General features: G+C 42.9%; 2 protein-coding genes and 1 pseudogene across 6 annotated transcripts; 1 reads left to right on the top strand and 2 right to left on the bottom strand.

The window, feature by feature from the left end:
* Nucleotides 1-306: 306 nt before the first annotated feature.
* On the bottom strand, nt 307-14089 carry POLR3F (RNA polymerase III subunit F). 2 transcript variants are annotated; one of them, XM_060122589.1, is made up of 10 exons: nt 13892-14089; nt 12718-12835; nt 7820-7887; nt 7436-7456; nt 7240-7307; nt 5796-5908; nt 3679-3822; nt 3356-3463; nt 2286-2477; nt 307-1096 (listed from the first exon to the last, which is right to left on the bottom strand). In XM_060122589.1, the coding sequence occupies exons 1-10, from the start codon at nt 13951-13953 to the stop codon at nt 1019-1021; spliced, it is 972 nt and encodes a 323-aa protein (XP_059978572.1). In that variant the 5' UTR covers nt 13954-14089; the 3' UTR covers nt 307-1018. The 2 variants fall into 2 exon arrangements, with proteins under 2 accessions (XP_059978572.1, XP_059978573.1); XM_060122590.1 differs by lacking the exon at nt 7436-7456 and having other exon boundaries at nt 13892-14087.
* DZANK1 (double zinc ribbon and ankyrin repeat domains 1) lies at nt 13867-88570 on the top strand. 4 transcript variants are annotated; one of them, XM_060122585.1, is made up of 20 exons: nt 13867-14234; nt 16523-16639; nt 19891-20044; nt 26689-26803; nt 28200-28296; nt 29286-29404; nt 34685-34770; nt 39272-39389; nt 45376-45489; nt 53975-54067; nt 60754-60918; nt 62305-62512; nt 73177-73280; nt 74365-74439; nt 76155-76251; nt 76974-77074; nt 77922-78068; nt 78643-78723; nt 79249-79376; nt 87740-88570. In XM_060122585.1, exons 2-20 carry the CDS (start codon nt 16531-16533, stop codon nt 87861-87863), a joined length of 2235 nt encoding a protein of 744 aa, XP_059978568.1. In that variant the 5' UTR covers nt 13867-14234; nt 16523-16530; the 3' UTR covers nt 87864-88570. The 4 variants fall into 4 exon arrangements, with proteins under 4 accessions (XP_059978568.1, XP_059978569.1, XP_059978570.1 ...); XM_060122586.1 differs by lacking the exons at nt 13867-14234; nt 77922-78068 and adding an exon at nt 14329-14620; XM_060122587.1 differs by lacking the exons at nt 13867-14234; nt 77922-78068; nt 78643-78723 and adding an exon at nt 14329-14620.
* Nucleotides 69135-71796, bottom strand: LOC132505502 (lysosomal-associated transmembrane protein 4B-like; annotated as a pseudogene).
* Nucleotides 88571-114564: the final 25994 nt, after the last annotated feature.

Raw genomic sequence — 114564 nt, forward strand, 5'->3', positions numbered from 1 at the left:
AACTTCTGTGTAACAACACATCAAGTAACCTATTGTTTTCTGTTGAGCTGAAGATTGGGACTGTAAGTGCTATTAGAACTGAGGACAATTATAATGGCTTCCTGCTTAGTTTAGACCTATTACACCATGAATTTTAAAACAGAATATGGAAAAAAATCTAAAACAGGATAAGGAAAGAAGAATGATAATCGCCCCCACCCCGCCCAATAAAGTGAATGGAGGGCAATGGATTCTTTTTAGTTTTAATTTTAGTTAAATAAGAATCCAGGGGAAAATTCTAGCAAATAATACAATTGAGCCACAGAGTGAAACTTGTAAGACTTTAACAAAGAAGAACCAGTGAAAATATTCCATTTAAGATGAGAGTAATTAATATTTATGCACTAAAAAGATATCCTTGACAACAGCGTCATTTGGGTTTGAGGTAAGTACAGAGGCATAATCCTCTGAAAGAATATTGTGGACATAAAAAGGCATCAACAGTGTGTAGAAAAGGGATGTTCCACTGTGTCCCCCCCTCATGCCCCAAGTTTGCGTTCTCCCCTGCTATTCCTGCCTTCTTTTTCATTTCTTCTCAATGAAACTGCTGAGAAAACAGAAATGGTGACACTGGGTCATATATAAAAATTTCCCAATGAAGACCTTAATAAGTAACTTTAAAACAGGCATTTTAAAGCTCTAGCCGTTATCACAGTACTTGGTGAATATGAACATATTTGCTTCTTTTCCCGTGAATCATCAAAAGTCTTGAAAGCTTCAGAAGGTGGTCTTCCAGGAGTTCAAAGTATTTTACTTACGGAAGAATGGATTTCACTACTAACCTTACCTGTTTCATGTCCTGTTGCCTACTCTACCAATGTAAATTTAGTCTTCATAGATTAAAAAAATTTTTTTCGTAGCAGCAAGTTTTTATCTTGAGGTTTGCTTTCAAGGGAATTTGATGTGCCATCATGAATCAAATTATTTGTTCCCAAAGTAACTTCATTTGCAAAATGTCAGTAAAGTTCATAGCTCTCTATTAAAATTCGAGCCACTCTGTCATGTAAATACAGTTAGATGGTGAAATCTCACCACCTTCATGGCAGTCGTCAAAAACCTTTAAAAAAGAAAAAAGGTTATATTCAAACTGAAGTTTTAAAATTATTACATTATAGGTAATGTCTTAAATATCAACTACAACAAAATTCTAACAAAAAATCCAAGATCCAACCATTTATTTAAAGCAATATTAAAAACAAAACTTTCGAAGTGAAAGAGGTTAGGACTGTAAATAAGAACATACTGGAATAGGACCTGCTCTGTGATCATAGAGTGAGTGAGAGACCTTTCACTGTAGCACTAAGCCGACCATATCCACCTACCCACTGGGCAGAAGGCAGGTAACAAGAGTCCAGGAAGGGAGATATATACACACGAATGACTTAATCTTAACTAACCAAATGTTTCATGTTGAGCCACCTTCCTTTTTGTGAAGGGTGCTAAATAGAATTCCCAACAGGTTAGCCTTTTTTCTAGGAGTTGAAACCAGAGCATAGAGAGCTTAGGCATGTAGACAATAAAACACAGACTAACAGCCCAAGAATATAAATGCCACAAGGGCTGGCATGGTGCCCGCAGCACACAGGTGGCTTTCAGAGACTATCTGGGAACAAAAGAATGAAGAGTGTGGGGTGGGCCTCGAGGGAAAGCACATCACCTCTGGGTGTGAGTTCTGGTTGTTGTGTCTCAGCTGAATGCTTAGGTCGCCCTCAGCCTGAGTTCCCTCACACTTAAAGGGAAGTAACATCACTAGCTCCAAGGGACGTAAGGAGGATTAAATGAGACCACAGAAATCTTCAAGAACATGTCTGGCCCATAGTAGGTTCTCAACAAATCTCATTTCCCTCCCTACTGAGGTGAAATGATTAGCCCTCATCAAAAATCGTCCATCTGGGGACTTCCCTGGCAGTCCAGTGGTCAAGACTCCACGCTTCCACTGCAGGGGGTGCAGGTTCGACCCCTGGTCAGGGAACTAAGATCCCACATGCCGTGCAGTGCAGCCAAAAAGAAAAAAAATGTCCATTTTGGGGCCAAGAGCAGAAAACAAATTTCCTTAACATGGTTATTCTAAGAAAGAATACAAGGTGATGATTTGTTCGTTAAAGCTCTGTCATCAAGGTTACATGGAGGTTTCCACAGTTCTTGGTCAACCCTGAGTTTAAGAAAACTAGGGTGTGCTTGATATACACTATGTGGCATCTGCACTCGGTGGCAGTTAAGTGTAAAGGGAAGCCATTGTAACTCACCGGGCAGAGTCCGCAGGGGGCCCGGACCAATCCCGTGGGCGGGATGATCGGATTGACTGCCCTGTACAGTTTCATGTGTCCGTCCACACTGCCTACGGTGCCTTCTTTTGCAGCGATGATAGTCATCTCCACTTTCCCATCATAAATGAGTGTATTTAAGATGGTCTCAATGTCCTCCATGGACAACTCTACCTACAAAAGGGATACGTTAGAAAGGACCCAAAAAGGACAAGGAGACATCATTTTGGAGGGTGTTAAAAAACATAAAAGGCCACAATTCCTTGGTGAAATGAGGAAGGATTATGCTGGAGAGTAAATGGAGGCATAAAGAGGCTGAACAATGGCCGAAGTGAGCACAGACCCTCAAATGCCAGGGGCAGGGCTCTGAGCTCGCACTGAGCTTGACACTTGCTGATGTCTTCACCCTCCCAAGGAAAATCTAGACATCTTGTAACATTCTTTGGCAAGAATTTGATGGAGGTTTATAAAATGCTTGAGCAGAAAGGTATTTTAGACATCAAGTAGTCCAAATTCCTGTTTTTTTTTATGAAAGAGAGATCTGGAGCCCAGGAAATGAAAATTTGTCCAAGCAGCCACTTCAGCTTCTTCTCTGATGATGAAAAGTATCAAGCACAGTGTGTCTGTACAGATCTTCAGAGAATGTGCTGACAATGCCACTAACATCTCGTAAGTAGGAAAATACCAATAAACGACAACTGCTATGATGATGGATGTCTGGCACATATATGGAAACGTCCCCAAGAGAATCAAGAACTTGTCAGAACAGACTTTTGAATCTGGTAGTGAAATGCACTGCCAGGCCTCCACTCTGCTGCTCTGTAGCCCAAGCTCAGGTACATACAGTTCAGAAAGTGCCCGACGGCAATGACCGCCATTGCCTGACTGCCTTAGGACAGTACTTCCTCAAAGTGGGTTCTGCAGAATGTACATGGGTATCACCAGAAAAAAGGGTCTGGGTCAGCTGTGTTTGCAATACATTGTAAACTATATCCCTATGATGAAGAATAAGTTTTTAAAAATAAGATGAAAATTAGAAACCGAGTTCCAACCTTACTGATCCCCAATTCACAGATATACTTCCACACTTCATGTGATGAAGCAAATGAACTATTTCTTTGTATCATTGGATTCTGTTTGCTTTCTCGTGCTGTTTCTGCCTATAAGGGTAGAAACATAAATTTCAGGAAGAATTCTGGTGCCTTCTGAATACAATTCATAGTGAGAACAACAACACGACATATTTTGTTTAGTAAAAATGACCAATTTCAATGTTTTCAATTCCTGTAAGATATGATACACAAGATTAAACATTCCTTATGAAGAAACTTAAAAAAACTATACTTGGAGTGATGTTTCCTCAATTATGCCTCACCTTGGTTTGTAGGAATTTAAAACACTGTTGGTTAAGCACCTCTACAAATTCAGATTCAAAATCCTGGTCACTGTACCAGGCTCCACCGGTCACAGAGCGGTCTGGCTGCAGGTTATAGAGCATGTACACCTTCTTTTTTGAGGCCTAGGAAAAAACACGCACAGTAGATGGTTAGAGGTAACAAAATAGTCTTCCAAAACTAAGACTTAAAAACCCCCAAAGCTTCATATTTCAGAGCAGTTTGGGATTTACAGAATTATTGTGAAGATGGGACCTTGTGCTCAGCTTCCTCTAGTACTAACACCTGACATTACCAGAGTACATCTGTTATAGCTAATGAAACAATATTGATAGGTCAATATTAATTATAAAGTCTACACTTTATTCAGATTCCCTTCGTTTTTCCCTAATGTCCTTTTAATGGTCCAGGATCCTACCCAGAATACCATATTATTACAAATTTATTATACATGAGGCAGACTTTGGTTGTGACAGTTTCTCAGACTTTCCTTGTTATTGGTGAGTTTGCCATTTTTTAGAATTACTGGCAAAAAATTCTGTAGGAAGTCCCTTAATTGGGATTTGTCCGAGTAGACTGGAAAAAAGACCACAGAGGTAAAGTGCACTTCTCATCATGTCATATCAAGAGTACCTGATCATCACTAAATGATGATGGATTGTCATCAATATAACTTATCAGCCTTGACATTATAAATCCATCACCTGGTTTGAGGTAGTGTTTCTCAGTTTCTCCACTGTAAAGTTACCTTTTTGTCCTGACCTTTCCATATGTGGAAGGAAGCCACCACGCACAGTCCACACTTAAAGACTGGGAGTTCGCTCTACTTCCTTGAGGATGAAGAGTCTACACAAATTATTTGGAATTCTTCTGCATGAAGACTTCTCTATTCTCGCCCATGATTTATTTATTCAAACATTTATATTAGTATGTTCTCATGAATATTTATTTTATACTTTGGGTTACAATCTAATACTACTTTAGTCTGAAACTTTGAAAACATCATGCTAAGTGAAAGAAGCCAGACACTAAAGACCAGGGACTGTAGTTCCCTGGCAGTCCAGTGGTTAGGACTCGGTACTGTCACTGTCTTGGCCCAGGTTCAATCCCTGGTCAGGGAACTAAGATCCCACAAGCCACACGGCATGGCCCAAAAAACCCAAAACAAAACAAAACACAGCAACATTAAAAAGATATAATTTAAAAAATTAGAACAGTGTGGTGACTGCAGAACTCTGTGAATATACTAAAACCCACTGAATTAAATCTCAATAAAGCTGCTACTAAAAATTAAGATGTACAGCATGATTGGCAAAATGAAGCTAGGCATGGGTACATGGGGATTCATTTTGTTATTTTCTATACTTTTGTACATATTTGAAATTATCCAATAAAAATGTGGAAGAGAAATAATATTCTAAATGAGGGAGTGGTAGGACATAAATACCATTGATAAATAAAACCACTGATGACTATCAAATTTTTATTTGCTGAATTTTGTGTTCAAGCACACTTTAATCTAGGAGCACCCCAGCTCCTCTGATGCCTCAATCAGTGAAGTCAGCAATGTGTCTGCTGGAGCCAGCTCTGGATCCTGGAGCCCCTGGAGGATGTGACGGGGTGGCTGGCAAAAGGAGGAGGAGAAATCCCATGTGCTGGAACAGATGCTCCACCAGGGCCAGGGCAGAGAACTTTCTGTGACCTGCTCACCGATGTATTCCAAGCCCCCAGAACAGTGCCCAGCACACAGCAAATGCATGACAGGTATTTGTGGAATGGGTAATCTCATACACCAGGTTGAAATAAATTATCTTACATACCACAAAATCCAGGAAAAATGTTTGTGATCCCCCAAATTCTTTACTGAAGCGAGTAAGTAGTTTTAGATTTTTGAGTGGGTAAGACTCTAAGAGTTAACTGGCAGTGACACATCTAAAGCAGCATCTCCAAACCATCCGATATGAGCTAAAATTTAAAAAATCTTTTTTGACCAGTTGTTTTAAATCATGACATAGCTTAAAGAATAAAAACCTGAAATATACTTGGAGTAATATATGTACAGAGAACATCCAGGGGAAGAAAAGAGATGGTTACTCACTGCCACAGACTTAACAGCTTTAATTAGCTTTTTACTTTCCAGATTCTTTAGAATTTTGTTAATTTCTGTTAATGGCAAGTTGCTTTTGTATCGGATATCTCTGCTCCATATTCCTATAAGAAAGTAAAGTAAAATAAGTTGAACACTATAGGATATGTGTTTCTTTTCCCATTGCTTATATCTCATTATAAATCTAGCAAAATATGTATATATTCCTAGAGCATAGCTATAGGAAAAATGAATTAGAGGTAAGAGTCTCAGATAAAGTAACAAAAATATGCAAAACAATACATAAGTTATATGTTCTATTTTCTAACTGGAAATTTCTTGGAATGCCAGTGTGGCACCTTTTAAAAAACATATGAAAAGGACATTTTTGTAATGGAAGAAAAATCTTGAATGTCACTGAATTAACATATATTGCCTTTTCCATGCCCCCCTACATCCCAACCTCTTTTTTTCTTTAAATATCACTTTAGATTGTATATGTGAAAAACAACCTTAAGTTTGGGTCTGGGTTGGCTGCCACCCTTGATGAGAGCAAAAAACACTTTATGAGAGCATCTGTGTGCATGTATGTCCATTATTTATACAGCACTATATTTGGAAAATAGAAAGATTACAGTTCCCATAGTCACTAAAAGCCTGTGCAGAAAGCTATGATTTTTCTTTCAAAGAAGGAAATATGTGTTATATGTATAAAAGGAATTTATGTTAAAACATTTTGCTGTATTTTCTTCCCAACGTGAAGGCATAATAAGATAGGAAGATTTTTTTAAAATAGAGAATGACTTCTTCATATTTATTTTTAAAATTTTAATTTAACTTCCCAACACATACAAAAATTATATGACTTCAGATTACATCGTAATTGTTAAAGCTAATATCAATGACTCAAACAGATCTTAAATTGTAATAACAGCAATTTCCATAAAGTTCTTTAAGGGCAACAGGAGAGGAACTAAATAGCTCTTGAGGGAGCTACACCAGACACTGCCACACTGCACTAGGCGTCCCTTGGATTTTTGCAAAAACCAGAGAGATGTTATTATCCACCATTTACAGATCAGAGGAAGAAACGAAGCCTTCCAAAATTTAGCAAGTAAGGATTAAAAAAAAAACTCTTAAGTTTTAATTTATTTATTTTGAATAGATAATATATTCATATGGTCCACATTCAGAAGTCTCTTTCCATCCCTGCCCACAGCCATCTAGTTCCTATCTCCCTGAGGCAACAACAGTGTCACTCCTGGGTGTCCTTCAAATGTATGTACATTATATATTGTTATATACATATGTGTGTGTGTGTGTTATATTTTCTTTTCCTTTTAACAAACGGCAGCATACTGAACTGACTGATCTATATCCTGGGAAGCCAGGATCTCAGTCCCCACTATCTGGTCCTAGAGACAATGTTGTTTCTGCTGTTCCTCTACATGCTTACCTTTATTTCCTGCATCCTCTATGATTTGATATACTAGTTTTTCCTGGTTATCTGATCCTTTCATTTTACTGCAGGGAAATAAAGGAGAATTAAAAAGGCAAAGAGGTACAGGATAATCTAATAATCTACAAGACTACTGAAACGAATGAGCAGACAAGGTCATCACATTGACTTATTTACCAAAAGAAGGGCTTACCTTAAAAAGAATGAGACAGGGCTGTATGTACCAAATGAAAAGATGTCCAAGATATAGTAAGTGAAAAAAAACAAGTTGCAAAACAGTATGGATATCATGATCCCATTTTTGTTAAAATAAGAAAAAAAAAAGAGAGAGAGATTATATATAAATATATGGTATATAAATATATAATCATCTATATGTATTTATATATACCTATAAGAAAGGATATATGCCAAAATATTAACAGCAGCTATCTCTGGGAAATGGAACGCATATGGGAGGTGAGATGATACACGGGCCAGGTTTACATGATGCAATTCTGTACTGGCTTTTTTTCCCCAAACATATATTACTTTTATCATATTAAAATTTTCTTAAAATAAAAAATTAGGTGCTTACCCAGCATTCTGAGACTCCTTTATTCTATACAGAAGGCCTGTATTGCTCCTTAAGAGATCCAGCTGACCCTAAAGTTGTTTTTTTTAAAAAAGAAAATAACAGTGAATTATTTTGGAGATATATCAAATCCAATGACAAACATTAATGCATTCTTCAATATTTTACACGGACTAAAATAGCCTACCTCCCATAGTTGCCAGTTCTTCACTTGAGTACTTAAGTTTTTTCCTACATGTCACATGTGATGTACTTTTTAAAACTTAACTCTTTATCTCGCCAGTTCCCCAAATATTAATACCTAACAATTTTCTACATGTTAGATCCTGGCTTGGTTATATGATCAATGTGTAAAGAATTTTAAACAAGCAGCTTTAGAATAATAAATAAAAATCCATATTTAATTCAAATAAATTCAATAAATATATATAAATATAGTAAAATGTAATTTGTCTAAAAAAGTTCAAATAAAGGCTATTCATGCAAAAATATTCTATGATACAATGAGTAAATGAAATTTACAATGTTAATAGTAACATTTACTGACATGTGTGATTTCTGTAGTGTTACATGAAAATTAGGCAGAAAGGTCAACCAATGAATAAAAGGCCTGTAGCAGTTCTGTTTTTATACAAGTCACAAGTAAAACAAAGCATGTGTGTCACGCTCCTGCATTTCCTTGGGTCTGAACTTAGGAGAACCCAGATGGCTGTTACCACTGGGCTTCCAGCAGTTCAGGGAAGCACGGCTAAGAGAGGCCCCATTCCCACGAGTTAAGGCTGGGCAGACCCATGACTTGGAATTAGGTTGATATATGGATAAACAGCAATACTTTCCCTCCCTCCCTCAAACCACAAAGCCCAATTTGGAGGCTCCATTCAGTTGTTCATCTCAGCCTATGAACATTTACTGAACACTTGTACTGTGATATATGTTTGGGGGGGACAAACATGGATTCTGAAAGAGAATTACACAGCTGACTTCAATACCATCGGATTGGCATTAAGACAGAGCTAAGTAAAGGGTGGGACGGCCTCTCAGAGAAGCAGCTTTGGCCCAGCCTGGGGGGTCAGTGAGGATCCCTGGAGTCGATAGCAGAGATGAGTCTTGAGAATAATGAGGAGTCAGTCTGTGAGGAAAGGGAAAAAGGGCCTGCTAAGCAGGGAAGACAGCATGAGCAAAGGAACTGAGGCATGAAACAGCGTGATTTGCTAGGGAACCAAAAACCATCTGTTCCTTCTGAAAACTAACTTTTGAGTTGGAGGGGTGGAGGGAGTTGAGGTGGGTGCAGAAGGGAGGGGCTCAGTGTGGTAAACCCAGGAGTGTGGACTTGAATCTAGAGTTGAGAGAAGAGTTTTTGGTGGGAAAGTGACTTGGTCAAATCTGTATTTAAGACAGAGCAGGCTGGTTGCTCTGAGGCACATGGAGCCAGGAAAGCCCGTTAAGATGCACTGTAATAGTCCAAGTAAAAGCCAAGAGCCTGAAGACATGCAGGGGTAGTAGGAATGGAAACAGTGGAACAGATTTGAGAATTGTTTAAGAGGTAAAATCAGCAACACTCATGATTTATTAGTAATTACTCCCTTGCTTAAAATTCTTCAGTAGCTCTACCACTGCCTACAGGCTGTAGCCGACAGAACTGGCAATAGGTGGGGTTGCAGAGGTGGTGAAAGAGAGTGAGGTGCTGAGCATAATTTTCAGACAGAAAGAAACGGCTAAAAGGGAGGGTCCGAGAACAAAAACATTTTTAATTGCCACACTTCCCAGCATGCCTTGCTCTATCCATCCTGGAGTTGAAGACCTTCACAATGGTGAATTGACCAGAAAAAACCAACACTCGTTTTTTCCTTTGGCTAGAACAGTGTTCAGCAATCTGGTGCACTGCTTTTTTTTTGAACTGAAGTATAGTTGAGTTACAATATTATATAAGTTTCAGGTGTACAACATAGTGATCTCATATTTATAGATTATACTCCATTTAAAGTTATTATAAAATATTGATTATATTCCCTGTGCTGTACAATATATCCTTGTAGCCAATTTATTTTATACATAGTAGGTTGTACCTCTTAATCCCATACCCTTATCTTGCCCCTCCCTCTCCCCACTGGTAACCACTAGTTTGTTTTCTATATCTGTGAGTCTGTTTTGTTATATTCATTCCTTTGTTTACTTTTTAGATCCCACATATAAGTGATATCATATGTGTATTTGTCTTTCTCTGTCTGACTTACTTCACTTAGTATGATAATCTTTAGGTCCAACCATGTTGCTGCAAAGGGCATCATTTTGTTCTTATTTATGGCTGAGTAATATTCCATTGTATATATGTACATCTTCTTTATCCATTCATCTGTTGATGGACACTTAGGTTGCTTCCATATCTTGGTTATTGTAAATAATGCTGCTATGAACATTTGGGTGCATATATCTTTTTGAATTAGTATTTTCATTTTCTTTGGATATATACCCAGGAGTGGAATTGCTGGATCATATGGTAGCTCTATTTTTAGTATTTTGAGGAACCTCCATACTGTTTACCACAGTGGTGGCACCAATTTACATTCCCACCAACAGTGTACAAGGATTCCCTTTTCTCCACATCCTCACCAACATTTGTTGTTTGTGGTCTTTTTTATGATAGTCACTCTGACAGGTGTGAGTGATATCTCATTGTTGTTTTGATTTGCATTTCTCTAAAAATGTTGCTACAATTTATATCAGTGTTCTGCCTGTGTTTTCTTCCAGGAGTTTTACAGTTTCCAGTCTTACAGTTAAGTCTTTAATCCTTTTTGAGTTTATTTTTATATATGTGTGAGAAGAAGTCCTAATTTCATTTTTTACATGTAGCTCTCCATTTTTCCTAGCACCACTTGTTGAAGAGACTCTTTTCCCCATTGTATACTGTTGATTCCTTCATCTTCAATTAATTGACCGTAAGTGGATGGGTTTATTTCTGGGCTCTCTATTCTGTTCCATTGATCTATGTATCTCTTTTTGTGCCAGAACTATACCATTTTGATTACTGTGGCTTTGTAGTATAGTCTGAAGTAGGAAGCATGATACCTCCAGCTTTGTTCTTTTTCTCTCAAGATTGCTTTGGCTATTTGGGCTCTTTTGTGGCTACCCATACATTTTCATATTATTTATTTTAGTTCTGTGAAAAATGTCCTGGGTATTTTGATAAGGATCACATTAGATCTGTAGATTGCTTTGGATAATATGGACATTTAAACAATATTAATATAGTCTTTACTTTTTATTTATTTATTTTATGGCTGCACCACGTAGCATGCAGGATCTTAGATCCCCAATCAGGAACTGAACCCACGCCCCCTGAAGTGGAAGTGCGTATTCTTAACCACTGGACCACCAGGGAAGTCCCCATTTTAACAATATTAATTCCTCCAGTCCAAGAACATTGGATATCTTTCTATTTCTTTGTAGCACCTTCAATTTCCTTCATCAGTGTTTTATAATTTTCAAAGTTAGGTCTTTCACCTCCTTGGTTAAGTTTATTCCTAGGTATTTTATTCCTTTTGTGTGATTTTTAAACAAGATTGTTTTCTTGCTTCCTCTGATAGTTCATTATTAGTGTATAGAAAAGCAACAGATTTCTGTGTATTAATCTTGACCCTGCAACTTTACTGAATTCATTTATTAGTTCTAATAGTTTTTTGATTGAGATTTTAGGGTTTTCTATATATAGTATCATGTCATCTGCAAATAAGGACAGTTTTATTTCTTCCCTTCCCATTTGTATGCCTGGGCTCTGGCAGTGAAAGCACCAAGTCCTAACCACTGGACTGCCAGGGAATTCCCTTCTTCCTGATTTTAGAGGAAAGGCTTTCAGCTTTTCACCACTGAATATGATGTTAGCTATGGGTCTGTCATAAATGGCTTTTATTATGTTGAAATATGTTCCCTCTATACCAACTGTGCTAAGAGTTTTTATCATGAATGGATGTTGAATTTTGCCAAATGCTTTTTCTGTCTCAATTGAGAAGATCATGTGAATTTTATCCTTCCTTTTGTTACTGTGGTGTATTACACTGATTGATTTCTGCATATTGAACCATTTTTCCCTTCCTGTAATAAATCCCACTTGGTCATGGTATATGATCCTTTTTGCATACTGTTGAATTTGGTTTGCTAATATTTTGTTGAGAATTTCTACATGTATATTCATCGGAGACACTGGCCTCTAATTTTCTTTTTTTGGTAGCATCTTTGTCTAGTTTTGGTATCAGAGTAATGGGAGCCTCATAGAACGAATTTGGGAGTGTTTCCCTCTTCAATTTTTTCGAAGTGTTTGAGAAGGACTAGTATTTGCTCTTCTTTATATGTTTGCCAGAACTCCCCTGTGAAGCCATCCAGTCCAGGACTTTTGTTTGCTGGGAGTTTTTTGATTACTAATTCCATTTTACTACTAGTGACTGGACTGTTCAGATTGTCTATTTCTTCCTGATCATCACATGTTTATTCCTTAACTGTTTATTGTAGCTATAGTTGATTTTTCCATTTTTTGTCTTTTAATCTTCATACTAGCTTATTTAAGTGTTTGATCCAAAGCCTTTACTATGTATTTGCCTTTACTAGCAGTAAAAAGCAAACAGAAGGTGTGAATAGACTATGTCCATAGGTAGCTGTGTGCCATTATGTAGCTTAGTGACAATTAGGTTACTAAATATAACAGTTAAAATACAAGTATTTCATTTGTCTTGTAAAATGCATATTACTTCTTCTTTCCTTAATTCAGGCAGTCTGAGCTGTTCCCTGGTTTGGAGTCTTATCAGTCACAACCTAACACACTTTTGAGAATGGTTTCGTGACTACATAACAGGAAGTAATGACAATCACAACATTTAAGTAATTACATGAACTAGTTGGATTCACCTTACCATGGACAACAGTCTATTGATGGCCACTGCCCGCTGCTGGGCTTCTATATGCGGCATTTCATTCTGAATTACTTGGTCTGTGATTCCATGAGGGAACTGGTGACATAATTCTATAATCCTAGGAACAAAGGCATTAATGATATTCATGTTTCTACCTATCTCAAGAGGTGGTAGGGGAAAAAAATACAAGAAGAACAGTTTGGAATTGTGCCTTTTTTCACATCTGATAGATAATCTAGGTTTCTACAATGGTTCTGATTCAAAGCATATTAAAAATGAGGACGATGCTTTTGAAATACACGTTTACATTTTTATTCTATTTAAGAGAAGCATTTCTTTTCCTTATTCACATGAACTTTAAATTAGAACAAAAGTCAAATGAAAACACAGAAAGACATATTAAAGCTGAGGCTTCAGTTTTCTCAGACGGTACAAGTATGACAAAGGGAAGATACAGTGCCTTGGATAGCCATAAGTCTGTGAGCAGGAGGTAAATCAAACACTTCTGGTGGGAAGTCAAAATCTGTTATGACAATTCACCACAACTGGGACCTGCTTTTAGAATTATCTCTAAGAAACAAAAATAAACCCGAATTTTCATCTTGCCCTAGGATCATCATATGTGTTATTCATAATAGTTTTAAAAAGTTGGGGTCCTTTAAAACTATGTGGTAACCTAAAAATTGCAGTCCACGGTAGAATACATAAAATCGGCAGAGGCTTTGGGCGCCCTAAAATCTTCACTTATATACTGCACTAAAACCATCTGACTTGTGTTGCTTCATAACAGAAAACTGCACCCTAACTTCGGCTAAACGTTCTGCCACGGGAATTCCCTTATTGACAAGGGCGATCCAGGATCAGAACGTGTATCCACAAGTACTATGGGGAAAACGCCGAGTCTTCACTCTGAGCATGGATCACCTTAATGTGGTAAAGAAGCGCATCAGTAGAGCTTCCCGAACAGCACCAGGGAAAGGTCAGCTACACAATTTTGCAAACTGTCCGACTCGTTTCGAAATTAAGAGTTCTGTTTTCCGGGGATGGGAGGAGGGTTCCAACACCCGCGATCCCCTCCCTGCGCGTCCACTGAACTTGCGAGGGTCCCGGAGACGGGGTCCAGCGCCTCGCGGGGCCTCCCGAGCCGGGAAACAATTCTCACTCACTGATTTACCTGTTTTCGATTTCGACCGGATCCGCGTCGGGCGGCTGCACTTTCACCTTCACCTCGGCCATGAGGGCGCTGGTCCCGGTCCCTGGGGGAAGAGACGGTCCGGAAAGCCGGACAGCAAGTGGGGGAACCCTGGAACCTATGAAGACAGCGCCCGGCACATGGGCCTTCTTCCTCGTGTCGCAAGCGGTCCTTCTTTGCCAGTCGCCTTGAGGTGGCCAAGCCGCGCCTGCGCCGCTACAAATTCTTATTCTGGTTTTTCCAGAATGTCAGTGCCTGTCGGACGAACAAGCCTGGTTCCCCTATTCTGAGTTGGGACGCCACCTTGTAGCACTTTCCAACCTCTGTGAGGGCAAGTTCTCGGTCGCCTACGGTGAAGCCTGACGAAAGGAGCTCGAGTCGGGTACCAGTCTCCGGGCCAAGCGCAGGGGCGGGGCTAGTTGCTAGGAAGCCGGGTTCCTGCCAATCACCTGCCCGACTCTCAGGTGGCGGGGCGCGGCTCGCAGCGTCTTTGGTAACCCGGACCACTGTGAAGGAGAGGACGAAGGGCAGTGAGCGGTGGGCTGCCTGCGTGGGGGGCTGCGGAGGTACTCCGGGGTTCCCAATCGGGTCCCGGTGGCCGGAGGAGAAGGAGGAGGACGGCAGCCCTCACTCCTGCTGAGAGGTAGCGGACGTCCTTGGGTGCACCTGAAGGACGGGGACAAGGACCAGGCGCGGTTCCGGATGCGGGCGGTGAGGGAGCAGTCTGGATGGAGGGGTTGCGGGGTAGGGGATGCTGTTGACGCCACACTGACATTTGGGCCTAACGGATCGGTCTACTGATTGATCTTCTTCGCTCGGGGCCCACTGGCCTACCCACTGGCAGCCTTCCAAGGGCAGCTCCTAGTCGCCGCATGAATTATTCCCTCCCCAAATGTTTTTATTTTGAACTAGTTTTTAACTGTTTTTATTTTAACTGTCTCTCACTTAAATGAAAGTGTGAGGACGGGCAAGCTCCAGAGTCCATCCCTTCTGTAGGGGCCGTTGCTCCACTATCTATATCTGTATCTGCAATTTAAATTCTTAGCCTCCGACCTGGAACTGTCCAACCAGGCATTAAGTTCACTGCTTAAGTTTAGTTATCCCACCTTTGGGTTATATTCTGTGACAAACCTCAAACCACAGAGATGTTCAGGGCAACATTATTTATTTTAAATTTTTTTTTTTTTTTTGGTCGTGCCTCAGACTTGTGGGATCTTAGTTCCCCGACTGGGGATGGAACCTGGGCCCCCTGCAGTGAAAGCGTGGAGTCCTAACCACTAGACCGCCAGGGAATTCCCAGGGCAACGTTATTTAGAATAGCAAAACCCAAAACTAAAAAGAAACTAGTAAATGCCTAAGTGTCCAATCACAAATTGATAAATAAGATTATATAAGTACTTGGAAAATTGTAAATAATAGTGGAGGGTGCAAGAAGTACACTATAAAATTCGAGTTTTAATATAGATTTTAATTGAGTAAAACCTATGCATCCATTATCATTGAAATTTGAACAGACCATCGGAGATGTAAATGGTTGCTGTATTAAGGTGTGGGGTTTTTTTCCCCCTGAATCCTTTATGTATTAATAATTATGAGCCCCCCCCAAGAAAAAAATCCCTAAGGCCTCCATACTTGTACTTAATTATTTATAAATACAGTAGATGGAGTGGGAGACTTTTGTGTTTTTTTGCTCACTGTTTATATCCATGCTAGCTTTCTTCCGGCTGAGGCGTGATCCTCTGCCATCCTTCTAAAGTTTCTTTTGCAGCTTTCACGTGCAAGAACCAATTGGTGACAACTGCAGGGCTTTGAACCTGGAGCTCTCCCAAAGGAGTTGGCTCTAAATTAACATTTCATGCTACATACAGAGTTACTTCTGTTCCTCTTGTGTGCTGACTTGCCTGAAACCAAGAGAGGTGGCAGAAAAATGTGGTAATGATCCAGGGGTTGCTCAGGTCAGGTCATCAGTGATGGTCTCTGCTCTGATGAGTTCACTTAATTTGTCCATTTAAAAGAATTTTGTGCCCCCATCCCATACATTCATGCTTTTTCTCCCAAAGTGAGGTAAATATTTAGATAATCAAAACCCCACACCAGATCTCAACAGCAAAAATACAGCTGAAACAATAATTATTTCAATTAAAAATGATATTTGTGGGCTTCCCTGGTGGCGCAGTGGTTGAGAGTCTGCCTGCCGATGCAGGGAACACGGGTTCATGCCCTGGTCCGGGAAGATCCCACATGCCGCGGAGCGGCTGGGCCCATGAGCCATGGCCGCTGAGCCTGCGCATCCGGAGCCTGTGCTCCGCCACGGGAGAAGCCACAACAGTGAGAGGCCCGCATACCGCCAAAAAAAAAAAAAAAAAGATATTTGTATTAACACAACATTGTAAATCAACTATACTTCAATTTAAAAAAGACAAAAAAAAACCCCAAAGAACTGAGATGAGTCTCCCAAAAAATAAAAATGATATTTGTAGATAATGGATTAACAGTATTCTCTTTAGTTTTTACTGGTCTCACTGTATTTGAACGAGGTGCTTCTCTTCAGTGTTTGTGTTCAAATATAGGTGCCCATTGGAATTTATTTTCATCCACTGTTTTTAATGTAAGGAGGGGAAATGACGGCTGGTTCAGTGTGTGTCCCTCAAATCATTCCCCTGCGGGTGCCTCAGCCCGGAAAAGCCAACCATGAAATTGATAACAATACGCTTTTGGAAATGAAATCAGGTAAGAATCAAATATACTTGAAATCATTTAAAATAACGCTGCCATATTCTTTATATTCATCTGGTTGTTGATTTATCTCTTTACATGTTTTCTATAATCAGGATCTTGGGAAGTTTGTAAAACTTGCAAAATTTGAAACAATGGTAGTTTATAGAGTGGTATTTATATAGATTAAAACTCTTGCCAACCTTCCATTTGTGTGGGTAATAGTTGTAGCAATGCCTTGACTCACCTTAGCCAAGGGAGGATTTCCTGATGCTTCCCCAGACTTTCCCAGGATTCTCATTATTTTTCTGGGATTTCAGTTTGACCTGCTAACACAGGCTTCCCAGTCAGACAGGTTGGAGAGTGAATCCTGGCTTTGAGAACTTCTAGTGACCTTCAGTACATTGTTGTGCCTTTATAAGTCTCAGCTTCCTCACTGTAAGAGAGTGATAGTATTATCTACTGTTTACAGCCATTGTGAGGTTTAATGAATCGATATGTGATGTGAGGGGCACAGGGTCTGTCACATGGTAATGCCAAAAGAAATCTTAGCTATTTCTGCAGAAATAAAGCAGTGAATGCATTTCCTGTTAATGCCAGGAATACACACACACACACACACACATACACATATACATATATAATTAACATAAGGAGAAGGAAAAGTTTTATAGATAGAACATATGAACAAATACTTGTTTAAAACAGACTCTGACTTGCAGCCACATGGATGGACCTAGAGATTATCATATTACATGAAGTAAGTCAGACAGAGAAAGACAAATATCATATGATATCACTTATATGTGGAATCTAAAAAAAGTGATACAGATGAACTTATTTACAAAACAGAAATAGACACACAGACATAGAAAACAAACTTATGGTTACCAAAGGGGATAGCAGGAGCAGGGAGATAAATTAGGAGTTTGGGATTAACATATACATACTACTATATATAAAATACATAAACAAGAAGGAACTTCTGTATAGCACAGGGAACTATACTCAATATCTTGTAATAGTCTATAATGGAAATGAATCTGAAAAAGAAACAAACAGTATACATATGTATAACTGAATCACTTTGCTGTATATGTGAAACTAATACAACATCGTAAATAAATTATACTTCGATTTAAAAAAACAGACTCTGAGACTCCAGTTATGTATTTTAATAACTAATGTGCATACAACTATTTATCTGTATCGATGGTGTGACACCTGGGCTTCCTAGACTAAGAGTTCCAACTAAGAATATATTATGTTATACTGTATCTCCCTTTATCTTAAAAGCCAATATTATTTTCAAAAATTCTCAAACCAAAATACAAGTCTTAGTATATGTGCCCATAACCCTCAGGAGAAGTTGGGTGATTATTGACAAATGATGACAGGATATCCAAATTCTCTAATATTGAAAATGTCTAATAAATAAAAGATTCTACAATTCAATGACAAAAATAATAATAACCCAATAGTAAAATGGACAAAGGATGTGAAAGAACACTTTATAGGAAAGGAAATACAAATATCTTTTAAACATATGAGAATATGCTTCTACTCACCCCTTCACCAGCTTGCTGAGCAGACCTTTTCCCCTGCTTTTTTTTACTCCCTTGCATTTAATCACCACTTAACAGATTATATGTAATTTTTTGTTTGTTTACTGCTTGTGTGTTTTTCCCAAAACGGAAGCTCTATGACAGCGGGGACTTTGGTCGTTGGTGTATCCCCAGTGTCTGGAACAGTGTCTGGCATGTAATAGGTACTTGGTAAATATTTGTTGAATGAATGAGTGAATCTTACTCAAAATGTAAGAAATGTGAGTTAAAACTATGAGATACTTTTTTTAACCTAGGAAAATATAAAAGAAATATTGGCAAAAATAAAAGAAAAAATGGTCACACACAATATGGCTGAGATTGTGGGTAAACACGCACTTCCGTGCCTTGCTGATAGCAATGTGAATTGTTTCACTGTCTGTGGAGGGAAGTTTGGCACCGTTAACCAAAATTACAAGTGCCCGTAGCTTTTGACTCAACTGTACGAGTTCTACACATTTTACAGATGTACTTATAAAAAGAACTCTTTATAGGGTTATTCATTACAATGCTTGTAATAGCAAAAGAAAAAGAAAAAGAAAGAAAGAAAAGGAAAGAAGACAGTTTAGATGTTCATCTGTAGGGATTGGCTGTTTGCCAATGATACATCCATAGAAAGACAGAATACAGTACAGCCGTAATGAAGAATGGGGATGCTTTTATGTACCAATATAGGGCAATATCCAAGACAGATTGTTAAATGAAAAGAGAAATGTGTAGAACAGGGTATGATAAGCCACCATTTGTATATAAAGAGAGGGGGGAGCGCTTCTCTGGTGGTGCAGTGGTTGAGAGTCCGCCTGCCGATGCAGGGGACACGGGTTCGTGCCCCGGTCCGGGAGGATCCCACATGCCGCGGAGCGGCTGGGCCCGTGAGCCATGGCCGCTGGGCCTGCGCGTCCGGAGCCTGTGCTCCACGGCAGGAGAGGCCACAGCAGTGAGAGGCCCGCGTACAGCAAAAAAAAAAAAAAAGGGAGGGGGGAAAACTATGTACATATATGCTTGTATGGATGTAAACTATTTTTGGAAGGATAGCTGATATTATTGGTTGCCTTTGGGCAACTTATGTCAGGGGTGGGAGGGAGAGTTTTCATTGTATATCCTTTTCTGACCTTTTGAATCTTGGATCATATGTATTTTTTACCTTTACAAATGTTCTAAGAAATGTAGGAATCATTTACCTAGTCCAAATAAAATATAACAAAAGCATTTCTTAAGCAATGCTCCAAGAATGAAAAATTAGCTTCTGCTTTCTAAGTAGGCATTGCAGTTTTAAAATTCACCCCTGCTTGATTTGTATCATTGCTCTATTGGGGAGGCAAAATACCATAGTGGTTCAAGAGCATGGCCTATGGATCCAACCTCCCATAAGTCAAACCACAACTCTGCTGTTATTTAACAAGTTTCTTAACGTCTCTGGGACTCAGTTTTCTCATCTGTAATGTGGGTATAAAATAGGACCTATCGTAAGGTTGTACTGATAAAATTAGCTAATTCATGTAAAGCACAGTGCGTGGCACAAAGAACTCAATTATTGTTAGTTATTGTTATTCATTTCTACAGTACATTAAAAAAAACTCATTAAATAACTGACCCATAGGTGTTATTCAGGGACTTGCTACTTTAATGTTAATTCCAGATATCCTCTTTTGGGTTTTTCAGACACCCCAGATGTCAACATATATTATACCCTGGATGGCAGCAAACCTGAATTCCTAAAGAAAATTGGTTATGGTGAAAACACTACGTTGAAGTATATGAAGCCTATTACTCTGCCTGATGGAAAAATACAAGTTAAAGCTATCGCAGTGTCTAAGTAAGTTAAGAACATAATGATTAAGATAATTTGTATTTATTATGTTTTAATTTTATTAATTTCAATGAGAATCAGTTCTGGATTAGAAGTACACTAAAGAAAAAGTTATCTTAATTTCAGCACATATCTGTAACTTTTTTGTTTTGTTTGTCCTCTGTTGAGTTATACTGTAAAGTACACAAATCGTAAGGGTACAGCTCAGTGAAGGCTATGTATATTAATACTGTTTTTAGTTTGAAATCCACATTGGGATTTTGGGAAGGAAGAGCCTTTTCAGGGTTTGGGACCTCCAAAGAGATTCGCCTGGCTCTGAGGAGAATTCTGTTTTTAGTGAATGGTTCTTTTATTTCCCAGGACGTGCCTACGACCACTGTGGTTCTCTCTCTGATTTTGTATTCACTTTATTGGCCTTCAAAGCTACTGTCATTTCAGTTTGTTAAACATTAGCTACTTCACTCTTTTCTTTGTCCTTTCTTTCCTAGTCAATGATTTTTTTTTTCATTTTCAAATATAGAAACACCACTTAATTTGGTAAACTTCACTTTGGTAGAGAAGAAAACCCTCAAATGCTTTGCAGATTTGTGTGTCTGTGATAGAAGAATTATTTTGTGCAGCAAGACAGGTTTGGCCACATTTTTGGAAGACTTTTAAGCCCCAAACCAATACCTGGCTGGCCCAGTTAATTTAAACGAGACTCCAGGCTCCCCCTGCTAGCTGAACTACTGCGTGGCTTTTTGACAAGAGCTACAAGTTCTACACCAAAGATGATTGCTTAGGCATTAAAAAAAATTTTTTTAATAATAAAATAAAAATAAAACCAAACAAAACAACCTTCTTACACATTATTATTCTTTACTAAAGATTGGAATCTGTGTCTTTTCCCACTTGCCAAACCATTTCTATTGAAACAAGTCATCTCAATTGTTAAAAATGAATAAGCTAATTACTCTGGTGCCCAATGCTGCAAGGCAGCCCCTTTTTTTTTTTTTTTTTTTGTGGTACGCGGGCCTCTCACTGTTGTGGCCTCACCCATTGCGGAGCACAGGCTCCGGACGTGCAGGCTCAGTGGCCATGGCTCATGGGCCCAGCTGCTCCACGGCATGTGGCATCTTCCGGGACCGGGGCACGAACACGTGTTCCCGGCATCGGCAGGCAGACTCTCAACCACTGCGCCACCTGGGAAGCCCCAAGGCAGGCCCCTTTATAAGCTGCAGGTGGTCATAAAGTGAAGTAGTAGTTAATGACTATGTAGTTCAAAGGAGTTAATAAAGCTTCCAGAAGAGTCTTAAAAATAAGGGCGTTGTTAATGCCTCTCACCATCTTGCTCTGTGCCCACTAAGTGTCTGCTCTGAAAAACTGTTAGTATTTCAGATGCGCTCAGCTTAGGGAAAGTATCTATGCAAAAAATTTTTGAGTTTTCAAGGCAGAAAATTAGTGCTTCTGTCCATTTGCGATAAAATAGTTCTTGAAAGGAAATGAATAAGAGCTTTGCCATACATGTGCTTTCATGTCCCCATATGTATGTCTATGACTTTCACATCAGAGAATGGTCTGGTAAGGAACACAGGTGGGCAGGAGGGGCCAGGGACTCGGGAACATCTCAGCAAAGGGAGAGGGTTTCAGGTTTGATGGTCTGTGTATTGATGGTCTAATCCAGGGTCTGCAAACTTTCTGACATCTGCCTTGATTCTTTAAAATCCTCCTTTGTGGTCAAGAGCTTCCTGTCTCTGATATCATCATTTTGTAGTGTTCTGGCAATGAACTTGCATGGTTCTCCTTTTTCTGTCAATGACCTTATATGGTGGCCAAGAAAAATCAAGCCTGGCTGAGGTAAAAGCTGCTTCAACGGAAGGTAGGTAACCGGGGGAGTCAGAGTCCCCTGAGAACAACCATTTTTCTTCAGCAGAACCAAGAGGGACTTCCCCGTTTGGCAGCAATGATTAATAAAGTAAACGTATCCGCAGGCTACCAGGGCATCCCACAGGCATCCATCTACCGCCCCTGGACCTAAAACCTTGCGTTTGCGTGGATGACAGATCCAGCTGCCATCTCCAGAGGCAGCGACAAAGGCAAGAAGACGCTGCTCGGAGTGTGGGAAAGAGGATGGAGTTCGTTGACCTGCAGATCTGGATTTTAATCCCAGTTCTATTGCCTCCTCTTCGTGAGACCTTGGCTTAAGTTACGTGGCCTTTGGCATCTCAGTTTCTTCCTTTGTCACATGAGGTTAACAGGACGCCCTTGGAAGCCACTGTGAAGGGCAGAGGTGATCCACTTGGGATCAGGCAGGTGGCAGCTGTAGTGATTGTCTTTCAAATTCTTAACGAAGGGCTAACAGATTGCTGTCATGTGACCCACCTCAAAAGTCAGCCTCCTATTTGAAAAGTTCATGCCTGGGTGAATAAGCGGTTTCCATTCAACCCCTTCATGTTTCTAAACCAGAGGTTCTCAGTTGGGCATAATTTTGCTCCAAGGGGTCATTTAGCAACGTGGGGAAACATTTTGGTCGTCACGCTGGAAACGGGAGTGTGTTAGTGGCATCTGGTGGGTGGAGGCCAAAGGTGCCGCTGAGCATTTTACAGTGCACAGGACAGCCCCACAGCAGCGATTACCCAGCCCCAAATATCAATAATTTCCAATAGGTTGAGAAAACCTGGCCTGGACAAGTTGCAGAATTCTTCCAGATCGAGTTTTTTTCACTCCCTTGCAATCATTCAAGTAATTATGGTGCTTTATGGAGAGGATAATAATCTTTACAGGGATAGAGCTATGAGTACTTTTTTTTTTACCTTATATTGGTATTTCTAAAGATACATATTTATGGCATCTGATTCCAATCCTAGCAAAAATGTATGTGTGTTCAAATGAGATTTGGGCTCTGAGTAGAATTCCTAGCTCCAATCCCAAACCTAAGCCTTTTTTGGATTACCATCAGAAAATCCTTCCACCTAGGAGGCAGTCTGAGCTGGTTTCTGGGTGACAAGGTCTATGGGTAGGAGCCCTGGCTGGGTCCCCAAGGAAAGGGCTAGCTAGGGTGGGGAGACAACCTAGACCTTAAAAGGGGTAGAGCAAGTGGGTGGGAACCAGGCTTCTGCTCAGAGTAATGGGGCTGGTATGTGCACATTCAGGAAGCCTGGGCATTCGCCAGGATTTGAATGGTCCCTGGATGGAAATGTTTGTGAGGTCCAGGAAGTGTCTAACTAGGAGGACAGCTGTATCTCGGATGACAGACCGTGGGCCAAAGATGAGCATTCAGATGAGATGGATGTTGAGGTGAATGAGTTAAGCAGGCATTTCATCTAAAAGACTGTCTCTATCTGCATCCACATATCCGCATCTGTAAATTTGGTTTTGTTATTAAATACAAAACAAAACATGCTTCCCCAAAGTTTAGCCACCCATAAGTCACTCCAACCAGTGAACATGCAAGTACCCACTGATCATGTTATTTCTTAAATATTGTCACTCACTGATAGGTAGTGGCCGTTTAGATCAGTTGTGTATTTCTGAGAATTTTTTTCTCCTTCTAAAAATGTGGCTTACAACCTCTGCATTGCTTAGGGTTAAACATTTCTCAACTATTTTGGAACTGATGTATATTCATTTCTGAATGTTTACTTAAAGAATTTAAAGCATTTTGGGACACATATTTACTTGAAGCTTCAAGAAGTTTAAGAAATATAAAAAACCGACATGTAAGAAATCTGAGAAATTGCAAAAGAAATGTTAATGAAACAGATAAAATAAATCAAAGGCCAATATGAAAATCAATGAGCAAAGCAGACAAAGAAACACCAAAGAGAGAAGACAGCTGGCGATGTAAATAGTATTAAGTTCCTGGGCCAATCAAACAGAACCACCTGTGTTCCAGCTGTGAGCTTTCAGTGCAAATTAGTGGGAGAGAGAGTTAGACATATCAAACAAATACACCAGAGTGTGGTCACCATGATGCGGCAGGGGCTGTTGGCTCTTCCCAATGTCTGTGTTTCTCTCCTTCAAGAATCATAGAGCCCATGATTTTTAGCCAGACATGTGTTTCCTAGAAGAAAGATATTTCCCAGTCCTCCTTGAAGCTAGCTGGAGCCATGTCACCAGGTGTGGCCAGTGGATGCATGTGGACGTGATATGGCAACTTCTGGATTGTACCCTAAAGGAAGAGGTGGGCTGTGGTTCCTGCTGGCTGGAATGTGGCTGTGGTGGGCAGCCACGTTGGGTCAGAGGACACATGCAATGTCCTAGACGTGGTAGAGCAACACGGTGGAAACTTGACCCCAGACCCTGACACCGTGGCTCCTCTGCACAGCTCTGGGTGGATTACAGCCCGTTGCTGCCCTCTTGTTTAAGCCACTGTTGTTTCAGTTCTGTGTTACAACAGCCAAGCCTGCATCCTAATACACTAGGGACACATCTCAAGCAAATACCTACAGAGAACATATTCAAGAGTACAGGTGATCAAAAAAGGCCGACAATATCAAGTGTTGGTGAGTGTGTGGAGAAACCGGAACTCTCAGATGATGCCGGTGGGAATGTAAGATGGAACAACCAAAAAGTTAAACCCACTGACCATATGACCCAGCAATTCTGCTCCTGTGTATCTATCCACACATGTGGCTAGACCGGGCCTTGTTCTTATTATGATTGCAAGAGGCCCTTAGCAATAATCATCAGGAAGACTTGAAAGAGATGAGGTTTATTACTTACAAGTCCTGGAAATTATGTGGCTCACAGCGAGGTCACAGGTAGAGAGAGAGACAGAGAGACAGAGGGAGAGACAGGGATGGTGGGAGGGAGTGAGGAAGGGAGAAATCACAGACCAGAGGTTCTGCTTTTATTGGGGTTGAGGGAGGGGGCTAGGGTTCCCCGGGCTCACTCTTTATTGGTGAATTTTAAACGTAAGAGTGAGAATTTAAAGCAGGAAGAGAAAAAACAAGCAACCCAATTGGTCAGTCATTGAAACCAACCAAGGTCTCTAAGATAAAGGAGACTCCATGGGGGTAGGTGGCCTGGATCTTTATCCAGTCCTGTGGTCGGCAGCGTGTCTACTCAAGATCGCCGCCTTTGAAGTGGATGCCTCAGCAAGCGAAGCTTAAGTCAGGCACTTGTTTGTTACAAACAAGAGAAAATCCAACCTCGAGGGCTTATACTACAAAGACTTATATGTGAGTGCTCATAGCAGCATTATTTATAACAATCCAAACGTTGGAAAAAATCCAAATGACCGTCCACTTGGCAATGGAAAAACAAACTATGGTACATCCATAAAATGGAATACTACTCAAGAATAAAGATGAATGGACTGTTGATACATGAAACGACATGGGTGAACCTCAAAAAAAAAAAAAATGATGAATGAAAGCAGCCAGATATGTAAGACTATATTTGTATGATGACATTTATTTTGAATTTCTAGAAAAGGCAAAACTATGGAGACGGGAAGCAGATCAGTGGTTGCCTGGAGTAGGAGGTGGAAGCAAGGAAGGACGACAAACAGGCGCAAGGGAACTTTTCGGTGATGGAGCGTTCTAAAACCGGACTGTGGTGGGGGTTGCACGATTGTGTAAATTTAGGAAATATCATCAAATTATATACTTAGAACAGGTGAATTTTATGTGATGTACATTATACCTCAATAAAACTGTTTTAAAAACCAAAAAGTATAGATGAGCTTCTGGTTCTGAGTTGAAATCACAGCCAGAGTTCAGTTCTGGGCCCTCTGCATTGCTTTCTCAGTGGACTCCTGTTGCGTCCGAGGGGAGCAAGATTCATTGTGAAATATTATGAATAAATTGAGAACTTGCTGGTATTTGAGGAATAACAGTTAAAATCTCCCAGGGCAGCATATATAGTGCTACCCACAACTGGGGTACGGAAAATCCCCATGACTCATATGGAATGAATGATACATAGGTAACCCCATTCTTTGTTTTAGAATAGGTTGAGACTTAACTATGACATCTTTATGGTGAGTGCGATAGATGGTCCCCCAGAATGGTCCCCCATGAACCACGCTTCCCAGGGCAGCCCCTCCGCTTGGACCTGGGCTGGCCCTGTGACTTACTTTTGACCAAGATAACGTACCAGACATGACGCTAAGGCCAGACCACAAGAAGTGTTGCAGTGTCTGCTCTGGTCTCTCGGAACATAAATGCTGGGGGAAGCCAGCCACCGTGTAGGGAGTCTGACCTCCCTGACACTTCCGTACTGTGAGGAAGCCAAGTTCACCACCTGCAGAGGGAGATGGACAGAGAGGGAAGGAGAGAGCTGAATGGCCAGCCCAGGCCAGACTTGGAACACGAGGGGAGAGATCATTTTGGACCTCCGGCTGAGTCGGTCTTTGAATCGGCTCCGGCTGACACCTGACTGCAGCCACACGAGAGATGGCAACTGGTAGCACAGATGGCGAACCCACAGCTTTGTGTTCTAAGACATTATGTTTTGGGGCAGTTTGTTACATAGCAAGAGATAACCCGAATAAGAATAAGGTAGGGAAAGATTATAGAAGCTGTATTTTCGTTTCTCCAAATTTAAAATACAATAAATTTAGTCTCTAGACTAAGGGGCTTTATAGAGTCATCTTAATTTCTAGGCACCTTGTCTTTGAATCTTTGTGTAACACGCAAACCTTTTCTGTTCCGAATAATGTTCAGAGACTGCAGACAGAGTGCCATGGTAACAAAGGTGTTTCAGGTGGACTATGTACTGCCAGATACAGTCCCTTCAGAAGACAATGTGGAAAATGCTCTCAAAGACCCTCCAGAGCAGGTACGTAGTGACGTTCTAAGGCATCCGGATCCTCACCGCATCCTCAGCTCCCATTCTCATTGGTCGCATCTTCCCCTTCCTTTACCACCACAGTCATTCTGCCCATTTTCAGGTCCTTATAGTTGGGGTCAGTATCAACCATTGCAAAGTATCTTTGCTGATTTCCCACCCTTTGGCCAGTCCCTCCTCCACCCTGCCCACTGGAGATTCCTAGCAGGCATCCTTGTCTCCTGTGTCCTTACCTGTCGAAGGAAGCAGGACCCTTTAGCCTGGCATCCTAAGAAGCAGTTTCTGTCCTCATTCTTTGCCTTGTGACTCCCCTGTCTATATTCCAGCCAAACTAAACTGGGCGTCGGTGCTCCGTCTCTGCTCCCCTAGCACCAGGTCTTCTGCTTTTATAAAATGCTTTGATGCTGTGAATACTTTTCTCCCTGTCTGTCTCCCCCATGCACTATAGGCTCCCAGGTGTCAGAGAGCATGTCTGCCATACTCAGCATCTTGCACGGGGGCAGGTAGGAGAGGGCAGAGGGTGTATATTTGTTGACTAGATGCATCAGACTAGTAGAAGCCCTCAGTGGGCATGGCCTTCAATTATGGTGCAACCTTCATTGCCAAATAGCTGCAAAGCCTCATCTCTTTGGAGAATGAACTAGACCTGTCTTGAAAGGATGTTTGGGTTCTGGGCATCAGTGAGGTAGATCCCAGGGTCAGAGGATGCGCCAGCCCACGGCAAGGCAACCAACCAAAAAGTCTCAGTCATGGAGGTCTTGCTGGGGGTGACGGGAAGCTTTTTGGGAATCCCTTCAGTCTAATGATTGATCAGAGGCCAGAGAGGAGGCTGTGGGAGCAGAGCAGTGGATACAGGTGTCATGTGGGGCCCCCGTGTGGTCAGGGGTCTACACTGGGCAGGGGCTGAACCCACGTGTAGCAGCAGGTGCTCAGGCTTCAACCAAGCACGAGGGACTGAGCCCAAGGAGAAGGAAATCCAGAGAGAAGCGTGTTTATGTTTCAGGGCCGTGTGTGGGCAGGTAGTGGACAGAAGTACTGTCTTGGCCTGACCCCAACCTGTCTTTGCCCCCTGGGTATGGTGGTCCCTCTGTTACTACTCTGACTCCCATTATGGTGACATCCTGCCTGTATATGCTGCCACCTGCTTCCGGTCTTGGCCACTCAAACTGGTGGGGCTTCCCAAGCAGACAAGCTGCCCACCAAGCAGCCCAGGTTCAAAGCTGTGTGTTTCCAGGGAAAGGTGAGACAGAGGTCACTTTGTGAAAACGATTGTAAACCTTTCCAGTGAGAAGTGCAGGCTATGTCACTGTCTCTACCATGGAACTTTTAATTTTCATATCTAAATGGGCAGAATCAAGGGATTGATGTGCAATCTCTTCCCTCCTAGGAACTGAAAAATGGATTTGTTGAATCAAAAGGGAGGAAGAAATATAAGAATGTTGAAAATAAACTGGGTTGGAATGTTAACCTTGGAAAGTTTCCAGGTATGACGTGACAGGACGAAGATAAGCTTTAATATTCTAAACCACCAAACAGGTTCAGTGCTTGTGTTCTTGTCTGCAGAAGGGTTGGATAAGAAACACTGGAACAATAAAGTAAGCTGTAATTTGACTTTTAATGCTGTCCTAGCCAACAGCTTAAGACCATGAGGGATAGTGCAGCTGTCCAGCAGAGTCAGATTTATCGATTCATTGCAACGTGGGAGACCACACACCAGAGGAACCATGGGATCTCATCAACCAAAGCACAGATAACAGTTATAGGGGGAAGGGTGGAGTTAGGATGAAATTTAAATGAAAGAAGAGTTTTGATAGGCTCAAGCGAAGCAGGGCTCGGTGTGAAATGGTCCCGAGGTATACCTCATGAGGTATGAGGTATGGACCCGAGAAGGGGACCGGGGTTCTGTTACCTTGGAACCAACAAAGATAAATGTGGAATGTGTTCAGAAACCTCTCTCTGAAGCTCTGCACCAGGGTGGAAATTGAAGCTGCCTCTCTATGTCAAAGTGACTTGGGTCCTCCAGGCAAGAGTTGGATGTTTCATTCTTACTGATAAGATTTCAAATAGCAAAATTTCTGATAATCTGATTTTAGGGAACAAGGTTTCTTGGCAAGTAAGAAACAGTAGTCGCTCAAAGTGGTGGCTGTTACGATATGTTACAGCTGCAGTGTGTCCTTGGGACACATGATGTTTCCTGCTAACCTTGCAACTGGATTTATCCATTTTCCCGGCCTGGTGTGGAATGTTGCGGAATGTCGCAGGGCAGGTTTTAGTTTTCTCAGTCTGGGCTAATTCTTTTCTTTATTGCTATTAATTTAACTGAGTGGGAGCTTCTTTGTATAATTCTACTTTAGAGAAAAAATGTGACAACAGTGGTCCCTTATTAAAAGGTTCCTAACTATGAAGACACAGTTGCATGAATGCATATATAATTATAGATATTCACAGAATGATGTTTTTGATATAATCGTAGACATGGGTGAAAGAACTGACCCTAAAACTTTGAAAGATCTTCGGTTCTCAGAAAGCCCACGGGAAACCCCAACTTTCCGTGAAGAATCAGGTTCTCGACTAGCCACCCAGCAGCCCCAGGTAACTTCTAAAGACAATCTTTAGGGTACTAAATGCCTACTGTGGTTTTTTTGGGTTTTTTTTTAATGAATGAATTAGTTTATTTTTGGCTGCGTTGGGTCTTCGTTGCTGCGCGCGGGCTTTCTCTAGTTGTGGCGAGCAGGGGCTACTCTTCATTGCGGTGCCTGGTTTTCTCATTGCAGTGGCTTCTCTTGTTGCAGAGCACAGGCTCAGTAGTTGTGGTGCATGGGCTTAGTTGCTCCGCAGCATGTGGGATCTTCCCGGACCAGGGCTCGAACCCATGTCCCCTGCATTGGCAGGCGGGTTCTTAACCACTGCGCCACCAGGGAAGCCCCCCCACTGTGTTTTTAATGCTTCCCATGAAATACTTTAAGGAAGTATCCCTGCCTTGTCACCACATGCCAGGCACTGTTCCAAAGCTGGGAATACCTGGATGAACAAGAAAGGCCCCTGTACTCATGGAGCTCACATTTTATCGGGGGTGGGGGCAGGCAGATAATAAACATGTGAATAATCGAACAAAAAATTAATAATAGTGATATGTCATGAAAAAGATAGAGCTGGGTAATGGGATGGAGCAGTGGTTCTCCAAGTGTGGTCCCCAGACTGATACCGTCAGCATCATGTGGGAGCTCATCAGAAATGCAGACCCCTCAGGCCCCACCCCAGACCTACGGAGTCAGGGCCTCTGGGGGTGGGCCTGATCATCTGTTTTAATTGGCCCTTCTTCTGAGATACACTCAAATTTGAGAACCCCTGGGACAGAGAGTGCACATGGAGGAAGAACAGTGTTCTAATTCAAGGGGATAAGAGAGGCCCCCCCTCCCGGAAAGGTGACATTTTAATGGAATCTTCAAGATGAACAGAAGCCAGCCCTGCAAAGGTCTTGGCAGAGTAACGTCAAGTTCATCAAAGTGAGGGATCACAGGGAGGCGGTGAGGATGGAGCGTGGGGAGCGGGGTGGGAGATGGGGTGTGGGGGGCCAGCGGGGCTGCAGCTCAGAACACTGTGCTGCTCCCACGTGGCTGCCCCTCAGAGTCGCCTGAGGTCCTTCAAACCACAGCCTCAGAAATTCTGCCTTCGTTGGTCTGGTGTCAGGTTTGGGCATGGTTTTATCTTTTTAAAATTCACCCATAAGTGATTCTAATTGGCAGGCTTGGGTGGGAATCCCAGATACTAGGATGAGTCCCATTGTGAGAAGTTCGGATTTTCTTCTGATTGTAAAGGGAATCCATTTGGAGGGTAAGGCACAATCTCATTGACATTTACAAGTTTTCTCTAGGGCCACGGTGTGGAGAGTAGGCTGTACAGGCATGAGAGGAATATCACTTATGAGGCTTTTTGCTCCACGTGAGAGGTGATGGCAGCTTGTGCCCAGGTTGTGGAAGTGCTGAGACAGGAGGCGGCGTTCTGAAGGTCGGGCTGGAGGGTTTGGCTGCGGGATCAGGCAGATGGGATCAGGGAAAGGGAGGAGCCAAGGATGGCTCTCAGGGTTCTGGCCTGAGCGTCTGCAGATGATGGTACCATTAGCATCTGGAGATGATGGTACCATTTGTTGGGATGAGGAAGACCCGGGAGGAGCAGGTGCTTGGGACGCATCAGACATCCAAGTGGAGGTGTTAAGTAGACTGTTGGATATGCAGGTTCAAACTCAGGGGAAGGGTCAGGGCTGGAGATATATATTTAGAAATGTTCAATATCTATTGTAGACGGTATTTAAAGCTTGGGGCTAAGTGAGATCACCTGCCGGGGTGCACAGAAAGTGAAGAGAAGATGGCACAGACAAAATTGTTGACTTAGAGGTTGAACAGAGGAGGAAGAGCCTAAGAAGTAAGAAGAAAGTAAAAAAAAAAATGTGGTACCGTAGAAGCCAAGAAAAGAAAGGGTTTCAAGGAGAAGGCAGTGGTCGTCTATGCGAATGTGACTGCGCATTCGAATTGGGCAAAGATGGGGACTTGCCCATTGGATCTGACAAGATAGAGGTGGTTTACAACCTCAGTAGAAGCCACATTAATACGTTCTTACTGTGTAACTCAAGAAAGATGCCCTTATACTAGTTGTCTTCTACAACTACTATAGCACTTTGATTTTTCAGTGTTTATAAGATTCCATTTAGACTTTTGGCATCTGAGGGCACCCCAGGACACTTTGCTCTCTTCCTCCAATTCTGAGCACCAGGTAGAGCCTTCCTGGAGTCACATTTTCTATCCAACCACAACCGCTTCTTGTGTGCCCATGATTCAAGGCTGCTCACATTAATCATCAAGTATAAGGGAGGTCAGAAGCATGAGTCCCAAACCTGGCTGCCCATCACAGCCACCTGGGGGGAATTTTAAGTATGTATACAGATTGCCAGCTCCCTGCTCTTGCAGTGCTCCTAGGTAGTCTAAGTCCATAAGCCTGAGACGGAGGCTGTGGATGACTGATGGTCAACCCAATCTGAGAACCACCGGCCTGGCAGACCAATTATCCTGATCCCGAGGTCCACCTCCTTCCTTCCTTTCCAGTCTCCAGTGCTGCGGTATAACTCAGCCTGACCTCCTGGGTTCTTTCATCTGTCCACCCACTGTATTTTCTGGTGGACCCCAAAGCCCAGGCCAGAGGACTACAGACTTAGTAAGGCCTGCCTGTAAACCCCACTAAAGAAAAGGAGAGCCATGCCTGCCATAGAAGATTGCCCTTCCCAGTCTTCTGGGAAGAATGCTGACCTGGTTTCCACATGGACTACTGAGCAGACACGACTCCTACGAACAGTGCTTGCCACTGTAGCCCAAAGAAGAATACCACTTTTGAGATGAAACAACATCATTTTGAAGAATGAATGGTATATGACAAAACATATTCATAACTATTTTCAGAAAAACAGTCTATGTGTCCATAATTATCTGTAATGTGTCTAGAAAGAATTACTTCCTTTGTGCATGAGTATTTGGATTTCCTTGCCCACCTACTAATTTAAGAGTTCTTTCCAAGGAAAAGATAGAATAAAGATCCCAAGATTCAGATTTCCCAAAAAATAGGAACATGGAGACACATTTGGGGAATTTGACTAGAGTTCAAAGGACAAAGGAGACCAAAAAAGGACCACAAAACTTTTATCTTCCGCTCTTTTTCTTCATATGGTAAGAGATTCTTCTCAATATTCTAGCTCAGTCCTAACTGAAGCTTACTTCAGCAAACATCAGCGTTAAGGATGCTGGTGGTTGTTACAACAGGTCAATCACCAGGGAGACAGGTGTCTCTGAGCCCAGCCTCTGGCCGGGGGACGCCAGGGGGCGCCATCAGTGGTGAGGTCACCATCGGGGCGAGGCAGCCAAGTAGCCGTGCGTTACAGCCTGGGCAGAAGGTAGATGACGGCTGACGCCTGGCTTTAGTGTCAGGGCCCAGAGCTGTGGGTTCTCTGGAACCCATACGTGGAGTGAAAGTCCAGCTGGCCACTGACGAGAAGGCCAGCAGGCTCAGCGCTGCCACATCTGAGGAATTTGCAAGAGAAACCCACTCCTGCACCTTTCTGTGTTATAACAATTTAAAATTTTAACAATCAAATTAAATTTTTTAAAGACACTTCTATTTCTTTTTTTAAAATAAATTTATTTATTTAATTTATTTATTTATGGCTGCATTGGGTCTTCTTTGCTGCATGCAGGCTTTCTCTAGTTGCGGCTAGTGGGGGCTCCTCTTGGTTGCGGTGCGTGGGCTTCTCGTGTTGCGGAGCACGGGCTCTAGGCGTGCTGGCTTCAGGAGAGAGTCCAGATTAAGGGAGACAGAAAAGACATGACCACTAAGAGCAAAGTGTGATACTGGACTAGACCCTAGTCCAGGAGGAAATTATAGCTGGGAAGGCCATTGCCGGCACGACTAACAGAATGTGAACAAAGATATGTGGATTAGATGCTAGTATTGTATCACTGCTGACTTTTCTGGTTTTGATGTTTGCACTGTTGTGTAGGAGGACGCCCCTGTTCTTGGGAAATGCTGTAGCGTTTGTGGGGGCGAGGAGGGGAGTCATGCTGCAGGTTATTCTCATGCTTCCAAGAGAGAATGGAGCACCTGGAGCAAAATGTCAACACGAACAAAGGAGTTAGTTGTACTATCCCTGCACCTTTTCTCTATGTTGGAAATTATATCAGAAGAAAATGTTACAAAAATAAAATAAATGGGGATAATGTTGCCCATTGACCTTAGGAGGTCACTGTGAAATGTGCCAGGCACGTTTTCCTACTCTCAGACCCTCCATAAGTGTTAGCTTCTCTCCCTCAGCCGTCCTTTCTGTTCCCTTCCCCCTGCCACTCCGACCCCTGGACCATATCCGACAACCAGGATGGGCCATCACTGCCCTGCCTGTGTCTTCACACGTGGGTTTCCTCTACTTGGAATTCCCTTTGTCCTTCTGTCTACTTAACAAACTTTTTTACTTTCCCAGGCCCAGCTCAAACATTACAGCCCTGGGGAGCCCTTCTCCCCGAGCAGGTGAATGGGATCGTAACCTCCCCAGGTTCTCGTGGGACTCAACACAGATGTGTTATGACACTGAGCCCATGTGTTTCAGTACTTTGTATGTACACCAGTTCAGCTCCTTGAGGGCAGGGACTATGTAATGTTTATCTTTGTCCCCCAACCCTGCATCAAATACAGTGCCTGGTACAAAGAGGTTGCTCAAATTAAAATATATCTAAGTGAGTGAAATGTTTCTGGATAACAACAGATGAGTTCTCTCAGGTGAGTCCTTTTCCTAGGGGTTTAATCTTTGAGAAATATGGATGCTCACTTGGGTTTCTAAATTCTGAAATCTGGTCTGTCTGATGGTAATTCAGATCTCTTTTCTTGTAAACTCTTGTTTTTAATGAAATACATGTGTCTGATGATGAACATCACTTTAATTTTTTAATTAAAATTATTACTTAACAATTCATCATTACTTAAAACTTTCCCCATCATGGATTTTTTTTTTTTTTTTTTTTTTTTTTTTTTGCGGTACGCGGGCCTCTCACTGTTGTGGCCTCTCCCATTGCGGAGCACAGGCTCTGGACGCGCAGGCTCAGTGGCCATGGCTCACGGGCCCAGCCGCTCCGCGGCATGTGGGATCCTCCCGGACCGGGGCACGAACCCGTGTCCCCTGCATCGGCAGGCGGACTCTCAACCACTGCGCCACCAGGGAAGCCCCCACATCATGGTTTTTAAAAGATGGCTGCTGGATATGGTAGGACAAAGCACTGAAATGAGCTCTTAATGTAATTTTACTGTACTGTAGCATGATTTTATACATATTCTTAATTTTAGTTCCCTGGTTTTGCACATATAACTGGCCAGAAGAGTTTGACAAGCACAGAGATCATGAGGATTCAAAGGGAGACAGACTTCCTCAAGTAAGTATTGCATTCTCTTTACAGTTTCTTAAGTCCTGCTAAGACACAGTATGGTCAAAAAGAATTTGAGGATGGGACATAACAGTGGTATTTGCCCCAACTGTTTTTTATTAAATTTTTACAATATTTAAAGGTTCAAATGACATACAATAAACTGCACTTAAAGAGTACAATTGACATATACATATAATCTTGAAACTATCACCACAATCAAGAAAATGAACAAATCCATCACCTCCAAAAATGTCCTACATCGCACCCTTTTGAAATCCTCCCACGTGTCCCTCCCCATCTCCAGGCAGCTGTTGGTATGCTTCTTGTCACTGCAGCTTAGTTTGCATTTGATTCCGTATATAAATGGAATGATTCGGTATTTACTCCTTTGCCAGGCTTCTTTCACTCCACCTAATTACTTTGAGGTTCACCCATGTCGTTGCACGCATCAGATGTTTATTTCTTTTTAATGCTGAGTAGTATTGCATTGTACGGATACATCACAGTGTGTTTATCCTATTTCCTATTGATGTACATCTAGGTTGTTTTCAGTTTGGGGCCATTACAGATAAAGCTGCTATGAACATGTGTATACAAGTTGTCCTGTGCATATATACTTTCATTTCCCTTAGGTGAACAGCTAGGAGTGGAATGGCTGGGTCATATGGTAGGCATATGTTTAACTTTTTAAGAAAACTGTCAAACTGTTTTCCTTAGAGGTTGTACCATTCTACATTCCCACCAGTAGTGTATGATGTATGAGAGTTCCAGTCTCCCTACATTTTCACTAACACTTTTATTTTTATTTTTGGCCATTCTAATGAGGTGGTAGTTGTGGTTTTAATTTGCATCTCCCTGGGGGTTGGGAGGGTGGGTGAAATAGGTGAAGGTGGCCAAAAGGCACACACTTTCAGTTGTAAAATAAATAAGTCTTGGGGATGTAACGTACAGCATGGTAACGATAGCTAATGATACTGTGTTGCATATTTGAAAGCTGCTAAGAGAGTAGATCTAAGAAGTTCTCAGCACAAGAAAAAACATTCTGTAACTGTGTATGGTGACAGATGTTAACTAGACATTGTGGTGATCATTTTGCAGTATATACAATTACTGAATCATTCTGTTGTACCCCTGAAACTAATACAATGTTGTATTATTTAAGTCTTCTCTGTCTTTACTGATTTTGTCTATTGTTTTATCAATTATTGAGAAAATTATGCTGAAATCTGTGACTATAATTGTGAATTTGTCTACTTGTCCTTGTATTTCTATCGGCTCTTGCTTTATGTACTTTGAAGCTCTATTATTAAATATATAAACCTCTTGGAATCTTATGTCCTGTTGCTGAATTGACCCCTTTATCATTACAGAACAGCTTTTTTTAAAAAATTAATTTTTATTGGAGTAGAGTTGATTTACAATGTTGTGTTAGTTTCTGCTGTACAGCAAAGTGAGTCAGTTACACATATACATATATCCACTCTTTTTTGGGTTTTGTTCCCATACAGGTCATTACAGAGTACTGAGTAGAGTTCCCTGTGCTATACAGTAGGTTCTTATTAGGTATATACTTTAAATAATAGTAATCTGTATGTGTCAATCCCAATCTCCCAATTTATCCCTCCTCCCCCCTAAAATAACCTTTTTTAACCCTGATAATATTTTTTGCTCAGAAATCAAATTTGTCTGATATTAAAATAGCCATTACTGCTTTCTTTTGATTAGTATTTGCATGATGTATCTTTTTTCATCCTTTTAGTTTTAATCTATTTGTGTTTCTCTATTTAAAGTTGGTTTCTTTTAAGCAGCATATATAATCAGGTCTTGCTTTTAAAAAATCTAACAATCTCTGCACTTTAATTGAGCTGTTGAGAGTATTTATATTTATTCTGATTATTGGTATGTTTGAATTTGTCAGCTGTCATGCTATTTGTTTTCTGTTTGTCTTATCTATTCTTTGTTGCCCCCCCTTTTTTTGGCTTACTTTTGGATTAATTGGGTATGTTTTATTTTATTTTGTATCCTTTGTTGGCTTATTAGCTATAAGTTTTCTTCTTAGTGGTTGCTTTAGGGTTTATAGCACACATTTTTTTGTGTGTGTGTGTGGTATGCAGGCCTCTCACTGTTGTGGCCTCTCCTGTTGTGGAGCACAGGCTCCAGACGCACAGGCTCGGCCATGGCTCACGGGCCCAGCCGCTCCGTGGCATGTGGGATCTTCCCGGACCGGGGCACGAACCCGTGTCCCCTGCATCAGCAGGCGGACTCTCAACCACTGCGCCACCAGGGAAGCCCTATAGCACACATTTTTAACTTATTACAGTCTGTCTTCAAGTAGTATCATGCCACTTCATTTATAGCCTAAGAACCTCATGACAGTATACTTCCAATAACTGGGTAACTACAGCCTTTGTGCTCTTGTGGTCATTTATTTTACTTCTACAAATATTATGAACCCCACAATACATTATTACTTTTATTTGACATAATCAGTTATTTTTTTACAGTCCTTTATACTTCTATTGTGGTAAAATATACATAAATAAAATTTACCATTTTAACAATGTTTAAGTGTACAATTCAGTGCGTTAAGTATATTCAGTGTTGGGCCACCATCACCACCGTCCATTTCCAGAACTTATTCATCATCCCAAACAGAACTCAGCTCCCATTAAACAATAACTCCCCATCCCCCTATCCCTCCAGCACCTGGTAATCTCTGTTATATTTTCTGTTTCTATGAATTTGCCTGTTCTAGTAACCTCATGTAAGTGGAATCAGACAATATTTAACATTTTGTGTCTTATTTCACTAGCATAATATTTTCAAGATTCATCCATGTTGTAGCATGTATCAGAATTTCATTCCATATTAAAGGTAAAAAACATTCCATTGTATATATATATACTGCATTTCATTTATTCATTCATCTGTTGATAGACATTTGAATTGTTTCCACCTTTTGACTATTGTGAATAATGCTGCTATAAACATTGGTGTACAAGTATCTCTTTGAGTCCCTACTTTCAATTCTTTGGGGTATTTACCTAGAACTGAAATTTTTAGATTATGTGGTAATTTTATGTCTAACTTTTTGAGGAACTGCTAAACTGTTTTCCACAGCAGCTGCATACTTTACTTTCTCACCAGAAATGTTCAAGGGTTTCAGTTTCTCCACATCCTCACCAATACTTATTTTCTGTTTTTCTAATAGTCATCCTAATGGGTGTAAAGTACTATTTCATTGTGGTTTCGATTTGCATTTCCCTAGTGGCAAGTGATGTTGGGCATCTTCTTTGGAGTAATGTCTATTCAAGTCCTTTGCCCATTTTTGAATTGGGTTGTTTGTTTTTTGTTGTTAGTTGCAAGAATATTTTATATATCTTGGATATTAATCCCTTATCAGATATATGATTGATAAATATTTTCTCCCATCTGTAGGTTGTCTTTTCAGTCTTGATAGTATTTTTTGATATTCAAATTTTTATGAAGTTCAATTTATCTATTTTTTTTGTTGCCTGTGCTTTTGGGATCACATCCAAGAAATCATGGCCAAATCCAGTGTCATGAAGCTTTTTTCTTATGTGTCCTTCTGGGAGATTTATAAATTCACCTCCTACATTTAGGTCCTTGGTCCATTTTGTATTAGTTTTTGTATGTGGCATAAGGTATCAATCAGTCCAACCTCATTCTTTTTCATGTCACTATCCGGTTTGCCCAGCACCATTGTTGAAAAGACTATCCTTTCCCCAAGTGGACTCAACTACAAAGGCTAGTGATTGTTGAGAGGCCATGGTAGAGACTGGTGCAGGCTACCAAGCCATCCAGTGCACCGTATGCAAACGTCATAGATGCTGAGCAGTTCAGATAGGTCACAGGATCGAGCAGTGTTATTCACCGGGGAGCCCAGTTCCTGGGGTCCTTTCACTTTGGCTGATATCCAGAACGAGGTAGGTGGGTGAGGGCTGAAGGATGGGACCCAGCCGCCTGGGAAATGGGGCCAGACGTTGCTGGGGCAGAGCCTCGGACTCCACCCAGGTGAGTGAAGACAGAGGCAGGGCCTGACTGACAGTGACTCTGAGTGCCAGGTGAGAGGACCTCTCGCTGAGGCTGGGCTCAGTGCTCAGATGGGGAGTCAGCAAAGTGCGGAGTGGACATTCCCGGAATTCCCATGTCTCACCCTCACGCACGCCAGATCCAAGGTGATGGGACGACTGGGGCCCCTCTTGGGAAGTGGGTTCAAAGGCGGCTGATAAACTGCCGCCGCGGCTGGGAAGTGAGATGGGCCTGGCCTTCAGGTGAAGGGCACCATGAGTCCCAGCTGTACGGCCACTTGGTAATAAAATGACTAGACAAGCATCTCCCGTCTTGAACTTGTTCCATAGGCTTTGAGTGTGTTCTGCTTTCTATTTTATTCAGAAAAACGTTTGAATGCTTGTCAAGATTGACACTTGACTTCTCAACGTGCACTCCTCAGAACATGGCCAGTCAGGACCCTCTTCTGTTGCAGGTGTGCCCACTGCTTTGTGCCCCGCCCGTCTGACCCCTTTGCCCGCTACTGTCTAGAATGTGGCTCTTCTGTCCCGCCCATATTTGGCTGTCGTCTCCCACCCCCAGAAGGAGCTCAGGTGAGCAGCAGAATCCTTAAAACCTTCTTCCATTGGTTTATCTGATCTTTGTGTGCAGCAGGAGCAGAGTACCTGGCACGCGTGAACCACAAACAGAAATACTTGTTGAAAAAATTACTAGCAAGTGAATCTTGTACTATCCAGACTGCTACTTAGGAATGAAAAGCTTGTTTGTGATGCCATTTCTTTTGTGTGGCCTTGAAGAAGCGTAGGCTCAGAAAAAGACTGAAGTCTTTTTATTTCAATGATTCACATATGGATAAGTACATGTTTCCTACTTATGTGATATTTCTGTTCATAACCTGGGGACAATAAGGAAATATATTCTAGAAATAAATGACCAGGAGTACTAATTACAAGTCTGTATATCCATAGGATACTTCATTCTGTCCAAAGAAGCTGTTTATATAGGCTATAGATTGATCAGTATATCTAAATTAAAAAGTTTTGGCTAAGTGTAGATAATAATTGATATTATCCTACCATTAAGTTTGTAGTTAGTTAGAAAACGTACTTGGCTTACTACAAATCAAAACCTTCACCAAAATGTGTTCATCTTTTATGCACGTGATGCTTTGGGGCTTTTTTGGACTAAGGTTTACAAAATGATATAAAAGGATCTGTGAAGTTGACTGAAAATGACCATTTAAAAAAGATAGTCACTGAGAAAAAGTCACTATTCAATAAATTCAGAGTCCAGAGTTTTAGGATTGAGTTATGCATTTAAGCAAGTGGCCAGATACTAAATGGATATGCTGTAGAAGTCAGTTTACTTCCATGATAGATTTTGAACTCCTCGTAAAAGATGGGACAGCAAATAAAACATGAACAGGTCTCATTGGTTTGAATTTTCCCTGCTTATATTTATGGGTGCAACGTCAAAGTTATTTTTTACTGGCCTGCAAACAGATTTTCAAGACTTTCTTTGTTATTACAGGGAGAAAAGGTTATCAGGGATTATAAATATTCAAAATGATGACACTTGCAACATCTATACTGCCTGTAAATGATATTTATTAACGTGCTCTAATGTATAAAAAGCTTTGTAATTTGACCTATTGAGTTCTTATTGTATCCTGCTCTCAGCTGGGTTTCTGGTACTCAAAGGGGCGATCCTACTCCTAGGATCCCAGACCCAAGCCACTCAGGGTCTCATTAGAGATGCAGAGGGGTGCCTCTTCATCCTGCCTTGTGGATTTCTCCGTAGCCAGCTGGTTGATGTTAATTTTTGTCAGTAGAGGCCCATTGCTGGGAGGGACACTGCAGGAGAAAGGGCTCGACTCCTCTTCCTGTTTCTGCTGTGCTTCCCTCTCCCTGTGCTCTGACGGTGCTCAGCTAACCTGCAGGACACCTGGTTGTGCTGAACCCCGGTGAACTGCATGGCATCTCGTGAACAGCTTCTCAGTGGGCTCCACGGGTACCCAGCCAGCTTCCAGAAAGTCTCTCAGGCATCCCAGGGGGCAGTTTCCCAGCACGTTTCATCAACAGCCTGCGCGTGGCTTCCCAGCATGTCCTGCCAGCTCCCCAGGGGGAGAGTCCATGAGTTTCATAGGATCCCGCCTGCTCTGGGGCCAGCTCTGGTCTGTGTCACCCCAGTGAACTTCTCTGCCATCCAGTGGGTGGCAGCCACACCCAGTTCAGTAAGTGCCTCTTCCAGACTGGATCCTCTTCAGGTCCCTGCCTCAGCCGGAGCAGCAGTGGCTCTCCCCATCCTGGGTAGTCCTGTATCCTTTCGAGTTCGCTTTACCCACTAGCAGTTAGTCCTCTGTTATTAGTTAATAACTATTTATATTAAACTTTCCCTGTTTAAATTACCCTGAGCTTTCTGTCTCCTGACTGGACTTTGACTGATACAGAGTTGGTACCAGGAGCGGCCCCGGGAACTAGACCTGTGAAGAAGGGGTTTGGTCCTTCCCTTTGCTCGGGGGCAGCGCTGAGCTCCTTGCCCATGGGAAACAGGATGCTAGCAATTCATAGCCTGAAGCGGCATCACGAGAAATCAAGCTACCACAGGGGCCTGGTAGTGAGGAAGCATCACCTGAAGCAAGCCTCCGGGGTGGCCAGATGGCCGCTGCACTTGACGGTTGTGGCAGCAGTGATGGCGCCAGCCAGGGCTGTGGTGTGGACAGTGCTCCTGAGCACCTGGAGCATCACAGAAACCGACAAGCTCAGGGCCTTTCGCTCATAATCCAAGAACCAGAGTGCCCCCATGACAGCCCCAAAAGAACCTGTTTCTTGTAGCTCCAGGGATTTACTGCTGAAAGCAAACACAAACTTTAGTTGGATATGTTGGTGAGTTACAGCATAAGCTGAATTCACTTTATCACCACATTTCTTTTGTGAAAGTTCGGGTATGTATTGGGACAGAACAGGATCCTGAAACTGGGAATGGAGATGTTGGCTTGGACCCAGATGAAATGCACATTCTTTTTTTTTTTTTTTTTTTGCGGTTCACGGGCCTCTCACTGCTGTGGCCTCTCCCATTGCGGAGCACAGGCTTCGGACGCGCAGGCTCAGCGGCCATGGCTCACGGGCCCAGCCGCTCTGCGGCATGTGGGATCTTCCCGGACCAGGGCACGAACTCGCCCCTGCACTGGCAGGTGGACTCTCAACCACTGCGCCACCAGGGAAGTCCGAAACGCACATTCTTGATTCCCTAAATTACTCTGCCAGTGGATGAGCTGGCCCTCCTGTCTGAGGATGCTAGCCTTCCTTTCCTTGAAATCTCTGTGATAACCTCGCCTGGGGCAGTGGCTTTGAAAGGGGATGTGTATTCTCATCAAGACTCACCGTAGCCATCCTGTAGCATGACTATGGTCCAATCCCAGCTGCTCTAGAGGGACAGGTGTACTCTGTGATCCAGGACAAAAAGCTTACCCATGAAAAGAAGAGCACAATTTTGCTAACGTGTATTGGCAGAATCTTGGGGGACAAGTCTGGGAGTGGATTTTAAATGAGGGCAGAATATAACACTAAGTTGGGCCAAATTCGCTGATATACATGCCTCTTTTATAGATTCTGGATTGGTTTTAATATGTTAGCTAATGAAGCTGGCGGTGACCCCAGCTGCTTTTGGGGTTGGCTGACTAAAACTTGGACTCAGTAGTAGCCTATGGTCAGTGAGACTCGATGCTAAGTCTTTCCTGATATCATGTTGGAGTAGGTTTGTCAGGTTTGTCCTGTGTGCCCCCAACTCTCACCTGCATTTCACAAGAAGGCCCAGAAGACACGTCCTTCACTAAGGCATAGAGTTAGGAATACATATTAGCGAAAGGAGCGCCTGCATCCTTGAAAAGTTCCATGGCTGCTTTCCTTGGAGGCCAGACATGATCATGGGGCGATGCCACTCTTGAGATGGGCTCCCTGATTTCAGGGAGCTAGCAGGATTCCAGAGGTCAAGTGGCAGCACTTAACTGCCAAAGACAAGGTGGGCACATCTACCGTAAAAGGCCGCAGCAACATATCAGTAATCAGAATCTGATCGTGGTCTTCCTAAGAATGAAACAGATGGGCAGCCTACTAGTGTCTTGCTTGGTTTATATAATAGAAAAAAAATCACATGTTTTGTAGCCAAATACGTGACTTGAGCCACCACAGTGGAACATCCAAGGGTGTCACCCAGTTTCAAGACTTAAGTCGATTCGCAAACCCACAGCTCCCTAACTGAAGGGCGGCTGGGTGTCCTTGAGGATGGACCCTGCATCATTGCAAGTACATGTCATAGGTCATCCTTGAAGCCTTTTCCAGAGGGACCTGTGCCTTGAGGAAGAGGAAATGCCTAAACCTTTGGGGGCTTACTAGATACTAGCTCTGAGTTGATGCTGATCCTTAGAGTTCCAAAACGCCACTGTGGTCCACCAGTAAAAGTTGGGGCTTAGAGTCGTCAGGTGATGACAGATGGAGCCTTACCTTAAGGCTGACTCATAGTTTTCGCTTCATGTATTCTGGGAACTTGTTGTTATGTTCATGTAGACTTATAATTGCTGTGTCTTCCTGATTTATTGACCCTTTCATCATCACAAAATGCCTCTCTTTGTCTCTAGGATCATTTCTTGTTTTTAAAGTCCTTTTTTCCTGATATTTACGCAGTCACTCTAGCTCCCTTACCCTTACTATTTCCATTATATACCTTTTTCTATACGTGTATTTTCAACCTATTTGTATCTTTGAATCTAGGTCATGTCTCTAGTCAGGCATACCTCTCGTTTTTTTATCCCATCTGACAGTCTCTGCCTTTTGAATGTGGTGTTATTGTCTATTCACATTTAATGTCTTTAATGATATGGTTGGATTTACATATGCTGTTTTGCTGTTTGTTTTCTATTTGTCTCACGTCTTTTTTGTTCCTCTGTTCCTCCTTTACTTCCTTCTTTTGTGTTAAATAAATAATTTTTAGTATGCCATTTTCATTCCTATGTTTCCTATTTTTTTTTACTATTTTAAAAAGTTCTTTTCTTTTTAAAAGTTATTTTCTAAGAGAACGCTAGAGATTACAACATACTCCTTAATTTCTCAAGTCTATTTCAGAATAATTTAATTTAAATCCAGTAATACACAGAAGCTTTGCTCCAATATATCTTCTTTTCCTCCCCTCAGAGACCATTTCTATTGACTGTTTGTTTCCCCTGAGTACTGGTCACACTTTCTTGTTTTTTGCACATCTCACAATTTTTTCTTGAATTTTGGACATTTTAGAGAGTATAATAAGTCTGGATTCTGACTTTTTCTCCTTGTGGTGTTGTTTTGGTTTTTTTGTTTGTTTACTTGGATTAACTCTTTCAAGCCTGTCTTTCCTGCAGTTTTCAGCCACTAATATCAGGGTTTTCCCCTTGTTTTATTTATTTATTTATTTATTTATTGCGGTACGCGGGCCTCTCACTGTTGTGGCCTCTCCCGTTGCGGAGCACAGGCTCCGGACGCGCAGACTCAGCGGCCATGGCTCACGGGCCCAGCCGCTCCGCGGCATGTGGGATCTTCCCGGACCGGGGCACGAACCTGTGTCCCCTGCATCGGCAGGCGGACTCTTAACCACTGCGCCACCAGGGAAGCCCCCCTTGTTTTATTTTTAAGCCTGGGATCAGCCCTGGGTGTGCATAGCTTAGACTTCGACTGAAGATTGGCCAGAAGTTGTGCTCAAACACCTTGGTCCTCCAAGGCTTCCAGTCTCTGCCGAGGGATCTGTTGTGGGCTGGGCGGAACATTCAAACTTCAGGCTGTTTTCAGGCCTGCCCCAGCTCCTACTTTATGCTGAGCTCTCTTGTATCATCATGTGCAGCCAAGGATGTGTGGGTGGCTTGGACCCTCTTAGGTCTAACGCTGCACATGCGAACATCTTCCAGTCAACTGAGGGTGTGGGAGGAGCTTATCAAGCCCCCTAGAGATGACCTACCTTCTGGAACTCCCCTTCAGGTCCCTGGCTAGTTGCTGGTTCATCAGTTGCCCCAAACAGGACCGTGAGCTCAGGCTAGTGGATCCACTGTCCTCCCTGTTTGCTTGCCACTGAGATCATCACCTTAACCGTGCTCCAAGTCACACGAGCCCTGCCTGTCAGCAGCCGCGAACCTGCTGCTTTTCACAGCCCTCCCTGCTCTGTGGAGCCTCCACGCTGACGGAGCTGGAGGAGGATGGGGACAGCCCAAGCAAGACCCAACAGACGTGTGGTGTCCTTGCCCGAAGTTCATTACTTTTCAGTTTGTTGTCTGTCTTTGGTTGACTTTCAGAATTTTTAAAGTTTTATCCAACTTTATAATTGCTTTTTGGAGAGAAGATGTGTCGATTTCCTCACTCCATCATGCTGTAAGCTATTTTTTCTTTTCTTTATACCTCTCTTTTCTACAATAAACATGTTTTTACTTTAATAGGAAGGAAATAAGAATAAAAGTGGTAATTATTTAAAAGAAATTTTTACAAAAGCAAATTAAACCTTACATTTTAAGATCTACTTATACCTTCAGTTTTTGCCAACCTGACCTCGTTCTTTGTGCAGATGGGCTTATGTGCAGAATGTGACAACCTGGTGCCCGTGAATACGCCCATCTGTGTGGTCTGTGAGGCTCCTCTCACTCCACAGCTGCAACCACAGGCCAGCCTCCGCTTGAAGGTAATGAAATGTGAATCTGTAAAAGTGTGAATAAAACACATAGAAATTAATGTTCAAACCATTAAACATCTTTCTTCAGCTGATGGAATTGGCTAACAATTGATAAGCTAATACCTGTGAACAAAATCCACTCTCATTTTTGGAAATGCATCTGCCCAAGAGTTTAACTTGCCAGCAGGATCTAAATATCAAGAGAGATACACAGAAATGTGTTCCCTGAACATGGATTTCAGGACAAATTGCACTGCAGCTAATACAGACAGTTGTTTACTTCATATATTTAAACTCGAACATTGTAATTAATATTGACTTTTCATCTTGTCCTTAAAGTCACTTCATGTTTTCATTTGCTTTGTTTGATTATGGGTCTCTATTACGTAGAAAAGGATTACAGCTAGTCACATGGATGAAAAAGTTAAGTATCATCATGAACATTAAAAAAATCTTGTTAGACAAATGATGTCATGCCATGAAAATTTTTTTGGTAGAATTATTGAACATACAACTGTATCTTATCTCCATTTTTCAATTTATAGTCCCATTCACCTCCTTTTTACTTGACCTCAAGTAAAGGTCACTAGAGGATGAAATAGATTTTAATAAAGATAACTTTGGAGATTAAAAAAGCAAGAATTTTTAGCAATAAGGGAAGTGCGTGGACTTAATGTACAATTAGAACTGTAGCACTCCAAAAATGACCTTGTGGAGTCTATGTGGGCAAAGTTTATGAGAGAAAAGGTAAGTCCACTTTTTCTTACATGTCCCAGCTCCCCTTCACTGTGAAAAAAATGTTCAAAAGTATCCCAGGCTAAGTAAACCTTCAGAAGTGAGATTTTGAAGAACTGGCTGGGCCAAAGTCAGGTAGATGAAAATTTACTAATCTTTTTGTTTGATGACTGTTTTCAATCTTAAGAAACTTTAAAAGTCACTGCAGGAAGCCACCATACAGCCCTGGAGGCCTATCTCCAAACTTCCTATACATGAGAGTGAGACACCAGCTTCTCTCTTGTTTAAGTCACCATGATTTTGGCTGTTCTGTCAATCACAGCAGCACCTGTTCTCGCTAATATTTACATTATCCGGGATATTTGAAGATAATATCATTTCGAACCCTTTGAACTATTCAAAACAGGAGGAATAGGGGTGTTGGCTGAGAGCCAGGTTCAGTATATATCATGTCACCTTCAGCATTTGAAACCCAGACTTCTTTCCATATTGTGGAAAGACAGGGGGTACAAAGGTATAAGTAAGTCCTCTGTTGAGGATAAACATAGGACTTCTATAGTGATTAGGACCCTCAAATCCAGGAGTGACCCCTTTTTTTTTGCCTTCTCTCTTTTTTTTTAACATCTCTATTGGGGTATAATTGCTTTACAATGTTGTGTTAGTTTCTGCTGTATAACAAAGTGAATCAGCTATATGCATACATATATCCCCATATCTCCTCCCTCTTGCGTCTCCCTCCCTCCCTCCCTATCCCACCCCTCCAGGCGGTCACAAAGCACCGAGCTGATCTCCCTGTGCTATGCAGCTGCTTCCCACTAGCTATCTATTCTACATTTGGTAGTGTATATATGTCCATGCCACTCTCTCACTTCGTTCCAGCTGACCCTTCCCCCTCCCCACGTCCTCAAGTCCATTCTCTATGTCTGCGTCTTTATTCCTGAGAGTGACCCCTTTTTAAAGTACAGTTTTGAGGAGAGAGACAATCACTTGAAATTGATTTCTACTCTATTAATGGGCCAAAGGCAGAACATATACCTTATAATGAGGAAATCAATTGATAATTCAAAGATGAAATTTAGAAAATCAAGCCTGTTTGACTTCTGATGTTGAGTTTTCAAAGGGAATCATGGAATTGCTGAGTACCCAAGCTTCACATTAGCCAAAAATGCCTCAAATAGGCACAGCTTCAATAAAGGGCTCTCTGAAACATTAACTTTCTCAAGACCTTAGGAAATAATGATTTAGGGTACATTTATCATTATCTCCAGAAGTGAGAATCTCAGGACCATTTCTGTTGGCACGGTGTTTTTTTCCCTGGTGTTTTGTCTGTGTTAACATTGGACTCATACGATTTACTGTTGTTTTTAATATAGACGTGACTTCAGCAGCTGTATGTCTTATACTATTAGTTACACTGCTTTAGTTGAGCTGCTTTTACCAGAGCATTTGGGTCACTCTGGGCACTCCATCCTCTTCTTTTTTGTGTACTTTACCATGTACACAATACGTTCTGCACCCTAAGAATTTACTGGAATAAGTCTGAGCTCCCAGCAGTGCCAGGTGGCACAGGGAGCGGTGTGAGCCTGAGAAGCAGTCGCTGGACACCTGCTCTAGGGTCACTGAACAGGGATGATTAGGGAAAGGAGCCTGAGGAAGGAGCGAGGTCCCCAGGCAGCTGGCATCCCTCACCAAGGCGCAGCCATGAACCTTCCTTCAGGTTCACCCAGTTTCTCTGGGTTCCACCTTGCCCCTCCAGTGCCAGCCCTCAGGTACTGAGCAGCTTTTTCAAAGGCACCTTTTGATGTGGCTTTGCCAGCTGCTGCTTCCCGGACCACCCTCTAGGGCTCTGCTCGCTGCATTCCCCGGGCTGTGACCCCTGCACCCACTGCCCCAGTGATCTGGGCCCCCGCTTGCCATGGTGGCAGGGGGCACAGAGGAGGATTCGTCAGCTCTTATCGGGGGCCAGGGCCAGGGATAGCTTTGAAGAGGGGGTGTCATCTGAGCAGAAGGTGTAGGAGGTACAGGCATTTGCCATATGGGAAGGGGTGGGACAAAGAGAAGTGATGCGTGGGTGTGTGTTCAGGTATGAGGTGGAGGAGGGGGGCGTGCCAGAAAGATGCACAGCGACTGGAAACTGCAGGATGTGCTCCAAAACTTTGCAAGCAGTTAAGTTTCGTGAGCTGCAGAAATGCTGGCGGGGCCCGTGGGCTGTGGGAAATGGCGGCTTCTCTACCCTTCTTTCCCAGTGGACCCTGGAGGGTTAAAAGCAAGGAAGGCTTTTAATCAGACTTGATTTTTAGAGAGACCTTTGTCACCGTAACATCTGATCTGGTGGGAAATGCCTGATTTTTACGACGGGACATTCAGTATTGCTGCTACCCACAGAAGGACCCTGGTTGGAAATCTTCATCCCAGTGGCTTTCCCAGAAGTTATAAGGGCGACAGATTTTTAGATCACATTCTCACCCAGAGAGCCTCCTCTGAGGTCAGTGGGAACACCTGTGTAAGCTGCTCACGGAAGCCAGCGTGCCGTCCCTCCCCAAAGCGCCAGCAAGGCCAGTTGATGCCTCCCTCCCATTTCTAGGTTGGTCTCCATCGCACTCCACAAAGTGCACAGAGCACCATCGGTCCTCTTCCTGCTGTGATGCAGACAGACCCAACCGCTGTGGTAGGCTTCTCTTGTGTTGATGTAAAGCCCTTGTCAACGCTGAGGAATTTTGCTGCATCAGATGCTTTTTTCTACTGCCGGGATTAGAAGATATAGTAGCAGGAGTTTCTTCTTTTATCCTCTGGCCTGTATTTCAGAATAGGAGAGGATTTTATGTTTTTAAAAATTTTCTAATTTTCAGTAACACGTGAAATAGTCCAAAGATACACAATGAAGTGTGTAATTTCCCTACCCCACCTCTGTTTCTATCCCCTGAAATAACCAATGACAGCAGCTTAGTGAGTGTCCTTCTATGTATTTATCTAGATGCACAGAAACATATTTCTATATATTCACACATTTAAATTTGGTTTTGTTCGTTTGACTCTTCCTGCCTCCCTCCCTCCCTTTTCTTTCTTTTTTTTTAAAATTAATTAATTGATTGATTTATGGCTGCATTGGGGCTTCATTGCTGCCCATGGGCTTTCTCTAGTTGCGGAGAGAGGGTGCTACTCTTCATTGCGGTACGCGGGCTTCCATTGTGGTGGCTTCTCCTTGTTGCGGAGCACAGGCTCTATGCGCACGGGCTTCAGTAGTTGTGGCTCGCGGGCTTAGTTGCTCCACGGCATGTGGGATCTTCCCAGACCAGGGCTCGAACCTGTGTCTCCTGCATTGGCAGGTGGATTCTTAACCACTGTGCCACCAGGGAAGTCCCTCTTTCATTCTTTCTTTCTTTCTTTTACAAAAAACAAAGGCATCCCTTTGGCCGTTTTCTACAGTTGAAAACTGATGTCAGCATCTCCCCTTTGACCAGAACACGTGAACTCTTTTAGAAAGAGACCTTCAGCTTCCTTCCGGCTCTAACTAGCAACACATGTTTTACCTCCAGGACTCCCATTGTGTCTGGGGTTCCTGGAATCTGTGAGGCTTAGGGCTGGGATCCTCGTGAAGTCATTAGTCTTTGAAAGAGATCTGAGGATTCACACAGCGAGGGCACAGGTACCTCCTATGAGACCCCAGCCCCTCGCCCAATGATTCAGGGCTAATGCCAGTGTAACCACAGCTCTGTGTCAAGTTGACCTGGGCATCTTACAAAATCCTCTTTGAGATTAAGTTTGCCAGTACCTACTGGTTTGTGTCAATTAAAGCTTATCATTTGGGAGATTAGAAAATTGTTCTCATCTTCCAGCTGCTTTGTAAGGAAAAGTTTTACCCCAGTGACTTAAGCCGGGTCCACGAAATTGCTTGGAACCGTTCAACTGGTCAATGTGTTGCCAGTGCTGTGGATGAGGCAGCAAATGAGGGTATTGGCTTTCTATAAAGTGCTTGTTGTAAATGTTTAGGATCCTCATTAAGGCTGCCTGGTGGTGGCCTGAGTCCCACATCATCCCTACGGACATACGTGAATCTATGATGTAGTGCTTGTGATACAAGGTTTTTATCTGTGGGTCATGGTCACTGCTCTTCAAGAAGTGAGCCGCGTGGTGTCAAAAAGCCACCCCAGAAACCATGAGGAAAGCCTGTCGACCAAGAAGGCTGTGCTTACTGGACCGAATACAGTGAGATGAACCAGCACTTTGACCATCTTAGCAGCATCTCAGAAGAGAGAAGATGGGGAAGGGTATTTATAGGGTTTCAGTACCGCGGTTGGGCGATTTTAAAGAGAATTTGACAGGAATGCAGCCTGAGGTAAACTGTGAGCTTTGGAAGATGAGGATGTGCCAGTGCAGCTTCATTGTTGTGACAAATGCACCGTCTGGTGCGGGATGTTCATACTGGGGGGTTGTGTGTGCAGACGGGTGTATATGGGAACTCCCTGTAATGTCTGCTCAGTTTTGACGTGGACCTTAAACTACTCTAAAAAACAAAGATTATTAAATTCAAAAAAATTTTTTTGAATGTTATTTTATTTTTTTATACAGCAGGTTCTTATTAGTTATCTATTTTATACATGTTAGTGTATATATGTCAATTCCAATCTCCCAATTCATCCCACCACCACCACCACCACCCCCGCTGCTTTCCCCCCTTGGTGTCCATACGTTTGTTCTCTATGTCTGTGTCTCTATTTCTGCCCTGCAAACTTGTTCATCTGTACCATTTTTCTAGGTTCCACATATATGCATTAATATATGATACTAATTTTTCTCTTTCTGACTTACTTCACTCTGTTTAAAGAGAGTTTTGCAAGGCAGTATTGGGATTGGGCAAAGTTAGTTTGGACTGGGCAGAGTTATGTCATGCTAGTTGTTTTTTCTTTTAATAAGTTTATTTATTTTAAGCTGCATCAGGTCTTCGTTGCTATGTGCAGGCTTTCTCTAGTTGCGGTGAGCAGGGGCTACACTTTGTTGCGGTGCACGGGCTTCTCACTGTGGTGGCTTCTCTTGTTGCAGAGCACAGGCTCTCGGCATGAGGGCTCAGTAGTTGTGGCTCGTGGGCTCTAGAGTGCAGGCTCAGCAGTTGTGGCACACAGGCTTAGATGCTCTGCAGCATGTGGGATCTTCCCGGACCAGGTCTCGAGCCCATACTCCCTGCATTGGCAGGCGGATTCTTAACCACTGAGCCACCAAGGAAGCCCCTGTCATGCTAGTTTTCATTATTTATTTATTTATTTATTTTCATAAAAATTTCATATCTTTAAGGTGGTGATTTTTTTTTTTTCGGTACACGGGCCTCTCACTGTCGTGGCCTCTCCCTCTGCAGAGCACAGGCTCCAGACGCACAGGCCCAGCGGCCAAGGCTTATGGGCCCAGCCACTCTGTGGCATGTGGAATCTTCCCGGACCGGGGCACGAACCCGTGTCCCCTGCATCGGCAGGCGGACTCTCAACCACTGCGCCACCAGGGAAGCCCCGGTGGTGATGTTTGGATACATATACAGAGTGAAATGATTACTTCAGTCAAGCTAATTAACATATCCATCTTTGTATACTGGAAATTTGCTAAGAGAGTAGATTCCAGGTGCTCTCACCACACACACACAGACACACACACGTACACAAATGGCAGGTATGGAGGACATACTAGTTTTATTTATTTAGTTATTTTTTAAAAGTTTACCCATTTATTTATTTATTTTTATATTTACTTATTTATTGGGTTGCACCAGATCTTAGTTGCAGCACGTGGGCTCCTTAGTTGTGGTATGCAAAGTCTTAGTTGCGGCATGCGAAGTCTTAGTTGCGGCATGCATGTGGGATCTAGTTCCCTGACCAGGGATCGAACCTGGGCCTCCTGCATTGGGTGTGTGGAGTCTTATCTGCTGAGCCACCAGGGAAGTCCCAGGACATACTAGTTTTAGATTGTGGGTCCTGCAAGTTGAGGGCCATTGGACTTAGTAAGTAAGCAGTTTTACTTAGTTTATAGTTTTCTCTTTCTAGAGTATTTCTTGCAGCAAACAGATGGATTATTTTCATTTGATCTCACTGTATTTTAACTGAGGGACAGGAAATTTGTTTCACTTCTCAGTGGATTCTACCAGATCAGGAAGATCACTGCCTTAAATCTCACAGAAAAGCTCTGATGATTGCAGATTATGCTTTGGGGACCTTAAGCAACTGGAGAGAAAGCTGGAACCAGGAGGTGTCAGGACCCACGGAGAGCAAGTCTACGGTTCTCTGCCATTTTGAGGAGCAGTGAGTTGGCCTCTGCCCTTGAGGTGTTCTCTGGGCTGGGAACTGTGGTTTCCCGAGCTGGCTCTGGCTCCTAGGAAGACCTTGGGGTCTTTTACGTAAGTGGGACTTGAGGATGACTTGGAAAGGACAGGGGAATTCTGCAGAATAGTCCAGTGACTAAACAGATGTTAGTTACCAACCTCCCATGGCCGAACTCTGGCTAGGCTGTGTTAACCATCTTTTCTTTTTCTCTTGTTATTTTCTGTATTGCAGCTTATCCCCAGGTTCCTGACTCAGAAGGTTAAACTTATGACCCATTTTCTAAGACGGTCTTTTTATTTTTCCATTTCTAAGTGAGAAACTACAGAGCAAATCTAAATTCATATTTAATATAAAGCCCCGTGGGGTAGACCCCAGGCCAAGAACTAGGTTACTTGTAAACGTATACTCTTTTGCTGGTCTTGGGCCTTCCTGTTTATTGTTGAAGCCAGGAGACGGAGCCCACCAAGTAGCACAGTTTCCACAATGAAAAAAATGATAACTCAGAAGCAGTGCAACATAGTCACTTTGCCTTCCTAAGGCCAAATGAGTACTCTCTTTCAGTTTTTTCATTTTGGGGTTTGTTTCTTTCAAAACTATGTTCATTTGTCTGACACTTTATGTTGTAATAATTCCTAAATCCAATTTCAGGGTCTGGGTGTTAGTATAGGGCCTCTAGCTGGCTGATCGGCTGGAAAGACTGCTTAATGATTTCCTTGCACAGCTGTTTGCTCAAAGGAACACCTATTTCTTTCTTTTTTTTTTTTTTTTGGTGGTACGTGGGCCTCTCACTGTTGTGGCCTCTCCCGTTGCGGAGCACAGGCTCCCGACGTGCAAGCTCAGCAGCCATGGCTCACGGGCCCAGCCACTCCGCGGCATGTGGGATCTTCCCGGACCGGGGCACGAACCCATGTCCCCTGCATTGGCAGGCGGACTCTCAACCACTGCGCCACCAGGGAAGCCCTCTTTCTTTTTTTTTTGAACAGTACTTTGATTTCTTGGACTTAAAGAATTTACATACTAAATACTGAATAAGAAAGAAATAGAAAGCATGATTAAATAAATATGAAACTTCTCAATTCTGGCTTTCATGGCTTTCAGAGTATCATGCCTTGAAATAAAACCTTAAACTTGAATCAACCTACAGATGCCACTTCAAATCAGCACAGCTACATATGGTTTCCCTTTTTGCATGGTGTGTGTGTGTGTGTTCAAACTTGTGTTCCATGTAAGTTATTTTGAAAGATAAGTTTTAGATCATGAAATCATCAGAATATCTGACTGCTAATCATCATGGTGGTAGATAATGTACCTCTTATATTATTCTACCTTATTAACACCCTTTAGTCCTAGTATGCTATACTATGCAGATGAATTGGCAGGAAAAATGAATACATTTATCTGTGAAGAAATGAGAGAGCCTCCGTGGAAACACGTATTTCTCATTCTCTGTTTTCAAGGAGAAAGCAATCTGCCGCACCTGCGGCACAGGGAACCCTGCTCACCTGAGATACTGTGTCACCTGTGAGGGGCCCCTGTCTTCATCACAAGAGGTAGGTTGATTGCATATGCCAGTCCTGTATTTTAATGGCTGATAAATGTTCAGTGTTAGTGATACGAAGTATAGTCTGCAGAGGGGAGAGGAAGTTTGCAGGGGAGGAGAGGGCAGAGACCAAAAGAAGCTGCTCACGGTAAAGTGAAAGCAACATTTCTATGTGCACCAGTACAAAACTGTTTTCAAAGTCTTCAGGGTGATTCAATCAAGTTGGCAATTTCTTACAATTCCGTTTAGTGACTGCATGGAAGGCTGGCGGCAGCCAGTGGGGTAGGGGCCGTTCACATTTCACTCACGGGCAGGCACGTCTGTGTGGACTGTGCCTGCTGTGTTTTTTTGTTTTTGTTTTGCTTTGTTTTTTTAAGAAAAAATTTAAGCTTTATCTTGGTAAAACATTCCAGATTCCCTCAGATCACAGCATATCAATAAGCAAAATGTACACATACTGATTTTATACTGCATGTCAAGTCCCAAATTCCCGATCCTAGGAAAGCAAGTTGCAAAGTACAAGTGCTGGTAACAACTATAGGTAGTACTTTAAACAAAAATAAGTGAGTTTTCAGCACTTAAGTGAAATGAGGCTTTAACCAAAAAGAGACTCAATTCCACGGCGTGCCTGCTGTGTTTTGAAATTGAGAGCACGGTGGGCACCCATCGCTGGGTTTCCTGCCAGCCTAACTTGAGTGTTTAAAATGAAGGAATTTAAATTTAGTGAATAGGTTCCGTGTAGCTGATCTGTTTTATGTTTATAAAATGTTGTGATGAAGTTTAAAATTACTTCCTGGTGGCTCTTGCCCTGGCCTAACAATCCCATGAAGAAGTCGGCGTTTACTAGCCAATTTAGAAGAAAAATACTTGCTTCCTTGGGGGCGTTGTATAATATTTCTCTCTGTTTGGGGGGTTCTCATCTCGGAGCAATTACTTGGGAAGCTGGACAAGCATGTGATGGTCAGTGTAGTCAGCACGTTAGTATCAGCAGGCAGGGGGTTGCGATCCCGGGGCCGCCAACACAAAGTACCGCAAACCGAGTGGCTGGAAACAGCAGAATTTCATTGTCTCACAGTTTTGGGCACCTGAAGTCCAGAATCAAGATGCTGCCAGAGCCCTGTTGTCCGTGACGCTCTAGGGAAGGAACTCTCTCCAGCTCCCTGTGGAGTGCATCACCCCAGTCACCTGGCCACCTTCTCCCTGTATGACTTCACACCCTCTTCCCTCTGGGTGTGTATCTCTCTGTCTCCCTTTTTTATAAGGACACCAGTTATACTGGATGAGGGCCCCCCCCAATGACCTCATTTTATAATAACTTGATTACCTCTGTAAAGATCCTATTTCCAAATAAGGTCACATTTTTTTAAGAAAAAATTTAACCCTAGGTGCTGGGGTTAGGACTCCTCTTTGGAGGAGATACAATTTACCTTTAAAAAAATCTTTGTTTTTCATATACTTGTAACTTCTTTTCTCTGCTTTTATTTAAATTTTTCTTTTTAATTGTTGATTTACAACAATTTACCCCTTAACAGGAAGGTTGGCCAAGATATCTTCTTTTTTTTAATTGGCCACACCACGTGGCTTGTGGGATCTTAGTTCCCGACAAGGGATCGGACCTGTGCACCCCTGCTGTGGAAGCACAGAGTATTAACCACTAGATGGCCAGGGAATTCCCCAAGGTATCTGTTAATGCTTTGTCTAATTACTGACAGTCTAAGACTAGCTGATTTAAAGGAACTCTTTTTGTTCCAAGTTTTATAGAGGTATTATTTATAAGCAATAAAACTCACCTATTTTAATTTTACAGGTTAATGACTGTTGGTAGTTATATACAGTCATTTAAACCACCACCACCGTAAAGATACAGAACAGTCCCGTTACCGTAAAAAGTTTCCTCATGTTCTTTGGAAGCAGAGCCCCTCCCATAATCACCAGCCCCAGAAAATACTCATCCCTTTGGACACTGTGGCGTTGCCTTTTAAGGAAGTCTGTAGCTCTTGTGTGCGCGTGTTTGATTTCCTTCATTTACCATAATGTTTTGAGGTTCATTCATGTTGTATGTATTAATTTTTTAAAACTTTTGATAATTGAGTACTATTCCACCTTATGGATATAATATAACGAATTCATCCATTCACCAGTTAACAGGCACTTGGGTTGTTTCCAGTTTCAGGCTATTATGAATAATGCTGCTGTGAACATTCCACATGAAAGTCTGTGTGTGGACGTAGTTTTCATTTCTCTTGGGTCAATACATAGGACTGGGATTGCTGGTTCCATCTAAGTTCCTCTTTAATTTTATAAGATGTTGCCGTACTTTTTTCCCAAAGTGTCTATACCGTTTTACATTCTTACCAGTGAGATATGGAGGTTCCAGTTTCTCTGCATTGTCACCAACACTTGGTATTATCAGGCGTTTTTTTCATGACTTCCCCTCTTTACCATTTTAATGTCTGTAGGATCTGTAGTGCGACCGCCTCTTTCGTTCCAGATGTTTGTAATTTGTGTTCTCAGTTTCCTCTCTCTCTCTCTCATCCTTTCTCTGCCTTTTCTCTCTTTTTCTCAGTCTCTCTCTCCAGCTAGAGACTTATAATTTTTTAAATTTTTATTTATTTATTTATTTTTAGCTGTGTTGGGTCTTTGTTGCGTGTGGACTTTCTCTAGTTGCGGCGAGGGGGGCTACTTTTCGTTGCAGTGCGTGGGCTTCTCGTTGTGGTGGCTTCTCTTGCTGTGGAGCACGGGCTCTAGGTGTACAGGCTTCACTAGTTGTGGCACACGGGCTCAGTAGTTGTGGCTCACGAGCTCTAGAGAACAGGCTCAGTAGTTGTGGCGCATGGGCATGTGGCTCCTTGGCATGTGGGATCTTCCCAGACCAGGGCTCGAACCCGTGTCCCCTGCATTGGCAGGTGGATTCTTAACCACTGCACCACCAGGAAAGTCCCATAGAGACTTAAAACTTTTATTGATCTTTTCAGAGAACTAGCTTCTGGTTCATTGATTTTCTCTATTTTTTGGTTTCGTTTTTTGGAATTTTGCTCTTTATTGTTTCCTTTATTCTCTTTGTTTTAGATTTTATTTAATATTCTCTTTCTGATTTCTTAAGGTGAGAATTCAAATCTTTGATTTAAAATTTTTCTTCTTTTTAAAAAGAGACTACAAATTTATCTCTAAGAACTTCTTTAGCAATATTCCACAAATTTATGTAGGTTGTATTTTTATTATAATTTATTATAATTTATGTAGGTTGTATTTTATTATAATTTTATTAAAATTTTATTAAAGTATATTTTCTAACATCTCTTGTGATTTCTCCTTTGGCCTATGATTTATTTAGAGGTTGGTTGTTTAATTTCCAAATATATGGGGTTTCCCTTATCTTATTGTTACTCATTTATAATTTTATTCCATTATAGTCAGAGAACATACCCTGTATGGTTTGAGTTATTTTCAGTCAATGAAAATTGTTTTATGGCCCAGTATATAATCTAACCTGGAAAACATACCAGCTGCACTCAAAAGTGTGTTCCGTCATTGTGGGTATTCTATAAATATCACTGAAGTCAAAGTGTAATGTTGCACAGATCTTATATGTCTTTGCTGATCATATTCTAATTGTTCTGATAAATGCTGAGAAAGGGGTATTAAAACCTCCAACAATGATTCTGGAATTGTTTACTTCTGTCTTTAACTCTGTCACTTTTTGCATCATGTATTTTGTTAAGCACATAAACATTTTTTATTGTTATGTCTTCCTGGTGAATCTAACCTTTATCATTATGAAATTTCCCTCTCTATCTCTTGTAATACATTTTTTCCCCTAAACTTGTTTCAGCCTATATTGATATAGAACCACTCCAGCCTTCCTTTTTATTGTTTACATGGAATATTTTTATCTTTGTATTTACTTTCAGTCTATATAGTTGGACCTTGTCTCTGGCTTCCATATAGTTGTTTTTCCTTTTCCTTTTTAAATTTTTGTAATTTTGTTTTTCCTTTTTTAAAAAATAATCCATTGTGATAATTTCTGCCTTTTAAGTGGAATGTTTTGTCCATCAAGGGTTAATATAATTATTGATATGTTTGGTTTTTGATCTACCATTTTATTATTGATTATTGATTTTTAGTTTTCCCATCTGTTTTGTTTCCTTTGTTCCTACTTTCTTGCCTTTTGGGGGTTTTTGAATACTTTTTAGAATTATATTTTAATTTTCTTGTTGACTTTTTAGCTGTATTTCTTGGCATTATTTTTTAGTAGTTGCCCTAGTGATTAAAATATACATTTTTAACTTTTTAGTCTAATTAGTTATTATTGTACCACATCAGGTTAAATACAGAAATCTTTCAACTGTATAGGTTCATATCCTTTCCCCCATCCTTTATGTTACAGTTATACATATTACACCTTTATACATCATAAACCCTTCAAGAATGTTGTGGTTTATGTTTTAAACAATTGTATGTATCTCTTAAAGAAATTAAGAGAAGAAAGAATATATATATATACACATATACGTATGAATGTATATATGTATAACTGAATCACTGTGCATTTCAATGAAAGGTCTGAAGGCTTTGTATTTAGAAACCCAGATTAGCAAGTTTTGTATCAAAACCCTGCTTTAACAGCAGGATAAATTGAAATTTAAGTCTGAAGGAAAAGTTTCCAAAGGGTTTCTCCTTTGATTTTATCCCAAAGAGTTTTCCTTTAATTGCACATAAATGGGGCGAGGATAAGTATATACTAAAGGGGTCTTCTTTCTCAGAATCTGTGGGTGTTGGGAGCTGGGGTAGCCTCTTTCTGGAAAGATGTCTGTTTTAGGACAACAGAGCAATCCCTGAAGTAAAACAGGATACACTGGGTGCATAGTTTTCTTTGAGGAAAAATTATCCTTAGTAAACACTTTCTATAATGTATGCACACGTTCCGTTATCAATGGAGTCAGTTATTCATTGATCGATTGATTCATTCAGTAACTACTTGAGTGGCTCCCAGGTGCCAGGTCCCAGGTCCTGTGCTTGTGGGGAAAAGTGTGAAATGAGAGTCCTTTCCCTCCAGGAAATCAGGTCTAGTGGGAAGGAAGCTGACACAGGGAGCCTGACCCTGTGCTGAGCACTCCTGCGGACTGCGCTGCGCTTAACCAGGTGAAATCCCGCCGCAGGAGCGCCCCGTGAGGGAGCCACTGTGTTGAAGGGGCTGCATGGAGTCGTGGATGAAAGCCCGGCTATAGCGTAGAGTCGGCTGACCTGGGTTCAGATCGCGGGGCTCACCCCCTCGGTGCCTCGCTTTCCCTCATCTGTAAACAGAGCCGACCAGGGCGCCCGCGTGCCACCTCTGCCGTGGGGTTTAGCAGCGGGAGCGAAGATTCTAGTCCAGGTCCGCCTGCCAGAGCCTCAGAAAGTCTCATGAGACAATCCCAACTCCCTCCCCCAAAGAAAATAATTCTTCTCCTGTGTCAGGAGTGGCAAGTAAGTTAACATTGCCAGATGGAAACCAGAGTCCGAAGGAGAGAGGATGAGCCTCGGCCGTGACCTCTCAGGCCGCCCCCTCTCCTCAGGCTTTTTCTCTAGTAACATCCTCACAGCGAGGGCGGTGGGCACGCTGCCTTTGGCGTCCCAGGTAACGGGGGCTTCAAGATATGTGAGGCACCAGTTTCCTCGACTTTCCATGAAGCAGCGCATGTTCTTTGTTCTAATTTATTCACTGGTGAAGCTCATCATAGTTTTACTCTGTGGGGCAGAAGTACCACCGTATTTCCGGGGTTTGCACTGGCCTGCGGCTTCCTTCTCTTCCGCATCGGGAGGGGGATTGGGGTATTGACCCGCCTGTACGGCCCTGTGTCCACCCGTCCACGTGAGCGCAGGGGAAGCTTGATATGGAGCCGCCATGGGGGTTTTAACACAGCTTCTCTGTGCCTCAGGGGCCCCCAGAGCCAGGCTCCTCCCTTCCACAGCCTTGCTGAAATCGCTTCTTGGGATTTGGGTCCTAGCACCTATTTCCCTGAGAATCTGCAGACAGAGATCATTAGTTCTCTCAGATTGAGAAGGTGTCTCATTGCTGTTTTCATCTGCATTTTTTGAGGTTAAACCTTTTCATTCATCTATTGACTCCTGGTGTTTTCTTCTTTTATGGATTGTCTACTTACCTTTTTAATGAAACACTCAGAATTATGGGAGTAAGGGTCACATGTAAATAATGCAAGAGGTTTTGTGTGAAGGGTTAGTCTCCCTTCCCATCCTAGTCCCACGGCTCCTACCCCCAGAAGTAATCACTGTAACCCACTTTCTGAGGTCTTCTTTCAGCCATTCGATGCATTAATAAGTAACTGGTAGTTTAATATGAACACAGACCCAGTTCTTTGCTCCTAGCAGTGTATCTCGTTAGTAACCTCCTCATTTTTTCTGCTGTCTATATGTCCCGTGGTGCGTTTAGACCATCCCCTGGTGCTGGACGTTTAGGGCTGGCTGGTTCCAGTTATTTCCTCTAAAACCACAATCCTGCAGGGAATGGTCTTGAATATACTTCTTTGTGAATTTGTCCATCTGTAGGATAAATTCTAGAAGGTAGAATTACAGGGTCAGAGGGTATGGGCATGTGTTCTTTGGACGGCTGCAGATTGTATGGTATGGGCGTAATTTGTATGGGAAAATTGTGTCTCTGATATTCATGAAAATATAAAAGTATTTTCTATCCTCTAGCCTGGCGTTGCAACTTGCTACTCCGTTTGTTGTAAATGTGGAGCCAGCAATCACCCATCTGCACGATTCTGTGGCTCCTGTGGTATTTACGTGAAGTCCTTGGCAAGACCTAGTGTGGAGAACAGCTTGGCTCCAGCTGCTGGAGAACCTGGCCCTTTTGCTGAGGTGAGGCCTCCATGGTAGTAAGAACTGGACCCAGGAAGGGGTTGTGACTCTGAATTTGTGTTCTCGGCCCTGTGAGCCAACCCAGGGGAAGAGAGCCGAAACACTTAGACCTTTCTCGTGGACTTTCAACTGGGTGTGTAAATACCTTCAACCACGTTATGTTTTAAACACTCGAGTGATTTCTTCAGAATTCAAAGATGTAAATATGCATTTATCTGTAGTAAATCGAGGTCTAACTGCGTGTGCAAGGTAATAGATGTAATGTCATTAGGGAGCTTTAAAATACATGGGATAGAATGTACTCTCGTCTCGTGAATTTCTTGTGTAGCACACCAAGAACTTTCCCCCTGCTCTTTTATATTTTAGAAAACTTATATTGGGTTCGTACAATTGCTTTCGCCACTTATAACAACTGGGCATATTTGAGGAAAATCTCACAAGGTTATTTTCAGAAGGACTTAATCTGTAACCAGCTTTGTGTTAGACTTTTATGAATTTGTCTAAGCTACAGAAAGACTGTTGGGGTTTCTTCTCTTCTTTAGATTCTTCAAATCTCTTCATTAGAAGAATTTGAAGCTTGATGATTGTTAGAGAGAATGCACGTGCACTCAGCAACTTTGCATTCATTTTTAGGGAGTTCACGGTTCCTTAACCCAAATGAAAAGCACTCAGCAACTTTGCATTCATTTTTAGGGCGTTCACGGTTCCTTAACCCAAATGAAAACACTTGCAGATCCCGGGACTGCCAATAACCGAGGTGGCACCTTTGTGCAAATGAGACATGGTGTTTTTCTTCTCAAGACAATTGACTGCCATCTGTTGGAAATTGATTGTAATTTACTAATTTTGTTAGACATTTTCTTTTACCATAAAAATTGTCCTAATATGCAAACATACAATGTCCACTATGTGAATATTACCTGTTTAGATGCAATGCTTTTGTGCAGTGTGCAAAGTACATATCCTTGCATGGTGGTCCTCTCAGGTCCCCAGGCCCAGATGCAGGAGAGTGTCTCAGAGAAAATGTAGGTGCCCAGTAGTTGAGTGTGGATGGGTAGTAAAGTCTATGCTCCTCTGAATTGTAGAGCTGAGAGGATAGATTTCCAGGCCTCAGGCGGCAGGACAGGGAGCATCAGTTGATTTGCCGAATTTGAGACAGTCAGTGGACAAGGGGTGGGGCTGGCTTCAGGGCTCAGGCTGGGAGTTGCTGCGAAAAACAAGCAAAGAAGGTGAGGCAAGGCCTGAAAACCCCTTTTAGTTCAAAGTACAGTGTTTTGGAGATACTTTTACTCCTGATTAGAATTGTTTTCTGTGATAAAATGGAGAATTAATTAATTTATATTATAGGTTTTTTTTTTTTTAATGTTTTCTGCCTTGCTCATACAGCCTCAATCTGCCTGGCAGCCCCTAAATGTTCCTTTTCCCAAGCCTGATGCTGGGCCTAAGAAGGATGTGGGCACACAGACCACTGGCCTGTTCTACCCGTCTGGGACCCTCCTGGCAAAAAAAGAACTGGAAATGGCTTCTCAGAAGCAGAGGCAGGAGAAAATGAGTGACCATAAACCTCTCCTCACAGCCGTCAGCCCAGGGAGAGGTGAGACACACTCTCCTCTCAGAAGGGAACCCACTCTTTCCCTGAAAGAAAATTACGTCTTTTATCTTCCTTTCGATTCATTTTTATGTACAAGAAGTGCCTTTATTTTTCTTACTTCAAGTAATTTTGCTTTGTATGAATAATAGCACTTCCTTAAACTTTTAGCATGTTTTGACTCTTAGCCCCGTTGTCGCGTTGGTAAATGAAGTCGCACATAAGAATGTGTACTACTGGGCTTCCCTGGTGGCGCAGTGGTTGAGAGTCCGCCTGCCGATGCAGGGGACGCAGGTTCGTGCCCCAGTCTGGGAAGATCCCACATGCCGTGGAACAGCTGGGCCCGTGACCCATGGCCGCTGAGCCTGCGCATCCGGAGCCTGTGCTCTGCAACGGGAGAGGCCACAACAGTGAGAGGGCAACGTAACGCAAAAAAAAAGAAAAAAGAATGTGTGCTACTAACACAGAAATGTGCTTAGTCTGCGTCGTTACTGCTGACTGCCATAATCTCTTTTTCTATTGTGGCAAATTCACATGACATAAAATTCACCATCTTAACCATTTTAAAGGGTACAGTTCAGTGGCATTTAGTACATGAGCAGTACAGCCATCACCACTGCATTTCTAGAACCTTTTCATCCCCCCAGAAGTAAACCCTGTACGTCCCCTTCCCAAGGGGGTAATGATCACTCATCTACTTTCTGTCTTTATGGATTTGCTTATTCTGGACATATAAGTGGAAGCATATAATATGGTCTTTTGTGACCGGCTTCTTTCACTTAGTATGATGTTTTCAAGTTTTGTCCATGTAACACGTTTTCAGTACTTCATTCTACTTTTTTAATAATAGCTCAGTGATATTCTATTGTGTGGATATATGACATTTGTTTGTATGTTCACCAGTAATAGACATTTGAGTTGTGTCCAGCTTTGTGTGTGTGTGTGAACAGGTTTGACTGTTAAGAATAACGGTGCTCTGAACATTCATGTAGAAATTTTTCTGTGGCATATCTTTTCATGTCTCTTGGGTATGTACATAGGAGTGCAGTTGCTGGGTCAAATGGTAACATGTTTAACTTTCTGAGGAACTTCTGGACTGTTTTCCAACGTGGCTGCACTATTTTACATTCTGACTGGCAGTGTATGAGGGTACCGATTTTTCCACATCTTTATCAGCACTTGTTATTATTTGACATTTTCATTACAAGCATCCTAGTGGGTGTGGAGCAGTGTCTTATTATTTTTTTATTTTTTTTTTTTTTTGCGGTATGCGGGCCTCTCACTGTTGTGGCCTCTCCCGTTGCGGAGCACAGGCTCCGGACGCGCAGGCTCAGCGGCTATGGCTCACGGGCCCAGCCGCTCCGTGGCATGTGGGATTTTCCTGGACCGGGGCACGAACCCGTGTCCCCTGCATCGGCAGGCAGACTCTCAACCACTGCGCCACCAGGGAAGCCCTCGTTATGGTTTTGATCAGCATTTCCCTGATGACTAATGATGCTGAGCATCATTTCGTCTGAGTTACCTGATTTATTAGCATCCAGTTGTCCATAGTATCCCTTTATAATCCTTTTTATTTCAATAAGGTTGGTGGTAATATCCCCTGTTTAATTTCTGATTCTAGCAATTTGAGTCACTTCTCTTTTTCTTGGTGAGTCTAGATAAAGATTTGGCAATTTTGCTGATCTCTTTTCAAGAACCAACTTTGGGTTTTGTTGATTTTTTGTATTGCTTTTCTGTTCTGTCTTTCGTTAATTTCCACTCTAATCTTCATTATTTCCTTATTTCTTCTTGCTTTAGGTGGAGTTTGCTCTTTTTCTAGTTTCTCAAGGTCAAAGGTTCAGGTCTTTTTTTTTTTTTTTTTTAAGGTGAAATTATTTATTTATTTATTTTGTGGGGTTCAGGTCTTGATTTGAGGCCTTTCTTCTTTTTTAATATAGGCATTTACAACAATAAATTTCCCTGGGAGTGCTGCTTTCACTGCATCCCATAAGTTTTGGTGTTGTACCTTCATTTTCTTTCAACAATGAATTTTCTAGTTTCCCCTGTGGTTTCTTCTTTGACCCATTGGTTGTTTAAGAATTATTTAATTTCCAAATATTTGTGAGTTCCCCAAATTTCTGTCTGTTATTGATTTCTAGTTTCATTCTATTGTGATCAGAAACATACTTTGTATGATTTTAACCCTTTTAAATTTATTGAGACTTGACATGGCCTAACATATGACCTATCCTGGAGAATGTTCCATGTGCCCTTGAGAAGAATATATATTCTCTTGGGGGTGGAATAGTCTGTAGATGTCCATTAGGTCCTGCTAGTTTAGAGTGCTGTTCAAGTGTTCTATTTCTTGCTGACCTTCTGCCTAGTTGTTCTATCCATTTTGAAAATAGGGTATTAAAGTGTCCAACCATTGTTGCTGAGTTGTCTATTTCTCCCATCATTTCCCTAAGTTTTTGCTTCATGTATTTTGGTTATCTGTTATTAGGTACATATTTACAATTGTTTATAATTGTCATACCTTCATGATACCCTTTTTTCATTATAAAATGTCCCTATTTTTATCTAGTAACATTTTATTTGGTCTTAAAATCTATTTTGTCTGGTATTAGTATAGCCAGTCCAGCTTTCTTGTGGTTGCTGTTTGCATGATATATATATTTCCATATTTTTTACTTTTAATCTGTTTGTATCTTTGAATCTAAAGTGTCTAAAATCTCTGTTTTTTGATTGGGTTGTTAAATTCATTCACATTTAATGTTATTGATGAAGTTGGATTTGTATCTTCCATTTTACTCATTCTTTTCTAAATTTTTGTATCTTTTTGTTCCTGTATTCCTCCTTTACTGCTTGCTTTTGTGTTGCATATTTTCTAATGTAAGATTTGAATGTTTAATGGGTTTTTTCCCCTATATATTGGGTTGGCCAAAAAGTTCGTTCAGGTTTTTCCATACCAGCTTATTCCCTTATCTGTTGCTCTAGGGCTTACATTATACATCTTTTTTTTTTTTAATTTTTATTTATTTTATTTTTGGCTGCATTGGGTCTTTGTTGCTGCATGGGCTTTCTCTAGTTGTGGCGAGCAGGGGCTACTCTTCATTGTGGTATGTGGGCTTCTCATCGCGGTGGCTTCTCTTGTTGCAGAGCACAGGCTCTAGGTGCGTGGGCTTCAGTAGTTGTGGCATGCAGCCTCAGTAGTTGTGGCTCACGGGCTCTAGAGCCCAGGCTCAGTAGTTGTGGCACACAGGCTTAGTTGCTCCTCGGTGTGTGGGATCTTCCCAGACCAGGGCTTGAACCTGTGTCCCCTGCATTAGCAGGCAGATTCTTAACCACTGCACCACCAGGGAAGCCCCTTACCTTACACATCTTATCAGAATATGTTTCAGATTTATAGTAATTTAATTCCAGTGTGACACAGAAATGCTACTCCTATATAGCTGTGTTCTTTCTTCCTGGTATTATAGGTATATATAACAACAATGCCTACATATATATATATATTACATCTATATATGTTGCAAACCTAACAAAACACTGTTATATTTATTACTTTACATAACCTTATGTCTTTTAAAAATGCTGAAAGAAGAAAGAACTACAGTTGACCCTTGAACAACATGGCTTTGAACTGTGTGGGTCTGTTTATATGTGGATTTTTTATTTTCACTGTATGCTTACCTCAGTACTACATGATCCACAGTTGGTTGAGTGCACAGATGTGGGACTGTGGATACGGAGGGCCAACTCTAAAGTTATATACAGATTTTCAACTGCATGGGGGGTTGGTGCCCATAACCCCTGTGTTGTTCAAGGGTCAACTTTATTATATATTTATGGCTTTTGTTATATTAGCCTCCTTTCTTCCCATTTCTAGTTGTCTTTGTTTACTCTTGTGGATTTGAGTTACCATCTGGAGCCATTTCCTTAGCCCAATCAAGCTTTGCTCCTGTCCACCTCTTTTGTGCTGTTATTGGCCAAGATATTACATTTCTATATGTTATAGGACAAATACTACACCTATATACATATTATTTTATGCAATATATTATTATATTTGTTAGGAGAAGAAAAGAAATAGGCATTTATAATGTCTTTTATAGTTACATGGTTACTTTATCAGTGCTCTTTGTTTTTTTGTGTGTATAGATTCACATTACTGTCTGGAGTCATTTGCTTTGAGCCTGAAGGGCTTTCTTTAGTGTTTCTTATAGGGTGGTCTGATAGCAATGACTTCCCTCAGTTTTTTAGTGTCTGGTGACGTCTTCATTTTGCCTTCATTTTTGAAAGATAACTTCTGGGAATAGGATTCTTGGTTGACAGGTATTTGTTTTTTTTCTTTTGAGCGCTTTGAATATGATATCCCACTGTCTTCTGGCCTCCATGATTTCTGGTGAGAAATCTGCTGTTAATCTCTTGCAGATCCCTTGTATGTGATGAGTCATTTCTCTCCCGCTGCTCTCAAGATTTTCTATTTTTGTCTCTTAAAAGTGTGTCTTTTGGTGTGGACCCTACTTGGAATTTGTTGAGCTGCTTGGATGTGTAAATTCATGCCTTTCATCAAATTTGGGAAGTTTGGGGCCATTGTTTCTTCAAATATGTTTTCTGCATTTTGCTCTGTCCCCTCTTCTGGGATTCTCATTATGCATATGTTGGTATGCTTGATAGTTTCCTGCAGGTTTCTTAGGCTCTGTTCATTTTTCTTCATTCTTTTTTTCTCTCTGTTTTTTGCATGCATAATATCTGTTGATCTGTTTCTGAATTTGCTAATTCTTTCTTTTGTCAGTTCAAATTAACTTCTGAGTCTCTCTAGTGAATTTTTAATTTCAATCATTATGCTTTTCTGCTATACAATATCTATTTGGTTCTCTTTATATATAATTTCTATGTATTTATTGATATTCTGTATTTCATGAGGCACCTTCTTTTACTTCTTCATGCATCGTTTCTTTTAGTTCTTTGGATATATTTACAATGGCTGCTTTGAAATCTTTGTTAAATCTCCAACATGTGACCTCTCTCACAGTTTCTGTTGCCTGTTTTTTTTCCTGTGTGTGAATCACAGTTTCTTGTTTCTTTGCATTCTTTTTTTGTCTCTTAAATTTTCTTTTCTTTTTTTTTTGGAACCTGGACATTTAAAATAACATATTGTAGCAACTCTGGGTACTGACCTCACCTCCAGGCTTGTTACTGTTATTTTCTTGTCTGTTTGTTTAGTGACCAGCTGGACCAGGTTCCTGAGCTCTGTCTCACCCCCACAGTGGGACACCTCTGAAGTTGCTCCTTGGAGAGTGAGGCCTTGGCCATGTACCCTGTCACCCTAGGATGACTGCGATTTTAGCAAGGCTCTCTTTGACCATCTCTTTCCCTGACCATAACCAGCCTTTAAGTTCCACTTATTGCTGGCTGATTGCTTTATTACTTTCCACCACACTGTGGGGGTGTAAATTGCTCTACAGGCTGATCCAATTACTTTCTTTCTTTCTTTTTTTTTTTTTTTGGATGTGGGCAAATCTCACTTTAATTGCAAATGGCTTCATTTACAGCATATTCAATAATGAACAAACAGGAGAGCTGTGACTTTTGAACATACGAATATATAAAAGTCCCTTGAAATTCAGGTAGTCAAGATAAGGGCATTTCGCAAGGAAAGCACCCCCGCCACCTCCCATTTTTCTGAAGTCTGTTTTACACTCATTTTAAAAGATGACGAGGCATACTCAGAAATTCAAAGTAGTAGGATGTGCCTTGCAGGGAGAGAAGAAAACCTTTTTCTGATTGTTGGGTAAATACATATCAGCAATTGCACTTGACAAAAGCTGATGGATGTCCTCCCTGAGTCAGGCTAGGCTCTGAGTGGGGATGGGAAACTGTGAGAAAGGGAGAACCTGATACAACACAGTACCAATCGGTTCCCCTCTAACACACCGTGCCGTGACCCCAGACATGGGTGTACAAGGGCAGCCACCGGGGTGGTGACTGACTGTCCTCACTGCCGGCAATTGACAAAGGGTCTCAATTTAACCCGTGGACAAAATCCTTGAGCAGCAAACTCAAATTGTCACTGAATTTAAATCATAAAGGATCTAAGGAAATTCATGTTTTATTTATGTGTATATATGGACTCCTTACACGATTAACATTCCTTTTCTCCTAAGGGTTTGTTCTATAAACTGGAGTGGCCTAAAAAAAGCATTGTATAATTTTGATTTTATTTTACGCTTTCAAAAGAGAAAGGAGGAAATGGAGAGAAAAGTGTCACAAATTCTTCAACTCTGGGGCTCAGCACGTACAACAGACTCCTCGGACAAAAGGTTCATCCGGATTGTTGGGTAGTTTCAATGCTGAGGAAAGACTAGGGGAGCCCACCCCAACCCCATAGAAAGAATTCTACAGTTACTCTATCACGGTGCTCTAGCTAAAGCGTAGGTTTCAAACTACAGAGAGTTTCAACTTAACATCTAAAATTTTAAATTGTAGCCTTTCAGCAACAAATAGGCACAGAGAGCTCATCTCAGAAGTAAAATTAAAGAACTATTGCTCTGATGTATGAAAGTCAAGCCATCGCTCCCAGCTATGCCACACTTCCAGGCTTAGGCAGACACATAAGGTGGTGGCGGCTCCTTGGCGGCGCCATTCACAGTGGCATCATCGTACGGGGTAAGAGCACTGTAGTGTCATTGCTGGTAACATAAACCAGGACAGCGGAGGAGTTCCTGCCATTGATGTATTGGTAGCAGTTCCAAACACAGCTAATCAAGTAACCCTTAAAAGTCAAGATGATGCTGATAAACAGAAGTAGCCTTGCACGGATCAAGATCATGAGAAGAGAAATGGCGATAGCAATGCACATGTTGGCATCATCCATGAGCTCCAAGTCACCTCCGCGTTCAGAACTTGAAAAGCGATACTGATCTGGATCAGCCAGGGCGGGCGCTCAATAGAATCAGCAGGGCCACGGCATTGATGATCAGGTACCAGACGCCGAGCAGGATGGTGCCGGTGTGGACATGGCAGCACAGGCAGCAGCTGTTGGAGTAGAACCGCGTCTAGGGCGCCACCATCTTCATCGCTCGGGCCGCCGGCGCAGTGGCGCGAGCGCGCGCCCAAGTTTGCAGGAGCTTCGGCCGCGTGGGTCTGGGCCCGCCGCGCGGCTGCTGTCGGCTCCCTCATCCAATTAAATTTGAGATTCTTTATAGGGATAGTTTTTGAGATCAGTGTTTGAGATATTTTTCGGACTTCAGGAGAGCTCTTCTTAGCTGTTTACTTCTGTGGGTCTCTTTGGTAAACTGGCCAGCCCATGGTTTAACTCCTATCTCTAGGCTTCTTTTACTTGCTTTTTACCACATCATTCATTGTTATCCTTAGGCCTGAACTTCCTCACACTCTTGCCAAAGGAGTGGGTTCCTGGGGAGATTCGGAGCTCTCTGTCTTATCTTCCCTTGTGCAAAATATCTGAGCCAATGCTCTGGATCGGGGGTGGGGACAATGGTGTGTTTCTCTTCAGCGGCTGCAGCTGTCACCTCTGGTCTTCTTGACTTGCCTCTTCTGCTATGAGACCTCTGCTTTACAAATAAGCCAGTACAAGGATGACCTGGACCGCAGTATTCTCAGTGTACCAGACCCAAAGGGGAGCGTCCATCCCATAAATGGTGTCTGGACAGAGGAGGGGGGCCCCCACTCCTGACTGCACTTGCCCAGAATTTGGTCTCTGCAGCAGGTAATTGGGGGCGGGATGAGAAACACTGAAATCCTGCTTCTTCTGGGAAGATTCCGTGGCTCTCCAGCTGGGAGCTGGGAGCTGGGAGGAGAGGGAGCTGTGTGTTTATGGTTGAACCATGTGGAGTGAAGTGTTCATCGTGCTCAGCTGAGAGAGGGGAGGAGGGGGTGGGTCATGGTTCAAACACCACAGACTCTTGCCGTTCTGAGTTTTAGCACAGTTTCTTCTTCAGATGTTTCTGTATTTGTTCTATGTCCCTAGAACCATTTCCAGACCCTTTATTTTATTTTATTTTATTTTATTTTATTTTGCTGTATGTGGGCCTCTCACTGTTGTGGCCTCTCCCGTTGCGGAGCACAGGCTCCGGACGCGCAGGCCCAGCGGCCATGGCTCATGGGCCCAGCTGCTCCGCGGCATGTGGGATCTTCCCGGACTGGGGCACGAACCCACGTCCCCTGCATCGGCAGGCGGACCCTCAACCACTGGGCCACCAGGGAAGCCCCAGACACTTTAAATGTTTGTTTATTTTATGGTTCCACAGGGATGAGGTCCCCTGAGTTCCCTGGGCTGCAGAGCTGGGAGTCAGTCATTCCCAGCTCTTCTCTTGCCTCATGGATTTCCCAACTGGGAGTCAGGACCCAGTCCACTGTCTTCCAGGCATGAGTGTCCTGGTCGATCGTCTGCAGAGATGACCAGAATGACCTCTCCCACCCCTGTATGCTGTTTCCCTTCCTTTGGAATCTAGACTGGCCTTGCGAGTTGCTTTGATCAGCAGAAGTGGCAGAAGAGACACCACAACAGTTCCGGGCCTGGACCTAGGAGGGCTGGGAGCTTGCACTTACTCCCCAGGAAGTGAGTGCCGTGTAAAAAGGTCAGGACAGATCACTGAATGAGGACAGATGCCTCAGGGCCCAGCCAACAGCCACCACAAAGACTGCTGACGTTTGAGCGGTTGCAGGCGGCAGTCACGGGAAAAGAGAGGCCAGGCGACCCCCAGCTCTGTGCCATCTTAGCCGAGGCCTCAGCTACAGGGATGAGACCATCTTGGACCCCCAGCCTCAGCTGATGGCTCGGCTGATACCATGTGGGGCAGAGATGAGCCGTCCCTGCTGGGCGCTGACCACACTCCGGACCCACAGAAGTGTGAGGCCTCAGGTGGTTGACGTTTTAAACCACCAAGTTCTGGGGTGCTTTGCTTGGCACCAACAGAAAATAGACATGGGACCTCAGTTCCCTATAGCAGAAGGCAGCCCCTGGAACCCCCTCTTTCATCCCGAGCTGGGAGGGAGCAGACCTCACCCCCCAAAAGAGGACTTACGGTCTTGCCAGGACCTTTTCCAAAAGACCCCCTCACCCCTCCCAGCCTTTCCATAAAGCCCTCCCTGTAGGCTTTTTTGAGAGTTGACATTTGATCTTGGAATTGTACATCTGTTGTAGATTCTCAGTCAGATCTTCGTGTTTAGCATACTCCTGCCTGCGTATTTATTTATTTACCTGTATTTTCTCTGGGTCCACCTGTGAACTCCTCAAGGGCAAGAACTTTGTTCACTGCTGTATCCCCAGCCCTCAGACAGTGCATGGCACACAGGAGGTGCTCAGTGACTGTGGGGTGAATGTGCCTACATTGTGCCAAACCTGTGCTGGGCTCGGTGCTCCCTCTGGGGTTATGTCAGCTACTGGCAGCCGACTCTCGTGATGCCCAGACCCCTCTGCCCTCCTGATTCCAGCACAGCGGGGTGGCTGGTTCTGCGCATCTTTGCTCGCGTCCCTCATCAAACGTGCCACAGCATCTCTTTGCTTTGCTGCCTCAGAGCAGAAGACTGCCGGTCCACAGGCGGGTGCAGTTCAGAAGTGCTGGAGCTCACACACGGGGCCGGGGGCGGAGAGTGAATGCCTCGGTCCTTCTGTCCAGTGCACAGACCTGGGATGTGTTCTGCCTGGTTCCTCTTAGGTCCCAGCAGGACGGAGCCCCACTGCCCACCGCGCTGACCAGCTTTTAACAGATTCTTAATTGACTTCCCTTCCTGCCCTGTCCTGCTGTTTCTGCTCCATCATTCGTGCTTCCCAGGGTCACCTTCAAAAGGAACTACCTGTACTAAATATTCGTCTCAGGCTCTGCTGTCAGGGGTACCCAAACTAAGACACTGAGGTTCTCTTATTTGGTGTCACAATAACGTATGAGGTAAGAGGTATTAGTCCCATTTTATAGGTAAGGAAAGTAAGGCTGAGTAAGATTTAGATGTCTGGATGACCTTGCAAAAGCCACCCAATTGCTCTCAGCTTTAGTGTCCTCACTGGTAAAGTGATGAGGTGGGATCCGATGAGGCTTTCATACTCAAGTGGCCACAGAGCAGAGCCAGGAAGTAAAGGCAGGCAGCCAGGCCTGCAAGGGCTGTGGCCGGCTGGAGCGCCCTGCCCCGTCCAAAGCGGGCAGCCACCCCTCGGCCCCAGGCAGCCAGGCCTGGCAGAAGGGCAGGCCCAGTGCTGCTGTATCGCCCACCTGTGCACGAGAAACCAGACTCATGTGAAATCTCTCAAGCCTTAAATGGTGGCAATAAATTCGAATTATTTTAAACCCTGTGCAGACTGAAAGGGGCACAGGAAGCTTTCTGGAGTGATGGGAATGTTCTCCATATCGATGGGATGTATACCTTTCCAAAACTCAGGCACTTACCTTTAAAATAGGGGCACTTTATTAGTAAGTTGTTTCTCAATATGGTTAATTTTAAAAGAATAAAAGAAAAAGACCCCAGATATGGCAATCAAAATACGTTCCTTTGGAATTCTATAATATTCATGGAACTTATTCTAGTGCACAGTCGAGGTTCAGAAAGCAAAAACCATCACAGAGTTTGGCAAAGAGAAATGAGCTCTCTGAAAATGCATGTTGCATGCTGACACTTTTCCTCCTTCACCCCAGAAGAATCATCCGTGTGTTTGGGTTTCTCTCCTTCTTTAGGATACTGGAGAAAACAGGTGGACCATATCTCCGCTCACCTCAGGTCTTACGCTCAGAACAACCCTGAATTCCGGGCCCTGATTGCAGAGCCCAGGATGGGAAAGGTGGGTGGCCTCTGAGCAGGACTTCCTCTCTGGAGCATAACATGGGATCAGGCTGAGGTTGCTCACACGGACTGTCCTGAAATTGCACTTTACTTGCCCTTTCTCTTTTTCCTGCCCCACCTTCCATGCCTCCTTGCCTTATTTGACATCCAGGAAAACTGGCTCAGAGAGATTTGGTGACCTGCCCAAGACTACACTCTGGGTCTCAGGGGATTCAGGATTTGAAGCAGGTCTGTCAGACCCCAGGGATACTGCTGTTATAAAGACACACATCTGTGAGAAGACCTTTTCCTCTGTCATGAGACTAAAAGAACCTTTCAAAGTTAGCCCATCCCCTCCTCTGCCACCAAGTTAGGCCAACACTGGAACTGTGTCATTGTCAAGTAGTGCTCAGTTTCCTTTGATAATCTATTTTGGTGGTTTATTAATTCCTTGGCCTAATCTAGGGGTCTCAAAACTGTGGCCTGTGGGGCAAATCTGGCCTGCCACCAGTTTTGTAAATCAAGTTTTATTGGGTCACAGCTACACTCATTCATTTACTTATTGTCTGTAGCTGCTTTTGCACTGCAATGGCAAGGACCATATGGCCCACAAAACCTAAATATTTACTATCTGATCCTTAAAGCATTTGCTGAGCCCCATTGATCTAAATTCCTCCTGCTATTTACAGAGGCAGCTGCTCATCTGAATACTTGGCCCTTGATTGCCAAGGCCTGGCCCTCCCAGGTTACTTTTTGCCAAGTGATGACTTGCAGCCATGTGGCTTCATTAAAGTGTGTCTCTTACAGAGAGTATCAATTTGGGTCTTGCTTTCTTAACCAATTTGGCAATCTCTGCTCTTTGATTGGAGTATTTAGTTCATTTATAATTAATGGAATTATAGAGAAGGCTGGATTTGTGTCTGCCATTTTGCCATTTGTGTCCTATTTCATCTAGTTTTTGTTTCTCTTTTCCTGCCTTCCTTTGTGTTAATTAAATGTTTGATTAAATGTACAGCTTAGCATCTCAGAATTTCTTGGCTGTGGCTCCGGGCTTTGAGTCCCACACTCATGGTTGTGAATTCTCTCTAATACTTTTTTACAAGCTCATCTCTGCTACCGTCCATGAGGATGGCTATGAAGTTAGCATCAGGCTGAATTATATTCAAGTCTCAAACAAGGTGAGTAAAACCGCCCGAAGTTATTCATTTCAAAATTGACTGACCTAGTAAATGGTAGCTTATGATTTATTGAAATGCTTCTGCATAATTCATAGAAAGGAAGAGTTTAGAATATTATGAAACTTAACTGGAGGCCAGCAATTTCATAGAATTGGATAAATAACTGAGCTAAACCTCAGAGAAGCCAGCTTTCAGGCACATAAAGATGTCATAAGAACAGAAAGGAATTATCACCCACCCTATTGGTCCTGTAGTTCTCAGGTTTATTTATACCCACTGAAGTCTGAGTATAGGCGAAAGACTGACAGAAATGTTTGCTGATATGTACTTTGACCTATTTGCCTATAAAAATAAGGCGTACTTTGTGGCCATGTCTCCCTGGATCTTCCCTCTCATTTGGTAACTGGAACATTGCCATGGAGCCCATAAGTGTGTGACAAACATTAACTGATACAGGCAGCTTTAGTTTCATTGGACAAGAAGTCACAACATACAAAAGGATAATTAATGGATTGAGAAGAGAGTGAAGAAGGCAAGGAAAAGGAGGGGAACTCGGGCCTGGCCGTGACCTGGCAGGGTGCTAACGATGTCTCTAAAACTGGGACAGATAGCTGGGCCCTGCCTGACCCACAGGGAGGCTGGGAGTGTCCAGTGGGAAGATACACGTGAATGTGCTTTGTAACCCAGGAGGGCACTAAATGCTGTGTTTTCGGTTGTGTGGCTGCAGCAGAGCTTGGGCGAGGAGGTGCTTCAGGAGAATGGGGCTGAGGGACGCAGAACACGGCGAGTCACAGCACACAGTTGTCCCCACTTGAGGCTGGGGGGAGGGGCATAACCGCTAGGGCAGGTCAGCACCCACTGCTGAGGGCAGCTGGAGACGGGGGTCAGCTGTGAGCTGTTAGCAGCCAACGTGGCAGCTGGGATGGTACCTGACTGGTTAAGGGGAACTGGACAGACACAAGAGCACCTGCAATATGCTGTCCGTCGTGTAGAAGTCGGGGATGTGTCCCCGGTTCTGTGGGTGTTTCTTCTTAGCCTGCGTGTTCTGTGCTCAGGAAGTAGCAGGTGGCTCCCGATGGCAGGAGCAGGGTGCCACGCTGTGGAACCGGTCCAGGTGGATGCAGAATCCTGGGTCTGGCCTGTGTATCACCCATCCTCATTTTATAGACATCCATGTAACCTCATTTTGCTTTGACAACATCTCTTTGAGGCTGGTCATAATATTTCCGCTTTACGGGTGAGGAAACTGAGGCTCAGAGAAGTTAAGCAACTTGCTTCTTCCAAGGTCCCTAAGCTACTAAGTGACCAAACCAGGATACAGACTCTGCAGCCTGAGCCTCCCCGTCAGGCCACCCTAATCCCAAGACATGGAAGGGTTGTAAGCACAGAGGGACACAGTTACGTATACATTCCTTGTATAAAGGGGCTGGGGCAGCCACAGGGAAGGTGGGCTGGCAGGAACCTGTTTGGAGCCTGTTGCAATGATCTCGCTGTGAGAAGAGGGGCCAGAATGAGGAGTTGCGTAAGAGACAGAATGGACAAAACATCACGGTGAGGTGAGGGAGGTGTCTGGAAGCATGGTCACGCTGCAGGCTTGACTGTATGGGTAGACAGGGCTGTCTTTAACAGAAAGAGGAGCAGGTGAGCAGGGAGACCATTCTGCTGGGACGCGGCAGCCTTATCTTTCATGGTGCTGGAATTTTTTCATTGGCCAGAACCTTTACCTGAACAAGGCGGTGAAGTTCAGCGACCACTTTCTGAGCAGTGTCACCGAGGGAGGGAACGGGCTTTTCGGCAGCAGGTCCAACCTGGGTGAGTTGTCCCCTTCCGGGGACTTTAAAGCAGTTGACCAGTTCTATATGGATGTCGTTACAGGAAAGTAAATCCTACACGTTCTCATCACGAGGAAAAATTTTTTTTTCTATTTCTTTCATTTTGTTTCTATATGAGATGACGATGTTCACTAAACTTCTTGCGGTCATCATTTCATGGTGTATGTAAGTCAAATCATTCTGCTGTGCCCCTGAAACTCATACAGTGCTGCTGTATGTCAGTTACATCTCAGTAAACCTGGAAGAAAAAATAATAATTAAAAAAGAGAAACCTAAAGAACTGTTGACCAAAAACAACACAGTGACTTGGCGAGGATGGAGAGAACTGCTTAAGATTTGCCGGCCCAGCCAGGCCTCTTACTTTCACGTTCCACCCATGTTATTCCTCTGGCCACCCCAAAGTCAGGCCTGAGACCTTTGAAGTCTTTCACAGGAACTGGGGAGATAAATTGGGGCAGGGGGTGCTCTTTGGGGCCTGAGAATTGTAGCCCCTTTTATTCCCCTCCCTCCTCCCATCCTCTGGTTCTGGACCAAGAAGGACAGCCCCAGGAGTCCTTCGGGCCAGGTTTCATCAAATAGAAATTTCTATAAAAGCCTTTTCCTCCTTCCGACCTCTTGAGGGGGGCATGGCAGGAGAGTGGCTCTTTACATGATGGGAGTGGCGGGGGGCTTCACTTTGGTCCTCGACTCCTGTCATTCCAGTGAGTGACTACAGCCAGAGCACCCCAGACACCACGGAGAAGGTCACAAGGACCAAGAATTTCAAGACCAAAACGTTTCAAGAGAAGCAGCAGCAGCTTACGGTATGTGTTCTCCTTGATCCTTAGAGCTGTCTTCTTCAGCCTGTGCATCTAATGTTTTATTTTGAGATTGTTTAAATGGAAGAATACTTTTTCATTTTCTGTTCCCTTTTTTATAGCAGTGTGTTTTTACTTTATGGAGGCAAAACCTTTAAAATCTCTCAAGATTATTCACTGGAATTATTTTAAAGTTCTCCTCAGTCTCCTGAATCACCTGTTTCCTCTGGGGTCAGTTCTATCTGCTCATCTTTCTCTGTCTTGCTTTTGGTTTGTCTTGAACATGTGATGATCCTTGGTTGCTAGGTCATGTTGATAAACGAAGGGCTAGTTTGATTAGCATGGGTGCCCAGCTGGGTCTGTGGGCCTGAGGTCTCTGTGGGTGGAGGGTCCTCGAAGTTGCCAGTGTGGGAAGGCCTTTCCTCTGCTGGTGAGCGCGGTAGTGGGAGTGCCGTGGCGGTTTCCACTCCTTCCTGGCTCTCCAAACCCGTGCCACGTCTGGGCTCTGCCCTTCGCCCTTCCCAGGCCCAGTGCTCCCAGGAGAAGCCTCTGTTAGGCCAATTGTGAACTGTATGGAAAATAGTATCAGGGTTTAAGCAGGGAGAGCGGGGAGGATGCCGGCCATCCCCGTGATTCATGGTAAAGCCCTTTAATAACTCGCTGTGGATTCGGCCACACCCAACGCCCGCCCTCCTGCTGGGCTCCCTGGAGAGAACACACTCACGTGTCTGGGGTCTGCAGCTGGTTTTCCTCTTGGCTTTGATTTCCCTGTCAGTCTGATTCCATCTGCTTTCAATCTTTGGGATTCTTCATTTCTGATCCATGCATGATACCTTTTCCCGGTTTCCCTCAGCTGTTAGAGTTTTGTTCTTCACAATTATGGAGCATGAATAGTTTTAACGGGAGCTTTGGAGAGACAGTGGGTGCCCTTGCTCACCCACCACCTTGCCCGCCGGTCGGCCGTCTTCGGCTGTGGCAGCGAGCTGGAGGTGGACACAGGGTCAGTTCCCCCCTCCAGCCCCACCACTTCAGTCACGCGGGGCCCCGGGGCCTCCCGGCAGGCACACGGGCACCCAGCCGGGGCGGGGGCAGGGGGGGCGGCGGTTCTCCGCAGGCAGGTGGTCACACTCGGGCTGATTTTGAACACCTTATAAAGCATGCAGCGTAAACTTTAGGATTCACCTGGTTGCTTTTCCTCGAAATATTCATAATAAAACTGGTGTGTGGTTTCTGGGGTTTTACGAGGTTTCTCATTGCATCCCTGCCCTTAATAACACGAAAAAATGTCAGTGTGGTGTCCTTCCCCCAGGCAAGGCCTCAGAGACTGGCTAGATTTACATTAGATGTGTTTATCTGTGCTGCTGGCCGTTGAAGACCACATACACATACACGCACACCCCACACACACATCACACACACACATACACGCTCGTGCTCACACTCACCTGTCCCTGGGACTCAGAACTTACCCAGGAGAGGAAACATTTGCCCTGAGGGTTGAGCCTGGACAAGTGGGGCGTGACAGTAAGAAGATTTTGCGGCCGTGCAAACGACCACCTTCTGTGATCCTGCAGCCTGAAAACAGGCTTCTGCTGAAGGAAGTCGGACCAGCAGGGGAAGGAAGAGTGTCTGTGATGGAGCAGCTATGCGATGAAGTAAGTGCAGCCCAAGAACACGCCTCCCTGAGGCTCTCAGCCAGGCCTGCCACCCCGTCTCTCTCAGATGGAAGTTTTGTTCGATATTGTGATAATCACAGTGCCGCTTAACTTAAAACCGTCTGGAAGTGGGCTAAACGGCTAGTCAAAAACTTTACGTTAAGTGTTACCTGTTGCTAATTTTTATAGCAAAGAAAATAGGCAGAAAAGTGCACAGGAGCCCAAATAAAGTGCAGGAAGGTGGACAGAATCCCTGGTCTGTGACCCAGTGTGACCATGATGTTTCCTAAAGAAGCAAGGTTGTCCATCCAGGTGGCTGGCCTCCCGCTGGGGGAGCAGAAACACAAGTTTTATCGCGCACATGACTTGGCAGCTCTGTCTTTATAGGTTGGGTCTTGGGGTTCCCGCCTCTTTTGAGTTAACGCAGTTTAGTTCCATCAAGGGTTTGTTATACTTACTAGGATGGCGAGCGGGTGCCGTTGAGCTTAGGCCTTGTGCAAGTTTGTCCTTCTCTACACGCGGCAGGGAGCAGATCCCAACTGCGGTGACAACGAAGACCAGCCCGTTCTGAGCCCGGCGGTCACGAGCACGCACCACGAAGCGATCCCGGTTCTCGTGCAGAGGGGAGCGGACGTGGACCAGCAGTGGGGCCCGTAAGTGAAACTCGAGGAAGGGCGAGTTGGGGGTGAGGTCGCAGCCAGCTGCTACTTGGGGGGGCTCCTCCGAGCAGTCAGTTTGCAGGCCCTGTTCAACCTGAACCACTTAGGAACCATTTCAACCCGTTCTGGCCTTAATGGGAGACTTAACTGCTTCTGTTTTCCAAATCTGGGTAAAACAAAGATTTTTTTTTTTTTTTTTTTTTTTTTTTTTGCGGTATGCAGCCCTCTCACTGTTGTGGCCTCTCCCGTTGCGGAGCACAGGCTCTGGATGCTCAGGCTCAGCAGCCATGGCTCACGGGCCCAGCCGCTCCGCGGCATGTGGGATCCTCCTGGACCGGGGCACGAACCTATGTCCCCTGCATTGGCAGGCAGACTCTCAACCACTGCGCCACCAGGGAAGCCCAAAACAAAGGTTTTTAAACGGACTACTGGATTGTCTAACTTTTAGTAGCTTTGATAAATGATGATCCATTTTGTTAACTCATTTATATTTGTGGGCCTGCAAATCCTTAGCCGTTGGATGTTAAGCAGTGTTTTCATCATGATTTTCATTGTGATGGGAAATGTACCCATGAAGTTACTGCCGAAAGAAAACCTTATCCGGTCGTCCGTGGATGCGAACAGCCCCGGGGAGAGGCGGTGCATGTGGGTTCACCACGTCGTCTCCTGTTTCCACAGTTGGGAAGCGGGATGACGAGATCCCCAGCCACGTGTGATGGTTTTGTTCCTTTCCCACCCTTGACCCCACCCGGCCTTGTGAGTCCACTGTTCTCTTGCAAATTACTCTGGGGACCTGGGGTGGACAGTGTTTTGAGTCCACGTCCTCGCTGTTAAATGCTTACATCCCGCTGACCAAGCTGTTGAACTGGAAGTCATCTGGGGGAATCGCAGGTCAACCACTCTGCCGCCCGCACTGTTACTGAGGCAGCTGGGGGCCCCGCTCTGTGAATCGTGCTGCGGAGGATGGCAAGGAGCACAGGGGACAAAAGTTAAATAGCTTTGCTTCTGTTCTCCTGTTTCAAAATTTCCTCTAGCGTTTTTATTCAAAACATCTCTCTCTTAATTTTTCTATGTGCGGTTTTTAAAGTTTCTGCCCAGTAGGACTCCTGTGTCAGTAGACACGACCCCCTTTTTATCAGTAGTTTAATTTTATAGCAGAGTGTTTGGCCTGTGGGTGTACACACTCGATGGCTGGAATTTACTTTCTCAAGTTCTCTTGGGGTTCACAGGCGTCATACCTTGTCAGCTTCATCATTTACGTTCCCACACTTATCATTATCAATAGGAATAATGACACCTTGTTTTGTGTGAAGGTATACTTTATGTTTGGATAATTCAGATAAGGATTTTTTATAGCATTTACATATAATGTTTGTGGTTGATACAAAAATCGCTTGAGCACATTTTGAGTTGTTGCTTGAGTGTGATGAGTCCTGGCTTTATGAAGAGTCCGGCTAACAGGATGAACCTAACTCTGGACGTGGAACAGGCAACCTGTCTCTTTTTGGTGTTCCTCAGTTCCCATTGTTGCTTCATTACCATTCTGTAAACTGACATCTATCCACATGTGATCTCCTTGCGTTTCTGCTAAGCCTAACGCCGTGGTTATATGGTCTAGCTGAATGGTGTGTAATAGCCCTTTGTCGCTCCCCCTGCATTGTCATGGTTACTGTTAGCAGAACACAGCTCACGTGGGGTCAGGGAGGGGCGGGTTCAGAAAGCAGGTGTTTCCACTGAGAACCGATTCTGCTGAGTGTGGCTTATATTTGTTAGTTCACAGTGTTTGGGCCTGGGTCCGCCCGGCCTCTGCCCCACAGCTGGACCTCTGTAGACCCAGGAACATGACCTCAAGGCTCCACTGTCTACAGCTCTTCAGGCACAAGCCATCTGGCGATCTGACTTTCCTGTAAAAGAGGCTCCGTGACTTGTCCTTTGCAAACAAGGATTAACATTCCCTTCTCACCCTGAGCCTGTTTAGCTAATGGCGAGAGGCAGCCCAGGTGGTCTCCATACAGGTAACTTCTGTCCAGCAGCTTGGCCGGTAGCAGAAAGCCCCTCCCTAGGGTTTCTGGTTCCCATGTTTGTGTCTTTCTCACCAGAATAAACTCATACTCAGCAGAAAGGGGATGGCTGAGGAGAAATACACATCTTCCACCAAAGCTGACACCTCTTACCAGCAGACTTCAGAAACACGGATTCAAAAAGTCTTGTGAGGAGAGGGACACAGAGAGATGCTGTTTGCTTTTGGACAGTAGCTGCCCTTCTTCACTGGCAGTTTCAAATATCGAGCCTCTGAGCTCTACCCTAGCAGGCAAGTGAGGAAAATGCAACCATCAGTTTACTTAGAGGTTCACCTGTGGAGTTTTATTCTAGGTAATTCAGGATTTACAAAGAGAGAGTGTACCTTAATTCACCGTGATACTTAGATTGGAGTAAACAGTCTGAGTTGCTTGTGCATTAGTAGAAAAGTGTCTTTATGATACAAATTCACAGAGCACCACAGTGTACTTGCTGTGCCAACCGCGTTCTGGAAGGTCTGCCGTGACAATGACAAGCTCCTCGGAGGAGGAGACTCACAGCATGGAGTTCTGATGGCAGGACGCGCTCCGTCTCGTGCCCTCGCCGTGTTGCAGTTAACTTGTTTGGGGAGCTAGGTACACAGCTAAGAGTTGGCAGAGTCATGATTCATCATCTTCCAAAACCAAACTGTGGTTACGCGGGAAACCACCAACCCAGAAAATCTAGCCATCAGAGATCCCCGCCCCCAGCCCCATTATTGAGTAAATAGAACACTGCACTCTGCTCTCAGCCTGGGGAGAGTTGTGAAGACAGAAGGTCTTGAGTCCACCTAGGAGATGCCGCAACCCTGTGAATATATCTGAGTTCAAATGGTAAATGCGTGATGAAGCCCCAGGAACTTGAGGGGGTGAAGTGACAGTGAAGCCTTATTTATGCCACTGGGGAGGCAGGAAAGATGAAAGCTGAGGAGGAGATTGGTGTCTGGTGTGACTGAGACCTCTGTGGTCAGACCCCCGTAGCACACTGTGTACCCCTCCGCCCTGAATTTACAGCCAGGTCCTCTGAGCTCCCCGAGAGAGGAACAAGCACTGTGTCACAGGTGACCAGGTGGCCCTGGCACATCTGGGGGCACCAGGCTGGCACTCACACATGTGCTGAGTAGATGAACAAATAATTCAAGTGACTTAGAGCCCAGGAGAGGTCATCTGAAAGACCTTGTCAGAAATGTACCCTTGAATGTGACCACTGGGAATTGTGCTGAAGGAGGGGAGAGTAGAGTCTTCTGTGGTGACAGGGGACAGTTTGGAGGCAGGAGAGAGCAAAACGTGGAGAAAATGAACACATTCCTCTTGCTGGGTCTTCTCATCTGTACAATGGGGATAATCGGACTCGGGTCACAGAGTTAGTGGAGGATGAAATGAGATCGTTTGTAGTGCCCGGAGCCTGATGCGTGAACTTTAATGGTGGCAGTCGTGAAGCTGCGATTATGAAAAAAGAGGATTATCAGGATTTGAGTGGAAAGTGTTCACTGCGCGATGATTGACACAGGATATGGGGATGGGTGCGTTGGCTCTGGGAGAAGAGCCACGTGGGGCTTAGATAACAGAAGCCCTGGGTGAAAGGGGTTGCAACTGGATTTAAGTTCTAAGTTCTATCTCTGTTAACAGATGTCACCAAGCCTTCCCAAGTCCAAGTTTTCACATTAAGGAAAGGGCATGTGTATTTTTTTAATGCACCAAACTAAGAAGATGAACTTGATAAATGCTTCTCATACTTTAATGTGTATGTAAGTCAGCCAAGGATCTTGTGAAAATGCACATTTGGTAGGTCTGGGTGGGGCCGGGCCTGAGATCCAGCATCTCTAGCAAGCTCTCAGGAGATGCCAATGGTCCAGGTGCCACAGTCTGAGGAGCGAGGGTCCAGAGACCGTTCTTACAAACACTGAGACGTTAAGAATCATCCCAGCATGGTCCGTGGTAAGGAGTGACCTCACAGTGCTGTTGGACACGGGACTGTCCCCCGTGGCTGACCGCTCAGTTATGTTGATCTGATCAAACTAATAACAATAATGTCACCACCAACAACAACAATATGAAGGGTGATCCCCAAATCTTAGTTGCTTGCAGGAACTGTTTGTATCAAACCAAAGGCAGGTCTTTGGAAAGTCATGGAAATTCTGTCATAAGGCACGTGGCCTTGCCGCTTTCACTTACTGCCTCTGGAGAAATATGAGGAGAAACTAACCAATCATACCACTCAGATTTAGTTGGCACCAGGAGACTTGGCCAAATAAGTTAGCTGAAATTACATGAATGATAAGATCTAAACTTAGACAAGGTCTAAGACCATTAGGGTGTTTGGACACTTAGAGTTCTGCTGCAACACAAAACCGGGGAAAGTGCTAAGTTTCTCATTTACTTTGGAAAGTGGAAAGCCTTCTCATTACCTGGTCAGTTCTGGAGCCCGAATCAGGCAGATGATTACCCTCCCACAGGGGGATGCAGAGTTCTTAGTTATGTTTTCCTGCAATTCACATGGGTTTCAATCTTGGAGGCAATACTCCTTCCCTAAATTTGTTTGTCTATTCATTCTTTTCATTGATGTGTTCATTTTACTAGTGGTTTGTGAGCACCTACTGTGTGCTGGTCAGCATTCTAGGTGATGGAGATGCAGCAGTGATGAAGACATCACTTCCCTTCCCTCATGGGGCTTACAGTTTAGTGGAGGAGACAGGCAATAAACAAGTAAACAAATGAATGAGTAATTTCAGAGCATGATAAGTGCTACAAAGAAAATAAAGCCAGGTAAGAGAATCGAGTGTGGTGTGGTCAGGAAAGGCCCCCACCCCCATCCCCCAGGACCAGAGACTCCCAGAATTAGTCTGGGACAGACTTGATTTAGGTACAGAGCAGTATGGGGAGGTTTAGTCACCAGTTTCATTATTCATTTCTGGCCTAGTCGTCCTGACGTCGCCTTATTTATGACTAGTCTGGCAGAAAGATTTCTGAAATTGTGTATGTTTATTGAAACTATTCATATGCACCAAATCCCTTTTTAATTGTATCGAAGTAAGACGTGGACATGATTTAAAAATCAAATCCTGTGGAAGGGCCTGGCGGTCCTCTGCCGCCCTCACCTCTTCACCCCCAGTCCTTGTCTCCAAGGACAACTACATGTAAATGTCTTAAAGTTCTCCCGAGAGTCACCTATGTCTCTGTCACTGAACAATGCACTTAAACCGATCACTCGTGATTTAGCTTAGACAGTAGCTGCTGATTCTTGCTGTCATAGGGGATGACTTTGCTTGCTGACTGGACCTTCATGTTTTGATCATTCTGTTCCAGTTTTTGTTCTTTATTAATTACTGTTAAAATATAAATGATATGCCTAAATTCCTGTATTTCAATCATCATCTTTCAATGATGTCAGTGGTGTCTCTTGATTCACCTGGATGTAAGTGCTTATAAATGTATATTAGTGCTCTCTACCTTAACCTCTACCTTTCCTTCCCCTTCCATCTCACAACTTCTATTAGTATATGCTTACTTTTTACAACACTAATCACAGCTATATTTGTGTTAACATAATGAAGACATCCGTTCTTCATCCATAGGTTGATTGCAATAGTTGAAAAGCATGAAGGGCAATTGCATTATAATAACTACATAAATATTGTTCATTGGTATACTCTGATTACATTTTTGTTTGTAGGTTCAAGAAAACAACACTTAGGCCACTCAAAGTAAAATTTTCTTACCAGAAATGTCAAGTAGATTCTCCTTACACACCATAAATTATTCAAAATCAGGTCACATTTCATTTCCTTTCATAAACCATGAACAACTTGTGTGTTTTTGTGTGTGACTTTGATTTTCCTGGACTTTCTGATTGCCTTTGTTTTTTTCTGGTTTGAAAAAGAACATGCCTTCACCACATCCATAATCTTACCTGGTTTCTTACTTTTTCAGTGCTTTTTTTCTTAGAGACTTTCCTCTTGGAGTATACTTCCTACTCGGATTTTGCCTGACAGCCCTCTGGCCCTGCTGCACAGTGGTCATCATGGGATTTCTTTTCACTGGAATCCACCTATAGTTATTGTTCACATTTTCCTCTTTCTTGGTTTTGACCCTTGTCAGGCTAGAGTGTGGCCTTAGGTAACTTCTTCAGAAAGGGTATGTAGAAAAAAACTTTTGAGACCTTGAATATCATAAATGACTTTCTTTTCTCTTCACTCTTGACTACTAATACCTTGATATTAATTTCTGTGTTCAAAATAATCAAGCCTTGCTCTCATGAGTTCTAGCACCCAGCATAGCCCATGAAAATGCTACAGCAAATTCTTATTCATTTCTGACCTGTTTGTTCCTTCTGGAAGCATGTATTCCTGATGTTCTGAAATTTCATAGGGGTATTTTTCTGATGTGCGGTTGTTCATTCATCCACTTGGCCCTTTCAGTCTGAAAAGTCATGTATTTCTTCAGCTCAGGGAAATTTTATCTCTTTGGTATTTTCTCCCCTCCATTTTTTTCGATTCTCTCTTTCTAGAATTCCTATTAGTTAGGTGGTGGACCACTCAAATTGACCCCCTCTGTCTGTCTTTTTAATTTTTTCCCCCATATTTTTCATTTCCCTTTTTCTCTCTGTTTTAAGAGATTTTCTTGACCCTCCTGCTGAATACTTTTTCTTTCAACAGTCACATTTTTACTTTCTAAGAGCTCCTTTTTGTTCTGTTTCTTCTTCATAGCCTTCTGTTTTTGTCTGATATTGTCTTCAGTCATTTTTAATTTCTTACATTTGTATTTGATTTTTCTTTGATGCTGCAGATTTTTCTCAGATGTGTGTGACCCTTTGTCATCCGTCCATGTTTGAGAATGCGGAATGGGCTAGATGAGTGGGAATTCTGTGTGTATGACAGGAGCTTATCATCTGGGGTGGGGGTGGGGTGGGTTGTGGGTGTATGAAGCTGCTCTCAGGCTGGGACAAGTGGAAAGCTTCCCTCTGGGCATGGACATTGCCAGAAGCTCCGTTTATCTCTTTCAGGAAAGAGGCCACCATCCTTTTTCTCTATTGGGATAAATGTATGGCAGCAGGTACATCTGCAGGTGCAGGGGACAGGGTGGGGGTGTCGAGGGAAAGATCAGGGCCAGGAAAATGCAGACCTCCAGATGCTCATCTCATCTCTGTCTTCAGCCACGACTCCTGCCTCCATCACTCCTGCCACCTCTGGGCAGGAGCCTTTCATGAACTCTAGAATGCAGGTAGCACCCCATCCTCCACTGCAGCATCCGCTGCTCACTCACTGGGCCAAAGCTGACCAGGCAAGGGAGAGACAGTCTGGCAGGTCGCAAAATATGCTGTCTGACCTCTCGGGCCTGCCCTCTGGCTTCTAAGATTGGTGTTTATTTTCATATCACACAAGCCAAACTCACTGAAGCCAAGGTCATTGTCCCTACACAAGGATAGGAGCCATAGTCCTGAGAGGTTATTGTCATACAGACAGTGCCCAAAGGGTCAAGCCAAGGGTGAGACCGTGTCCAATGCGTTCCATGAACTCTTGGAGGAAATATACTAACATAGTGTTTATTAGCATTTGCTAAATTGACTACAAACCATATTCTTGTGGGGTTTCTCACTTTAAAAAATGAATGTGTGTATAGATTTTCACTTTCTATCTGATATGAAAGCTTACCCTCCAAATCCTCCAAGGAAAGGAGCAGAGAGGGCAGAGTCAAGAGATTTTCCTGGGTTAGTTAAATAGGTCATGGGTGAAACCAAGGCCCCTTTGATCACCTGCTCTGTCTCCAGTTTCTCGAGGATGCGAACCAGGGATTTAGCCAGGGATTTTTTCCCATCCAAACAGAGTCCAAAATACAGCTCTTCATGGAGCAGCTGTGCTGGGCCTGGCAGGAAGGGAGTGCATCGCTGCCTTACTGGGGTATGTCCTCCGAGGGACGCTGATGGCCACAGTGATCCCCCTGTTGGCCTGTGAGGATTTCAGAGGGTCCTGGTTCCTGAACAGCTGATCCAGTAATGGAGCCACAATCCCCCCATGGCTCCCAGGGCACTAAGGGCTTTTAAAAGCACGATGAAAACGTTGCCCCCTTAAACCCACTTGGTTGTGGGTCGTTGATGCAATGGGAACCCACGGCCGGGATTGGCACTGGACGTGTGAGATCACAGCGCCCCTCAGGTCTCAGGGTAGAGCTGCCCTTGAGGGCTGGTCACAGTGGCCTCTTGGGGGAAGTTTGGGACGGGGGCCAGGAGCTCCCAGACTGGCCTCCAAGGCAGGGAAGGTTCGGAGACCTGAGTCCGTCCGCTCACCCCCATTTCCTTCGCAGATGCAACGCAAGCGTTCAGAAGAAGAACGCGAGAGAGCAGACGGCGTATGACCTGGCCCTGGAAACTGGGGATGATCCCGTCATCTCGCTCTTTGCTGCTAAGCTCAGCCTGGATGACCGTTAGCCCTGAGGGCCCCGCAGGCTTCCTTTAAAGAAACCATCCGGCTCTGGCTGTGCTTTGTTCTCTTCCTTCTGAAATGCGTATTTGAGGTTTGAAAACTGAGCTCGAGAGGCACTCTTAAGCTTTTAAAAGTTACGTGACAGTATAAGCCCCCAACACCCCATGAGTGTTTCCCCAAATGCCCTGGAGAGTGATGAATGTAGTGTATGCTCTCAGTGGTGCATTGCTGCTTGTCTTAGAATTTGCTCTTTAATTTTATTTCTCAGTAGATAACATTACACACGGTTCTAAGCCAAAAGGTATAAAATGTTGTGAAGTCTCCCTCTCGTCCCTGCCCCACGATCACCCACGTCCCCTCCACAGAGGCCACCAGTGACATCCGTGTCCGTCGTGTCTTTCCAGAAGTAGTGTAGGATTATATAAGCAAATGTACGTAGTATATGTATGTGTTCATACAGAGGACACGTAAAATATAAGTAGAGGTAACACATATATTCTGTCCCCTTGTCTAAGACAAATGGGGGAAGCCACGTACTGTTCTGCATGTCGTTTGCTTAATATATCTAGTAAGTGGTTCCAAATTAGTGCATAAAGATTGAGCTTAGTAGAATTTTTCCTTATTAAGCTAAACTCATCAATATTCCTGTTGTTACGGCTTGTTCTTTGGTTGACACGTAAGCTTCGAATAAACCAATTGCAGGAATGTGTAATTTTGACTCATTTCTTTTTTTCAGGTCGTCATTTCAATCTTTGGGTGCTAATGCTGCAGTAGGAGTCCCTAAATTGTTTCTGTTAACATTTGTAAACAGGATATTTGTTAATTTAGAATAATTAACTCACGACAATAAGTAATAGACTCTGCTGGCATCACTGCCTACACTTTATTTCCCCAGGGTGGGTGACTGTCTGCAGGCGGACAGGTGCAGAGTGGGACCCAAGCCCCAGTGGGGTTGGGCAGTGCCGACCCTGGCTTCCCAGGTAGATGCCTGGCCTGGCGGCCTGCAGAAGGGGAGGGAGCGGCTGCCAGGGTAACCGGTGTCCGGAGAGCCCCGCCAAGGACAGTCATCTGGTTTGGTGTCTGGGTGGTTTGCACAGTGTCTGCTTCGTGTAGCCAGGACGACCTTACCAGAATTCTCTTCCTTTAAGGTTGGGCTCAGGGTTGGCTGCAAGAGAAACTGCACAAGGTTCAGGATTCAGAAGATGGAAGGGATGCAGCGGCCACCACCCCGGGAAGGTGGGTTAGGGCACCCGACACTGTGGCTCGCACCCCACGGGCTCTGGAATCGACAGTGGGGGAGGAGGGTGTGCAGTTCTAGGCCATTTCCCCAGACCTCAGGGAGCAGGGAGGGCCCCAGGGACCTGCAGGTTCCACCACAATCCCCTCGGGGCTCTTGGGCGAAGCTTTCATACCCTGAGCGCAGGAAACATCGTTCCCCGGGTTTTCTGCGCTTCTAGGTGGAGGGTCCCGCCCTCCCTACCCAGAGGCCCTCCCAGCACCAGCTGCCTGACATCTCACGCTGAAACTGCCCTTGAATTTAACTCCTTCAGAATCAAACCTCATTTAAAAAGGGAACAGGTAGCTTAATAGTTAAGATGCAGGAACACAGTTTCAAATCCAGAAACTTTCTTGGTGAAATCCTACAAGGTTACATAAAATATTATATAAACATTGAACTACATGTTTGGAAGAAAATTAAAATCAAACCCACGTTTTTAAGGCAGGACCTTTCTGGTTTCAAAAATCATGTTTTTTCTTATCCTTTATAGAGCTTTCTTTTTCTTTGCCTAATGACGGTGTATCAGGGCTTGACGAGGGAGAGGAACTGCTATAGTGATAAAAAGTCAGGGCTTTAATAAAGGAACCGGATGGTAGGCAGCCGGGGAGTGAGAGGGCCTGACTGCGGCCGACTCTTAGCAGCTCAGCAGGGCGGCAGTGGGGAACAAAGGGCGGGTGTGATGTGGGGAGGGGTGGAGCCACGTGAGCCCTGGACGCATCTCCCTCCCCCTCCTCACCGTTGGAGCCTGCTCTGGGCCGGGCTCTCCAGAAGCAGGTGCCGTGATGGTTTGGGGTGGAAGGGCATGAGTGTTTACTGGTGATTGACACCCATGAGAGGAGGAGAAGGGGACTGCACAGGGGGAGCGGCTGGTGGCCCCGCAGCCCCGACAGAGCCTCCCGGGCTGCTTGAGTGGCCTCACAACATGGCGGCCGCTTGCCCTCGAGTGGGGGTCCCAGAGAGTAAGGCCGGGTCCCGTCGTTGTTTTTTATCACCTGCCTCAGGACCACCCACCATCATTCCCAAGGCATCCTGCTGTGCTCAGGTCCACGTGGCACAAATACCAGAGGCAAGGATCATGAGGGGCCATCTTGGAAGCTACTTTGGTGAGTAAATAAACAGAATGAATAAATGAGAGTGGGTTAGAGCGTTGTCTAGAGAACAAGGCTCTGCGCTCGTCAATAAGCTTCAGAAAACACTTTCCTTCCTTTTCCATATGTGGCCACCTGAAACAAGTTTACTCCGTAGATAAATATAAAAATATAAAAAGCACACATGAATAAAGTATGAAGAATTAGATGTTAGCTCTTTTATTCGCTAGTTTAAGTGGACATCTTTACAACAGATATATCTGGATTTGAGTCCTCATGTTAAAAGAAATTAAATTTCGTTTACCTGGCTCCCTGCTCCTGCTTCCATCTTTCTACAATCAGCGTTATCCTAGGATGGTAATGGGAAAACAATCACAGCGCCCACTGGGCTCCCCGGTGCCCTCAGGCCTCGGATGATTTCCTCCTCACCAGGCAGGTGACCCCAGGCTTCTCTTCCATCCAAGCCCCAGCACCACCTGCCATGTGCCCCAGCCCGTGCCAGCTCCCACTGTGGTGGCATCACACGCGGGGATGGGAGTTAACAAGGCGGCGGAAGGCAGAATTCACTCTCTCTGCCCGGCCCTTGAGCTGGGACCGCCGTCTCCTCCTGCCTTCAGACTGGGCCCAAACCAGTGCCCCTGGTTCTCCGGCCTTTGGACTCAAGCCAGAACTACATCACCAGCTTTCCTGAGTCTCGGCTGCAGATGGCAGGCTGGGAGAATCCTCAGCCTTCGTGAAAGCACGAGCCAGTTCCGATAATAAATCTCTCTCTCTGTGTTTATCCGATTGGCTGTTTCTCTGGCGAACGCTGACCAATACACTTCTGTAATTTACTGTCTTTTTTTTCTTTGATATTCATCCCCGTATTCACTCTCTTTTTTCCCTTCAAACTGGGGGTACAAAGTGCTGAGGACCAGGCATGACAGGCAGCTCTATGATGACGCCCAGCGAGTCCCTCTCGTGGACACCGTGGGGTGCCTCTCCTGTCATTGGATGTTAAGTGGCAAAGGTGACTTGAGTCTGTAATGTAATTAAAAACCATAATCAATTGATTTAAAGTTAATCAAACAGGAGGTGATCCTGGGTGGGCCTGACCTTATCAGTGGAGCCCTTTAAAAGAGTGGCTCAAGGTCAGAGACTTGAAACAGCCGAGTCCTTCTTTTGGTTCTGAAGAAGCACACTGCAGGCTGTGGGGACCCATGGGCAGCCGCCTGGAGCTCAAGGCCTCCCTGCTGGGAGCTGAACTCGGCCGCCAGCCTGCTGGGGCGGGAGCTGCAGGGGGCCTGTCTCCCCTCAGCCCCTCCTGCCCACAACACGTCTCCCAGCAGTGTCTCCGCCCGCCCAGGGAGGGGCGTTGGTGGCAGCATTCGCTCCTCTGCACGGTTCACCTTCTGTCTTTTCCCTTTTCCGTGGCCTTTGGCTTTGGCGCTGCTGGGCTTTCAGGTCATCTTGCTCTGTTCTGTCACCGCCCACCTAGGGCCACCCCAGTACATCCCCTGTGGGTCCCCCCTGTGGCCGCTGTGTCCAGGATGCCCGTACCCGTGGGCTGGGACGATGCTCTCTCTGGGCTCCCGACCCCGCCTGCCCACCTCCAGACCCTGCCCTTGCTCAGGCCTGGCTTCCCCTGCTCCCCCGGTCCCCCCAGCCTCCTCCTTCCCATCCTGCCCATGTCCTGCCCTTCACCAGGCGGCCTCATCTGTCCTCGTGAGAAAACCAAACCCCCTTCCCGAGTTGACCAGGGACTCCTGGACCAGAGGCTGAGGCCATCATACAGGCTTTTCTCTGGTTCTACTCCTGAGGTCCTACCTAGGCCCCCAAAAGTTACCTGGCCCCTCAGCTCCGGGCCGGGCAGGACTGGCTGCCCTCCTGCCCCTCCACCACCGGCCCCAGCCGCGTGTGCCTCTCCCCCCAGCAGAGATGACGCATCCAGCTGGTACCTCCCGGGTCACAGCCCCGTCTCCCCGGAGACTAAACACCTGCGGGCGCAGAATCTTCGTGCCAGTTCCCGGCACATGGGTGATGAGTCTGATCCGCTTCACCTGTCGGCACTAATCAAGGTCGTTTTCAGATTCGCACGTCCTCCAAGCCGCATGGAGCCTGAACAGTAAGATGTTTGCCCGAGCTGTTTCCAGGAGCTTGGCGACAGCTGCGTCTATGTGAGGTCAGCCAGTGAAGACGCACCAGCGTCGTGGCGTGACCTTTGGAAGGTGCGGAGCCTGAAGCCTAGGGACACCTGCGCAGAATGGCGATTATCACACCTTTTCCCAATCGCCTCTCCCCACGCTCCCCACGCTTCAGACCGCCTTGCCGCTTGATTGGTTATGCCATAAAGACCCCAGCCCCTCGCCTTCCGGGAGGTGGATTGGAGATTTGTTCTCCCCGTTCCTCGCTCGGCTGCTTTGTGAAGAAATCCTCTCTTTGCTGCAAACCCCGGCGTCTCGGCTCCTGCGTGTCTGGCAAAATGAACATGGTGAGGTAGGTTCTCAGCAAAGAGCTGTGGAGAAAATTCACTGTGGCTTTTGCGTTTGGGCAAAAGAATTTTGTAGCCAAACTGCAGGTTTTGCAGCAGGGGTATCCTGGGTGTGAGGTTTGAAAAACGTGTTTTTTTAATCAGATAGTTCTGATATAACGTTGTAGATAAAAATAAAAGTACGTGTGTCAGTAGACTAGAAAATGTTTGGGTATCAACTGTTTTATAACCTAAAAAAAAGTTCAAAATATTTTAAATTTCAGATAATATCCTGGTTATGTGGGTTTATGTGTTGTTATAAAACGGGTAACGTTGCAGTACGTTTTGTCTCTTAGACGCATTTATAATCAAGGTAGATATTTAGGCTTCATCAAATTTCGACAGACTAAATGATTTACTAATTCTCTTACTGAGATAATTTATTGTTTTTGCAAACCATTACATGCTTATTGTAAGAAATTAAAACAATGCAGAAAATTCAAATGAAGAGGGAAAAATTGTACCATCCAGAGAGTTTTCTGAACGTCTCTGTGGATAGACTATTTTACCTAAATATTTTTGCACACTAATAATATTGAAATCGTTTTCCTTGTTTAAAAAAACAATATCCTGACTCTTTGCTCCATATACCAAGAAATATGTTACCCGTTGGGAAAGAATACCTGCTTCTCGTACTCTTTTTTCCTTAAATTCCTTAAGATCAGGAACAGCTTTTACAAGGGAAGTGAAATTATCCCATCAAAAGGTGTTTAAAGAGCATTTAGCGTGTGCCTGCCCTTCGGTGACCGTGACAGTGACAGCTTAGCCCGTGGGTCCCTCCACTTGTCAGGAAGGCAAGTTCCTCAAAGGGCACCAGCTTCGCTCTGTCTTCCTGTCTTCCCTCTGCTCCAAGATCCGTTCCCAGCGAATCCCTGTAGGCTTGTAGCTCCGCGTGAACGGCAAGCAGAACCTGCAGGTGTGCAGGATGTGGGTTTACCCACCTCTGATCACAGCTGTGATCAAATGGAGCTGGTCACAACCAGCGAGAAGGGGAGAAGGTAGATCCAAACCTCTCTTTTGATTTGAGAGAAATCAGAGGCTTCATTCCTTAGTGCTCTTATAATTTGTACTGATTCTCTGGTTTCCAGAAGCTGGGGAGCCGCTATGTCTGTGGAGCCGTTTGCTTACTTATCCAAGCCCCGGGAGGCTGGGCAGGCTGGTGATAGTGTAGCTGCAGCAAAACCGACCTGCCACCAAGTGTCATTGAAATGAGGTTGGGGGTGGCTGGAGGAGGAGGCCTGTGTGTGTCAGATTTACTAGAAATGGAAGAAGGAAATCTCTAACAAAGCATTAAATTATTACGTGTTCCAAAAATATTTGTGCTAAGCCTCAGGGGTTTTTTGGTTTTGTTTTTTGTGGAATGACTATTGGAATTCCAGCTTTTCTCAGCGGTTGGCACAATTTTCATTATAGCAGGACAGATGCTAGCCTGGTCTGCATTTCTGCGCCTCTCCGTTCGATTTATACATTCACTCACACATTCATTAACTTTTTAAAAAAAATAAATTTATTTTATTTATTTTTGGCTGCATTGGGTCTTCGTTGCTGCACTTGGGCCCTCTCCAGTTGCTGTGAGCAGGGGGTTGCAGAGCACGGACTCTAGGCGCGTGGGCCTCAGCAGTTGTAGCACGCGGGCTCTAGAGTGCAGGCTCAGTAGTTCTGGCGCACGGGCTTGGTTGCTCCATGGCATGTGGGATCTTCCCGGACCAGGGCTCGAACCTACTGTGCCACCAGGGAAGCCCTCATTAAGTTTTCAAAGTAAATTTTTATAGAGCACATACCAAATGCAATGCACCGTGTTAAGTTTTTTCAAACAGTTTTCTTGAGGATTTAGAGGTGTTCTGTGATAAAGAATGGAGAAAAATCTTGATATTATGCTACAATGACGGGAGGTGGGGAAGCTGCCTGGATCCAGTTAGATGATCATTCTGATAAGCTTTTTCTCTGAAAACTGTTCAACTGAGGTGCCCAAAGTTACATAATCATATTGGGTAGAAAACATGTTTAAGGTCTTCACAATTGAGATCCTTAAACCGTCTGTAACTTAGAATGTTTTTACTTAAAACGGTGTTTGCTGTGGCTGGTTTCCAGGGGACTGTGCCTGTGGTGTTCCAGAGCCTCCTGTCTGATGTAACAATACACCAAGAGGTCGCTACATCCTGAGTCCACATGGCAGGGACACCAGGACCACAAACTCGCCAGTCATGGCTTCTGTGGATGGTGGGACTCTCTCTGGCCTGATCCAGTGACGTGAAATCCCTGCCTGGAGCTGGGACCCCAGCTTCAGGCATCCTGGCCTTGGGCCATGGAGGTACATCTCTGGCTGGAGTGTGTCCCAAACACCATTTTTCATTTTTCTTTAATTTACTTCTGCAGGGGGTCCCGAGAAGTCACTCCAGTTGCTTTTTTCCCCTGGTCTGTATGCAAATGCTCCAGTCCCAGGTTCCTGCTCGTCCTTGACCAACTACAAAATTGAAAAGACTTAGTTTCTCCCAACACTGCAGTCAGTGAGCTGCATTCCCAGCAACCTCAGGGGGCTTCCTTTACATCAAAGACACGGACCGGGAATCCCTGGTGGCGCAGTGGTTGGGAGTCCGCCTGCCGATGCAGGGGACGTGGGTTCGTGCCCCGGTCCGGGAAGATCCCACATGCCGTGGAGCGGCTGGGTCCATGAGCCATGGCCACTGGGCCTGCGCATCTGGAGCCTGTGCTCCGCAACGGGAGAGGCCACAACGGTGAGAGGCCCGCGTACCGCAAAAAAAAAAACAAAAAAAAAAACACGGACCGGAAGACTCTGTACTCTGCTCCTCCCTCCTCTATTTGATCCTGAAGTGATGGACAGAAGGGCACAGATGCTTTCAGGCTCGAATTGTACAGAGAGCTAGACCGTCTCCTGCCTTTCCAGGGAAGAACTGGACGCCACAAACTGCTGGTGGTTTTGTCCCAGGAAATGGGTAGGGGGCTCAGGAGAACAGAGCTGGGCCCGGGGAGCAGCTGTGGGCTCCCCGCAAAGGCAGCCCTGTCACCCCCTTGCTGCCCCCCTTCTGTTGAGGACCCTTTCCTGGGTGAGTCGGGAGTGGGCATTGCATATGGTGGGGATCCAAGCCTGGGGCTGGCGCAAGGCTCTTGTTGCCCTTTGGTTGGGCAGACCGGCTGTGTCTGTAGCGAAGGCTCTTAAATACGTGGGTCATCTGATGACAGAGGAACTTATACATTTCTTAAAACAGGCTTTTTCTGGGTTTTGGCCAAGTTTTTTATTGGAATGCAAATCCAATCTAACACGGTTCCGTTCGGATAGGACCTAAGAAACAACTTCACGGAATTTGCTGAACATTTTGGACCCTGCTTTGCCGCCTTCTCCCCTAAAATTCCCTCCTCATCTCTTACATCAACTCTTTCCCCCCACTTAACCTTCATCTCTGTGTTCACCTTTCCTGTCTCCTCCCTCCCCGCCCCCTTAACCTTCTCCCCTCCCCTCTCCCCTCCCCCATCCTCCTACCCACCCCCTCCTTCCCCTCCTCACCTGTATTTCTAAGTGTTACCCACCCCACCATCTCTTCCTCGCCCTCTTGTTTCCCAGAGGCGGTATTTGGTATTTACCTTAATAGACTCATTGCTTTAATTTGTTCATTTCTCCTCAGTGAAGACTCATGTCAGTGTTTCTTGGAGAGACCCCCTTGTTTATTTAGGGAATACGAATTTGAACTGGGACAATCACCTCACGTGAATATAAACTCACTATGTAAGTTTTCACATATGTAAAACATATGTAAATTTTCACACAATACAGGAATCTAGCTACTGAAAACTGTCAATGTGTACAGTGTCTTCTTAGAAGTTTCATTCCTGGAATTCTCACTAATCCCCCGTTCTTTCCCCAAAGGAACAACTGGAAAGTTTTTAATTCTCTTAAACCACATGGACATAATCAAATACGTGTGTATACCTGGCTGCCACGCGTGATGTCATGCTCACTTACATGTACTATTGTTAATGCTCTTCAGTGGCTGGTGGGCCTTTGTGGGTGGTCAGTATTAGTAAGTGACTGACTGGCAGGATTGGTACATACAGGTTCATAGTGATGCTGGGCCTGTGTCGGGGGCTTGTCAGCTCCCAGGCTTTGCTCTAAGGGGCACAGGTATGGAGCAGGCAGGTAGGTGGTTCTTCTCCATTCCAGACTACTGAGTAGGTAAAGGAATTTAACTCACTTCCTCCAGGGCAAGGCTGACTTCCTTACTCTCATCCTACTCACGTGGTTGGAGATGGCCCAGAGTGCCCTGTGCTTGAGCTCTGTGCCTCTGACATCCTTACATCCATATTAGACTCTTTGTTAAAATATTCTATTTCTTTACTTGTTTAGATTTTCTATTTCTTCTTGAATCAGTTTCTGTAGTTCATCGTTTTCTAGGAATTTGAACATTGCATCTAGGTTATCTAATTAGTTGAAGAGCATACAGTTGCTCATAGTATTTCCTCGTATTCCCTATAATTTTTGTAAGGTCAGTAACAATGTCTTCACTTTAATTTCTGATGTTAGTTATTTGCATCTTTCTCTTTTTTCTTTTGTTGATGTTTTTCAAAGAATAAACCTTGGAGTTCACTGATTCTATTGTTTTCTATTCTCTCATTTTTCTCCACTCTAATCCTTATTTCCTTCCTTCTGCTAACTGAGTGTACTTTTTTTTTTTTTTTTTTTGTGGTATGCGGGCCTCTCACTGTCGTGGACTCTCCCATTGCGGAGCACAGGCTCCGGACGCGCAGGCTCAGCAGCCATGGCTCATGGGCCCAGCCGCTCTGCGGCATGTGGGATCCTCCCGGACCAGGGCACGAACCCGTGTCCCCTGCATCGGCAGGCGGACTCTCAACCACTGCGCCACCAGGGAAGCCCTTGAGTGTACTTTTAACTTTCCTTTTCTAGTTTCTTAAGGTGGAAGTTTGTTACTGATGAGATCTTTTTAAATTTAGGCATTTATAGCTGTAAATTTTCCCTGAGTGCTACTGTCACAGTTTCCCATATCTCTCGATATGTTGTTTTCATTTTCATTCATCTCAAAGTACTTTCTAATTTCCTTTGTGATATCTTCTTTGAACCATTGGTTATATAAGAGGGTGTTATTTAAATTTCCACAGGTTTGTGAACATGGAGTCTGCTGCTGCTGTGTGGTGTGCTCTGTAGAGCTACACGGTCTGTTAGGTCTGGTTGGATTAGAGTGGTATTCAGTTCCTGTTTCCTTACTGAGCTGTTAATTGTTTTGGCCACTCTTGAAAGTAGAGTATTGAAATCTCCAATGACTATTGTTGAGTTTATTTCTCCCTTCTGTCTTGTCAGTTTTGCCTCGTATTTTGAGGCTCTGTGGTTAGGTGTGAATTATGCTTACAGAAAGAGCTGTTTGGGGCAAGTTAGTCAATCCCTTTAATTTTCTCTAAACTCTATTGAAAATGGCAACAATGATATAAATTTAAAACTCAGGAATATTGGGTAGAAACAAATCCTCAATGGTGGCACAACCAACTTGAATTACTCCTGGGTCCTTTGTGAGATGGTCTTGTCTTGGAAATTGCATTGGTGGTGGTTAGTTGCCACAGAAGCCCAGAGATGCCGCCTTGCTGACTTATTAATGGTCCAAAACGTCCTTCCGTGAGGTCCATGCGTTCTGTGTTTCAGACAACTTGAATATAAGGAGCACACACAGCTCAAAGTGAGGGCTGCCTCTGGGGAGGGCAGTGCGAGTTTTTCCAGCTGTAATTCTGTAACGCTGATCCCCTCAACTTGCAACAAGTGTCCAGAGTCGAATGTCCTGTCTCTCCTCCTAGAGTAAATTGCTAGAAGCATTACTTTGTTCCCCCCCGAGACATCTCTTTAGTAGGTACTACTTAGTACCTTTATTAGTACTAAGAACTTGCTTCCCAGAATTTATGTTGGGGAGGGCTATAAAATAGGCAACCTAACTCACATTTTCCAAAAGAGAGGTATAGCTTATAACAATACTTTAAAAATGCTTCCTTTTAAACTCACAAGTATGTGGAGACATACTACTAAACATGCTACTTAAACAACCAATGGGTCAATGAAGAAATCAAAAGCAAAATAAAATACCTTGAGACAAACTAAAGTGGACATACAAAGTACAAAAACTTAAGGGATCAGCAAAAGCAATTCTAACGAGAGAAGTTCATAGCAATAAATGCCTACCTCAAGAAACAAGAAAAAACTCAACCTTTATACATCAAGGAACTAGAAAAAGAACAAAGCCCAAAGTTAGTAGAAGAAAAAGAATAACAAAGGTGATAGAAAAGTTCAATGAAACTAAGAACTGGTTCATTGAAAAGATAAACAAGACTGACAAACCTTTAACTAGACTCACCAACAAAAAAGATAGAGGGCTCAAATCAGAAATAAAAGGTGTTAAACTGAAACTACAGAAATACAAAGGCTAATAAGAGACTACTATGAACAATTATACACCAACAAATTGGACAACCTAGAAGAAACAGACAAATTCCTAGAAATAGCCTTCCAAGACTAAATCATGAAGATATAGAAAATCTGAACAGATTACTAGTAAAGAAATTGAATCAGTAGTCAAAAACATCCCAAGAAAAGTTCAGCACCAGATGGCATCACTGAATTCTCTCAAATATTCAAAGATGAATTAATACCTATGCTCTCAAACTCTTCCAAAAATTGAAGAGGAATAAATGCTTCCAAACTCATTTTGAGACCAATACTACCCTGATATCAAAACCAGACAAAGACATTACAAAGAAAGAAAATTACAGGCCAATATTCCTGAAGGACATGGATGCAAAAATCCTTGAAATTTAACAAACCAAACAAAACAGTACATTAAGAGGGTCATACACCATGATCAAGTGGGATTTTTTTCCCAGGGACTCAAGGATGGTTCAACATGTGCAAATTAGTCAGTGTGATACACAAAATGAAGGATAAAAATCATATGAGCATCACAATAGTTGCAGAAAAAGCATTTGACAAATTCATCTGTTTTGATTAAAAACTCCACTAAGTGGGTAGAGAGGAAACATACCTCAACATAATAAAGGTCATATATGAGAAGCCCACAGCTAATATCATACTTGATGGTGAAAAGCTGAAAGATTTTCCTTGAAGATCAGAAACAAGACAAGAATGCCCACTCCTGCCACTTTTATTCAACATAGTATTGGAAGTCCTAGCCAGAGCAATTAGGCAAGAAAAAAAATAAGAGGCATCCAAATTTGAAAATGAGAAGTAAAACTCACTATTTGCAGGTGACAAGATATTATATGTAGAAAACCCTAAAGATGCCACCAAAAACTGTTAGAATAAATGAATTCAGTAAAGTTGCAGAGTACCAAGCAATATATAGAAATCTGTTGCATTTCTGTATACTAGTAACAAACTATCAAAGAAATTAAAAATCCTATTTACAATTGTGTAAAAAAGTATTAAATACCTAGGAATAAATTTAACCAAGATAGTGAAAAAACTGTATACTGAAAACTGTAAGACATTGATGAAAGAAGTTGAAGACACAAATAGAAAAATATTCCATACTCATGGACTGGAAGAATTAATATTCTTAAAATAGCCATACTACCCAAAGCAATCTACAGATTAAATGCAATTTCTATCAAAATTCCAATGGCATTTTTCACAGAAGTAGAACAATCATAAAATCTATATGGAACCACAAAAGACCCTGAATAGCCAAAGCAATATTGAGAAAAAAGAACAAAGCCAGAGGTATCACGTTCTGTGATTTCAGACTATGTTACAAAGCCCCAGTAATCAAAACAGTATGGTACTGGCCTAAAGCCAGACCCATATCAATGGAACAGAATAGAGAGTTCAGAAATAAACCCATGCATATATGGTCAATTAATTTACAACAAAGGAGCCAAGAATATACAATGGGAAAAGACAGTCTCTTTAATAAATGGTACTGGGAAAACTGAACAGCCACATGTAAAATAAACTGGACCACTCTTACACCATACACAAAAAGTAACTCAGAATGGACTAAAGGCTTGAATGTAAGACCTGAAACCATAAAACTCCTAGAAGAAAACATAGGCAGTAAGCTCTGTGACATTGGTCTTGGCAGTGATTTTTTGGATTTGACACTGAAAGCATAGTCAACAAAAGCAAAAATAAATGAGTCTCCATCAAACTGAAATGTTTCCTTTGCTGTGCACAGAAGCTATCAACAAAACGAAAAGGCAACCAACTGAATAGGATAAAATATTTGCAAATGATATCTATTAAGGGGTTAATATCCAAAATACATAAAGAACTCACATAACTCAATAGCAAAACGCCAAACAATCTGATTAAAAAATGGGCAAAGGATCTGAATCGACATTTTTCCAAAGAAGACATACAGGTACATGAAGAGATAATGGCTCAACATCACTAATCATCAAGGAAATGCAAATCAAAACCACAATGAGATATCACCTCACAGCTGTTAGAATGGTTATTATCAAAATGACAAGAAATAACAAGTGTTGGTGAGGATGTGGAAAAAAGGGAACCCTTGTGCACTGTTGGTGGGAATGTAAATTGGTGCAGCCACTATGGAAAAATATTATGGAGGTTCCTCAAAAAATTAAAAATAGAACTATATATGATCCAGCAATTCCACTTCTGGGTATTTATCCAAAAAAAAAAAAAAAACCTGAAAGTACTAACTTGAAAAGATATATGCAACACCCCATAGTCATTGCAGCATTGTTTACATTAGCCAAGATATGGAATCAACCTAAGTGTATATCAACAAATGAATAAAGAAGATATATATATATATATACACACACATGCAACGGAATATTTTTCAGTTGGAAAAAGAAGGAAAGCTTGCCATTTGTTACAACATGGATGGACCTCGAGGGCATTATGCTAAGTGAAATATCAGAAAAAGAAAAATCAGGTATTATCTAACATACATGTGGAATCTAAAAGAAAAAACACCAAAAACATTTTAGATATAGAGAACAAATTGGTGGTTGCCAGAGGCCGGGTGGTAGGCAAAATGGGTGAAGGTGGTCAAAAGGTACAAAATTTCAGTTATAAAATAAGTCCTGGGATGTGATGTACAGCATGGTGACTATAGTATTGTAGATTTAAAGTTGCTAAGAGGGTAAATCTTAAAAGTTATCATCATAATAAAAAATTTTGTAACTATGGTGACAAATATTAACTAGACTTATTGTGGTGATCATTTCACAATATATACAAATATCAAATCATGTTTTACACCCAAAACTAATATAACGTTGTATATCAATTATACTTCAAAAAAAATCTTTCCTTTTGCTCCTGCTTTGAAATGCAGTATTTCTTATAAACCCAACGCCGGCATGTATAGGAATCTGTCTTACTTATTACAGCTCTATAGTATGTTTTTGAAATATCTTAGAGGAAGTCTCCCACCATTTATCAAAATTCTTTGCTTTTCTCCAAAATTTGCTCTTTTAGATGAAACTTGAAATCTGTGATGGTCTACTAAAAATTTTATTAAATTATTTTTACTTTATTGTATTTATAGATCAAGGGAGGAATATACACCTCTAAAATATTGTCTTTTCCAGAATTCATGTTTGTGTCTTTTCAATTATATGTGCCTTTTAAAATATCCTCAGTAAAATCTTACAGTGTTCTTCTTTTAAACCTTAGATATTTCTTCATAGGTTAATGGTAGGTAAAGTATTTCTTGATGTCAAAATTATGTTATCTTTAATGATATTTTCTCATTGGATTTTGCAGATATATAAGAATTTTTATGTGTTTCTCATGGTTTTACTAAAAACCTCTTTTAAAATTTAAGACTTTTTTTTAGAGCAGTTTTAGGTTTGCAGAAAATTGTGGCTGAGTTCTCGTAGATAGTTTCCCCTAGTTTAACGTCTGTTAATGTGGCACATTTGTTACATTGGACCACTATTGATAAGTCATTACTAACTGAAGTCCGTAGTTTACATTAGGGTTCACTTTGTGTTTTACATTCTATGCGTTTTGACAAATGCATAACGTCACATATCCATCCCAGAACCAGACAGGGTAGTTTCAGTGCCCTGAAAATCCCATGTGCTCTACCTCCTCAGTCCTTCCCTTTTTCCTCCTGAACGCCTGGCAACCACTGATCTTTTTATGGTTTCCATAGTTTTGCCTTTTCCAGAATGTCATACAGTTGGAATCATACATTATATAGCCTTTTCAGACTGGCTTCTTTTAAAAAATATTTTAATTGAAGTAAATGTACAATATTATGCTACAGATACAATATAGTGATTCACAATTTTTAAAAGATATACTCCATTTATCGCTAATAAAACATTTGCTATATTCCCTGCATTGTATAGTATATCCCTGTAGCTTATTTTATACATAATAGTTTGTACTTCTTAATCCCCTACCCCTGTCTAGCCCCTCCCCCTTCCCTCTCCCCACTGGTAACCGCTAGTTTATCCTCTATATCTGAGTCTGCTGCTGCTTTATAAAATTTTTTTTAATTAATTAATTTTATTTATTTTATTTTTGGCTGCATTGGGTCTTCGTTGCTGCACACAGGCTTTCTCTAGTTGCGGCAAGCAGGGGCTACTCTTCATTGCAGTGCATGGGCTTCTCATAGTGGTGGCTTCTCTTTGTTGCAGAGCATGGGCTCTAGGCACGTGGGCTTCAGTAGTTGTGGCACGCGGGCTCAGTAGTTGTGGCACACTGACTTAGTTGCTCCGTGGCATGTGGAATCTTCCCGGACCAGGGATCAAACCCATGTCCCCTACATTGGCAGGTGGATTCTTAACCACTGCACCACCAGGGAAGTCCCTGCTTTTTTTAAATATTACTAGTTTGTTGTATTTTTTAGAGTCCACATATAAGTGATATCATACAGTATTTGTCTTTCTCTGACTTATTTCACTTAGCATAATGCCCTCCAAGTCCATCCATGTTGCTGCAAATGGCAAAATTTCATTTTTTATGGCTTAGTATTCCATTTTGTGTGTGTGTGTGTGTGTGTGTATACACCATATCTTCTTTATCCATTTGTCTGTTGTTGGACACTTACGTACTTCCATATCTTGCCAATTGTAAATAATACCGCTATGAACATTGGGGTGCAAGTATCTTTTTGAATGAGTGTTTTTGCTTTTTGCAGATATATACCTAGGAGTGGAATTCCTGGGTCATATGGTAGTTCTACTTCTAGATTTTTGAGGAACCTCCATACTGTTTTCCACAGTAACTGTACCAATTTACATTCCCAGCAACAGTGTATGAAGGTTCCCTTTTCTCCACATCCTTGCCAATATTTGTTATTTGTGTTCTTTTTGATGATAGCCATTCTGACAGGTGTGAGGTGACATCTCATTGTGGTTTTGATTTACATTTCCCCTATGATTAGCAATGTTGAGCATCTTTCCATGTGCCTGTTAGCCATCGCATTTCCTCTTTGGAAAAATGTCTATTCAGTTCTGCCCACTTTTTAAGTGGGTTTATTTTTTGATATTGAATTATATGAGCTGTTTATATATTTTGGATATTAACCCCTTATTGATCATATCATTTGCAAATATTTTCTCTCATTCAGTAGGTTGTCTTTTTGTCAATGGTTTCCTTTGCTATGCAGAAGCTTTTAAATTTAATTAGGTTCCATTTGTTTTTGCTTTTATTTCCTTTGCTTTAGGAGATAGATCGGAAAAAATATTGCTACGATTTATGTCAAAGAGCATTCTGCCTATGTTTTCCTCTAGGAGTTTTATGGTTTCTGGTCTTACATTTAGGCCTTTAATCCATTTTGAGTTTATTTTTGTATATGGTTTTAGAGAATGTTCTAATTTCATCCTTTTACATGTAGCCATCCAGTTTTCCTGGCACCATTTATTGAAGAGACTGTCTTTTTGCCATTGTATATTTTTGCCTCATTTGTCATAGACTAATTGACCATAAGTGTATGGGTTTATCTCTGAGCTTTCTATCCTGTTCCATTGATCTATGTGTCCTTTTTTTGTGCCAGTACCATACCCTTTTGCTGACTGTAGCTTTTTTTTCTAATTGATTTCTCTTGTTTCTTTTTACTTTTTTAAAAAAATATTTATTTATTTTTCTGCGCCAGGTCTTAGTCGCTGCATGCGGGATCTTCATTGTGGCATGAGGGCTCTTTTAGTTATGGCATGCAGGTTCTTAGTTGCAGCATGCAGGATCTAGTTCCCTGACTAGGGATTGAACCTGGGCCCCCTGCACTGGGAGTGTGGAACCTTAACCACTGGACCACCAGGGAAGTCCTGATGGCTGTAACTTTGTAGTATAGTCTGAAGTCAGGGAGCGTGATTCCTCCAGCTCGGTTCTTCTTTCTCAAGATGGTTTTGGCTATTTGGGGTCTTTTGTGTTTCCATACAAATTTTAAAACTATTTGTTCTATTTCTGTGAAAAATGCTATTGGTATTTTTTTAAGAGATAAATTTTATTTATTTATTTGGTTGCACTGGGTCTTAGTTGTAGCACATGGGCTCCTTAGTTGTGGCATGTGAACTCTTAGTTGCAGCATGCATGTGGGATCTAGTTCCTTGAGCAGGGATCGAAGCCAGGCCCCCTGCATTAGGAATGCGGAATATTAACCACTGAGCCACTAGGGAAGTCCTGCTATTGGTATTTTGATAGGGATTGCATTTAATCTATAGATTGCCTTGGGTAGTATGGTCATTTTAATGATATTGATTCTTCAATCCAGGAACACTGTATATCTTTCCATCTGTTTTTGTCGTCTTCAATTTCTTTCATCAGCATCTTATAGTTTTCAGAGTACAAGTCTTTTGACTCCTTAGGTAGGTTTATTCCTACATATTTTCGTCTTTTTGATGTGATGGAACTGGCTTCTTTGTTTTATTGAAGTAGAGTTGATTTACAATGTTAGTTTCAGGTGTATAGAATAGTGATTCAGTATTTTTACAGGTTATACTCCATTAAAAGTTATTACAAGATAATGGCTATAATTCCCTGTGTACAATATATCCTTGTTGTTTATCTATCTTATACATAGTAGTTTGTTTCTCTTAATCCTCACTGCTAACTTGCCCCTCACCTTCCCTCTCCCGTCTGGTAACCATTAGTTTGTTTTCTGTATCTTTGAGTCTGTTTCTGTTTTGCTATGTACATTCATTTGTATTTTTTATATTCCACATATGCAGTATTTGTCTTTGTCCATCTGACTTATTTCAGTAGGCATAATATTCTCTAGGTCCAACCATGTTGCTGCAAATGGCAGAAGTTCGTTCTTTTTTATTGCTGAGTAATATTTCATTGTGTATATATACCACATCTTTATCTATTTTTCTGTTGATGGCCTCTTGGGTTGCTTTCATATCTTGGCTATTATACTGGCTTCTTTCACTTAGCAATATGCATTTAAGCCTCAAAGTGTTCTTCAAACAATAATTCTTAGCTTTAAACAGAAAGACTAGAAATTAACAAGGTATGTGTACAAATCAAGAACCTAGGAAAAAATTCAGCCAAAGAAACCCAAGAAAAAAGATGAAAGAAATAAAAATATTACTCAAATTAATGCAATAAAAAAGGCCTAGGGCTTCCCTGGGGGCGCAGTGGTTGAGAGTCTGCCTGCCGATGCAGGGGACACAGGTTCGTGCCGCGGTCTGGGAAGATCCCACATGAGCCCGTGAGCCATGGCCGCTGAGCCTGTGCGTCCGGAGCCTGTGCTCCGCAACGGGAGAGGCCACAACAGCGAGAGGCCCGTGTACCGCAAAAAAAAAAAAAAACAAACAAAAAAAAACCTAATTAGTAGTGACTAGTAGGGCAACCACAATACTTGTCTAAGTATGGATTTTCAGTTATAAGCTTACCAATATTCGTATTCTTTATTCTTTAACATAATTTTCAGACGCGATTTATTAACCAATAGGCCATGAGAAATTGCCATTAAATTTGTGTTTAGATTTTTTTAAAACTGATAGTGATTTCGAATTTGTTGCCGTTTTCTCAGGGAATATGGCTGAAACAGGTTCTGTTTCAGAGAACTGGAAGCAGAGATACAGATTATAAATTCTCTTCTTGGGTACAGAGGGGAAGGCAGGGGAGCCTTGGTATTTATATTGACTCAAACCCAGGCAGCTTCACCACTTATTGTTATACTATCTAGACTCAAATCATGAGGAATAAAAGAACGTCGTCAATCAGGACCTCAGACTTTGGGTCAGTCAGCAAGTGTCTCCCTTCAAGTAAAGAACACATATTTGGGGTTGTATTAATTTAACATGAAGGAACTATCTGAAAAGGCTTATCAACACTAAACACTAAAATTTTACAAATCAGGACCTAATCGTCTCTTGGTTCCCACATTCTCCTATCAAAGCTCAGGGCAGTGGGGCAGCAGAGCACACGTTTTTCAGGATGGAAGACACCATTGTTTACTCAGAAGTCTGAGCCCTGGTGGGAATCTCTGCAGTTAGACACATGAAGGAGAGTGGAGATGTGTTTAAAAAAAAAAAAAAAAAGCTACAGATGCAGTTGGAAGCATAGGGTATCCTCTGGATTTGAGATAAATTAAAATAGCAAAAGTAGAAAAGTATACTAGCATTGAAAGATATTTAATGGTTGACTTGGAAAAGGCCAGGCATCTTACCTTTTCTCTCCTACCTCTATATCCAGACTTGAGTACCATTTATTGTCAGGCTGTTGGTGGTGGTTTTTTCCACCTTTCACTGAATTTCTCCCACAGTTTAAGTGCCTCAGCATTTTGTTTATTTTATTTTGTCCCTTTCCTTTATAATTCCAATTCTAGACTCCTCAAACTGGCTTCTGAAGCCTGTAGAATTTGACCATTGGTAACAATTTATCTTATTTCCCTAATACGTTCCCTAAAATCCAGGCAGAGCAGTCTCTTTGTGGAAACTATAGCTGTTATTTCCATGCCTAAAAATTCTATTTCCAGTTTTTCCTGGGTTATTCTTTCTCTCCTCTGACTTTCCAAGTCCTTGTCATCATTCCCTGATCTCTCCCTAAAGTTCCACACCTTTAATGAAAACTTTCTTGGCTAACCCTCTCCTCTGTGAAGGCATCCCCTTTGGCTCACCAGTAGCACTGAGAGACTGGGGTACAGAAATGAGCCTTTCGCTGTGGACTGTCTCAATATTCTGTAAGGACTGCGTTGTTCTCTATAATACTGTATGGAGCCTGAGAACAGGGATTAGAACACAAAATTTTGCTTCTCCCGAGAAAGGCTCCCTGCAAATTGACATCACAAAACCAAGCACTCATTCTGGCTGGCCAGCAGGATGGTACACCCGCTTCTGAGATGTTTGCTTTCACACTTTATAGATTGATAAACAGGTACTTAGAGGATTTAACAATCCCAAACAATCAGCTGTGCGCCATAAACAGGGCAACGGTTTTTCAGAACCGTTTCTCTCAATTTGTTTTGGAAAAACTTAAGAAAACAATTGAAACGCTGTTGCTGCCAGTTTAGGATTTTACCAAGTGTGTGTGAGCTTTATTTTATTTTTCAAAAAATATTTATTTTCCTATATGCTAATGATGAAAAATCTGAAAGTGAAATCAAGAAAGCACTCCCATTTACCATTGCAACAAAAAGAATAAAATATCTAGGAATAAACCTACCTAAGGAGACAAAAGACCTGTATGCAGAAAATTATAAGACACTGATGAAAGAAATTAAAGATGATACAAATAGATGGAGAGATATACCATGTTCTTGGATTGGAAGAATCAACATTGTGAAAATGACTCTACTACCCAAAGCAATCTATAGATTCAATGCAATCCCTATCAAACTACCACTGGCATTTTTCACAGAACTAGAACAAAAAATTTCACAATTTGTATGGAAACACAAAAGACCCCGAATAGCCAAAGCAATCTTGAGAACGAAAGAAGGAACTGGAGGAATCAGGCTCCCTGACTTCAGACTATACTACAAAGCTACAGTCATCAAGACGGTATGGTACTGGCACAAAAACAGAAAGATAGATCAATGGAACAGGATAGAAAGCCCAGAGATAAACCCATGCACATATGGACACCTTATCTTTGATAAAGGTGGCAGTAATGTACAATGGAGAAAGGACAGCCTCTTCAATAAGTGGTGCTGGGAAAACTGGACAGGTACATGTAAAAGTATGAGATTAGATCACTCCCTAACACCATACACAAAAATAAGCTCAAAATGGATTAAAGACCTAAATTTAAGGCCAGAAACTATCAAACTCTTAGAGGAAAACATAGGCAGAACACTCTATGACATAAATCAAAGCAAGATCCTTTCTGACCCACCTCCTAGAGTAATGGAAATAAAAACAAAAATAAACAAATGGGACCTAATGAAACTTCAAAGCTTTTGCACAGCAAAGGAAACCATAAACAAGACCAAAAGACAACCCTCAGAATGGGAGAAAATATTTGCAAATGAAGCAACTGACAAAGGATTAATCTCCAAAATTTACAAGCAGCTCAAGCAGCTCAATAACAAGAAAACAAACAACCCAATCCAAAAATGGGCAGAAGACCTAAATAGACATTTCTCCAAAGAAGATATACAGACTGCCAACAAACACATGAAAGAATGCTCAACATCATTAATCATTAGAGAAATGCAAATCAAAACTACAATGAGATATCATCTCACACCAGTCAGAATGGCCATCATCAAAAAATCTAGAAACAATAAATGCTGGAGAGGGTGTGGAGAAAAGGGAACACTCTTGCACTGCTGGTGGGAATGTGAATTGGTTCAGCCACTATGGAGAACAGTATGGAGGTTCCTTAAAAAACTACAAATAGAACTACCATATGACCCAGCAATCCCACTACTGGGCATATACCCTGAGAAAACCAAAATTCAAAAAGAGTCATGTACCAAAATGTTCATTGCAGCTCTATTTACAATAGCCCGGAGATGGAAACAACCTAAGTGCCCGTCATCGGATGAATGGATAAAGAAGATGTGGCACATATATACAATGGAATATTACTCAGCCATAAAAAGAAACGAAATTGAGCTATTTGTAATGAGGTGGATAGACCTAGAGTCTGTCATACAGAGTGAAGTAAGTCAGAAAGAAAAAGACAAATACCGTATGCTAACACATATATATGGAATTTAAGAAAAAAAATGTCATGAAGAACCTAGGGGTAAAGCAGGAATAAAGACGCAGACCTCCTAGAGAACGGACTTGAGGTTATGGGGAGGGGGAAGGGTGAGCTGTGACAGGGCGAGAGAGAGTCATGGGCATATACACACTAACAAACGTAGTAAGGTAGATAGCTAGTGAGAAGCAGCCGCATGGCACAGGGATATTGGCTCGGTGCTTTGTGACAGCCTGGAGGGGTGGGATAGGGAGGGTGGGAGGGAGGGAGATGCAACAGGGAAGACATATGGGAACATATGTTTATGTATGACTGATTCACTTTGTTATAAAGCAGAAACTAATACACCATTGTAAAGCAATTATACCCCAATAAAGATGTTAAAAAAAATTAAGTATACATTCAAAATCCAGTAATAAAATGTTTTTCCCCATTTATGTCAGCTAAATTAACTGAGGGTATATATTATTTGGAAGTTTCACTTATACCTAGGATGTAGAGCATCATTCTTACTCTAATAAAGGGAAAATGCTCTGTATACCACAAAAACAGTTTTTGGAAACCATCTGTGGTTGGCAGAAAAATGCCCCCACTCCCACTCAAAAAAAAAAAAAAATTTATTTGGCCGCACCAGGTCTTAGTTGCAGCATGCGGGATCTAGTTCCCTGACCAGGGATTGAACCCGGCCCCTGCATGGGGAGCACGGAGTCCTAACCACTGGACCACCAGGGAAGTCCCGTAAGCTTTATTTTACATCGGCAATTTTAGGCCTCAGATATTTTTGTGGCACCAGATTTGTCCCTAGATTTTTATTCTTCTACCTATTATAGGATTTGGGTAGGTAAGATTTTTAAAATTTTTAACTGAGATAAGATTCACATAATATAAAATTTATCATTTTAACCATTTTTAAAGTATACAATTCAATGGCTTTTGACACATTCACAATGTTCTGCAGCCATCATCACTGTCTAGTTCCAGAACATTTTTATTACCCCAAATGGCAGCCCTTTATCACTAATAGGGAAGATACTCCCTATTTCCCCCTTCTCCTTAGCCGCTCGCAACCACTAATTTGCCTTGTGTCTCTTTGGATTGGCTTATTCTGGGTATTTCATATAAATGGAATGTGTGCATGTTTGTGTGTGTGTTTTAACCATCATTCTATGAACGTGTGTATTGTATTGATGGATTTTCCTGTGCTGAACCAGGAAGCCACTCCGTCATAGTGTAAAATCCTTGTAACGTGCTGCTGGATTTGGTTGCTAGCATTTTGTTGGGGGTTTTTCCATCAAGGTCCATAAAGGATATTGGTCTGTAGTTTTCTCATGTTGTCTCTGTCAGGCTTTGTATCAGGGTAATACTGGCCTCACAGAATGAATTAGGAAGAGGTTTTGTAAGATTTTGAGAAGAATTGGTGTAAAATCTTTAAGTGGTAGAAGTCGCCAGCAAAGCCATCTGATTCCGGGCTTTACTTTGTTGGAAGGTTTTTGATTACTGACTCGATCACCTTATTCGTATTGGTCTGTTCAGATTTCCTATTTATACAGGATTAAGGGTTTGTATGTTTCAAGCTATCTGTTCATCTAGGTTAACTAATTTGGTGACACAATAATTCACGGCATGCTCTTATAATCCTTTTCGGTTCTGTAAAGTCATTAGTAACGGCCCACTTTAATTCCTAATTTTAGTCATTTGAGGCTTCTCTCTTTTTGTCTTGGTCAGTTTCGCTAAAAGTTTGCCCGGTGTTGTTGCTCTTTTCAAAGAAACTTTGTTTCATTGATTTGTGTCTATTAATTTCTATTGTCTATGTTAATTTCCACTCTAATCTTTGTTCTTTTATCCTTGCTTCAAGTTTGAGTTTGCCCTTTTTCTAGTTTCCTAAGTTCAAAGCTTAGGTTCATGATTTGAGATCTTCTTTTTATTTTTTAATTTTTAAAAATCTATCTATTTTTGGCTGCATTGTGTCTTCATTGCTGCGTGTGGGCTTTCCCTAGTTGTGGCGAGCGGGGGCTACTCTTTGTTGTGGTGCACGGGCTCAGTAGTTGTGGCTCGCAGGCTCAGTAGTTGCAGCGTGAGGGCTTAGTTGCTCCATGGTATGTGGGATCTTCCCTGACTAGGGCTCAAACCCATGTCCCCTGCATTGGCAGGCAGATTCTTAACCACTGCACCACCAGGGAAGCCCCTAGATCTTCCTTCTTTTTAAACGTAGGCCTTTGTAGCTATAAATTTCCTGAGCACTACTTTTGCTGTACCCCGTAAGTTTCGTTGTGTTTTCATTTCATCCATCTCAAAGCAATTTAAAATTGAATAGTCATTAGTTTCCTTTTAATCTAAATTAATTTTGACAAAAAATTAATTTTGATCTTTTAGTTTTTAAAGTGGAATCAACCAGAAGGCAAGGGTGTAAGGGAAATAATTTTCCAGCATTGCTAATATAAACTCAAATTTTAGATTCCTTGTTTTCACTTTTTACATTTTTTGGAGTATAACAGGCTCTGCTGTTTACAAGGTTGAGTTGAAAAATTATCTGCCCCCTCTGTGTTTTAAAATTCCCATGTTTCCCCATTTGATTTAGCTGTCATAATCAGACAAATGGCATCAGAAAACTTCTTCCTTGCACCCATGGTGGAAACCTTAGCAGCAGGCATTCATTGCTCCATTCAAAGCATTTTCTAGTTTCCCTTGCGATTCCTTCTTTGACCCACTGGTTGTTTGCAAGTGTGTTGTTTCCACACATCTGTGGAATTTCCAGTTTTCCTTGTTACTGATTTCTAGTTTCATTTTATTGTGGTCAGACAGAGAAGATACCCGGTATGATTTCAATCTTTTAGTATTTATTGAGAACTTTTCTATGGCCCTACATATTTTGGAGAATATTCCACATGCACTGGAGAAGCATGTGTATTCCACTGTTGGGTGGAGTGTTCTGTGCATGTCTGTTGGGTCTAGTTGGTTTACAGTAACGCTCAAGTCCTCTGTTTCCTTATTGATCTTCTGTCTAGTTTCTCCATCCATTATTTAAGGTGGGGCATTGAAATCTTCAATTATTATTGTAGAACTATTCCTCCCTTCAATTCTGTTAACTTTCTACTTCATATGTTGCGGGGCACTGTTACTAGGTGTGTATGTAATTGTCTACTTCATATGTTGCGGGGCACTGTTACTAGATGTGTATGTAATTGTCTACTTCATATGTTGCGGGGCACTGTTACTAGGTGTGTATGTAATTGTCTACTTCATATGTTGCGGGGCACTGTTACTAGGTGTGTATGTAATTGTCTACTTCATATGTTGCGGGGCACTGTTACTGGGTGTGTATGTAATTGTCTACTTCATATGTTGCGGGGCACTGTTACTAGGTGTGTATGTAATTGTCTACTTCATATGTTGCGGGGCACTGTTACTAGGTGTGTATGTAATTGTTACATCTTCTTGATGGATTAACCCTTTTATCAACATAGAATGTCACTGTCTCTTGAAACTTTTTTTTTTTGCGTTACACGGGCCTCTCACTGTTGTGGCCTCTCCCGTTGCAGAGCACAGGCTCTGGACATGCAGGCCCAGCGGCCATGGCTCATGGGCCTAGCGCTCCGCGGCATGTGGGATCTTCCCAGACCGGGGCACAAACCTGCGTCCCCTGCATCATCAGCAGGCGGACTCTCAACCACTGTGCCACCAGGGAAGCCCTCTTGAAACAATTTTTGACTTGAAGTCCAGTATTGTGATATTAGTATAGCTGCCTCACCTCTGTTTTGGTTATTATTTGCATGGAATATCCTTTTTTCCATTCATTCACTTTCAACCTGTTTGTGCCTTTGGATCTAAAGTGAGTATCTCTGAGATAGCATATAGTTGGATCATGTGTTTTTTAATCCATTCTGCTGGTGTCCCTCTTCATTGGAGAGCTTAACCCATCTATATTCAAAGTAATTACGGATAAGGACATACTTTTGCAACTGTGGTATTTTCTGTATAGCTTATATAAGTTTTGTTCCCCAATTCATCCAATACTGCCGCCTTTTGTGTTTAATTTTTTCAAGTGTATAATTTTGATTTTTTCCTCAAAATATAAATTCTGTGTATTTCTGTATGTACTTATTTACATATGTACAGGATATACTTCTGTATATTTTTTCTAGTTATTTTCTTCAAAATTACCCTGGAGATTACAATTATCATCTTAATTTTCTAACCATCTAGTTTGAATTAATGCCAACTTTATTTCAATAGCATATAAAAATTATTCTATACAATTCCATCCCATCTTATGTTGTATTGTCACAACTTATATCTTTATACATTACGTGCTCATTAACAGGTTTATGATTGTTTATTCATTTGTCTTTTAAATCACGTATGAGAAAGTTACAAGCCAAAAATATGATAATACTGACTTCATACATAACTATGCAGCTACCTTTACTGGCATTATTATTACCATTTTGTATGGCTTCAAGTTACTATTCCAGTGTCCTTTCGTTCCAGCCTTGAGCATTTCTTGTAGGTCATGTCTATTAGTTATGAACTCCCTCAAACCTTCTGAGAATGTCTTAACTTCTCTACTTCTGCCAGACATAGAATTCTTGGTTGACCTTTTTTTTCTTTCAAGCACATTAAATATACCATCCTGCTGCCTTCTGGCATCCATGGTGTCTAACGAAAACCGGCTGTCAATCTTACTGAGGATCTCTTGTATGTCGCATGTCTCTTTCCA

The sequence above is a fragment of the Lagenorhynchus albirostris genome, chromosome 15, assembly GCF_949774975.1.
Source record: "Lagenorhynchus albirostris chromosome 15, mLagAlb1.1, whole genome shotgun sequence".
Classification (NCBI taxonomy): Eukaryota; Metazoa; Chordata; class Mammalia; order Artiodactyla; family Delphinidae; genus Lagenorhynchus; species Lagenorhynchus albirostris.

Coding starts and splice junctions, on each gene's coding strand:
- POLR3F (XM_060122589.1), bottom strand. CDS start 13,953: ATGGCCGAGGTGAAGGTGAAAGTGCAGCCGCCCGACGCGGATCCGGTC. Junction 7,308..7,435: donor CCTGTCTCATTCTTTTTAAG/GTAAGCCCTTCT, acceptor ATTTCCCTGCAG/TAAAATGAAAGGATCAGATA. Junction 3,823..5,795: donor AAGCTGTTAAGTCTGTGGCA/GTGAGTAACCAT, acceptor GTTTTTTCCTAG/GCCTCAAAAAAGAAGGTGTA.
- DZANK1 (XM_060122585.1), top strand. CDS start 16,531: ATGACGGCTGGTTCAGTGTGTGTCCCTCAAATCATTCCCCTGCGGGTG. Junction 28,297..29,285: donor TAACCTTGGAAAGTTTCCAG/GTATGACGTGAC, acceptor ATATAATCGTAG/ACATGGGTGAAAGAACTGAC. Junction 29,405..34,684: donor TAGCCACCCAGCAGCCCCAG/GTAACTTCTAAA, acceptor TCTTAATTTTAG/TTCCCTGGTTTTGCACATAT.